The 139,564-nt window shown below is 45.9% G+C and overlaps 1 protein-coding gene across 1 annotated transcript; it reads left to right on the plus strand.

The window, feature by feature from the left end:
- The first annotated feature begins 29,201 nt into the window (after positions 1 to 29,201).
- MBOAT2 (membrane bound glycerophospholipid O-acyltransferase 2) lies at positions 29,202 to 121,408 on the plus strand. Its single transcript, XM_088479528.1, has 11 exons — positions 29,202 to 29,455; positions 58,407 to 58,502; positions 64,096 to 64,151; positions 68,700 to 68,754; positions 84,071 to 84,254; positions 92,661 to 92,853; positions 105,349 to 105,452; positions 112,879 to 112,943; positions 114,379 to 114,511; positions 117,094 to 117,245; positions 118,619 to 121,408. Exons 1-11 carry the CDS (start codon positions 29,202 to 29,204, stop codon positions 118,839 to 118,841), a joined length of 1,515 nt encoding a protein of 504 aa, XP_088335654.1. The 3' UTR covers positions 118,842 to 121,408.
- Positions 121,409 to 139,564: the final 18,156 nt, after the last annotated feature.

Consider the following 139,564-nt stretch of genomic DNA (forward strand, 5'->3'; position numbering starts at 1 on the left):
CACTACACCTACCCAGACACAACATGACCTGACCCCCGGAGATACTCACTGTACATTTATATTACACTCTATACAGACATAGGACACTACACCTACACAGACACAACATGACCTGACCCCTGGAGATACTCACTGTACATTTATATTAAACTCTATACAGACATAGGACACTACACCTACCCAGACACAACATGACCTGGCCCCTGGAGATACTCACTGTACATCTATATTACACTCTATACAGACATAGGACACTACACCTACCCAGACACAACATGACCTGGCCCCCGGAGATACTCACTGTACATTTATATTACACTCTATACAGACATAGGACACTACACCTACCCAGACACAACATGACCTGGCCCCTGGAGATACTCACTGTACATCTATATTACACACTATACAGACATAGGACACTACACCTACCCAGACACAACATGACCTGACCCCTGGAGATACTCACTACACATTTATATTACACACTATACAGACATAGGACACTATACCTACCTAGATACAACATGATCTGACTCCTGGATATACTGACTGTTCATTTATATTACACACTATACAGACTCTGATCAGGTGAGCACTAGTATCCAGTCTCTACCTGTCTGCTGCGCTCACATTACCACCTTCTCCTATGCATTAGAAGAATGCTCTATTTAAGTCTGCACCTGCCACTAGCACATTGACCGAACAATATGGTTGAATACTCCGCTGTGTGTGGTTTTACCTTTCTGTGATCTCACTCACAATTGAGTAAGTACTGCCTGACATTGCGCTGCTGACTACTGGATTCCTGCAAGCCGCTGCATCTGAGTCTGCTCCATACACTCTACAGTATTGTGCTGTGTCCTGCACCTTACCAACCTATGTTCAAGCACCAGTTCCAGTCCAGTTCAAACTAGGGGTGTGCACCGGACACTTTTCGTGTTTTGTGTTTTGGTTTTGGATCTGGATCTTTCTTCGTGTTTTGGATCTGGATTGGTTTTGCCAAAACCACCCTTCCGTGTTTTGGGTTCTGGGTTTTGTGTTTTGGATCTGGATTTTTTCTTAAAAAATAAAAAAAACCCGCTAAAATCACATAAATGGGCCTTTTTTTGTTCCTACGCTATTAATAACCCCAATAACATTAATTTCCACTCATTTCCACTCTATTCTGAACACCTCACACCTCACAATATTGTTTTTAGGCCAAAAGGTTGTACCGAGGAAGCTGGATGACTATGCTAAGCGACACAAGGGGGCGGCACAAACACGTGGCCCATCTAGGAGTGGCACTGCAGTGGCAGACAGGAAGCCAATCAGCGTTATGGTGCCCATTTGCATGTAGCACGAACCCGGGAGATCCGTGCTACATGCATCTGTGTGATTGGCACAGAGCAATGACAGGTCCGTGAGACCCGTCTGTGCTGCTGTGGTAAAAAAAAAAAAAAAAAACCTGTGTAAAAAAAGAAAAAAATGGCGTGCACCCCCCCAAAAAAGAGCAACCAGCCCCGGGCATTAGTAACCCAGTGCTGGGTGTGCTTAAATACAGGGGACAAACGACGTAGGGGTCCCCTGTACTTAAGCACAACCAGCACCGGGCTAGTCAGAACCAGCGCTGGTTGCCAAAATACGGGGGACAAACGACGTAGGGGTCCCCTGTATTCTGCGCAACCAGCTCTGGGCTCTGATCCGGTCCTGGTTCTGGAAATATAGGGGACAAAAAATGAGTAGGGTTCCCCTGTATGTTCCAGAACCAGCACTGGACTTTTTCTAGCGGGGGGCTGATGCCACAGCCAGGGGAGCCCTTTCACCGGGCCCCCCAGCCGCAGCATCAACCCTGACCGCTAGTCAGCCCAGGCCGGGGATCCCTGGAGAGCTGGGGACCCCCCCAATAAAGGGGTCACCCTCTCCAGGGCACCCCAGGCCCAGGCTGATAGCCCGGGGCTATCCCCGCCACCCCTGGTGGCGGTGGGTGGCGGGTTGATTGTGTGGTGTGGTGTAAATAAAGAATATCAAACATTGTCTTTACAAGTAGAACTGCAAGTCCCAGCTAGCCTGCCCCGCATGCTGGTACTTGGAGAACCACAAGTACCAGCATGCAGGGCATTAAGGGCCCACTAGTACCTGTAGTTCACCTGTAAAAAAAATGTTTAAAAAAACACAGGACACACACACCGTGACAGTATAAGTTTATTAAACATACATACACACACACACATGTACACATACTCACCTATGTAACCTGTAGCATCGGTCCACTTGTCCGGTAAAGTATCCCTAGGGGACCTGTGAAAAAAAACATACTCACCATCTCCTATGCGAGGTTCTGTCCTCTTCGTTCCAAAGTAGGCATCCCCGGACTTGGCAAAAAAAAAAAACGAAAACGCGATCCACGAACTTAGTACCGTTCTATAGAACGGTACTTCCCGAATGAGAGCTTAGCGGCGGGGTATCACCATGGAAACCCCGCTGCTAAGCGTTCATTGGCTGAGAGAGGTCATCTCCCGTCTCTCAGCCAATGAACGGCTCCCTCCATTGTAGTCAATGGTGGGAACCGCAGGGTAAACTTTAATAACCTTGCGGCTCCCAGCATTGACTACAATGGAGGGAGCCGTTCATTGGCTGAGAGAGACGGGAGATGGCCTCTCTCAGCCAATGAACGCTTAGCAGCGGGGTTTCCATGGTGATACCCCGCCGCTAAGCTCTCATTCGGGAAGTACCGTTCTATAGAACGGTACTAAGTTCGTGGATCGCGTTTTCGTTTTTTTTTTTTTGCCAAGTCCGGGGATGCCTACTTTGGAACGAAGAGGACAGAACCTCGCATAGGAGATGGTGAGTATGTTTTTTTTCACAGGTCCCCTATGGATACTTTACCGGACAAGTGGACCGATGCTACAGGGTTACATAGGTGAGTATGTGTACATGTGTGTGTGTGTGTGTGTGTGTATGTATGTTTAATAAACTTATACTGTCACGGTGTGTGTGTCCTGTGTTTTTTTTAAACATTTTTTTACAGGTGAACTACAGGTACTAGTGGGCCCTTAATGCCCTGCATGCTGGTACTTGTGGTTCTCCAAGTACCAGCATGCGGGGCAGGCTTGCTGGGACTTGCAGTTCTACTTGTAAAGACAATGTTTGATATTCTTTATTTACACCACACCACACAATCAACCGGCCACCCACCGCCACCAGGGGTGGCGGGGATAGCCCCGGGCTATCAGCCTGGGCCTGGGGTGCCCTGGAGAGGGTGACCCCTTTATTGGGGGGGTCCCCAGCTCTCCAGGGATCCCCGGCCTGGGCTGACTAGCGGTCAGGGCTGATGCTGCGGCTGGGGGGCCCGGTGAAAGGGCTCCCCTGGCTGTGGCATCAGCCCCCCGCTAGAAAAAGTCCAGTGCTGGTTCTGGAACATACAGGGGAACCCTACTCATTTTTTTCCCCTGTATTTCCAGAACCAGGACCGGATCAGAGCCCAGAGCTGGTTGCGCAGAATACGGGGGACCCCTACGTCGTTTGTCCCCCGTATTTTGGCAACCAGCTCTGGTTCTGACTAGCCCGGTGCTGGTTGTGTTTAAGTACAGGGGACCCCTATGTCGTTTGTCCCCTGTATTTAAGCACACCCAGCACTGGGTCACTAATGCCCGGGGCTGGTTGCTCTTTTTTTGGGGGGGAGGACGCCATTTTTTTCTCTTTTTACACAGGTTTTTTTTTTTTTTATTTACCACAGCAGCACAGACGGGTCTCACGGACCCGTTAGTGCTCTGTGTCAATGACACAGATGCAAGTAGCACGGATCTCCTGGTCCGTGCGTGCATCTGTGTCATTGAAATACACAGCAGCACAGACGGGTCTCACTGACCCATCTGTGCTCTGTGTCACTGTCAATCACACAGATGCATGTAGCACGGATCTCACGAGTCCGTGCTACATGCAAATGAGCACCATAATGCTGATTGGCTGAGAGCCGTGACAGACGGCTCTGTCAGCCAATCAGCACTTTGCCCATTAAAGGCAAAGGCATTTTTTTTTAAATGGCCGCTCGAGGCAAAACCTCGAGATCCGACAGCAGATCTCGAGGTTTTGCCTCGGGAGAGGGATCCGGGGCAGACAGGGAGATCCGAGCTTGGGCTCGGATCGCCCCGGATCCCCGAAGTTCGGGTGGGTTCGGTTCTCAGGGAACCGAACCCGCTCATCCCTAGTTCAAACCACCGGTCCCACTCCAGCTTAGCTGCTGTTACCTTCAGTATCATTCCGGTTCCACTCTGGCTCAACTACTGTTGTCATCCGTCCCTACTGTTGTCATCCGTCCCATTCCAGTTCTACTCTGCGGTTCCACTCTGGCTAAGCTGCTGTTATCTTCGGTCCCAATCTGATTTAAGTCTCCAGTTCCACTTCGACTTAGCATCTGTTAACCCCTTGTCCCAGTCCGGCTCAAGTCTACGGTTCCATTGCTGTTACCTCCAGTTCAAGTTTCCAGATCCAGTCTGGTTCCATGCCTGTAATCTCCGGTTCCTATACGGTTCAAGTGCGGTCCAGGTCTGTGAGTTATCTTTTGCTACCAGTCTGCATAGTAGTTTGAAGTATCCTTGGCTTCATATAGACTTTCCTAGTGGTTCAAGTGCTAAGTCTTCAGCCTACAGTGTTCCTGACCACTAGCAAGTCTCCTGAGTACAACTATTTTACTCATTCCGAGTTCAAGTGGACGTCACTTTCACTATAATTCAACAACGCAGCTACCGACCTACTTTGAGACTCTTTACGGACTATTCCATCGGTACCACTATTGGTGGTCGTTGTTGCCCTTAGGCTCCTCTCTTGGAGTTTTGGGGTTCGTGCTGTGTCTCTGCTTCAGCGTTCACTCCGGTTGCTCGGGACCGGGTACTGGACTTAGATTCCTCTTTGAGGGTTTAGGCTCCACTAACCCAGCTCTGGTAATTGGTTTGTAGTATCTGATAGCAGATTCCAGATGGGATACCGATAACCTGAATTACTCTGAATTGCTTGCTCTGTCCCCTGAGTTCTCAAACACTGGTTCCGGCCCTTTATCCCTATAATCAGGGTAAGAGGTTGAGTTCCACTCAATTGGTTCCAGGTACAGAAATGGAGCCTTCCAAGTGTCACTGACCTCTCTGAAGGGGTTGGGTATGAAATCCCGGCAGCGGCATCCCGACAGCCAGAATCCAGACACCCATAGGAAGGCATGTAAGTATTTTCCCTATACCTACCCTAACCCCTACCCTAACCCTCCCTCCCCGATGCTTAAACCTAATCCCCCCTTCCTAGTGCCCTAAACCTAACCTCCCCCTCCCCGCAACCTAATCCTAACACTCCCTCCCTGGTGCCTAACCCTAACCCTCCCCATAATGCCTAGCCCTGCTAGCTAACGCTAACCTCTCCCTAACACCCCGATACTTACCTTCGGGATGCCGACTGTTCCACTATGGCTCACCAGCCCAGCCTTGGATCTGAAAACTCCAAACGTGACAATGAGTATTTTATAATCATGTTATTCCCCTACCTGTTGCCCTACCATGCTTCATTGTGCAGTAATCCACATTAGGTCAATTAGCAGTGATGATTATTCCTTTTAATTTTGTCTCTTATTTATTGGTTAAAACAGATGTGGAAAAGCCTTGCAGCCTAGGTTTGCTCTAATGTGGTGCAAATACAGTCGACACTTCCAGCAGAACAGGTCATTTACTAGAGTTGTGAACTTACAGAGGTGCAGCATTCCTCTTCTGGGACGCAGTCTCTTGTTAGAACCGAGATGACCGTTCATTAATTTTGCTATGAGGTGTGGAAGGAGGCAAATTATTTGTGAAACAGCCCAATGTGATTTTAACATGAACAAATATGACTAATACTGAGCAAAAATAGATGATCCACATGATTTGTCAATCTGCAATCTCTATATAAGAGATCAGTCTAAGTATTATGTGGAGGGTACAATGTTACAATGAAGTAATTCACATTCTGTATTGCTGATTATCGTTGCAATGCAAAATCTTGTACCACCGCTTTTTATCATACCAGGGCTGCTCTGGGAGGTCCGATGGAAACTCCCGGGTCCGACAGTTGTTTCCTATTCCCTGACAGCCTGATGCTGCTAGCGAAAGGAAGAAGTGATGGGTGCATATGCAAATTAACATCCGATTCTCCAGCTTGGCTGGTCCCCATTGTAAGGTAATGGCGTTAGCTTGGTAAATTTACTCAGAACCGCTATTCTCATAGACGTCTATGGGGATGTTGGTTAGTGGTGCAAAATAGGTTACCACCGCTGAATAGGAACACATCATTGCGGAGCAGATTATAGATAGGCTCAAATTTGGGGAACGATTACAAAACCTGTGCAGGAGCTTAGGGCCTGATTCAGAGCCGCTCGCTAGGTGGCCGCTCATTGCAGACGATGTTCGCTAATGTGCGCATGCGTGTAGTTCGCAGTGCGTATGCGCAAACTAGTATGAGCGATCGGAATGTGCTCGCTCGCCCTGCCATGGCTCCCCAGTGGAATGAGTGACAAGCAGGCCGTTTGTGGGTGGTAACAGGGGCAGGACAGTAGTAACGGGGGAGTGGAGTTGCGGCTGCAGGCGTGCCAGAGTGTTTCAACGCCGTTGCAGAGGCGTGCATAATTTACAGGCAGCGTCATAGTACACGTCACCTGGTTGATCTTTACACTGAACTGCTCGCAGTGCTTGCGGTAGGGTACAGTCAACAGCAAGCGCTGCAGTCAAATCTGATGGTTCCTGATGTTCCGATGGTTTTATATACTTCCCGGGGATGACGTACGCAAGTGGGCGGCTAAAGACAGGCTGGTAAATACAAAGTGATCGCTCACCAAGACATAGCGGGCGTGCTTATGTCTTGCTGTGCGAGCGGCTGCCTTGATGTCACTTACCTGAATTTCCATACGCTGGGAGTGAGCGGCCGCATCTAGCAAGCGGGTCTGAATCAGGTCCTTAGAATGAAGCTACAGCCACATTATCTAGATCAGTCAACCCACCTAAAATGTGTTTCCAGACAAGCAGTGCAGCCATCAGAGAGACTGCTGCCAGGCAAAGCGATACATCGGACAAGATACACAAGTAAGTAGCTATGTGTCAACAATCTACAAGGCATTCCACAAATGAGGGTCTTTAATGGAAGGCTGCAAGAAAAAAGAAACCCCATATCTTTCCCCCAAATTACTTCTACAAAATACAGCAGAGATGTGGCAGTGAATCTTGTGCCATGACCACAATAATGTGGATTTTTTTGTCCCAAATGCTAAATGGCATGCATGGCACAAGAAAAGCTCTGCTCGCCAGGCAAGTAACACGTTAACCACCGTGATGGATGGTGGTGGTAGTGGATGTTATGAAGATGCTTTTGGGCTGTAAGGGCTGACAAGCTTATCAGTATCCGTGCAAAGATGAATTGCGCACATTGCAGACAAATCCTGGACAAAAGCCCGACCAGTGCCTGGGCTCACCCGTTGCAGGGAAGGATGCAATGGCTAATTTATGCACACCCTGAAAACGGCCTTGACACGGTCTAACAAGCCTGCGCTTTTCTAATACTCCCCCCCCCCCCCCCCGTTACCTCTCTCAATCGCTGACTACCTACCACTCACTCTGCGAGTGGATCCTCTGTGTGAGCGTAATCGCAATTCAATCGCATGCGGCTCATACGCCATGACGAACGATCGTTTAATCTGCATAAATATTAGTATTGCCTACATCTCTAAATCAGGCCCTTAGTACCGTATTCTATTCATTATTTTTATGGCTGCTTTAGGGTATACTTGATTATGCTTTTCCTTTCTGTTTTTTTGCGTAAATGTGAATGTGTGACTCACAGATAAAAGTTCCAAGCTCTGATTCATAAAAGGTAAAAAAAATTATGATGGCTGAGTAATTTTTCAAGGCAGTGTGTATGAATATTTCCATTATTTGCTTGTTACACAGGCTGTGTATGAGGCAGTCAGCATAGTAACAAAGTAACATCCATCCTGCAGCCCAGTCATTACTTCCATCCACATCCATCAGATCATTTCTTATCTCTGTTCACATCCATCCTGCAGCCTGGTCCTCCCTCTCCTTCACATCCATCCTGCAGCCTGGTCCTCCCTCTTCATCACATCCATCCTGCAGCCTGGTCCTCCCTCTCCTTCACATCCATCCTGCAGCCTGGTCCTCCCTCTTCTTCACATCCATCCTGCTGCCTGGTCCTCCCTCTCCTTCACATCCATCCTGCAGCCTGGTCCTTCCTCTTCTTCACGTCCATCCTGCAGCCTGGTCCTTCCACTTCTTCACATCCATCCTGCAGCCTGGACCTCCCTCTTCTTCACATCCATCCTGCAGCCTGGTCCTCCCTCTCCTTCACATCCATCCTGCAGCCTGGTCCTTCCTCTTCTTCACATCCATCCTGCAGCCTGGTCCTCCCTCTCCTTCACATTCATCCTGCAGCCTGGTCCTCCCTCTCCTTCACATTCATCCTGCAGCCTGGACCTCCCTCTTCTTCACATCCATCCTGCAGCCTGGTCCTTCCTCCCCTCCTCATATAACTTGCAGCATAGTCCTTATCCTAGGTGCATCCATCCTACAGCCTGGTCCTTCCTCTCCTCCTCATCCATCCTGCAGCCTGGTCCTTCCTCTCCTCCTCATCCATCCTACAGCCTGGTCCTTCCTCTCCTCCTCATCCATCCTGCAGCCTGGTCCTTCCTCCCCTCCTCATCCATCCTGCAGCCTGGTCCTTCCTCCCCTCCACATACATTCTGCAGCATAGTCCTTTATCCTAGGTGCATCCTTCCTGCAGGTTGGTCTTTCCTTTCCTCTACATTTATCCTGCAGCATAGTCCTTTATTCTATGGGCATCCATCCTACAGCCTGGTCCTTCCTCCCCTTCCGCATCCATCCTGCAGCATAGCCCTTTAAAGTAGGTGCATCCCTTCTGCAGCCTGGTCCTTCCTCCTCTTATCCATCCTGCAGCCTGGTCCTTACTCCCCTTCTCATCCATCCTGCAGCCTGGTCCTCCCTCTCCTCCTCATCCATCTTGCAGCCTAGTCCTTCCTCCACTTTACATTCCTCCTGCAGCCCAGTCCTTCCTCCCCTCTACATCCATCCTGCAGTCTGGTCCTTCCTCCCCTCTACATCCATCCTGGATCCTGGTCCTCCCTCTCCTCATCCATTCTGCAGCATAGTCCTTTATACTATTCGCATCCATCCTGCATCCTGGTCCTTCCTCCTCCCTACAATAATCCTGCAGCCTGGTCCTTCCTCCCCTCCACATCCATCCTGCAGCATAGTCCTTAATCCTCTTCACATCCATTATGCAGAATTTTCCTTTGTCCCATTCACATCCATCCTGCAGCCTGGTCCTTCCTCCAGTCTACATTCATCCTGCAGCATAGTCCTTTATGCTATGCGCATCCATCCTGCAGCCTGGTCCTTCCTCCCCTCCACATCCATTCTGCAGCATAGTCCTTCCTCCCCTCCATATACTGTACATCCTGAATCCTGGTCCTTCCTCCCCTTTACATCCATCTATCCTGCAGCATAATCCTTTATTGTATGCAAACCCATCCTGCAGCCTGGCCCTTTCTTCCCTCCTCATCGATCCTGCAACCTGATCCTTCCTTTCCTCTATATCCATCCTGCAGCCTAGTCCTACCTCTCCTCAACATCCATCCATCCTGCAGCCTAGTCCTACCTCTCCTCTACATCCATCCATCCTGCAGCCTGGTCCTTTCTTCCCTCCTCATCGATCCTGCAGCCTGATCCTTCCTTTCCTCTATATCCATCCTGCAGCCTAGTCCTACCTCTCCTCTACATCCATCCATCCTGCAGCCTAGTCCTACCTCTCCTCTACATCCATCCATCCTGCAGCCTGGTCCTTTCTTCCCTCCTCATCGATCCTGCAGCCTGATCCTTCCTTTCCTCTATATCCATCCTGCAGCCTAGTCCTACCTCTCCTCTACATCCATCCATCCTGCAGCCTAGTCCTACCTCTCCTCTACATCCATCCATCCTACAGCCTAGTCCTACCTCTCCTCTACATCCATCCATCCTGCAGCCTAGTCCTACCTCTCCTCTACATCCATCCATCCATCCTGCAGCCTAGTCCTACCTCTCCTCTACATCCATCCATCCATCCTGCAGCCTGGTCCTCCCTCTCCTCCTCATCCATCTTGCAGCCTAGTCCTTCCTCCACTTTACATTCCTCCTGCAGCCCAGTCCTTCCTCCCCTCTACATCCATCCTGCAGTCTGGTCCTTCCTCCCCTCTACATCCATCCTGCAGCCTGGTCCTTCCTCCCCTCCTCATATAACTTGCAGCATAGTCCTTATCCTAGGTGCATCCATCCTACAGCCTGGTCCTTCCTCTCCTCCTCATCCATCCTGCAGCCTGGTCCTTCCTCTCCTCCTCATCCATCCTACAGCCTGGTCCTTCCTCTCCTCCTCATCCATCCTGCAGCCTGGTCCTTCCTCCCCTCCTCATCCATCCTGCAGCCTGGTCCTTCCTCCCCTCCACATACATTCTGCAGCATAGTCCTTTATCCTAGGTGCATCCTTCCTGCAGGTTGGTCTTTCCTTTCCTCTACATTTATCCTGCAGCATAGTCCTTTATTCTATGGGCATCCATCCTACAGCCTGGTCCTTCCTCCCCTTCCGCATCCATCCTGCAGCATAGCCCTTTAAAGTAGGTGCATCCCTTCTGCAGCCTGGTCCTTCCTCCTCTTATCCATCCTGCAGCCTGGTCCTTACTCCCCTTCTCATCCATCCTGCAGCCTGGTCCTCCCTCTCCTCCTCATCCATCTTGCAGCCTAGTCCTTCCTCCACTTTACATTCCTCCTGCAGCCCAGTCCTTCCTCCCCTCTACATCCATCCTGCAGTCTGGTCCTTCCTCCCCTCTACATCCATCCTGGATCCTGGTCCTCCCTCTCCTCATCCATTCTGCAGCATAGTCCTTTATACTATTCGCATCCATCCTGCATCCTGGTCCTTCCTCCTCCCTACAATAATCCTGCAGCCTGGTCCTTCCTCCCCTCCACATCCATCCTGCAGCATAGTCCTTAATCCTCTTCACATCCATTATGCAGAATTTTCCTTTGTCCCATTCACATCCATCCTGCAGCCTGGTCCTTCCTCCAGTCTACATTCATCCTGCAGCATAGTCCTTTATGCTATGCGCATCCATCCTGCAGCCTGGTCCTTCCTCCCCTCCACATCCATTCTGCAGCATAGTCCTTCCTCCCCTCCATATACTGTACATCCTGAATCCTGGTCCTTCCTCCCCTTTACATCCATCTATCCTGCAGCATAATCCTTTATTGTATGCAAACCCATCCTGCAGCCTGGCCCTTTCTTCCCTCCTCATCGATCCTGCAACCTGATCCTTCCTTTCCTCTATATCCATCCTGCAGCCTGGTCCTTCCTCCAGTCTACATTCATCCTGCAGCATAGTCCTTTATGCTATGCGCATCCATCCTGCAGCCTGGTCCTTCCTCCCCTCCACATCCATTCTGCAGCATAGTCCTTCCTCCCCTCCATATACTGTACATCCTGAATCCTGGTCCTTCCTCCCCTTTACATCCATCTATCCTGCAGCATAATCCTTTATTGTATGCAAACCCATCCTGCAGCCTGGCCCTTTCTTCCCTCCTCATCGATCCTGCAACCTGATCCTTCCTTTCCTCTATATCCATCCTGCAGCCTAGTCCTACCTCTCCTCAACATCCATCCATTCTGCAGCCTAGTCCTACCTCTCCTCTACATCCATCCATCCTGCAGCCTGGTCCTTTCTTCCCTCCTCATCGATCCTGCAGCCTGATCCTTCCTTTCCTCTATATCCATCCTGCGGCCTAGTCCTACCTCTCCTCTACATCCATCCATCCTGCAGCCTAGTCCTACCTCTCCTCTACATCCATCCATCCTGCAGCATAATCTTTATGCTATGCGTATCCATCCTGCAGCCTGGTCCTTTCTCCCCTCCACATCCATCCTGCAGCCTGGTCCTTCCTTTCCTCTACATCCATCCTGCAGCCTGGTCCTTCCTTTCCATCCTGCAGCGTAGTCCTTTTCTCCCAGCCACATCCATCCTGCAGCCTGGTCCTTCCACTTCTTCACATCCATCCTGCAGCCTGGACCTCCCTCTTCTTCACATCATCCTGCAGCCTGGTCCTCCCTCTCCTTCACATCCATCCTGCAGCCTGGTCCTTCCTCTTCTTCACATCCATCCTGCAGCCTGGTCCTCCCTCTCCTTCACATTCATCCTGCAGCCTGGTCCTCCCTCTCCTTCACATTCATCCTGCAGCCTGGACCTCCCTCTTCTTCACATCCATCCTGCAGCCTGGTCCTTCCTCCCCTCCTCATATAACTTGCAGCATAGTCCTTATCCTAGGTGCATCCATCCTACAGCCTGGTCCTTCCTCTCCTCCTCATCCATCCTGCAGCCTGGTCCTTCCTCTCCTCCTCATCCATCCTACAGCCTGGTCCTTCCTCTCCTCCTCATCCATCCTGCAGCCTGGTCCTTCCTCCCCTCCTCATCCATCCTGCAGCCTGGTCCTTCCTCCCCTCCACATACATTCTGCAGCATAGTCCTTTATCCTAGGTGCATCCTTCCTGCAGGTTGGTCTTTCCTTTCCTCTACATTTATCCTGCAGCATAGTCCTTTATTCTATGGGCATCCATCCTACAGCCTGGTCCTTCCTCCCCTTCCGCATCCATCCTGCAGCATAGCCCTTTAAAGTAGGTGCATCCCTTCTGCAGCCTGGTCCTTCCTCCTCTTATCCATCCTGCAGCCTGGTCCTTACTCCCCTTCTCATCCATCCTGCAGCCTGGTCCTCCCTCTCCTCCTCATCCATCTTGCAGCCTAGTCCTTCCTCCACTTTACATTCCTCCTGCAGCCCAGTCCTTCCTCCCCTCTACATCCATCCTGCAGTCTGGTCCTTCCTCCCCTCTACATCTATCCTGGATCCTGGTCCTCCCTCTCCTCATCCATTCTGCAGCATAGTCCTTTATACTATTCGCATCCATCCTGCATCCTGGTCCTTCCTCCTCCCTACAATAATCCTGCAGCCTGGTCCTTCCTCCCCTCCACATCCATCCTGCAGCATAGTCCTTAATCCTCTTCACATCCATTATGCAGAATTTTCCTTTGTCCCATTCACATCCATCCTGCAGCCTGGTCCTTCCTCCAGTCTACATTCATCCTGCAGCATAGTCCTTTATGCTATGCGCATCCATCCTGCAGCCTGGTCCTTCCTCCCCTCCACATCCATTCTGCAGCATAGTCCTTCCTCCCCTCCATATACTGTACATCCTGAATCCTGGTCCTTCCTCCCCTTTACATCCATCTATCCTGCAGCATAATCCTTTATTGTATGCAAACCCATCCTGCAGCCTGGCCCTTTCTTCCCTCCTCATCGATCCTGCAACCTGATCCTTCCTTTCCTCTATATCCATCCTGCAGCCTAGTCCTACCTCTCCTCAACATCCATCCATCCTGCAGCCTAGTCCTACCTCTCCTCTACATCCATCCATCCTGCAGCCTGGTCCTTTCTTCCCTCCTCATCGATCCTGCAGCCTGATCCTTCCTTTCCTCTATATCCATCCTGCAGCCTAGTCCTACCTCTCCTCTACATCCATCCATCCTGCAGCCTAGTCCTACCTCTCCTCTACATCCATCCATCCTACAGCCTAGTCCTACCTCTCCTCTACATCCATCCATCCTGCAGCCTAGTCCTACCTCTCCTCTACATCCATCCATCCATCCTGCAGCCTAGTCCTACCTCTCCTCTACATCCATCCATCCATCCTGCAGCCTGGTCCTCCCTCTCCTCCTCATCCATCTTGCAGCCTAGTCCTTCCTCCACTTTACATTCCTCCTGCAGCCCAGTCCTTCCTCCCCTCTACATCCATCCTGCAGTCTGGTCCTTCCTCCCCTCTACATCCATCCTGGATCCTGGTCCTCCCTCTCCTCATCCATTCTGCAGCATAGTCCTTTATACTATTCGCATCCATCCTGCATCCTGGTCCTTCCTCCTCCCTACAATAATCCTGCAGCCTGGTCCTTCCTCCCCTCCACATCCATCCTGCAGCATAGTCCTTAATCCTCTTCACATCCATTATGCAGAATTTTCCTTTGTCCCATTCACATCCATCCTGCAGCCTGGTCCTTCCTCCAGTCTACATTCATCCTGCAGCATAGTCCTTTATGCTATGCGCATCCATCCTGCAGCCTGGTCCTTCCTCCCCTCCACATCCATTCTGCAGCATAGTCCTTCCTCCCCTCCATATACTGTACATCCTGAATCCTGGTCCTTCCTCCCCTTTACATCCATCTATCCTGCAGCATAATCCTTTATTGTATGCAAACCCATCCTGCAGCCTGGCCCTTTCTTCCCTCCTCATCGATCCTGCAACCTGATCCTTCCTTTCCTCTATATCCATCCTGCAGCCTAGTCCTACCTCTCCTCAACATCCATCCATTCTGCAGCCTAGTCCTACCTCTCCTCTACATCCATCCATCCTGCAGCCTGGTCCTTTCTTCCCTCCTCATCGATCCTGCAGCCTGATCCTTCCTTTCCTCTATATCCATCCTGCGGCCTAGTCCTACCTCTCCTCTACATCCATCCATCCTGCAGCCTAGTCCTACCTCTCCTCTACATCCATCCATCCTGCAGCCTAGTCCTACCTCTCCTCTACATCCATCCATCCATCCATCCTGCAGCCTAGTCCTACCTCTCCTCTACATCCATCCATCCATCCTGCAGCCTAGTCCTACCTCTCCTCTACATCCATCCATCCTGCAGCCTAGTCCTACCTCTCCTCTACATCCATCCATCCTGCAGCCTAGTCCTACCTCTCCTCTACATCCATCCATCCTGCAGCATAATCTTTATGCTATGCGTATCCATCCTGCAGCCTGGTCCTTTCTCCCCTCCACATCCATCCTGCAGCCTGGTCCTTCCTTTCCTCTACATCCATCCTGCAGCCTGGTCCTTCCTTTCCATCCTGCAGCGTAGTCCTTTTCTCCCAGCCACATCCATCCTGCAGCCTGGTCCTTTCCTGTCATCCATCCTGCAGCCTGGTCCTTCCTTTCCTCTACATAAGTGGTTATCAAACTCTGTCCTCAGGACCCCACACAGTTCACTTTTTTTCCAGGTCACCCAGCAGGTGCACAGGTGTGTTCATTACTCACACATTTAAAAGATCCACAGGTGGAGATAATTATTTCACTTGTGATTCTGTGAGGAGACATGGAAAACATGCACTGTTTGAGGTCCTGAGGACCGAGTTTGAGAACCTGTGCTCTAAATCCATCCTGCAGCCTAGTCTTCCAGTCCTTTATCCCAGCCACATCCATTCTGCAGCCTGGTCCTTCTTTCATAATCATCCTGCAGCCTGGTCCCACCTCCCATCCTCCATTCCCTAATGCTTCCTAGTAGATTCTGCAGAGGTGAATCATGTGTGCAATATGTGGCATCCCACTTTACATTGCCATGATACAGTAGCTCCCCTTTAATATTCTTGGTGATGCTCTTTAACATTTTCTACTACGACTGTATTATCCACAAATAAACTATATTTCAAACCAAATGAAGTTACTAACAAATGACAAAAACCCTGTTTGAGGACATTGTTCTGTTTATGACCGGGGGAAAATGTTAATGATTAACAAGAGCCTAAATGGATCATGGACTGCTAATCAGTTGATATCTCTGCACATATGCCAAGTGAGTTCAGCCAAATTGATATAACTTTGCCCTGGCTACTGTCTCTGCAGGTGATTGCTGCAACACTTTATATTTAACCAGGATATTCCACTTAAACACAGTTCGTGGTCTAAAATATTACTGGTTTATAGGAGGTTGTTCTAAAGACTTGGCGTAGGAGGAAAGTAGATACAGTGCACACCATACGTACTAGAACTAGTGATATCACTGTGATACAGTGCCTCGTACCTCAGTGATGTCTCAAATGTTATCTATTTTTGTAAACTTGTGTAATTTCTTTCTTGGCCTTTAGTTCCAATGTGCAGGGCTGACACAGCACCTCCTGCGTAGACCGGCCCAGCTTCACGCTTCGGCCACTGTAGCTAGTGCAGCTGTGTATCGCTCAGCTGCTTTGGATGTATATATATATATGTGTGTGTGTGTATATATATATAAGATAACGCTGAAAAGGGATTTTCTTTATCGTCATGATAACACTCAATATAAAACGTTACTTGTCACGATGCAGAGATTGTTAATAATAGGCCTCGTAGCCTAGCTCTGTGCGTTACTACTCCCCTTTCCTTGTGGTACTTACTGTATGTAGTCTATTACATGTGATCTCCTCCTGTGTGGTAATAAAGCCAGCCTCAGCATCTTTCATTGTTTCTTTGCATTCCCCTAGCCCTATGTAAAGTCTCCCCTGACACTTTGTCATGCAGAGTGTCTACAAATGACCACAGGGCTTTGTGCAGCTGTTTGTTGTCCTGCTCCAGTACCTGTTCTGTCCTGCTGTTATGTCTGCCTTGTTTTGACTTCTGCAATTATCTGACCCTGTCCTTGTCTGACATCAGCTGCTGTCTGAGCTCTCCTGTTGTCCTGTCCTGTGTCTGTGCGCTCTCGTTTTATTGTTTATCGCCTGGTCCGTCTGGTTATCCCTAGTCTACATATTATTATCGGTTATTTGTCCTGTCACCATTGGTGCCCTGTGTTTCGGGTCTTCATATCCAGCAAGTCCTGAGGGAATCTGAGTAGCAAACACCACCTCCGGTTAAGGCTGCTACTATAGTCCCAAGAACATGCTTAGTCCAAGACGTGGTCTCTCTGCCTGTGACCAGGGTGTCTGTATATATCTCTCTGCCCGTATCCTGTGTTAGTGCTGTTCTTGTCAGTCTTTTCCGATAACCACGTCACCCTTAATCTCCATGTGTGTTGTTTGTGACTTTCGGCTCTTTCTTTCTGTCTTCTGGCTTTGTGGGAACACCCGCTCTTGTGTCTGGCTCTCGTAGCCTGTTCACGGCAGCTAATGTCAGCCTTTCTGATCTTTGGGTAACCCCTTTCCTGGCTCTGTTCATTTTCACCTAAACCCTTGATGTCAGTCGCTACTATCTTCCCAATGCTTTACCTATTTGTATCTTCCAAATTATAGAGTGATATAAAAGACACTAGCGCTTATTTTGCCATGGTACAGTTACATATAAAAGTATATACAGGTTGAGTCTCCCATATCCAAATAATCCGAAATACGGAATATTCCGAAATACAGAATATTTTTAGCATGACTGAGATAGTGAAACCTTTGCTTTCTGATGGTTCAATGTACACAAACTTTGTTTAAGGCACAAGATTATTAAAAATATAGTAGTACAATCACCTTCAGGCTGTGTGTATAGGGTGTATATGAAACATAAATGAATTTCATGTATGTACACAAACTTTCTTTGAGGCACAAAATTATTAAAAATATTATATAAAATGACCTGCAGGCTGTGTGTATAGGGTGTATATAACACATAAATACATTCTGTTTATATTTGGGTCCCATTCCCAAGATATCTCATTATGATATGCAAATATTCCAAAATACGGAATATTCCGATATCCAAAATACCCCTGGTCCCAATCATTTTGGATATGGGAGACTCAACCTGTATTAAAGTATACACTTCTTCAGGTGTTAATGTTTGATTGGCCAGCCTTTATTTTCTATTTTATGCTATACCTAATCCCTTCCCCCAAATTAGTGTGTGTGTGCGTGTGTGTGTGTTGCTCACTAGACATGTAATCTATTTGGTCAGTTAAGTTGCATGTTGGGAACGGCCCTCACCAATGTGATGGTTCCGGGCGGCAGTGGGGTTACAGCGGTGTTTTCCAAATTCAGTGTTAAGGAACCTTTAACAGTGCATGTTTTCCAGATCTCCTAGTCTGTGCACAGGCGTATTTATTACTGACTTGACACATTTTAAAAGTGGTGCAAATTATTTCAATTGTGATACTGAGAAGATCTGTAAAACATGCACTGTTACGGTCCCCGAGCTAAGTCTGCAGGGTAGATGTACTTCTCCTTGGAGAGAGATAAAGTGGAGTACCAGCCAATCAGCTCCTGACTGTCATTTTTCAAACACAACATGTGAAGTGACAGTTAGGAGCTGATCAGTTGGTAATTTATCTCTCTCCAAGGTTTAGTACATCTCTTCCTGGGTTATGCTGGGTACATACTGGTCGACATATCGGCCATCAAAATGAACGGCTGACATATCGTGTTTGCGTCGGCTAGTGTGTACAGATCCGTGCCGTAACTAGGGTAGTGCCACCAGTGCCATGGCACAGGGCACCGCAAGGCAGGGAGCGCTGTTTGGGCCTGTCAATTCTCTGTTTATTATCATTCTCACTTGTAGCTTCCTCTTATTTCATCCCCAGCATCTCCTGGCCTCCCCTATCTCTTCGATGGCCCTTTCCCATGAGGCCATGGCCCTTTTTTGGGTGTGTCATGTCCCTATTTGAAAAATTAGGGGGCGCCAAAACTCTTTCTAGCACGGGGCACCAAAAAGTCTAGTTGCGGCTCTGGTATAGACGATGGGCCATATGTAATAGGGTGAGAGGTTAGAAAATGTCAGAGAAAACCCTTTCACATTTTTAAACTCCGCCAATATAATAAAGTCACAGAACAGGCAGACTCAAAAAACTCTCAAGATTTAAACTCTCATCCAGGTGTTTCCTGTTTTGAAAATGCAACTGGATCAATGTATTAGTGTGAGAGTTTTACTGTTAAACTCTCACATTTTCTAAACTCTCACCCTATTACATTTGGCCAGATATGTCTGTGAACGACGTTGTTCACAGACATATTGCATCGCATGTGCAGCACAGCCAATGGCAGATATACAGCAGGTAAAATAAGTATTGAACACATCAACATTTTTCTCAGTAAATATGTGTGTAATGGGGCTTTTGGAATGAAATTTTCACCAAATGTCAGCAACAATCCATGCAATCCACACATGCAAAGAAAGCACACCATAGATGTCCATAAATTAAGTTATGTGTAATAATGTGAAATGACACAGGGAAAAAGTATTGAACACGCCTGCTGCCGGGAACTCAGATCCCAGGGCTGAGGGCCTGATTCAGAGCCGGACGCTCTGACCAGAGCGCTCGCTCTGAATCAGGGCCCTCCTACATGAAAATGGAGCGGCCTCCTGGACGATCGCATAGCTGTGGGTGACCACCCACAGCTTATGCGAGCGTCCATGATGATGGTCGCAATGGTCAAGACCATCGCGACCATCGGGCTTGCGACGGAGACCCTGCGGTAGGGTCTCGCTGCCGCAAGCCCTGGAGTGATTATGGCTCTATCAGAGCCAAAATCACTCCCACTGACATCACTAGTGATGTCAGTGGGGCCGGCTTCAGACGGTAGGCGTTCCCATGGGAACGCCTACTGTCTGGCAGCCACGCCCCTAGCACGCCCACCAAAGGGGGCGTGCTGTCAATCGACAGCATGCCCCCTTTGGTGCGAGACCCGGAGCAACGGATACCCTGTCGCTAGCCGGGTCTCACGCATGCGCACGACGGAGCTCCCTCCATCGTGCGCATGCGCAGTGGGGTAACATCGACCCGCTTGCGAGCTTCCTGCGCTCGCTAGCAGGTCTGAATGACCCCCTGAGTCTGAAGATGCAGCATCGGATTGACATCGCGATCCATTGCTCGCAGCATTGTCCATCAGAGTGAGCCTAAGGCTAGTCAGAGTGGCCGCTTCATCTTCGCTGCTGCGGCCAGTGAATCTGCGTTGGAAGACGAATCACTTTCCTCGGCACTCCAACAATACAGAGGCAACGCGCCACTGTTTTGGGAAAGGGTCTCAGGCTCCAACGCCTACAGTCCGTCAATCAGGCTGCAGCGTCCAGGCCACTGTGAGCGGTGCCCCAAGCTCAAGCCATGGGAGATGTATGTGAACATCTGAATTCCGTACATCTCTGAGTTAGGCCACGTATGCGCACTAAGACGCAAAATTTAGGAAAAGTATGCAGCATAGATAGATGTACGAGGACAGAAATCTATAGCTGGCCTGTACATCAGTCACACTGCTTGTGCTTTCCCAGTACACCCCCAATGGGCGGCTGCATAACTCCAAATTGTGTGGTCTATTTGTTAAAAATCGGTCAGGCGAAATTGTCCCCTTTCTGCCTAGGGGCCTGATTCAGTACTGATCGCAAGTGCGATTGCCGCTGCGATTACGCACGCAGTCTAACTGAAGATATGCTAATCCTCTGCGATCGCTATGCCGTTGCAACACAACATAAGTACGCCCACCTTACCTTACACACATACGTGATACTGAGCAAGACTGCAAAACCATCGATAACATAGAGTATTATCGCATCCTCACGCACACTTGCACAAGCTCTGACCTTACTCAGGAATTGCTAACCTCGTCACACGCAGTGAAAGCTCAGTCTGTCTCTGGCATCGCAATGGATAATTTCTGCACGCCCCTGCAATGGCGTACAAACCAGTCACCCGTCACCCATAGCTAGTTACAGCCCTGCTCGCTGGGTTACTTTGCTTTGCACATGAATCAATGTTACCTGCACACATGCATACAGTGATTAAGGAAATTAAATGACCCTCCTGTCATGGGCAGCGTTAGGATGCCGGTGAAAGGGCAAGAAATATCACCAAGGTTGTTTTTGTTTTTTCTTGCTGGGGCTGACAGAAACGTGATAAGCAGAGATCCATAATTGTAGTTACCACCACCCGCTACACCCTAATGATAAATAGACTGCTTTGCACCAGGTGTTTCACTCGCTATTGGCCCCAAAGTTTGAACGCGTCGCTCCATGTTATGGAAGGTTTTAACCAACATATCGGGAGTCTCAGTGTCAATTTCCCGCTGAATGTTTTCTCTCAGAGGTGGAAGTCCAAAATTCATATAAGGAAGCCACACCAACTGCCATACACACTGGTTATTTCCTCACTGGCAGTTGGTGTGGCTCCCCTATTTGAATTTTGGACTGCGCTGCTGACTAGGTTGGGGACCAGTTGGCCTTCACTTTGCGCGTGTGTGATCAGCTGGCCTGGATGCTAATGGCGCACACTTTCACCACTTGCTATGATTTTCTCATGTTTCTCATAGACCAAGGTATGTCTGTGTCACATTTCACTAAATGACGTCAATTTCTTTAAAAGTTAAAGGAAAACTTTGGGGCCAATAGCGAGTGAAACACCCTGTACTTTGGAAAAGCTCTGGGGCCTCTTGCAAATGAAGAGGTACATTTTAAATGCAGATGTACTAAGCTTTGGAGAGTGATAAAGTACCAACCAATCAGCTCATAACTGTCATTTTTCAAACACAGCCTGTGACATGACAGTTGGGAGCTGAATGGCTGGTCGTTTATCACTCCAGTTTATCACTTTTCAGAGCTTAGTACATCTCCTCCATTGAGTCAAAGAAAAGAAAAAAAGTACAGGAACAAATGAATGATATTAGAATATGTAGGTTATTTATTGCTCGTTGTACTTTTGTTGAATCATACCATGTTCATTCATGAAGAAAGGGAACTTATAAATCCGTTCAGGATTCATCTGCATATTCCCATTTAAAATTCAGTCTTCACTTCATTGAACAAAGTTTTTCTTTTTTTTTTCTTTGCAATTCAGTCTTTTGTACTCGGCAAACGAGATCTGCAGTACTTACAGTCTGCATACTATTTTGCAATATTCTTTTTTTTTTTTTTTATCCATTTAAATTGATTTTCCTCTTTATTCATGGTGTTCCTTAAGAACTTTAATACCTCTGTAAAGATCTATTTTTATTTCTTTCTGCCCGGTCAATTTATTATTAGCTTTAGCTGTTTGTATTTGGCTCCTTAGCTGTGTCCATACATCTTTGTCAGAGACTTATCTCGCAATTTCGTGTTTTTCTTCTCCTTTCAGTTTCCTATATCAGTACCGGTTTCCCCAGAGTATTTATAACTGTGGCAATAAAACTTCATGTTCCAGTATTTATGGCAGGCACCATTGTTAGATTGTGTTAGTTTGTTAGATTACACTCATAGAATCTCTGATTGCATCATTTCAGAGAACGAAAAGACTGGCACACTAGCCGTACATAAGGCTAACCTAATACAATTGACTGTTACGTAATGTCAGGGCTATATTTACTTATAGGAAAACTTATCACATTCCTAAGGCTGCACAAACATAGCGTTAAGTTGATTTTACTGTATATACTTTTTTACTTTTCTTTTTGTCCTTCACTTTTACCAATTACCTATTTTTCTCCAGTAAAAATGATGGAGGTGGAGGCGATGAGTAGTTTGGTACTTATAACTTATCTTTCATGTTTTCACACTGCGCAAATTCCAGAGCTGAGCGCACCTTCTACACAGGAGTTGAAGAGTTCTACGCAACTCAGGGCCTGATTCAGAGCCGCTCGTAAGCGGCTGCTCGTTCGCTCCGAGCGATGTTCGCACAACTGCGCATGCGTACAGGTTTTAGTACGCATGCGCGAACCAGTTAGTGCGGCCAAAAATCGTGTGCTCGCAAAATAGCGAATGCCTGCTAATTTTAGTGACAGGATGAGGCGTTTGTGGGTGGTAACAGGGGAAGGTGCTTGAAAACGGGGAGTGGAGATCCGAACACAGGCGTGCCAAACGGTCAAAACGGGCGTTTTATGGGTGTGCAGAATTTACAAAGCAGCGTCATCGACCACGTCAGTTGGGTGTTTTTTAGCCAGAACTGTTCGCATGATTGCCGTAGGAAAATGCAACCACAAGAATAGCGAGCAGTTCAGACGCCGTTCGATGTACTCGATTAATCACATAAATAGCGGAGATGACGTATGATGCGAGCGGCCAGGGGGCGTTTTTTCCAAAAAACGTCCACATGTTTTGTTCGCTTGTTCAGACATAGAGGCGTCAACAGACCGCAAAGAGCAAACGGTCAATTTAAATAGCCAGCCCCTTTTTCTAACCGAGCGAGCGCAAGTAGCGTCCGGCTCTGAATCAGACCCTGAGTTACATCTCCACTCCTAACAAGTGAAGAACCTGAGCACTTCCACAAACCTCCTGTAAACCAAGATAATGCACCAGCAGCCAATGCAAATGAGGTATGCCAATCCTGATAAAAAGCAATGGAAACAATGTATGTCATGGCGCTTAGAACATTAGAAATAACAATATTTATTAACAACACTAAAAGCTCCCGGGAGTGGACAGTGAATCAATAATATCAAAACAAAACTGCAGATGTGTATTTCCTGGAATAAAAATTTAACAACTCCAAGATGCAATAAATCGCTGTAATAAAAACATCAGAGATGACTAAAACTTGTCTAGTATGAAACAGTGTAACTAAATTAGTAACAAGTTCATCCTCTGGTGATAAATAATCAGGAGTGACTCGTTCCAGCTATAATCATTGTTGAGTGCAAGTATATACTGTATGTCCGTAAATAACAGCTCCAATAGTAAGTTTAGCTCCCTAGAATTGCTCACAGAAAGGCACAGTCATTCAGGTGTATACTGCATCCAAAAGTGATGGGCTCCGGTTTAGTGGCCATCATGCAGATACAGTGCCCCAATCACTGTCCGCCCGACAGCAACGTGGTATTGAAGCTGATCGCTACGGTGGTTGCAGTCTGAGCTGCTCAATAGCGTACAATACACACCTGCCCTTGGTGCGGTGAAACGCGTTGAAGATACCTGTGTTTATTACATCTCCTAAGTCCTTCTGTACCACTTCATTGCTGCCACTATGTTTGCAACTGCTCTCTGTGGCCCTGCTCATGTACCCGCTATTGTAAGAGTGTATAGTAAGAGGGTTGTGTCGCATTCATGGGCCTTACCTTTCCAGAATAAACAGGCAAGTATTAAATATACCCAGTCCAATATGATTGTGTTGTTGCTTTGTAGGGATATAAGGGTGTTTATTTTGTACCAATTTTATTGTTTGGAATGTTGGAAAATAGTCTGGTTTATGAATTGGCTGTTTTATTAATGAGAGAAAGGGAGCAACGGGGTGGGTACAGGTTTTGACTCGCCCTTAAGAGGGCAGCTCAGTGGTTAAGCCAAGGATGGTAGCTTACCCTTAATGAAGAGCATGGTTAAATTCCCATTGCAAGCCCCTTGTGACTTGGGATAAGTGACTTTGTTGCAGGCACCAACATTCAGTGTCTGAGTGGGGCATGAAGGGCGCACCAGCGAATGCAGTGGTAGAGGCCTAAGCTTAAGGAATGAGGCCAGCCACCACAGAAGGACTTTGACAGCCATTACAGAGAACATGCAAACAACAGGGCCCCTTTATTAATGAGGGGACAGAGGTGAGTCAGGACCACCTACTTTGATTGGCAGGAGGGCTAATCTTCGTGTAGTGTCCATAGAAACAAACCAAGCACCCAAGTTTATCCATGATCCTGTTCTACCAAGTTACTGACCCCTAGAGGAGGTGGTAGGTCTCACTGGGGATTTCCCCTGTACACCTGTAAGTCAGTCCGTCCCTGCCTAGATTGTAAGTACTGCAGGTAAAGAACATTTGCTACTTCTGTCAACTTGCAGGACCGTGCACAGGAATATTATTCTGGTTAGTCATTTTAGGGACTGCCTTTCACTTCAGATTTTGAGTGGAATTATATTTTAATTAGGTAAGGCACAATCCTTAGGCCAGTTCAGGAAATTACATTTGTATTAATCTGCACATAATGTCTGTAGCTGCATCCGATGTGATCTCTTAATCAGCTTTCCAGTAAAGTTCATGTACTTATTCTGCTGACGTTTTTGCCACTTTACTAATTATACTATGATTTTTAGCTTGCATATGTTTTTTTTATGGTACATGAATAGTCTGTGCAGCATGTTGAACCCTGGGGGGGTCTTTTACAAAAACTTATCTAGGTTCGTTTAGCTGGTTTTGCGCCATGTACAGACAATTGCATTTTTCTGCCACATGTGATGGACACATTGGATCTAATGCAGGGGCGCATGCAATTCGAGCGCGGTGATGCCATTCACGTAGTCTAGCGATTATTTTCTACCATGCATGCGCAAAACAGTATGAAAGCCTGTAGCTGGGAGAAAATTTGCACCCCATAACGTACTCCTACTACACTGCATGCTCGGTAACATTACCACATTTAGGGCCATATTCAATGAGGGAGCGAAAAGTCCGTGCTGGACTTTTCGCTCCACATCGGAGCTTTTCTGGGGATAAAGTATTGGGCGTGTGCCCGCTTTATCCCCGTATTCAGTTTGGAGCCGGCGAAAACAGGAGTGTGCAGAAAGGTAAGTGTCGGGAAAAATAGAGGAATTTTCGCCAATTTATCCTGAGGCCCCCCTAATGATGTCCTGATATGGGGGATCACTGTGGGTACCCCCATTTTTCCCTGCTGAAGGTAATTAGGGTTTTTAGATAGCCGCGGCAGGTGTTTTTTTGCGGCTATGGGGGGGAATTCAATTTGGGAGCGAAAAGTCCGTGCTGGACTTTTCGCTCCACATCGCAGGTTTTCCGGGGATAAAGTATCGGGCACGTATCGCAGAAAGGTAAGTATCGCCAAAAGACGGGAATTTTCGTGAAATATTCCAGGGACCCCCTAAATGTGTCTAGACATGGGAGATCACAATGGGAACCCCCAATTTTACCTGCTGAAGGAAGTTGGGGTTTCTAATAGCCACGGCAGGTGCATATTTGCGGCTATGAAGAAGTGGCAAAGAATAGCACTTAGCTTTTTTTTTTTTCTAAATAACTATTCCTATCAAATTTGGGGAGCATGAAAATGGGGGTAAGCATATTTTTAAGTCCCTAAAATAATTTCTTAACATTCTGCAAAAATGCACCTGCCGCTACTCCCGCAATGAAGAAAACACCTACCGCATACTTGGGGACCCCTCTGAATTTAATTTGGCTATTTTAGAAGTGTGTTCCCTATTTTTTTATCCCCAAAATCAAAGTAAATTTTTTGGGGTGTCCTGATTTTTTTTTCATTTTACTTTTTTTGACAGTTTATTCTTTAATGACATTCCCAGGGGTGCAGGCTATTTTTTGTTAGTCTGCACCCCTAAACCCCAATTCTGCACTTTTTTCTCGCCACCTATTGTGTGGTGAAAAGTTATCTCCGTTTTTTTTCCAAGACTTTTCGCACCGGTGAATGAAGAAGTGATGAAGAATAACACTTAGGAATAACTAATTTAAAAAATATATATATCATAATTGGGGTACATGAAAATGGGGGTACGCATATTTTTAAGTCCCTAAAGTTAATTTAAAAAATTCAGCAAAAATACACCTGCCGCTACTCTGCACAATGAAGAAAACACCTGCCGCATACTTGGGGTCCTCACCATAATTAGTTTTGTTTGTTTGGCATTTTGTTCCCCTATTTCTATTTTTTTTTTTTACCCCCAAATTTAAAGTACATTTTTTGGGGTGTCCCGATTTTTTTTTTTTACACAGTTTTTTCTAAATGATACTCCCAGGGGTGCAGGCTAATTTTTTTAAGCCTGCACCCCTAAACTCCAATTCTGCACTTTTTGTTTCCAAAAGTTATCCCCGTTTTTTTACAAATACTTTTCGCACCGGCGAAAAGTCTTTGAAATTGATTACACAGATATTTCAAATAGGCGAAAATTATGTCATCGGCGAAAAATTATCGCTGATTCCGACATTTCGCCTCAAATTGAATACGGCCCAAAGTGTTCATTCTAACACCCTGCAACTGTCGCAACCCGTGCAGTTCCACTACACACACGAAAATATTGACTACTGCGCCAGCGACCTGGCAGTACAGATGGTCAGCCATGCTGCTTTTCATCTCTGCTTTGCTGTTACCGTGAGCATGGTTTGATCTTTAAATCATTTATTCCTTGTTTTGATGCTGACAAGTAAAATATCGACACTAGGACCGCTGAGCCTCTGTGAGTAACAATGCCATTTGTCATGTGTCAGAATCTATTCCGTCTCTTTGGAAAATGAAGCTTTTTGTCTTGACATACTTGTTCAATTCGCTTTAAAATCACTGTGTATAACAGTCAGTAATCTGACCCCAGGCTCAAGACCGTTTTTCTTTGTAATATGAGAAATTGTAGCTAGTCAGTATTATAGAGTATATAATTGTCTTGTTCTAGTATGTTATTAGTAATCTATAAACCATTTTCTGCATAGCGAATCACAAATTCAAAAACACGTCACACCTTTTTAATGTTTTTTTTTCTTTTTTTTAAATTGAAACATTTTAATGTAACCCTGATTTACATGGATGTTTTGTTACCTATGTGACAACTACAAGGTGATTATCCCCATCATCATGTGCTAGTGAGGCGCATCGAATCATTGCAGTGCCTCACAGTCGGTGATGCCCCAAGCTCAACTACCCAGACCTATGAATGATGTGCATCAGGGTTAACAATCAATGGTCCCCAACACCCATGCAAGAGTGACACAGGGGAAGTGTGAATAGATGGGAGAGGGAAAGTGCCAGACCATAAAGCGGGTTAAAAAAGTAAGACAGAGAGCATTTTATATACAGTACCTGTCAGAATTGAAACTACTAAGCTGTGTCAGAATACATTTAGGAACTAGGGTTAAAAAATTAACGAGTGTCCTCTTTTTAAGGTCTGATTTGTGTAGTTCTATTACAGTTAAGGGGTGAAGTTGCTGATTTATTATAGTGATTTTCAGTTTAGGAGGTTTCTTGCCACTTTGGAAGCTCCCAAACTCTCCACCCGCTTATTGTGATTGTAGGCATTATTGTTTTGCGGGAAAGATTGGTAACAGTGGCTGTCATGCTGTAGATCTTGAGTTCTCTCCCAGCCAATAAATGGAGCTGATTCTACTGTACTGGTTCAGTGAAACCACTGGTCTTTAGCAGGGGAGTTTTGATATCTTCTTGGCGATGGGCTGACAGTTGGTCTCTACCTAGTCATTGAGTTGTTGGCCATGGGCTGGCAGTTGAAAGTGAAACCCATCTGGGCATTCAGTTGGTCCCCAACTGTCTTGAGGTGTTGGTGATGGGCTGGCAGTTGGCCCATCTACATATTTTTTGGGATTATTTGTGCAAGATAGCGATACTGTGTGTAGGGCCGTTCTTTCTTCACCACCATACTTTTTCCCTCCCTTCAATAAATAATTAAATAAAGCTGACCCATTTTCTCTGTGTTTCTATTATAGACTAGCTGATGTACACGTTTTCACCCAGGAAGACCATAGATATTTACTGTTTCCATTCCCATCTCACCACTCCAGTAACACATTGATCCTTCACCTCTATATTAATTCATCATCTTCCACACTGCTATAGTAAGACATTGCCCTCCCTCACCTGCGTACTAACACATTTCACTCCCTCACCTCTGTAGTAACACATTTATCTCTCTCACACATGTTGTAGCACATTCAACATTCCCCTCCCTCACCTGTGTAGAAATACAATCACCTCCATCACCTCTATAGTAACACATTCCCCTCAAATTGCTGCTGTGACACATTTTCCTCTCTCACCACTGTAGTAACACATTCCCTTCCCTCTTCTTTACAAATAGAGGAGCCACACCATCTGCCAGTGATGTTTGGCAGCACTTGGGATGACAGTCGATGTTTGAATATTGAACTGTGCTACAGCTTCATCACCACCCAATTAAGAAAAATCTAGCACATGTTGGTGAGGTGCCAATCAGAAAACAACAGCGTAATGAAATGTCATTGATGCATATACTGGCTGTTAAATCAGCAACAAATCCCATATATACTCATGTGGTCATAGCTTATGTGGTCCGTCGACCTCTGTCCCATCCAGGGCCGTTAGAGACCTGCAGCAATCACTCCACATACCGCTCCTGAAAGCAAATGAAACACTCACCTCGAGACACCTAAATACAAGCCGCAAAGGGCAATCCAAACAACACCTGTGTAGGCATGCTTGACCGGCCGCGGCGTGCGTTCCAACCACACGCGTCCTTCATTTACGGCGCTTGCGGGTGACGTCATGCGTGTCACCCTTGCGTTCCACCGCACGTCAGGTGACTGATTCTATATCTTAAAATAATCCATACACCAACGTTTGCGCCATCACCGCTGCCCTAAATAAGCATACTAGACAAGAACAGTGGGTACCAAAATACAAATGCCAAGAGCCATTCCTTTGCAGCATACATATCAAATGTCTCTCAGGTGAGTGTTACAATACCAGATGTCTTAAACAACTAATACTTAAACCTAAATGTCTTTAACCTTTCGAAACACGTGATGTCTCAAGCTGAGGAATCGGTACTAGCCTTGGGACTCACGTTTGTACCCACATATAGGGGCAATGATTTTGACTTTGAAGTTGATTTGTACAAAATGGGAAGGAAATTAAGGTTGAAAGAACATTTCAAAGATAATTCTTTGAGTGTTGGTGGTGATTTGGTAAAGTTACCTAAACATCCGAGCAATTTTGACCCACAGTCCTCTAACGCGAGCATAAAAGATTTTCTACGAATGGTTGAACAAGACTATAAGTTAGTCAGTAAACAACATCGGGTTTACCACAATTTGACTGTTCAACAACGGGCAGCTTTAGAATAATTAATGAAGAAAGATGAGATCGTTATCCGGGTGGCTGATAAGGGTGGAGCGGTGGTGGTGTTAGATTGGGACCAATATGATGCGGACATTAGAGCACAATTGGCTGATACGGCCATTTACCAAAGGGTGGCACATAATCCCATGTATGCCATAAAGTCCAAAGTGGACAATCTGATGAGTTCGGGATTAAGCCATGGGTGGATAGATGAGAACATATGTAGGGTATTGACTGTTGACCATCCGGTTTGTCCTATTTTCTAAAGTATCCCGAAAATACATAAGTCCCTAACATCAGGAGCGGCATGTGGAGTGATTGCTGCAGGTCTCTAACGGCCCTGGATGGGACCGAGGTCGACGGACCACATAAGCTATGACCACATGAGTATATATGGGATTTGTTGCTGATTTAACAGCCAGTATATGCATCAATGACATTTCATTACGCTGTTGTTTTCTGATTGGCACCTCACCAACATGTGCTAGATTTTTCCTAATTGGGTGGTGATGAAGATGAATCATTAAAAGGTTAGATTTTTTCTATGACACTTTGTTTTTTTTGAAGAGTGTGCTCTCCATTATTGGATTTATATATATATATATAAACACAATGGAGGTGCGGCACTCACGGCGCTTAAAAGAAATCACAGCCCACACAGCAAGGAGCTTGAACGTTTCAATCAGATATAGATTTTCGTCAGCAAGTAACTTCCTGCCGAAAATCTTTATCTGATTGAAACGTTGAAGCTCCTTGCTGTGTGGGCTGTGATTTATTTTAGGCGCCGTGAGTGTCGCACCTCCATTGCGTTATTTTTGCTATACTGCATTGTGGAGGCACCGGGCCAAAGTATTGCTTTAGAGGAGAGAGTCTGATCCATTGACTGTATGTATGTATGTATATATATATATTATCTATATCTATATCTATATATATATATATATATATATATATTATATATATATATTTTTTTTTTCCCTCTACTCATGGTGTGAAAACGTAGGCTGACATCAGCCGATTGGATGTTTGAGTGACAGATCATCATCTGATGTAAATAGATTAGGCTGCATTTATTACACTGTGTCTATGTACAGCCTCTGACTACACAAGTTGCTGATACACATTCATTATCACCACTCCTACAGTGAGGAAAGCATCATGTTGGGGGGTGGCGACATGTGACAGTCCCACCTAAGGTATAAAAGCATAGAAACATAGAATTTGACAGCAGATAAGAACAATTTGGCCCATCAAGTCTGCCCTTAAAGGGTGCGATCATTAGGGTTAGGGGTAGAGGTGGATTAGGGGTTTGGTTAGGGTATTAATGTTAGAATAGTACGGTCAGGGTTTGAGGTAAGGGTTTTGGGGTGTTAGGGTAGTAGGATTAATTGTTGGAGTTTTGGATATTAGTGAATCTCAACAAGAGCCCCTCTTCTCCTGGTAACCACTCTGGGGTCAATTAATTTAGCTGCAACCCGCGAGTAAGTGAGCACATATGCAGCACTTATGGTAGCCCCGAACTCTCACATTCTTGTTTGCAGTTGCATATGGCTGCACACAACAATTTGCAAATCCAGGGTGAGATGGGGGCGAGTTGATGTGCCCGTTGCCAGTGTTTCCATGCTGTTGCAATGGCAAATAATGGCATTCGTAGCTAATTGAAGCAAATAAGTCCCCGTGTGGCTGCGGACCCACAATGCCATATATATATATAATTTCACTGGCTTGAGTGAGTCTCTGACTGGAATTCTCTCCTCTAGAACCCACATGACTTTCATAGTATGCAGTCACAAGCTGACATTCCAGCGGTCACATACTTCTAATCTAGCTGCACTTTAAGGTGAAGTATTCTCACACTTTCTAAATAGGCAAGTGGAGGTGTTGTCCATGGCAACCAGATCCTAGCTATCATTTTATAGAGTGTACAAAATAAATCGTAACTAAAATTTGATTGGTTGACAAACAATGTGCAAACCTGGTAGAAATTTACCCCAACAGACTTGTAACAAAAAGTTTTTCTACCAAGTACTAGTCTTCGAGGAGTGAATACTTATGCAAGCAATATTTTGTATTTTTTATATATTTTTTTTAAATCTGCAGGCAAATAATGAATTTATTTGAAAACTTATTTGAGTGCCTACTAGCTTGCAATCAAAATACTATCTGGAATGATCTACTGTATGTAAGCGCCAATTGTAATACAGAGAAATCTGTTGACTTTTTAGGTGGTTGAATACTTTTGTAATATATTAGACACTTTTGTAAGCCACTGTGTATAGTTTACCTCCTGGTCCGCTCATTTTTAACCTGATATAATAAATCTCTCTCAATGAATGCACTATGGAGCGCCCCCTGTTTGCTTTATTCTAGACTGGTGTTTTCAAGCCTGTGAGGATTCGGGTGTTTGGAAGTCGCATAGACTTTTTTGGATACAGTCATGTTGCAATAGGATGGTCTTGAATATGAGGGGAAATGTTCTCCACTTTATATTGGTGCATACACACAGTCAGATTGTTCTTCAGATCTGAACAATAATGATTTAAAAAATCGTTCAATCATTCATATCTGACATGCCTGAATGATGAACGATGCGCGTTCCCGATGGTCCGATAACGATATCTGACATCTGATGTGTTTGCAGTCACACTTGGACGATTACATTCATTTTAATGCAGTGTAAAGTCGTTCATCTGACAGATCTGACAAATCTGACCGTGTGTATGCACCATATCTTTCCAAGGGTTGATATATAATCTCTCATTCTCTCTCTCTCTCTCTCTCTCTCTCTCTCTCTCTCTCTCTCTCTCTCTCTCTATCTATCTATCTATCTATCTATCTATCTATCTATATATATGAGAAAGTGAGAGATTACAAAATACCTATTTATTTAGTGGACAGCACCGCGAGGTTAATATGGTTAGAGCTGGGACCAGTGAGAAGTCCACTTAAGAGGACAATCTGAAGGCAAGTCCATTAATCTTCAGCATATCAATCATTTAATCACGGCTATGTCTTTCCTCCTCATCTACAGAGCCTTGTAACTTGATTCCTTGATTGATCAACTGCAAGAGGTGTGCTGTTTCTATTTTCTCAGCTGCATAGTTCTATTTAAGTAGTGAATATATATACTGATATATCTGTAAGCGTACAAGCACTGACTTCATATTGCTTTAATATTTTATAAAAATCCAATAGGGCCCATTTATTTCAGGGTTATCCACTGATAAGCACCAATTAACTTGCCCATTCTCTTACACTAATGGACTGAATGTATTGGCCTCAGTGCTTTTAGACCTCCATTACTGCCTTCCCTGAGGCCATTAGGCGCTTCCAATCTCATTTGTTAGACTCCTGCTTTTTATTTCCACTTATCGGCAACACACAATCTTTACTTGGAGGACATCATTGATGGGGCCTCTTTTGTTTGATAATAATACAAGCAACTCATTAATGTTGTTGCTTTTTGGTGTGTTAAGGAAGGTACGTCTGTTTGGCAAACAGCATAAAGACTTGTAACCAGGGATCTTCCACAGATGGGGTTATGTTTGTGTTATAGAGAAAGCAAAGGAATTCTCTAAAACAAGTAATTCATATCACATTTGGGATAATTGTATACGTTTACATAGAGCACAAAATTATACCCATTTTACACCAGGGCTAAAACCCGGGTTATTGCAGGGTTAATCCGGGTAGCTCCTTGGTGTAAAAGGGGACTGGGTTGGATTCCTGGGTCGAGTGACCCGGCAATCCAACCCAGGTAACTTGCAGAGTTTAACACGGGAATGACCCGTGAAACCCTGCAGTGTAAACGGTGCGATCCGGGTCACAGTGACCTGTTTCATGCCGCATGCCTGCTGATTGGCCGGCTTCAGTGGCACTTGGAGATGATGTCATCTCCAAGCGTACACTTCAACGTGGGAAAAGCTGGGTCACTGCAGACCCGGCTCCGGTGTGAACGGCGCTGACAGGGGAATATCCTGGGTCGGCGCTGGCTAAATTCTGGGTCTGATCTGGTTTGGAACCCTGTTCCAATTTACAGGTCAGACCCGGAATTTAGGTATAAAAGTGGTATAAGTGTAAAAATTATCTCTTGGGAAAACAATGTAGCCAAAAGTGGGGGCTCGTCTCAAATTTTGCAGTGCGGACTTCCTTTAGGAAGGCAATGCTTTTAAAAATGTAATCAGCCCCCATATTTTTTTCACACTGAAGAATCTCTAAATCTACTCCCCACCTCCAACTAAAGATGTTAATTTAGAAAAGATAAATAATCAAAAATAAAATAATAATCCTAAGGTCTGTCCCGCCTCTTACATGCTACATGCATGGAGGCGGAGCGGGGGTTTGATAGGCCCAGGAGGGGACGAATCATGGTGACCTAGCATATGCCGGATCCCTTTGCTATTGTGTAACATATATATATATATATATATATATATAAAACATAATTTTATATGTCAGCCAATAGGTATTTGAGCACCCTGTGAATGCTATTACAGGCAGTAGTCTTTTTGAATCAGTCTCTATTTACTTTAAACACTGAGAGTAATATTTGGCTATTTCTCCTTTACTAAAGCTGAGACAGGACACCTGCGGAACATCAAATTATGATGTACAGTAATAGATTTTCAATGGTTCTAAGGTCAGTACACAAGTACATATATTTTCTTCATCTCAAGCCACAGTGTTGCTCTTGCCAGCATACAATTGAATTAAAGTGTTCTGGCAGAGGGCACCAGTTTTTGGCCAGTATTGTTCTGTGGTGTGCTCCCCTCGTCTTCATGTCAGCCATTTCCAAATGCTGCAAAGACAGGCGTAATCAGCAAAAGGGGAGAGACCCCCAAACTTGACCCCAGCATGACACGCAATGGAGGCATAATGCAGGTCATACCCCATTTTCGTGTGGACGCCTTTGGGGTGTGCACAATGTCCCTACTACCCACTACCCAGTGTTGGCAGGCAGGTTTTATCTTCATGGTCAATATCTGAATGTTTCTAATTAGGGATATAGCATACCTCCCAACATGACCCTCTCCAGGAGGGACACAATGCTCTGGTCCTGGACTTCCCTGGTAAGAGGTGGGGCTGCAGCACAGTTCAAAATTCAAATAGGGGAGTCACACCAACTGTCATTTCACACGCTGCCAAACATCACTGGCTGGGACTCACTGGCAGTTGGTGTGACTCCCCTATTTGAATATTGGACTGTACTACAGCCCCACCTCTGGAGCCTCCACCAATCATATATTACCAGAGAAGCCCAGGACCAGAGCATTGTGTCCCTCCTGGAGAGGGTCATGTTGGGAGGTATGATATAGTATATGTGTCCTTTCAGCTCACCTACCTAGCAGGTTCCGTTGGGTGAATGTACTGTGGAATGCAAGATGACTCTCATCCAGAGTCCCTTAATTTGCATATACCTTACATAGAAACATAGAATTTGATGGCAGAAACACTTGGCCCATCTAGTCTGCCCCTTTTTTAACCTTTTGGTAACCTCAACCCTATGTGATCCTTAGTCCTTTGTAAGGATATTCTTATGCCTAACCCAAGCATCGGTAAATTGCTCTACTGCCTAATCCATGATATATGTGAATGTTTCTATCATGTTCCCACTTAACCTTTCTCTGCTCCAAACTATCATATTAAGATATTTTAGTCTTTCCTGGTAAGTTCTGTGATGTAGGCCATGCACCATTTTAGTTGTTCTTCTTTGTACAGTCCCTGATCTATTTATATCATTCTAGATATATGGCCTCCAGAACTGACACAGTATTCTAGATGAGGCCGTACCCATGACCTATACAGTGGCATTACTACTTATTTCTTCCTGCTACTGATTCCTCTCCCTATGCAACTAAGCATCTTACCTTTCTCATTGCTTTGTTACATTGCTTACTTCCCTTCAAGTTATCTGAAATAGTGACTCTTATGGCCCGTACACACGGGACGATCAGATATCGTTGTCTGATCGTCCTGCATTTTCTGGATGATCGATATCGAACATCCAGAACATGCACCAACCACCAAACTACTATTGATTGCGGGTCCCTATAGTAAACAGGGTAACCTGGTCGATATCGACCAGATTGGCCTGCATGCACGGGCGATGGTCGATATCGATCATCTGTGCCCGCGCATCGATGGTCGTTTGGTCGTTGGAGGGGGCTAAAAAAGGACGATATAAACGATTAAACGATATCGTTATCGTTTATATCGTCCTTTTTATCTGACCGTGTGTATGCACCATTAGATCTATTTTCTCCTCAGTAGTTTCCAGTCTTGTGCCGTTAATACTGTATTTGTTTTTGGGTTTTTAAGACCCAAGTACATGATTTTGCACTTTATGGCATTAAACTGTAGTTGCCATGCTCCTGCCCATTCCTCTAGTCTACCTGCAAGAAAAGCTGTTTTTCTTGCGAAAAAGTTTAGCCAGTGATGTAATTTCATCAGCGGAAACTTATCCCCGTATTCAATTGTTGCGACTTTTCGCGAAAACGCAATGAAATGTACCCGGTGAAAAAGTTTCGCCTATGAATAGGTGGCGGAAAAAGTGCATAATTGTGGTTTTGGGGTGCAAAGGTGGGGAAACCACCCTGCACTCTTAGGACAGGTCCCCAAAGGTAAACTGCGTAAAACAAATCCCAAAAAGAATTAAAGAACACCCCAAAAAATGACTTAAAAAAGGGGCAGAAAAAAAACAAAGTTGGGGTACAAACTAGCGAAATAGACTTTAGGGGGTCTGCAAGTATGGGGGAGGTGTTTTTTTGATTGCAGGTGCTTACTGAAGGTGCGTTTTTAACGCTTTTTAAGACCTCACTTTAGCAATTTTAAACCATGCTTGCACCCATTTTCATGTACCCTAAATTTGCTGTGTCTACTTATTTTTGCCCAAAAAAACGGCAAAATGCTATTCTTCACCACTTGTGCAAAGACGCAAAATAGCACCAATTGAGAGCATTTAAGCACCCCAAATACCTCCAGCAGGGCTATTCGGGGGTATCCATAGTGATCCCCCATGTCAGTGCATCTTTTGGGGGGTGTCAGGCTGATTTCCCCATATCTACCAGCACTTTTCGCCTGTTTAAGTTTCGCCGGCATGCGTTTTTCGCGTACTTTGGAATTGAATATGGGATAAGCTGAGACGCGCGTGATACTTTTGCAAAGCCAATAATGTTGGCGAAAAAGTCCGGCATGCGAAAATTACGGGACTTTTCGCTTCTAATTGAATACGGCCCTTAGCCTAGGCTACATGGCAGGTTCTCTCAAAATTAAGTTCATCACAGGCTAAATTAACAAAGCCGCAGTATGCCCTGTGCCGTCCCAGCCAACCCATGGCGTCATGATGTCACGCCTTGAGTACGGGCTCTGTGAGTGGAGCACTTCCCTCCGGGCAGCTTTACAGGCTGCAGAGCGCTCTGCAGTAGCACTACTGGCTTTAGGATGCCACTCCAGTCAAACTGCAAGCCACATGCAAGTGCCGTGGGGCACTGCGACCGGTGCGATGGCACAGGTGGCACACCCGTAGTAATGGCCCTGATGTAGAGGAAGGTATAAATACACTGCATAAAATGAACGGTAATGTCAAACTCCAAAGGAAAGGAATCTGTGAGTTCTAATTTCAAATGACGTGAAGGTCAGCAAGTGATGCAGCAAAGCAGTGGGGAAAACCAGTAGAATGCCAGCTTGTGCAGGATCAGATATTAATAGCAATAAGATTGAGGTTATGCTGCCATTTTAGTCAATAGTGAAATTTCTACTTAAATATTAAACAATTCTGGAGACCCTGACTCAAAAAAAGACATTAATAAATGTTGGTCAATATAGAAAACTGTTACAAAAATGCTTTATTGACGGAAATGTAGATTGGAAAAGTGTCACCAAGCTCTATTATTTTTTTAACTACTGGTTTTGCTATTTTGCACCCTAAAAATTAACGCTGCCAGTTCATTTGGAGTTTTGGATGATTAAATAGACCTCACAGATAACAACCCTCTATACAAGACCCAAAGGAATCGGTATGATTTCCCGCAGGACCCATACCCGGCGGTTCAAATCCCGACAGTGGCAGCCCAACAAGGATGAAAATCCCGATCGTCCCCAGGTAAGTATTCACTAACCTATTCTACCACCTAAACCTAACCCTCCCTTAGGGGGTGCCTAACCCTAACCTTCTCCCCCAGTGCCTAACCCTAATCCCCCCCTTCCCCGCCGCCTAAACCTAAGGCCCCCGTTGGGGTGCCTAACCCTAACCCTCCCTACCCCTTGCCTAACCCTAACCTCCCCCCCGGGAGCCCCTAACCTAACCCTCCCCACCCCCCTCGCGGCTGTCCGCGCTCGGCGCCCAGCATCACTTCTATCGGGATGCCTGGCGCCAGTCTCCCAGCGTCGGTAAAATGACAGGCGTCTAGATTTAGACGGCTGTCATTTAACCCTCGCCGGGATTAAGCAGTCGGGAAGCCGGCTGTCGGGATTTGGTCCGCCGGCTTCCCGACTGCATACCAGACCCAATATACTTTACCGGGTCACAGCTTTAATTTTATATTACAACCAACGCGGAGTGACCTTACGCCTCCAGCTCTCCCAGGTCATGGAAGCCCACTTCCCTCCTCCTGGCTCGGTACTGTAGTCCCCTCAAGAATGGATACCCCACATGGGTGGTGTCACACCAATGCCGCACTAACAAAGGAGACTCCTCCCACCCATCCCTTGCAGCATGTTTTGACTGACTGGCATTCCCACCCGCTGTGCCCTGTCTGCAAAAGACTGGATTGACAACAGACAATGCACATTAACAAAATATATTGAAAAGTGGAGGGTGGGTGCTACGTTCCTGAGTTCAACACCTTAAATTCCACCAACCATATAACCTATTTTTTATCCCTACCCTGCCTCCATCTTATTGGTCCCTGCAATTGAAGATTTTGCCCAGTAACAACTATAAACTGTTTCCCAACCCTAAATGTGACATGTGCAGGATGCTATAATGCAACCTAGTCATTTAAATGCCCTCAGGCTTATACAGCTATCAGTTGTCCTTCAATATCATTGTAATTGTGGAGTGATACCTGTTCTATGTCCTTCAGTTAAGTAAGAGATACATATAATATTATAAACAAAAAAAAATACCTCTTATTTTGAAATAGTGGATCTTATTGGCTATTCCAATGAAAATTGGATGAGAATGAAATTGTTATATATTTGTGTACTGTTCAGCCTGAAGGATGGCTGGCGTATGCTGGTGTATATGTTCTAGGCTAGAGCTCCTCTGGGTACTGTTACCATCAGTAAGGGATATGATGATGGTTAAGCATCTATTACACCAGTCTGATAATGGATATGAAGTTGATCCGCTATGTATTTCAGATTTTCCCAGCATAGGGAGGAATGGGAGTGATTGACATGAAGATTTCGCATATTTCTAGTTTTAAGCCAAATCTGTCCATGAAGTAATAATAGTATATAAACCTTATGGAGAAATTTTTTTTTACCCCATTAAATATCATCTGCTACCATTGCTATGGGTAGTAATAGGAGATGAATCCTATTACTACGCTGCTGGACCAATTTCGCTTAGAGCAGGGGAAGCCAACCTCGGTCCTCGTGAGCTGCCAACAGTTCATGTTATCCAGACCACCTAGCAGGTGCACAGGTGTATTCATTACTAACTACTAACTAACTAACTAACTAACTAACACATTTGAAAAGATCCACAGGTGGAGCTAATTATATCACTTGTGATTCTGTGAGGAGACCTGCAAACCATGCACCATTGGTAGCTCTTGAGGGCCAGGGTTGGCAACCACTGGCTTAGAGGGAGGAGCTTCAGCCCACAGTGGAGGGATCGGAGTTTTTCCTTTAGGGCAGGGGTGGGGAACCTTTTATCTGCTGAGGGCCATTTTGATATTCATAATATTATTCGCGGGCCTGATGCAGGCCACGCCCCCTCTGTGATGTCACATAGGGGCAGGGTCACAATCGCCGGTGATTACAGCCACACCCGGAGAATCCTGAGGATGCTCTGGGGAGCTGTAAGGGCAGCGGTGTGCCAGTCTGAACCTCCCTAAGGACGCTTCAGGCTGCACTGCTGCATAGATTTTGGCTGAAGGGTGCCTTTCTAGGCCCCCTGCTAGCCAGATGAGGCTAGCAGAAAAAAGCTCAGAGGGCCAGACCAAATGATCCTGGGGGCCTTCCTGCTTTAGTGGAAACTGGTTAATTTAAATTGAATATATCGCAGTCCCCTATGGGTTGACTGTGGCTATGTAATGTGGAAAGAGTATAGGGGGTTATCTCATATCCTTCCTGTGTTAGGGGTTGATAAATACCCCCATTCTAAAAGTTCTGAAAATCGTGTATAAAACGCTGTTTCCACATGGTTCTAATAAATTGGTCCCTTAAAGTTGGGGTTGTAAACTATTTGGTATTTCATGTGAATCCAGATTGTCACAGCGCGATGGATCCCGGCGTTTACTTATCGGGTCCCGCAGCGCTGGTCGACATCTGGGCAGCAGGTGCGGAGTCCCCGGCGCCCGCTGCTGAAGTCCCCGTCTTCCCCTCTGACTCTGGCAGTAGTGCCATTTCCATGGCTGCAGCTCCCGTAGGGCTGCACGCGCCTCTCAGAAGCAAATATAAAGAGGCAGGCGCACCCAAAAATGATGTAATTGTGGGCGGCAAGATTGACGTTCCAATATATAAGGAGGATCTGGGACAATTTTCTTTTGCCAGAGTGTAGGCTCCCAAACCATACTCCAGCGTTCCCAGTGATTACTACGGCTCGTTCCTGACCTCGGCTTCGTTCTTGAGACCTGATTCCGTCTCCTCCCTGGTACTGCGCTTGTATTCCGGTTTTGACCTCGGCTATCCTCCATGACCTGTTTTCGTCTGCTCCCTGGTACCGTCTTGTCCGTTTGGTTCTGACCCGCTTGTCGACTACGTTGTACACCAGCATTGTATTCCACTCTATCCAGAGAACACCAGCATCTGTACAAGGGAACCAAGTCTGAGGGACGCGACCTGCATGTGGGACGCAGCTAAGTCCAAACCTCCTTGCAGGGGTCCCTAGTGAATACCACCGACACCTTAGACTCCATGCCTCAGTACTGGGTCTCGCCAATCCCGAAGTATCCATTATTCATCCGTGATTTGCGACACAGATATTTCACCTTATTTTCTCTAATATAATTAGGGTGGAAATTATAATAGCTCTATAATGAAGCAGGTCTTTCGCAAATGGAGTTCTTTTATTTGAGCCTTTCCTACCTTAATCATTTGGAATAAATCCTAGTATTGTGATATTCTAAAGTGATGATCCAAAGCTAGATTATATTAAAATGGTAATAGCAGATATCTCTGGTGGGTTCTTCTGGACATGGGCATGGGAGACCCCAAGCTCATTACTACGTAAGGGTACACTCCGTTTATTGTAAGAGTATACACATTAGCGAACGCATGTTTTTCAAAGACGCATTGCAGATGTGTTAATGATATTTAATTGAAAGCTTTTACAGCCTCTAAACCCCAAAATGATGGTTTTAGTTCATTTGTCTTTATATGAAACTATAATAGAGGCCATATCGCTCATGGGTAATTGGTCTGGGGTTAGGAGGTCTGGCGCTATTTGCTGTGTCGTTGTGGCTATTATTTGGGATAATAATTCTAGATCTTGTTTTAACAGTGTTTTAGGTCTCTTAGGCAATTAGTGTCTTTATTTGGTTTAGTTATAATGACTGTGAGTGCTTTGTTTAAGCTAGGGTATGGTGTCTGTTCTTTGTGAGTTATTTGGAATAGATGTGTCATAGGTGGGAACTTTATTACCCATTAAGAGATTTAAGTAATTTTCTATTTGGCCCACCTGGACATACATTTAGTGACCTACAGTAGTATTTCACCTGATCTCATTAATACTTTCATCCAGTTTCTACCTCTGCAGGGGTGTAAGTTTTGGGAACTCAGCTTTACAATATAATGAATGGGCCAAGGAATCATTACATGTGGCTGGGGAGCACAGAGAGGCCTAATAGGAATCTATTAGTGAAGTATAGTATGTCCCTGAAAATGGGTATTTCATTTTGGGCATGTAATTTTTTTTTGTTTGTTTTTTTTGCTTGATCATATGTACCAAGCTGTGCTGGAGCCGCCTCCAAACATGTGACATCATGATGTCACACCTAGGAAGTACAGCTCTTCTTTAGGACACATTGGGTGGCTGGCTGTACAGAGTGCAAGGTAAGTGCCAGGCAACTCTGCTGCAGTACTGCAGTGTTCCAAGTACAAGCCAAATGCAGGTACCGTGGGACAGCAATGGTATGACACCCAGTGCCCTGCGCCTTGATCGGAGGCACTAGTCGTACGGTATACCTTTAGGAAGCCGGCGGACGGAATGCCGACCGCCGGCTTCAAGACAATTTAATCCCGACGAGGGACGAATGACAGGCGTCTAAATCTAGACGCCTGTCATTTTACCGACGCCGGGAGACCGGCGCCCAGCATCCCGATCGAGCGGATGACGGGCGCTACAGCAGACAGCCGCGGGGGAATGGGAGTGTTAGGTTTAGGGCCCCCAGGGGGGGACTTAGGGTTAGGCACCCCCCCGGGAGGTTAGGGATAGGCTAGGGGGAGGGAGGGTTAGGGTTAGGCACCCCCGGGGGGAGGTTAGGGTTAGGCACCCCCCGGGGGACTTAGGTTTAGGTGGCGGGGAAGTGGGGAGTTAGGTTTAGGCACTTGGAGGGGGGATTAGGGTTAGGCACGGGGGTGGGGGAGGTTAGGGTTAGGCACCCTAAAGGAGGGTTAGGGGGAAAAATAGGTTAGTTGATACTTACCTAGGGATGATCGGGATTTCCTCCTCTGTCGGCCAGCCGCTGTTAGGATTTGAACCACCGGCCAGGGGTCCAGCGGTAATTCATACTGATTCCAGTCGTACTCCCCTAGTTACGACATTAGTGTCCCCCCTACCTATAGAAATTGTTTGGGGGTGAACTCTGCTTTATGCCTCTTGCATGTCTAGTGTCTCTTAAATATGTTTATTTGTGTTGTTGATATCACTGCTATTGTTTGAATAAGTTTGGTAGGAATGCTTTATCCTGCTGTTTAGACTAGGATTTTTTAATGTTTTCTATTCTACTTGGATAGACGAGAAATTACTGTCTTCCCTGTCTCCCATTACAATGCAAGGTCTGTCCTGTGTTCTGTGTTGTCATCAACAGAAATGATTGGAAATCACCAAAGGAAGCTTATGCTGGTTATGCCGATAATTATTATTGGGTCATGATCGCAAATTCTGGCATCATCTATTTTTTAAAGTAAATAAATACAGGTTAAGTCTCCCATATCCAAATATTCAGAAATACGGAATATTCTGTAATACAGACTTTTTTTTGGCATGACTGGGATAGTGAAACCTTTGCTTTTTGATGGTTCAATGTACACAAACCTTGTTTAAGGCACAGAATTATTAAAAAATATTGTATAAAATTACCTTCAGGCTTTGTGTATAAGGTGTATATAAAATATAAATGCATTCTGTGGTTAGATTTGGGTCCCATTCCCAAGATATATTATTATGGTATGCAAATATTACAAAATACGGAATATTCCGATATCCAAAATACCCCTGGTCCCAAGCATTTTGGATATGGGAGACTCAACCTGTAACAGTTCCGTAGGTCTTTTTATATAAGACAAAATAATTGATGATATTAAAAAAAATAAAACACAGCAGCGAAATGGGCAACATAAGGGTAAAACGTTAGAGACCAGCCCATTGTTTTCCATTATGTAACATTTAAGAGTCACAGTAGTAAAGGGTCCTCCTGAGCTCTCAGTAAGGTCTTGCAGTAACAGTGCAGTCTTCTTATCTGTTCAGGTCTTACTAGGTTATGCAATATATTTGATTTACATCCATTCAAGAGGGTATAAATTTACTAATCTGCCAAGCCTGCCAGACCCTGGGTGAGAGGCGTAGCTATCCCTTTCCTGGGTACACACTAAACAATTGACATGGATGGGTACCATATATCGTACACATCGTATAGTGTGTACGTCCGATCAGTCGTTCGCGACAGTCGGTCATCACATCGTCCCATATGCTGTTCTGCACGGCAGATGGGCCGTTGCAATGTACAACACTGTGCTGTTACATACAGCATTTCGCGATATATTGCACAATCGCACGGCACGTACAATGTATCGTTATATCGCATTGCACCATCGCTGGGTCGCACCATCATATGTGGCTGCTCATATTGCTAGCAATACACAGGGCTAATCAAAGTCACCACCTCTCGTTGCCGTTCCGATATATAGCTAGCTCAGATATCACTCTTTCTTGTTAATTTATACCGTACACAGCTTCTTCGGAATACCACACTCTTTAATTTCTGTGTAGTCAATACAGTTATTTCCCTCAGGGTGCTAAAGAGTAACTTCTACACCTGGATACACTTATAAAAAACTTATAAAACCTTTTAGATTAAAGTTGTTTGTTGAACTTCCAAAACCCTGCAGCTATGAGCCATGGAGACAGCGATTTGGTTGTTTTTGTTACTGCATAGAAAAACGTGAGAGCTGCCAAATGTGGGGGGTTCAGCTGGGGAGCCCCCAGCGTGAGGGTGCAGGAATCTCACCGTCATTAGTAAGGCTGGCGATGAGGGGGATCAAGTCAAATGATCCGGCTGCCTGTCCCATATAGAAGTAGCAGCATTTAGTCATCAGTAATTGTCGTTGTTGGTTAACATAAAAAAAGCAAACTTTGTGTATAAATCGAGTGTGACACAGGGCTTGACTCAGGCAAGTACGCTATGCCGATGTTTACGCACATGAAGCGATTTTTTTTGGCCACTGCGCATGTGTTTAGGTACAAGACCGTAGTTGCACGCTGCAAGTGTGAGTGACAGTCAGGGAGTGTTTGAGGCGAGGCAGCTCAAAAAGCAGGTGTGTCTTGAACATTTCGGAGGGGGGGGGGTGTCTCATCCTGCGCCTGCGATCTCTTACGCAAGAAATATGGCTCCAGCGTCTCAGTTCCCACGTCCGTTCTCTGCCATAGTTCTACTCAGGTGTCCGATAATCAAAGGATCTGTGACCGATGCGTATTTGTACGCAGTTGCTTGGATTTGCGATGCCACCAGTGGGAGTCCCAGTGCTAATCCTGGCGGCAGCAACATTTGCATATTTCCGCAGAGCAGCTGCGGTGACAACAGCGTACAACTTTACATTCTAATGGAGGTACAGGAATACTCCTGAAATCCACGTCTTCATAACAGCTATATAATAAACTGGACTTTCCACTTTTTCTAGTCTTGTACAAGTCTTGTACAAACTGTACAAGACTAGGAAAAGGGGAAAGTCCAGTTTATTATAAGTGGATTTCAGGAGTATTGCTGTTTCTCCATTAGATTGTTTTGGCTAAGGAAGTCTTTTTTGCAGACCTGCAGTTCCCCTGCATTCTCTCAACGGTCACCAACAGAGTTTAGATCAATACTGCAAGCCGGAGTGTAATTATAACAACTTAGGATAGATAGGTCTGTGATCAAACACAATGACACACTCATTTTATACATTAGTGATAATAAAACTCAGGTGTACTGTATGTGTGTCAGTGTGTGCGCCAATGCGTTGATGGCATGTGACCAGCTGTGCGGGACTGTAATACATCACCCGTCGAGGGCTTTTCTCGCTCCCACATAAAAGATTATGAATGCAGGAGTAAAAAAGTAAAACAAACTGAATTTTGCCTTTTATAACAGCCGTCGCTGCTACAATGCGTTCACTTTGTCGTGCTGCGTTTCATTTCATGAAGCCCTCAGCTCTTATAACAATGGTTACCATGGCACCCCTAACTCAGACTTTGCTTAGAGCGCATTCAAATCATCGTGACTTCCCTTAAACTGAATTGAAATTTTTTTTGTCTTAAAAAAATAAATAAAACAAAAATCTTGAGTTAAAAGTGTTTCTTTATACTGTACATTGCAATGCCATCAGGTAGCCTATCTCCTGGGGTACCAGCAGAACTAGTGAATGCAGCTTCTTTAATTTGCTGGAGGTAGTTGTACAAAATATACATACTAAAATGTAATTGCCTAATATGCCTGCCCAACCCGAACTAAGCATGAGGCCAAATACTTCTGTAGCGCAATCCAGGCTTTTTAGAAGACAGTATCGCCTGCACTCTAGCACCAGATGTGTTCTCATCTTTTAGGTCTGTGATTCCATAGATTAGTTATCCATACTGTCATTTTTATCAGCTTCCAGACAAAACGCAGTTGGCGTGATTCAGCGGTGCACGCAGTGCTGACGCTAGTGGCTGATCTTTAAAGTTTGCACTGCGCATGAGTCCCCATGGTTATCGCCGGGAGCCGCTGAACGAATTTGGATGCAGAGAGGGGCAATTTCGGTGGGCGTTTCTGCGTGGTGACAAGGGGTGGCTAGCCAGATGCAGACATGTCGCGGTTAGCGACTGCGTCTTTGCCAGCAGCTGCACTGATTCTGGTGGCAACGTTCAGACGGATATTCTGAGCCTCCATTGGGCATGGTGCAATGTTCAATAGGGCAACCAAGATGCAGCCGATGGTGCGGATTAGCCCCGTAGCAAGTGGGCGTCTCTGTATGAATCCCATTAGCTGCAGCATTAGCATAAAGATGTTGTCGCGCTGCGGCAAAAGACGCAGTTGCGGCTGCAATAGCATGCACCTTTGAATCAGGTCCAGCATGTAAAGTGCAAACCATCCAATCAAAATCAGCTTTGGTCATGCTGTGCTCCTCTGTATACACTATACTTGTCGGAATCGGTATGATTTACCGCCGGACCCATGCCCGGCGGTTCAAATCCCGACAGCGGCAGCCCGACAAGGATGAAAATCCTTATCGTCCCCAGGTAAGTATTCACTAACCTATTCCATCCCCTAACCCTCCCTTAGGGGTGCCTAACCCTAACCTTCCTCCACAATGCCTAACCCTAATCCCCCCTCTAAGTGCCTAAACCTAACCCCCCCTTCCCCGCCGCCTAAACCAAAGTCCCCCAGGGGGGTTCCTAACCCTCCCTCCGCCTAGCCTAACCCTAACCTCCCGGGGGGGTGCCTAACCCTAAGCCCCCCTCCTCGGGAACCCCAAACCTAACCCTCCCCCCTATGCAGCTATCCGCACTCGGCGCCCGACATCCCAATCGAAGGGACGCCGGGCGCTGAGTAAAATTTAGTCACCGAGTAGATTTAGACGCCTGTCATTTAACCCTCGCCGGGATTAAGCAGTCGGGAAACCAGCTGTCGGGATTAGGTCATCCGGCTTCCCGACTGCATACCTACTTGTCAAATCTCCCAAAGTGTCCGGCAGACTCCTGAATGTCAATGAGCTCTTATGGATTTCCAAGATATGCCACCTCCCCGTTCCGCCCACTTCCCCAGAGAGGTGGGAGGTCCAGGGGATCGATTTAAGCCATTTGTGGTGAATAACATCATCGTAGCCCCACCTCTTGCTGCGAATCATGCAATCGTATAGCGAGAGTCTGGGAGATGCAGCAGAGTGGTGTGTTAGGGTCCCAGTATCCCGAGGATCTTCTAGCAGCTCCCACTCATTGGTGATAACTTTTTATCAAACTGGCAAGAACAATTGGGGAACTGATGTGCCCTACATATACGGATCTTTTAGTCCTCTGGACGACCACCTTTTTCACACTTACATATAGCTCAAAATGACTAAGGCACACATCCACTAGACGATTAATTTGAGCGATTGAACGATAACAATATCGTTCAGTCTTTCAATAATCGTTTGCACATCGTAAAAAAAAATGTCTAAAATGACCAGCGATGCGCGTTCTCGCTGGTGGTTTAGACATCTATCATCGGGCAAATATGTTGCAGATGATTGATGAGCCTGCACTGAACGACTGCTCAAATAGTGTAGGCTCCTCACAGACTGACAAACAACTGCACGATTACAATGTCATAATCATGCAGTCGTTTTCATGTCTTTTAGTAGATGTGTGCCTATAGAGTAAACTCAGAGAGTTCCCCGGGAGTGAATTTACTGGAATAACTTGGCCTTTTTTAGAGTATGATTTACTTACATAGTACATAAACACTACATGACCAAAGGTAAGGGGAGACCCTCCGAACATCACACCCATATCTGCTTGTTGAACATCTCATTAAATCACCATAGGTATTAATATGGAGTTGGTCCACCCTTTGCAGCTATATCATCCCATTCTTCTGGGAAGCCTGGGCCTAATTCAGACCCGCTCACGAGCGTAGGACGCTCGCAAGCGGGTCGATGGTGCCCTAATGCTCATGCGCACGACGGAGGGACATAGGGACAGCTGTCGATGGTGGCGTGCTGTCGATGGTGACTGACAGCACGCCCCCTTTGGTGGGCGTGCCGGGGGCATGGCTGCCAGATGGAGGCGTTCCCATGGGAACGCCTACCGTCTGGGTCCGGCCCCACTGACATCACTAGTGATGTCAGTTCACTAGTGATGTCAGTGGGAGTGATTTTGGCTCTGATAGAGCCAAAATCACTCCAGGGCTTGCGGCCACGAGACCCTACCGAAGGGTCTCGTCGCAAGCCCGATGGTCGCGATGGTCTTGACCATCGCGACCATCATCATGGACGCTCGCATAAGCTGTGGGTGGTAACCCACAGCTATGCGAGCGTCCAAGAGGCCGCTCCATTTTTAGGTAGGAGGGCCCTGATTCAGAGCGAGCGCTCTGGTCAGAGCATCCGGCTCTGAATCAGGCTCCCTGTCCACTAGATTTTATTTTGCCTGTAGGAATTTGCTTCCATTCATCATTAGAGAGGATGGGCACTGATGTTGGGCGCTAAGGCTCAGCTCACAGTCTGCGATCCAATTAATTTCAAAGGATCTTGATGGGCTTGAGGTCACGGCCCTGCAGGCCAGTCATGTTCAGCAAACTCTGCAAACCATATTTTCACTGTCCTTACTTAGTGCACTGGGGCATTGTCTTGCTGAATGGGAAAGGGCCTTCCCCAAAATAGTTGGAAGCACACAGGGCCTGATTCAGACCCACTCGCGAGCGGCTGTCCGCTCGCAAGTGGGTCGATGTTATGGACTGAGCATGCGCACGACGGAGGGAGCTCCGTCGTGCGCATGCGCCAGACGCGACGAGCGAAGGAAAGTCCTTCGCTCGTTGTGTCTGATAAAGGGGGCGTGCTGTCGATGTTGATTGACAGCACGCCCCCTTTGGTAGCCTAGTGATGTCAGTGGGAGTGATTTTGGCTCTGATAGAGCCAAAATCACTCCGGAGCTTGCGGTTGAAAACCTCAACCGCAGGCTCCGGCTCGCAATTTCGATGGTCGCGATGGTCGAGACCATCGCGGCCATCAAAATGCACGCTCGTATAGCCTGTGGGTGGTGACCCACAGCTATACGAGCGTCCAGAAGGACGCTCCATTTTCATGGAGGCCGGCCCTCATTCAGAGCGTGCGCTCTGCTCCGAGCGTACGGCTCTGAATGAGGGCCACAGTTCTCTAGAATGTCATTATATGATGTAGCATTAAGGTTTCACTTCACTAGAACTATATATGCCCAAGCCAAACCATGAAAATCAGCACCAGACCATTATTTCTTCTCCACCAAACTTCACAGTTGGCAGTATGAAGTCGGGTAAGAAGTGTTCTGTTGGCATTTACAAAACACAGATATGTCCACCAGACTGCTCTATAGTCCAATGGTTTGTGCTTTATGCCACTCAGGCTGACGTTTCACATTGCGCATAGTGATTCGAGTCTTAAATTTGGCTGTGGAAACCCAATCCCAATGAACCGTTCTGGTGCTGACATTTGTAACTCAGTAATGAGTGTTAGAGCAAATCTACACACTTCAGCACTCAGTGGTCTCGTTCTATGAGCTTGTGCGGACTACAGTTTTGCACCTGAGCTGTAGCTCTAAGACATTTCCACTTGAGAGTAACAGCACTTACAGTTGATAGGGCAGCTCTAGCAGGGTAGAACTTTTACACGACAACTTGTTGTGAAGGTGGCACTCAAGGCAACGTGGTGGCATTCAAGGCTACGTTGAAAGTCACTAAGCTCTTCAGTACTGCCCATTCTTCTGCTTATGTCTGACTGTGGAGATCGCATAACTTTATGCTTTTATTTATGCACCTGCTAGCAATGCATACCTCCCAATATTTGCTGGGGTGAGGTCGTGGGATGTGGCAGCCATCAGGCTAGGGAGCGTGATGGTGTTATAGAGGTCATGACTACACCCCTGTGGGAGTTTCCACACTTTCCAAGGTAAAAAGTCTCCTGAAATCAGGATTGTCCCATCAAATTCAGGACAGTTGAGAGTTTTGGCAATGGGTGACCAAAAACACCAATTAGAACTGATGTCCACATACTTTTAGCCATGTAGTGTAGGAGCGCTGTTTTTTTGTTGCATTCAGCAGGAATTTTAGGGAAATCAGGATCTGATCCTCGGCTTATTAATGTGCCATAAGAGATATGCAATGGCCACCTGAATCGTGTTTTATTATGTGATAGCTTTCAAGCTCTGGTCTTTGAGAGATCACAAGGAGCTCCGATGGCAACCACAGAATGTTTTCATTCCACAATCACTCTGCACTGTGTCCAGTTTAAGGATGAGCAAGAAGAGGACAACTCAGGATGTGTATTTTACAAGCCAAGCCGATTACTGGGACACCGAGCCGGCAGATTAGACAAACTCACCCCTGCAGGCACCCATAATGGTCACTCCTGAAGTGTCACCATAGACGTAACCTCTTAGTGGAAAGTCTCGAGAAAGTTGAGTATATGAGCCGTGAATGCCTTTCAGTCAGCTTCACTGACACCCCTGGGGGAGTGACTTTATCTGGACATCTCGGACTTGGCTTCCTTGTGTTTCCAGATTTTGTGACGATGTGCTGCTCATCTGTGAGATAAAAATGACGGGGGCCACCTTCTTTACTGTGATATTACTTTAGGACTTCATCGCACCCCTTATATCAAAGAGCCGCAGTATAATGCTCCCTTGGTGAAAACTTGGAGTGAATGTGGAATGGTATTGCATAGAAGCAGGTAAGCCCTACAGATACTGCATGCAGCATTGTCTGACCTGAATCCCTGCTGTGTGACCGAACAGTAGCTTCCCAGCTTCACTTCAACCTATCGCCATAACATTTATAAACTCTGTGCTTTTCTACCTGGAACGTGCAGCATTCGCACACTTCCATGTGACACGATTGCCAACGTCTGGACAAAACACACTCTGTTTCTGCCATACTGTTAACATTGGCACCAAGCTGCATTTTTATTGCTGGTAAAGTAATGATCAGGAAGGAACCCTAATTTCTCTTCACTTCTGAATAAAGGTCATCTAAACCAGCTGCTGCCATTTTATTCCCATACATAACATGTCTACATATTGCTTGTCAACATAATGACCATGTCAATAGTCAAACTGACGACATCTGGAGTCGACCGGATTCCGTACTGAAACCCCGCTCTGTGTTACAGGGGGCGGGATAGCTGCTGCGTGTGGGACAGAGGGACACTCCCGGCTACTGGAAAGGTCATCTCTTTACAACTCTTGCGCTGCAAATCCACTCATCTCTCCTTCAGGCCTTGCACAGATGTATAACAGGAAAAGCAGGAGCTAATAGGAATCCCTTTACAATCTGCATTAGTGTTTTGTCGTATTGCTCCGGCTGCTCTTGTACACGTGAGAAGTTAATCAGGCTGGTAAATAATGTGCAGCTGTTGTGTTACAGTATTACCAGCGGCTGTCTGTATAATACAAAGATTCGCAGGACTCGTTCTTCATTGCTTGACTCACAAAAAGTGCTTTGTGCTCTGGGTGTCACGGGTAGGTGGACAAAGCGTCGGAGGCTCTCCAGATTAACCATTTATTTTCTGGTGATTAACTTCTTTTTTTTTTTTTTTTAAAGGGCCACTAAACCAAATGACACATTGATAAGCGCTTTGTAACATTCATAAATGTAAATGCAGGGGATCTCTTCTCTTATTACGACAAGAATTAAGTCAGCGAATATGTGTTTACTACTACAGGCTATTGTCCTCTGCTATCAGGCATTGGCAGGAATATTTTATCATCAGGGGTTTTTAATAATTTGACTATTCATCTGCTGAGTTTATAACATTAAGCAGCTAGGCTTAGAGGTCTATTTACCATATGGAGGACCCCTGAAGACGGTGAAAAAGGGTGTGTTTTTTTTTTTGTTCTTGCTGCAGATAGGTTTATCCCTATTTACTAAGCCTCAAAGCCAACAAAAGCTGTTGCCGGATTGCGCCAGAAATAGCCTTGGCCAGTCACCTATTACAGTAGCTTCTTCATGCAGAGCATAGGGTAGCCTATTTAAAAAAAGATCATGGTGTACCCCCACAATCCTCTGATCATGATTCCAGGAAGGTGATAACAGGATGTGATAGAGGAAATAAATGTATTATTTATTTATCCTTTTAGATTTAACTGAAACCTATTTTGTTTCATTTTTTTATTTTTTTTTTACTTATTTTATTTTTTCAGTTTTTTTTATTTTATTTAGTAGAATCTGCACTGGAGGCCCTAGACTGGGTTCCCCGTGCAGTGTACATCTGTGACCCAGGTCATGCGTGCACTGAGCGCTCCGGCACCTCAGCGACATGATAATTAGGACCACTGCGATATGTACTAATGGAAAATCTCACTCTATCGTCGCTTTGTGAGATAAATAGATCCCTTTATTCTCCTCCATGTATTTTGCAGTACACAATAATAGCACCACAAGTAGATTGGCGTACACAGCATCCTACATGTCCCAAGCCTTTTCTGTTTATTTTTTCTAGATCAGACCAGTATGTCCACAGGGAAAAAACAAAAGAAATATCTATATATTTTCTTAAAGTAATGTGCTTGTGGTCCAAATACTTTTATAAAATCAATGGGTGATGGGATGGGGGGGGGGCATGGAAAGATTTGGGGGAGCTGTATTCAAACTACAGGCCACTGCTCTATGTCATGCTAAATCATTCTAAATTGATTTTAGTTACAGATAGTTGTGCCCCATGACCGTTCTAGGCCTCAGGTCGTGAACGCCAAACACCCCTATTATAATCCGCCACGGACTGGAATTGGCAAATGTTTATTGATTCACCTTTTACTCTGAAGTAATGCTACACTGTAGAGAAGCCTATTCTTTGGTGTTCTGTGGTGGTTTTCTGTCTCGCTGAAAAGTGGTGCATAAAATCTCTTTTCACCAGAGGACTGAACTCACACTTTCTGTGTCTGCATGACCAGACTGTAATAAGGCTAATGTAACATACATAATATATTATTGGCTATCACAGCTGAAATAAGGTTTTTAGTTGATATTATTTAATTCTAAGTGGCCTTTTCAATTCCAGGTGAGATCTTCTCTAAGCGCCAGCTCTTCTTATGCTGTAAATAGGTCCCAGGTGGGACGAACCGAGTTACCCGTTTACACTGCACCCGGTAGATCCTGGGTTCAACCCTTGTAACCAACCAGGTTGAAATGCGTTTTTTTTTTTTTTTTTAAAGACCCTTTTAGACGAATTAAAATACTGGGTTCACGTGCAATTTGCTGCTAGTCAGAAAGGGGTATTTTTTTTATCAGTCAATATGAAGCTGGGCATCGGAAAACACACCGCCGTAATGTTCTAGATAGCAAGGTCCAGGGTCATTGAAACCAATAGGCTACATTAAATAACGCTGGCAAACGTATGTGCCTTACTGCCACTGGCTAAGCAACTTAGCATACATTATATTTCTACTAGTTTACCTGAGACTCAACTTTCCGCAGCCTGGAAACGCTTCCAGAGAGATGTGTGTTTTACTAGAATATGCGCAAAGTGTAATATTTCATAATTAGCGTACAGTGATAGTAAGTGCCTGCATCCTGCCAGCACACTGCTAACGCTGCAGCACAGGACAGATTTGCCTACAGGAGGACAAACCAACAGAAATACCAGGAATTGTCCTTTAACCCTTGATGTCAGTGCAGGGGTGACGTCAGGGTAAGGGTGATGTCAGTACAAGGGTGATGTCAGGGCAGGGGTGACGTCAGTACAGGGGTGATGTGATGTCAGGGCAGGGGTGACGTCAGTGCAGGAGTGACGTCAGGGCAAGGGTGATGTCAGGGCAGGGGTGATGTGAAGTCAGTGCTGGAGTGATGTCAGGGCAGGGGTGATGTGATGTCAGTGCAGGGGTGACGTCAGGGTAAGGGTGATGTCAGTACAGGGGTGATGTGATGTCAGGGCAGGGGTGACGTCAGTGCAGGAGTGACGTCAGGGCAAGGGTGATGTCAGGGCAGGGGTGATGTGAAGTCAGTGCAGGAGTGATGTCAGGGCAGGGGTGATGTGATGTCAGTGCAGGAGTGATGTCAGGGCAGGGGTGATGTGATGTCAGGGCAGGGTAAGGGTGATGTCAGTACAGGGGTGATGTGATGTCAGTGCAGGGGTGATGTCAGGGCAGGGGTGACGTCAGTACAGGGGTGATGTGATGTCAGGGCAGGGGTGACGTCAGTGCAGGAGTGACGTCAGTGCAGGGGTGATGTCAGGGCAGGGGTGATGTGAAGTCAGTGCAGGAGTGATGTCAGGGCAGGGGTGATGTGATGTCAGTGCAGGGGTGATGTCAGGGCAGGGGTGATGTGATGCCAGTGCAGGAGTGATGTCAGGGCAAGGATGATGTCAGTGCAGGGGTGATGTCAGGGCAGGGGTGATGTGAAGTCAGTGCTGGAGTGATGTCAGGGCAGGGGTGATGTGATGTCAGTGCAGGGGTGACGTCAGGGTAAGGGTGATGTCAGTACAGGGGTGACGTCAGTACAGGGGTGATGTGATGTCAGGGCAGGGGTGACATCAGTGCAGGAGTGACGTCAGGGCAAGGGTGATGTCAGGGCAGGGGTGATGTGAAGTCAGTGCAGGAGTGATGTCAGGGCAGGGGTGATGTGATGTCAGTGCAGGAGTGATGTCAGGGCAGGGGTGATGTGATGTCAGGGCAGGGTAAGGGTGATGTCAGTACAGGGGTGATGTGATGTCAGTGCAGGGGTGATGTCAGGGCAGGGGTGACGTCAGTACAGGGGTGATGTGATGTCAGGGCAGGGGTGACGTCAGTGCAGGAGTGACGTCAGTGCAGGAGTGACGTCAGTGCAGGGGTGATGTCAGGGCAGGGGTGATGTGAAGTCAGTGCAGGAGTGATGTCAGGGCAGGGGTGATGTGATGTCAGTGCAGGGGTGATGTCAGGGCAGGGGTGATGTGATGTCAGTGCAGGAGTGATGTCAGGGCAGGGGTGACGTCAGTACAGGAGTGACGTCAGGGCAAGGATGATGTCAGTGCAGGGGTGATGTCAGGGCAGGGGTGATGTCAGGGCAGGAGTGATGTCAGTACATGAGTGATGTCAGTGCAGGGGTGATGTCAGTACAGGGGTGATGTGATGTCAGGACAGGGGTGATGTCGGTACAGGGGTGATGTCAGTACAGGAGTGATGTCAGTGCAGGGGTGATGTCAGTGAAGTGATTCTGTAAATCCTGGCTTGTCTATTTCAGAGTTTCTGATTTACCTTTGATAGCTGGCTAATGAGATGCTGCTTATAGACTGTCAGCTGACTATCACAGGAAACCCAGAACGATGATGCCAGATGCACAGTAATGAGCGGAGAGCTGACATTCCAATAACATTACTTTCTCCCCAGGCTGCATACATCGAGAACTTGGGTGTGAGATGCAGAGTTCTCTTATCACAGAATCCGCTTTACTTAGAACCTGTTACAGATGTGGTTCAAAAGAAGGGCAGCTTCCATCCACATATATAATCCCTCTCAAGGTTAAACACCGCCGACGCAGGTTTTTGGTTTGTTTTTGGTTTGCATACAATCCCCATTACAGAGGAAGCGTGGGGCGGTGCTGGTTATAGTCCGGAGTTGAGGTGTCACTGTCATAGGGAAGAAAATTATGTATATGCTGATTTCCCTTCTTAACGTTTTATCCTATGTTTACTGAACAGCTGAATGTGGTGGGGCAGTGTAATCATGTGAGCAGGGCAATGGGCGCTAGTAAGAAACTATAGACTGAGAGGCAGCAGAAGGGGTAGGGTCCCCTAATCGCACAGTAATGTGGGGCTCCTGCCAAACTGATGTGGGAATTCTTTAAACACACAATTTGTGAGGCAATGCTTTAAATCCAGCTTGGTTTCATCTCATGTGCTAATTTCAGTGCCAAAGAAGCACCACATCTTTTTTTAAAGTATAATATGTCATAGTGGTTTGTATATAATTGTCATTGTGGAGCATTTTTTCTCTACAGTTTTTTTTTTAATGAAGATAAAGGATAACCTATCTACATGTAAGTTGGGGATATCAACAGACATATATCAGTTGAGTTTGAAAAGAGTTGGGACACTCGGACGCCCCTACCTTCCTTATTAGTTAGTCTAAAACATTCTCAACCAACTTTGCCAACCTGGCACCCGGGTGATCCAGGGAAGTCCAGGTGGGTGCCAGGGTGATGTAGAGTCAAGAATCACATAATTGTGGCTCCGTCTCTACGACAAATGTTGCAAATTGCGACAGCATGTTTTGGGGGCAGGCTAATATGAAGTGACTCATGGCGAATCGCACCATCACACCAGAGTATGCGGGAAGGTTGCTTGCTCTCCCGGGAGCCAGAAGCTCTCTTCCCACATTTGGGAGTCTCTGGGAAATTCTGGGAGAGTAGGTAATAATGTTCTACAGAATTCAGCCAAATATTTGTTACAGAAATGCGGTAGCTCTTTTATAAACAGTCAGTGCTGCATCAATGAAATGTTAGCTGTTACTGGATATGGGGCTCTATATTATGTAGTGATAGCACGGTTGTCCCCCATGAGAGTAATTTTTACATTCTAATGTAATCATGCTAATATATTTGTATTAGGGGAAGATTACAGACATCTGAGATTCCCTCTGTGCTTACATAGAGATTAGGGTCCTGATTTGGAGTTGGACGCATCCGCGGCTGCTTTACCGTATGGCGGCAGCAGCCTGCTTACTATCCAAAGTGAGTGTCCGCCTGTCCGTGCAGGTATCCAGCTGTCTTCTTGCGGAAGGTTGGGCCGCCCACTGTCTTTCTGTCTGCAGCTGTCATTAGTATGGAGACTTACACCCATCCCATGCTAGAAGCAAAAGATCCACTGTAAACAGGCGTCACATCTGCTTCCGCATGCCATAAGATGGGCCAGTGCCGTGTGGTCGCTTTGTAGCTGCCCAGAAACGGTCGGATCAATCCGTCCACACTCACCATCTCCGTCCGTGTGTGCATGCCTGGTGTAGCGCAGGCGCTATGCGATTGGGATGGTCATCGGCCATCAATGTTTTCAAAACATTGAACGTCCTGGCCGAAGTCAACTAGTTTTGCCATTGATGGCAAAGAACCAATGGTTCTCTGCCATCGATGGATGACTATGAGCCGATGACTAAGCCCCACCCCCATTTTTGATTGAACCGCGGCTTAGCATCCCCCAGCAGCGGTGGTCATAGAGGGGGTGCAAACCATCGATGGCTCACCAGAGATGGTTTGTTTGCCATTGATGGTTATCACTCATAGGCCCATCGATAGACACCCCATTGATGGCCATCCCTATTACGCGATATCTCTCTGTGGCGCATAGTTTGCATATATCCATGCGATCTGTCCCGTTTTGGAATTGCGTCCAATTTAGAATCAGGCCCCTAGTTAGTTATTCATGTTATCCTAGGTGGTATGTGCAGACGATGGATAAAACTTCACATGAATATTGCATGCTTATGTAAGAACATCCATGCTACAATATAAAGCGTATCAGAATATGCTGGCGCTATGTAAGTAAAGGATAACAATGTTAATAATAACAGATGTTGCTTTTGGACTATGACTCAGCGTCCCTGGTCGATATGTTATTTTTCTGGATGAAAGGATAAATGACATACGGGATGCCAGCACTCGGGATCCCGGTGCTCAGAATTCCGACGCCGGCATACCGACTGGATTAGGATACCGACACCTGTCGGTAAGTATCCTAGCCCTACCCCTTAACCTAATCCTCTCACCCTGCAGCCTAAACCTAATCCTCCCCCTCCAGTCCCTATCCCTCCCCCAAGTGCCTAACCCTCCCCCTAGTGCCTAACCCTAACCCCACTACTTACCGTTGGGTTGCAGGCGCCGGGATTCTGACTGGTGTTGGGATTCCAGCACCGGCATTCAGCGCGCCAGCACTCCTACAGCCAGGATTTTTACTATATCCCGATAGGCAATATCCCAGTTCCTTCATCATGCGGCCCTGCATCTGCTGTGGAACTACACATTCCTGCATGCCCTGCCACAGTTTTGCTATTAGGGCGTGCTAAAACTGTGGTAGGGCATGCTGGAATTTGTAGTTCCACAGCAGCTAGAGGGACCTGCGTTAGAGTTTACAATTTCCATTCGCACCGCTCCAAAAGAAGATTGACAGTAGACACTTAAAAGATTTAATGAACGACGGTACGATCTCTGATATGTACAGCCTCGCATGCGATACCGTGTGATTGGCCTTGCAACATGGCCAATCACATGATATCGCATACGTCCAGCAGGAGTGCGCAGTCAGCCATGTTGTTCCGATTTTTACCAAAACGGCTCAATATCGTGCAAGTGTGTACCCATCCTAACCATGAAAATGTAGATTTCGGTGAAGGTGGGGGAACGTGATTTAATGTTAAGTTGAAATAATAATTCTCCTTCAAGAACTTGCTTGGTCTCTGGAGACTTCAGCTGATCACACCGATGCTGTATAAATAATATATTTGAATCTATCACAACGTATATTATGAACATTTTTAATTTTGCATGTATTTATTTATTATCTCTATTCATAAGCTAATTTATACCAGAAAATGTAATTATGTCAGAGCTTTAATTACATGTTTTATTTATTTCTAGATACTGCTTTGTGTTTGCTTTGGGATACCTCACCTTGTGCCAAATAGCAAGAGTCTATATATTTGATTATGGACAGTATTCTGCAGATTTCTCTGGGTAAGCGACTTATTATATTCAACCTGGTTAACATTCATCACTATCGCCTTCATCTGCGATACGTTTGTATGCTGTGCTTGAAAATCAGAGAAGAGAAAATAAAATGTTAGCGAAACTGCTGTTGTTTTTTTAATGTAATACTACGGTATGCTAATGGCAATAGTGACAGTGAAATCTTCATATAGAGGCTGATAGTGTTCATCCTAGCACCCTGCACCTGTCACAGCCTGTGCAGTTCCTCTTTCCTGCCACTGGTGTCGCTGATGCAACAAACTGCTGAGATACAACCCAGAGTTTGCTAGAAGCAGCAGAGCAGAGAGCTACACCCCAGGAAGGAATGAGACGGGTGCAGGGTGCTAGAATGAACACTAAGGTAACATGTAGCATAATCATTTCCACTTTCCACTGTTGTCCTCTTCCTCACGCATGAGCAAATACATAACCCACATCTTGTTGCCAATGAAGGATGCTTCATAATTGCCTACTCTTACTGGGTGTCTAGCAGGCTCGCGAATTACAGGGAGTGTGCCCATGCTCCAGAGAGATTGGACCAGCTTCCCAGATCCTGGGGCGTAATGAGGTGATTCTTAATGGATCTCTTCATTGTGCCCCCACCTAAGCCTGCTGCAAATCACGGCATTGAGCAGCTGGGCACAGATGAGGCGTTTCTCCATGCCAGCCCTCTCGCAACTAAAACCTGCACCTCGCCTTCCGGTATCACCCAAAGTTGTTTTTAAAATGACAGCAACTGTGTGATATAGATCAAAAAATACATAGTAAATCAGTGTACATCTGTTATTCATCATGTATCTGGCAGTGACACCACTGGATGTTTTGCAGTCTGTATTGCACAACTCCACAACCTGATAGATTAAAATCCGTTTACTTACTAGGAAGCTGGAGGCCTCTGTGTACTGTCTCTCATTGTCTTCCTTATTCCACAGCATGGTCCTTATGACAAATTCTTGTGCAGCCACAACTTTGGCTACAGTCAACTTCTGGTGGCCAAGTGGTAAATGTAAACATACAAAGCAGAACTACGCTATAGGAAAGGCATACTGTGCATAAAGTGACGGAAACATTCTTCAGACCGTGCACGTTTTATTATGCAACTTATCTACTTCAATATTACACAGCCCATGATCACTTTCTTCTTATGCAGACCCTAGTGGCCCCCATGCAATGTCGTTTCAAATATGTATAATTCAGTGCCTTATACACAACATATGATAAGTTCCATAGTTCTCCATCTAATAACCAGTAGCAGTTTAGGGGCTAATGCTGAGTTGGACACACTTGGCACCGCACAATGGTGCATAACACACCCGATCACACATAGCAAATCAGACCAATCTCTCTTCTTTCTTGGACAACTTCCCTCTCTCGTCCTTTCTCTTAGTATTGATCGCTAAGGCTGAGGGATATACAGGGAATAGTAAGGGTTACACTAGATTTTGCCAGGCTCAAGCATCAGTGTATTGAACCGTGATAGCATCAACTCGAAGTAAGGCAGAATTACCGTAGTAGGAAAAAAATAAACGCTGAGGAAGTCTTAAATTGGCCTCACCACCTTAGATAGTGGCCACTATAGCAGGTATTTAATGCCCAAAAACAGACATCAAGAGATAATCCATTTTAAATTGGCTGGATTGTTATTTGCCATTATGGTAAATGGAGTTGGAATATAGGGCCCGATTCAGACCCACTCACTAGGCTGCGTTCGCATGCAGCGTGACGATGTTTGCAATCTGCGTATGCATCACAGTGCCGGAACTAGTCCATGCGATCAGGAAGCGTTCGCTCGCTGCGCATAGACTGCTCGCTACAATGAGTGACAGGAGAAGCTGTTTGTGGGTGGTGACGGGATGGTAGATGGCAGGGGCGCCTAGAGGAGGGCGGAGCGGGTACAGATTACCCGGGCCCAGGCTTCCTGAGGGGCCCGGCGCTGCAAAGTTGTTTTTTTTTTACGGGAAGGGGGCGTGGCCAGACCTCCCACGATTAGGCCACGCCCCCTGTTACCAGGGCCCGCCATGGCTCTTGGCGGGCCTGGTCGATGGAAACGGGGGAGTGGTACGAACACAGGCGTGCCTGAGAGTCTTAATGCCGTTTCAGAGGCGTGCACAGTGGCGTGTCTATAATGGGTGCAGTGTGTGCGGGGCACACGCGCCCCCGGGTCCAGGGGGGCCCCGCACCGCACACCCTGCACCCACATTTTTTTTAACTTACCTGTCCGTGGTCCAGAGTCGGGTGTCGACGCTGCTCAGAAGACGGGAAAATGGCCGCCGCAGCCATTTTCCGGTGTTCTACGCATGCACAGTAGACTCCAGGCACACTCTAGTGCCCAGAGTCTACAGAACGCCGGAAAATGGCCACCGCGGCCATGTTTCCTGCGTTCTGTGCATGCGCAGTAGACTCTGGGCACACTCTAGTGCCCGGAGTCTATTAATGCTCCAGTTGCTGGCCAGCCACGTCAGTCGGCTGCCGGCCACCGGGGGGAGAGGAGGGGGCCCCGCACTTGGAGTGTACACGGGCCCCCTCCTCTGTTAAGACGCCCCTGGCCGTGCATAATTAAGACGCACTCTCAGTGCTTTAGGTAGGGTATGGTCAACCACAAGTGTTGCGTTCGCTTCCGATGGTTCTCAATGTTACCGATGGTTGCATACACATCCTGGAGATGACTTGCATAAGTGGGCATCTTAAGACAGGTTGGTGGGCGTCTGCATACATACCGCGATTGCACGCCGAGATATAGTGGGCGTGCTAATGCCGTGCGATCGCGAATTTGCATACTTTCACTGCGTGCGAACGCATCTAGCGAGCGGGTCTGAATCGGGCTTTTATTAACAATAGGACTGTGTGCGTGTGTGATGTCATTTGCAGACCGCAATAATAAGCTCCATTATAGGCGGAAGAGACCCTTTGCCATATGACTGGATGTCTTCCAAAATGGCCACCAGTGTGTGTGTGATAAAACTGGACCCTTATCCTGTTGCTGGGTGCATGGGCCCAGTGGCCATTTCAGCCCTTGTGTGGCCAGCATTACAGCTATGGATGTGCAGGGGAGACCGATGGAATCAAAACATACGGCATAGCAAAGATGAATGTTGCTAGATTTCTAATGTACACATCTGGCACCACCTGTTGTGCCCCACTGGTGTACAGTAGCAGATGCTTACATATAATGTATACATAGTTGATTGTCAATATTTTAAAATAGTTTTGAAGCGCACTTTGCTGCTGAGGTACATCTATGCTATATCTGTGTCCCTTGAAGCGCTACACTCCCCATCATTTCATGTTTACAAAATTAGATTTTAACACGATTTTTGACATGTCAGGTACTCATCTTCAGTAATTATGAGGTATTTAACCCAAGTGGAGCAAATTAGATGGTAAGAATTGCCTCTAACTAACAGAAAAGAAAAAAGTTTTATTCTGTAGTTGGTCAATATGGAAAAATAGGCATATTTCCAGTGACAAATCTTTAGTATGTAGGATTATACGAGGATGGTAAGGTTTCTCTGTTTTTCTTTTCTACAATTGTGAGGTATCAGGATTAAAGATCAGCAGTGTTTAGATATATAATCAAAAGGTCGACACCAGATGGTCGACAGTCAATAGGTTGACTGGGACAAAAGGTCGACAGGTACCAAAGGTTGACTGACAAAAGGTCAACAGGGATAAATGGTTGACACACAAATAGTCGACGCATTTTTTCAATATTTTTAGTGTTAGGTTTAGGCAGGTGACGGAGGGTTAGGCTGCGGAAGAAGGTGGTTAGGGTTAGGCACTAGTGGGATGGTTAGGGATAGGTTTAGGCACTTGGTGGAGGGTCAGGATTAGGCATTGGGGGGAAGGGTTAGAGTTAGGTTAGGGATAGGTTTAGGCACTTGGGGGAGGGTTATGATTAGGCATTGGGGGGAAGGGTTAGAGTTAGGCTAGGGCTAGTTTTAGGCACTTGGGGGAGGGTTAGGGTTAGGCATTGGGGGGAAGGGTTAGAGTTAGGCTAGGGCTAGGTTTAGGCACTTGGGGGAGGGTTAGGGTTAGGCATTGGGGGGAAGGGTTAGGTTAGGGATAGGTTTAGGCACTTAGGGGAGGGTTAGGGTTAGGCATTGGGGGGAAGGGTTAGAGTTAGGCTAGGGCTAGGTTTAGGCACTTGGGGGAGGGTTAGGATTAGGCTTTGGGTGAAGGGTTAGAGTAAGACTAGGGCTAGGTTTAGGCACTTGGGGGAGGGTTAGGGTTAGGCATTGGGGGGAAGGGTTAGAGTTAGGCTAGGGCTAGGTTTAGGCACTTGGGGGAGGGTTAGGGTTAGGCATTGGGGGGAAGGGTTAGAGTTAGGCTAGGGCTAGGTTTAGGCATTTGGGGGAGGGTTAGGGTTAGGCATTGGGGGAAGGGTTAGAGTTAGGCTAGGGCTAGGTTTAGGCACTTGGGGGAGGGTTAGGATTAGGCATTGGGGGGAAGGGTTAGGGTTAGGCTAGGGCTAGGCACTTGGGGGAGGGTTAGGCATTGTGGGGAAGGGTTAGAGTTAGGCTATGGCTAGGTTTAGGCACTTGGGTTAGGCATTTGGGGGAAGGGTTAGAGTTAGGCTAGGGCTAGGTTTAGGTACTTGGGGGAGGGTTAGGGTTAGGCATTGGGGGGAAGGATTAGAGTTAGGCTAGGGCTAGGTTTAGGCACTTGGGGGAGGGTTAGGGTTAGGCATTTGGGGGAAGGGTTAGAGTTAGGCTAGGGCTAGGTTTAGATACTTGGGGGAGGGTTAGAATTAGGCATTGGGGGAAGGGTTAGAGTTAGGCTAGGGCTAGGTTTAGGCACTTGGGGGAGGGTTAGCGTTAGGCATTGTGGGGAAGGGTTAGAGTTAGGCTAGGGCTAGGTTTAGGCACTTGGGGGAGGGTTAGGGTTAGGCATTGGGGGGGAAGGGCTAGAGTTAGGCTAGGGCTAGGTTTAGGCACTTGGGGGAGGGTTAGGGTTCGGCTCCAGGGGGAGAGTTAGGATTAGGCACTAGGGTAGGGGTGGGCAATAAGCGGCCCCCCAGCTTTTGTAGAACTACACATCTCAGCATGCCCTGTCACAGTTTTGCTATTTGGAAATGGTAAAACTGTTGCAAGGCATGCTGGGATTTGTAGTTTCACAGCTGGAGGGCCGCTTATTGCCCACCCCTGCACTAGGGGGTGTATAAGGGTGAAGATTAGGCTTAATTTACAAAAAAAGGTGTATACCATTTGTCCCTGTGGACCATATGTGTGTCGACCTATTGTCTGCCTACCATCTGTTGTCGATCTAATGAGTGTCTATCTAGACCAGTGATTCCCAACCACGGTCCTCAAGGCACACTAACAGTCCTGGTTTTAGTGATATTCATGATTGTGCACAGATGGTTAAATCAAAATAACAGAGGTACTAATTAAGTCACCTGTGCCCAAGTATGGCTATCCTTAAAACCTGGACTGTTAGTGTGCCTTGAGGACCGTGGTTGGGAACCCCTGATCTAGACACTGTCGATCTTCTATACTATATATAGCACACCCAATTGGGAACCTATTAACTGCACTAAAATGCTCTCCATATATTCAGTTTGTTTTCTGTTCTTTAAATATAGGCCAATGATGATTATTACACAGAAAATAACAAGCTTGGCTTTTGAAATCCGAGATGGTAAGATGACTTTTTTCATGTTTATCGGGGAAATTATTTGCTTTGCACAGAACAGCCGTGTATTTAATCATAAAAAATATAAAAACGTAAAGTAACTTATACACCTAAAATAATTCTAGTGTGTTTTTAAAAAAAACAAAAAAAACATTGTCTTCTGTGTCTGATTTAGGCAGCCATTTTGTGGGCTTGATCAATGTACATGAGAATATCGCACATCACTTGCATAGGAACCAGTGACTCTTCTCATTAGTAATCTGACATTATGGCCCGTATTCAGAGGTGGACATAGTCGCGCCATGATTTATTGCGGAGCCGCGGTGGCGATAATATGCAAATACTATTTTCTGCTTTCCCCTCGTGTACTAGCGTGCTCCTGATTGTGCAAGCACTGACACACCTGCTTTCAGCGGTGCTGCATGGCGTAACACCACAATCCACCATCGGCACACCATCCACACTTACACTTACCTATGGCGGGTGCAGTGTCTCCGTCTAAGCATGGCCTCTGTGGAAGCGACTACGTGTCTGCGAAAGCAGCTGCTTTAACTGACACACTCGCGTCACTCCCATTACACGCCCATGCGATGGATTTCTTTGCGTTCTCTTCAGGCCACCTCCCAGGAATGCTAATGGTTTTGCCTCGCCATTTCTGATTCCAGCCACCCGTACGCTACAGCCCATTTGTGCATACACACAGGGTGACGCATGTGCCGTAGAGCTTTTCAGAATATTGGCACGATATAATCGCTGAAATGCGTGAACATCGGCGCTGTGTGCACCTCTAAGTCAGGCCCTATGGAGGCATGAGAAAACAGCCTGCCCATTCACTAGGAAGAATGGGCCTGATTCAGACCCGTTCGCTAGATGCATACGCTCGCACCCAGCGTATGCAAATTCGGCTAAGTGACGGCACGGCAGGCAAGCGCACGGCAAATCATCAGCACGCCCACTATGTCTTGGCATGCGATCGTTCAGTGTATGTAGATGCCCATCAGCCTGTCTTAAGAGGCCCACTTGCGTTCGTCATCTCCAGGAAGTGTACGCAACCATCGGTACATCGGGTACCATCGGAAGCGAATGCAGCGCTTGAGGTTGACTATACCTTACCTCAAGCATCGCGATCACTTCAGTGTGAAATACAACCAGGTGACGTGTACTATGACGCTGCCTGTTAATTGAAATGGCGTTAAGACGCACAGGCACGCCTGCGTTCGCAACTCCACTCCCTCGTTTTTAATGGCCAGCCCCTGTCACCACACACAAACGGCTTCTCCTGTCACTCACTCTACTGGGCAGTCTATGCGCAATGAGCGAACGCTTCCCGATCTCTAGCACTGGTCCGCGCACGCGCAGAATGTGAAAATCGGCCAGCTACGAGTGAACGCTTTTTAGCGTCCGGATCTGAATCTGGTCCAATTTCCTAATTTGTGTATAGGCTTCGTTCTAATAGATGGGCCAAGTGGTTCCTATCTGCCGTCAAATTCTATGTAATATTGCTTTCATCTGAAAAATGGCTGCCTCCGCTGTGTATGGGCAGTGGGTCTACTATACCGGTAGCTTGTTGCTAAGATATGGCTACCAGGAGTTTTGTCTTCCTTCAACTTCTGAAAACTCTGTCACCAATGCAATAAATGATGCCCCACCATCAGGAATGTAATGGCACTTTACAAACTCCTTGAACCATATGCACAGTGTTCTCCTGTAGTGTTATTTGTACTTGTATAGGTTTTCCTAACAAATATTTCTCTCTTCCCTTCACGGCGAAGACGCAGCTGTACTATAAGTTCTTGAACTTTTCATAAACATGTTTTTCAAAGGTGATATTTCTAGCAAGACAGATCAGAATCCTCTAGAGGTGATTTCACGGCAGCTCTGCATTCATTTAGCAGCTCAACAAAGCTGTCCCCATGTTTCCTGCAATCCACAAGGGTATCCTGAAAACACAAAACAGGACATCCATGAAATTGAATGCACACAGAAGCATGGCTACGATGATCTTGGTGTATCTTACTTAGTGCAGTATAAAGGTGTTGGTGGGTGGTGCTCAGTGAATATTGTGCGCTCAGTACTAAATAATTGACAAATATATCACTTGTTTGGTTTTTTTTTAAATAAAATACAGTGCGCATGCTTACAGAGCCACTAAAGCTCAAATGTGACGCAATAGGACACCATGAGGCAGAGGGGTACATTTTCTAAGCAGAAGTAGGTTTCAGCAGGTCAACCCCAATGGGATACGGTGTAGTCTGAAAGTGGTGATAAGCAATTGTATTGTTTTAAATATATGCTTGGTGAAAGCGAGGAGGGTCTTATAGACAGACAGGATACATTTGTAGTAGAAGAAGTGGAGATTTAAAAAGCTTTAAAAACAATAAGTTATATTTGTTTGATTTTTCATTGCAGCCATTATAACAAATGTACATGTATTTACTGTCATTTTTAAGTAAACCATCCTATACTTCATTTTGGGTGGCAGATAGTGGGAATAGCTTAGTTTTGCTGTGTTACACTTTTCATTCCGGACTTTTTGCCGACATCGCTGGTTTCCAGTGCGAAAAAGTATCGTGCTCGTCCCCGCATAAAAGGGGACGTGGCCACTGAAAATGGGGCGTTTCTATAAGACGCGTCCCCTTTTCGTTCTTTTGGGGGCGTGCCCGGCACTTACGGACACGCCGGGCAGCCCCCAATAGCTGCTGAAAGGAAGAATAGATGCCGGGTGCATGCGCCCAGCGTCTATTCACCGGCGGTGACCGGGTCACCGCACATTTCCCCACCCGCGGGACACTGCGACCCGCGGGTGGAGATGGCTATTTTAGCGGGGTGCTGCGAGGGAAGGGCAGGGCACTTGGGGGCTCCAGAAGGACGGCAGGGCGCCGCGCCGCGCTAAAACAGCCTAGCGGAAACGCTACACTGACATTGGGGACCACTATAGTTACCCCCGGATAGGCCGGCTGAAGGTATTTGGGGTGATTAAATGATTTCAATAGCTGCTATTTAGCGTCTTTGCATAAGTGGTGAAGAATTAGCAGATTTTTTTTGGTGAAAATAAGGTTTTCCAGCAAATTTGGGGTACATGAAAATGGGTGATAGCATATTTTAAAGTTGCTAAAGTGAACTCTTAAAAAACGATAAAATCCACCTACCGCAACCACCTGCAAACTTAAAAACACCTGCCCCATACTTGGGGGGCCCCCTGGAGTCTATTTCGCTACTTTTTAAGTTTGTCCCCCAACTTTGGACTTTTTTGCTCCCAAAATGAAAGTACTTTTTTTTAAAGGTTTAAAGGTTTTTTTGATGCAGTTTACCTTTGGGGGACTGTCCCAAGGGTGCAGGGGGGTTTTCTGGAGTTTGCATCCTAAAATCCCAATTCTGCACTTCTTTTTCAACACCTATTCATAGGCAAAAAATTTTTCGAAGGTTCCAATGCAATTTCCGCATCGGCGAAAAGTCTCCGGAATTGAATACGGAGGAAACTTTTCGCATGGCAAAATTACGTCACTCGCGGTAATTTTTTGCAGAAAATGGCTTTTCGCACCTAATTGAATACGACCCTAAGTTTGGAAATCTGGGCGCATCTGAAATCTGGGCAAAGAAAAGTTAAATGTTACAGACTTTGTGCGAGAAACAAAGTGACCGTCCCACAAAGGAAGAGACTTGTGGGCGTTCCTATGGGGCTGCGGACACTGGTGTAGCAGAAGACGCACATTATCACACTGCGCACGGTGGTTATCAGACAGCTCTCTTCATCATTCACTGAGCACTCACACATTGTATAAACCCTGTTCTCTATTCATCTGCAAATGTAATTATACATGTAAATGTGTTGTTATTTCCCTGTCATTTCAAATGCTTTCTACAGTTAGTGGCTAATTACACATTGGCATGATTAATGAACAGCTGCTGTATGGCATACTCCACACTGCAGAGCAGAGATTTGTAACCTGAGGATTTCCAGGTGCGGATGCAGGTAGGGCATCCTAGCACTACTAGTTCCCCAACAAATGGAGAGCCACTGGGGTACATCACACTGGGCCTGATTCAGAGGTGGAAACGAATGCTTTTGCGGTTGCGAATTTTTGTGCAGTCGCGATTAATATGCAAATGCTAGTTACAGGCTTCCCCTTGTGTACTCATGTGTGCTGGACAGGGCTTAACCCTGAGACGCCCGCTTTCCCCCCGGCCGTGGATAGTGCAAATCCACCGGTAGACTGAAACACTCCACCATTGGCACACCATTATGGTCACCATAGACACTTATGACAGCCTATAGCTGGAGCATTGCCTCCGTCTGACATTTCGCTAAACATGGCCTCTGACGCTGCGACACGCCCATGATACTCCCATAACACGCCCTTTTTTTTGCGTTCACTTCAGTCCACCTCCCAGACACATCCGTGGCTTGTCGCCACCAGCATATGTAGGAGCAATCCTCTTCAGTCCCCTTTGGAGATCTAGTAATGTCACTTCATATATGATGATGTTAGTGAATGGCACAGCCAGATCTATTGACTGTATAAAAGTTTTTTTTTTGTCTGCCTTCTGTTTAAGGAATATTTTGCAAAGAAGAGACCCTGACTCCATCTCAGAGGCGACTAGCTGTTAGGTAAGACTATTTTTATTACTGTTCTGTAATTGGTGCTCACTGATTACCTCGATGATCTTTCACATGCACCAAAGACAGAAAAGCAGTCTGTATATGGTGCACACTAAATAAAATATAACTTTTATTGAATAAGTTACAATTGTGTCATTAAGGTTAACCTTTGCTTATACAATAAAGGTTGTATTTTATTTAGTGTGCACCATATACAGACTTCTTCTCTTTCTCTGGTGTATATGCTGTAATCCAGGTCTGTGGTAGCACCCCCTGACTTAATATAAATATCAGTATTTATTATATTTGCAGTAGGGGTCATATTGATTATAATTATTGGCTGAATACAGCTTCCAGTGCTAAAGATATTCTACCTCCTTCCTCTTAAAGCTTCACACAAGATGGCTTTATCTCTATGTATTTTGTCACTGAGAAGAAGACAAACATATTCTAATTTATGAAAGAGACCTATTAGTAGATTTTTGAGAAACAATTGGTGTAGTGTGTTTATTGGTTGTATTTGTTTTTTGTGCGCTCTAAAGATGCATATTCAGTCGCTAACTGCTTTCATGACGGCCTGACCAATCAGAATGAAGTGTATGAATGTGGGGGGAGGGGGTTTGAGGGGTGAGAGCTGCATTTGGTGATACAGCCAATGCTAGATACAGAAGGAATGAACGTAGGGATGGTCATTAGAGGGTTAACCAACGATTGTGCTATCAGTGCTTAGCATCGATATCATGAAACCATTAACCGGAAACTGTTGATATTCCACCCACCGATCCCTGCGCGTGTTGCAAGTGCGCAGAGTTGCGGGGGTTTGCGGCGCATCAGGATACGGGGCTAATTCCCGTGCCGTTTACACCAGCTAAAAAAACCAAAACCTTTGCTGCTCCTTTGCTATCAATGGGAGAGAACCATCGTAGATATTTACCATCGATGACAAACCCAATGACCATCAGTGGCTAGCCATCGATTGTTGCTATCTATCAATAGTTGTTGGCCGTCCCGAACTGAAAGTCAGCAGAGAGCGTTGTAAAATCGCCTTATTCTGTGGTGACATGTTGAGGATGTTACAGTTAAGGAATGACTATAGAATAACAGTTCAAGGGGGTTAATTATGAGGGAGAGGTGTTGTGAGAGGACGATATAGATAAATGATGTGAGTGGGTGGAGAAGTGTTATATGGGTGTGAATCTAATTATAATCCATGGAAGGAACAGACTGGTAACCATTGGTAAAAACAATTGACAGGGATTTGAAGATAAGGGAAATAAAGGGACTAGAAATAAAATCCTATGTACAAATGCAGGCTCTGGATGGAGATTGTTGCTGGTTGTGCTGAAATAGAGCAAAATTTACTAAGCGGCGGTTTGGTGGCGGGTTCTAATCTGTTCTAAACCCCGGGGTTTGGTGGCGGTCTCTAAATGACAGCCCTGTTCTATTCTATTCTAAAATGTGTTTTGATGGCAGTTTTGCAGCGGTTTTGGCCTTAGTAAATCTGCAGATAGCAAAACTGCCGCCAAACCACAGTCAAAACACATTTCAGAATAGAATAGAACAGGGCTGTCATTTAGAAACCGCTGCAAAACCGCCACCAAACCCCCGGGGTTTAGAACAGAATAGAACCCAGCACCAAACCCCCGGGGTTTAGAATAGAATAGAAACCGCCGTCAAACCGACGCTTAGTAAATTTTGCCCATAGTGTTCGATGTACAACTTTGTTTTTATTTTACTGTGATTTCCCATCATTTGCAAGGAAAGCAATTATAAAATCAGAAATGCACAAGCATCCCTCTAGATATAGGTACAGTATTACCACACTGAAAGGGAGTCAGGCTGCAGATATATATATATATAAGAGCATCTAATCTGGTCTCAAAATTAAGCTTTTGCAGTCAACTTACTTTCTATTGAGATCTATGGGCCTGATTCAGAGCCGTTCGCTATTTGCGGTCGTTCGTTCAAAAACAAGGGGTGGCTATTCAAATGATCCGTTCGCAAATTGCAGTCTGTTCACACCTCTAAGTCTGAACGAGCGAGCAAAACATACGCTCGTTTATTTGATAAAAACGCCCCCTGGCCGCACGCACCATACGTCATGTCCGCTATTTATTAGATTAATCGAGTACATCGTACAGCGTATGAACTGCTCGCTATTCTTGTGGTTGGTGTTTTCAACCGCTATTTTGCGAGCAGTTCTGAGTTAAAAAAAAACAAATGACGTGGTCAATGACGCTGCTGTATTAATTATGCACTCCCTTAAAACGCCCGTTTTGACCTTTAAGCACGCCTGCGTTCGGATCTCCACTCCCCGTTTTCAAGCACCTTCCCCTGTTACCACCCACATACGCCTCATTCTGTCACTCAAAATAGCAGGCCCTCGCTATATTGCGTACCAACGATTTTCAGCCGCACTGACTGGTTCGCGCATGCGTACTAAAAACCGTACGCATGCGCAGATGTGCGAACTTCGCTCGGAACGAGCGTACTGCCGCTAGCGAGTGGCTCTGAATGAGGGCCTATATTCACCAATCAAAGGGCTTAAATTTAACTCTGCATGAAGCACTAGTGAGATATTCACGACTACAAAAATATCTGTGCTGCATCTTTAAATCTTCAATGGCCGGAATGCGTTATTTCTGCCTATAAATCTGCACTACAATCGCCGGTGACTTCGCTCAATTCCGCATCCTGATCCCATTGTCTGAGCTGCTTCGTGTTACAGATCTGGGCTGAGCTGTCAGCGAGGACCAGCTGAGTTTTCTGAATGAACGCCAGGGAGACAGTGCGAGCTGCAGTCTCACTACACAGCGCTGGCTCATTGTACATTTAGACCAGGGGCTGCTGAAAGCAATTTCCAATCAGGTGCCTGCAAATTCACGTTCTAAAAATAGAACGGTGAAAAGGCTCCAGCAGGACGCTGCAGGTTGCTTGTAAAGCGGCGCCTTCAATATGTTTCTCGGCGTGACACGGAGCGATAGCTGGACACGCGCATCGATTTTCTAGGCTGACATTGATTTTGCAATATATTATCGACTTGGAGAATAGCAGGGTCAACAGAGGGACTCTTTAAGTGCATCCCAAATTTTTTGAGACCTAGTAGATTTCTAAGACCTCCTAAAGGAAAAGTCCAATCCAAGGAATAAAAATAATGTTTATTCCTGAACAGATCATATAATAATCTGAAAAACGTTTCATTTACCAGCTGCCTTGTGGCCAAAGATTATTAGGATGTATAATAACTTCAACACTCTGTGTTGGTGGGCAGATACATATTTTATTCTATTTCTGACATTACTTCACTGGTTTCTGGAACTAGTTATAAGAATTAAGCACTTATGGGGTCTTTGGGCCTGATTCAGAAAGGATCGCATTATCAAAGATGCGCGCAATTGGTCGTTTAATTTGCATTGTGTATGCTTCGCAGTGCGCGAACCAGCAATTGCGATGGGAAATGCGTTTGCAGAGGCTACGCCGGCCCCGAGCACATTGATTGACAGGAAGTGGCGTTTGTGGGTGGGGATGGGGGGGTGGTCGGGCGAACGCAGGCGTGCCAGTGCATTGCAATGCCGTTGCAAGGGCTTGCATAAATTATCCACTGCAATACCAGACGCAGCCTGGGGCCTCATAGTGTGCGCTGAAGTTAACAATTCTTGAGTGAGGTCTGACCTGCCTTAACTGTGCATATGGGTCCGATGTTACCGATTATTTCGCTAAGTATACGGATGTGTGTAAGGGGAAGTGGGCGTCCTTATGGCAAGCTGTGATCGCAATGCGATTGCGAACATTTGCATTTCACCGCTAATATTAGCAACTGCTGTGCATGCGTTCTAGCAGCATAGCGATCCTTGCTGAATCAGGCCCTATGTACTAAACCTTGGAGATATATAAGGTGGATGGAGATAAAGTACCAACCAATCAACTCCTAACTGTCACAGGCGTGTTTGAAAAATGACAGGAGCTGATTGGCTGGTACTTTATCTCTATCCATTTTATCTCTACCCAAGGCTTAGTACATAGACCCCTGTATATAGCATTTTCACTGTGATTAAAAAGTTGTGATAACTCTCCATTTTGGCCTAACTTGTCCTTCATGGAATGGCCCCTGTGTCAGTGCAGATGATTGTGGTCATCGGGGTAGAAACAGGAAGGAAAAACTCACAGCATTTAACAAAAAGAAAGAAGGATATTTGAGGAATATTGACCTGCGAAATACAGTCTATGTGACAAGACTGAAGTAATCTGCGCTGACAAAACAAACCTTATAGCGTATTAACCTGTGTAGCACTACTCCAATGTCTGGCCACCCATGAACAAATACCTAAGACTCCATTTTGTTTTGTATCTCATACCTAGGAATTGGGAATAGCTTCTGAACCGGTCTTAACTGTGATCACATGTCCTGAATTTATTCAGATTTTAAAGTTTAATTTCACAATTAGTGTGGGTGGACACCCAACCCAGCCTCTTGTCCACATCAAGACTTTCCCCTGGCACCATATTCATTTGCTGAACATGACCAGGTACTGTACTTACCGTTAATGTCAGCTCCCGCTCAGTAATGATACATAACACACAGAAATATATATTTTTTTAAGTTTGCCAGTCGGATACTTTTTTTTTGTAGCACTCAGCAGATTAGGAGCGGCTTTTAATTTTACCCGTGTTGTGACCAATCCTTCCAATAGTCAAGAACTGCTACATCAACACTGAAGCCTTCTGTCCGGGGTCCTCATCAGTAACAGATGTGATGGCTGCACCGAGTTGGCACCGTTGTAAAAACCCTCCTCCCTCCAATGGCAAAACCCCCTTGAAATAAAGTACGGTCCTACAATTATTTATTGTTTTAGCAGGATCCCAATACCTAGGCCTACCCATTTTAGCTATAGGTTTCCTTATTGCCTACACATAATGGAGACATTGGCTGCATGTGAATGATCCCTTTTAAGAGGTACAATTTGTCCACATACATGGAAGGCAGCCATTTTGAAGTCACTGACATGAGAATCCAGCCTGTCAATTCACAGGTCACTATTCAGATGGCAGACATTATTCTAAGTGACCTGTGAATTGATAGGCTGTATTCTCATGACAGTCACTTCAAAATGGCTGCCTTCCATGTATGTGGACAAATTGTACCTCTTAAAGGGGACATTCAGCTACAGCCAAATATGAATTGCACCACTTGCAGCTGATACAAAATGCAGCTGCCAGGCTATTAACCAACCAGCCCTGTTTCAGCCACATAACACCCATTCTCTACTCTCTTCACTGGCTGCCTGTAAGATGGAGACTCTGGCCCTGATTCAGAGCCGGACGCTCTGACAGAGCGCTCGCTCTGAATTAGGGCCGTCCCTTCTACCTTTTGGAGCGGCCTCCTGGCCGCTCGCATAGCTGTGGGCGACCACCCACAGCTATAGCGAGCGGCCAAAATGATGGTCGCGATGGTCAAGACCATCGCGGCCATCGGGCTTGCGACGAAACCCTTGCGGTAGGGTCTCGCTGCCGCAAGCCCTGGAGTGCTTTTGGCTCTATCAGAGCCAAAAGCACTCCCACTGACCACACTAGTGAGGTTAGTGGGGCCGGCCCCAGAGGGTAGGTGTTCCCATGGGAACGCCTCCGACTGGGCAGCCACGCCCACCAAAGGGGGCGTGCTGTCAATCACCATCGACAGCACGCCCCCTTTGGTGCGAGACCCATAACGACGGCTTGGCCGTTGTTATTCGGGTCTCGCGCATGCGCACGACGGAGCCGGCTCCCTCATGTGCATGCGCACTTGGGCAACATCGACCCTCTGTTTCAAGATTGGCTTACTGACTTCCAAAGTCCTACATGACCAAGGTGTAAAGTACCTGAAGCAGCTTCTGATTCCTTACTGCCCTGTATGATTACTGCGATCTGCAGATGAAGGACTGTTAGCAGTATCTCCCTGAATTCATCTGAGAGTGGAGCTTTTAGCTTTGTGTTACCGACTCTATGGAACTCGCTTCCCCGCACATTTTGAGAGGCCTCCACTACGGACTCATCTGTTAACTCACACATTTCATTAATGTCCCTTCACTAATGTCTCTCTTTTCTGTTAAGCTTATTTTCTATTTCTCGTTGTAAATGCAAATGTAAAGCACTTTGAGTCCTATTAGGAAAAAAGTGCTATATAAATAGCATTATGATTATTATGATTATTCCAGTTAGATTAGTTTATGTTAGGCGTATTTGTAGACAACAAAACATAAGTAAAAGGTCTGTGCATGGTAAGTAGTAGTATCTAGATTTATGGGCAGTTGCATCGCAGTAGATAGAAAATAAACAAATTTACCTGAAAGACGGTTTTCTTTGAATGTCAAGTCTGTCTTTAACTTGGTTTAGCATTGTTCCAGTGGCCTATTGATGTGTGTTTCCATGTCTTTGAGTCTTGGTGATCCCACTGTTTATTATACAGTCAGTCCTCCGGCTTTGACACTAGAGCCAAACGGATTGTAGAGGGATAAATGTCTCCAGGCTCGGGATCATGCACATTCTCGTGGTTTGAAGTCTCAGGTTTTGTTCTCTTAATAAATCTAAAGAATGGTGCCCTGGTTTTCAGCTAAAACCCTGTGTTCTGCAGGCAGCGTTACTAGTAAATCCCTGTGGCAGACCTGAATAAAATCAATGCTTCACATAAAGCAGACTCTATTCTGTCACAATAGCGTCGCGTTTCCGAAATCTCTGAAATAGAACTTGTTAGGACTTACAGAGAGCAGAGACGTCATGAAACAGCAGCTAGTACGTGGCCGGCTTTCCATGATCCTTCTGAACAGATTGGGAGATTTCCCCCTTTGTATTGGGAAACCCAGCCAATATTTTGTTCTGTGGCTTTTACTGATGGCAATTGCCAACGGTAACACTTTTAATACATAGGATCTATTTACTAGACAAAAATGTTTTTACCAGAAACAAGGCACCCGAGAAGCCTTCTCCCTATATAGCTAACTCCCGCCAGCTGGTGATCACTGCTGCCAGTGAAAGCTTGCATCAGGTATCAGGTGGCAATATCTTTTGCTGGGTCCTGCCACAAAACATGTGGTGGCCTATTTACTGTAAATACCATCAGAGGATGGCAATAGCAGAAGATACAATGGAAGACATACAAGACGTCTTCTTATGTTGATGATGATGATGGCGTCTTCAATCCCCCGCATCCCATGACTACTGCAGCCAAGACAAATGCTTTATCATTATTATTGTTTTAATCTTTTTTTAGCTTTTTTTGTGAAGCATTTTTCTATTTACTATATATGTTTGCATTTTTATTTTATTTTTATTGAAAGTGGAACTGTGGGCCTGATTCAGACCCGCTCGCGAGCGCATAGCTTTTGCAAGCAGGTCGATGGTCGGGCAGTGCGCACGGGCGGCGTGCGCGAACCCCGGAGCAACTGAGAAATCACTCGCTTCGGGGCTCACCACAAGATGGGGCGGCTGTCGATGTTGATCGACAGCTCGCCCTGTTTTGTAGGCGGGTCGGGGGGGTGGCTGCACAAACGGAGGCTTTCCCGAAGGAACGCCTGCCATTTGTGGGCGGCCCTACTGACATCACGCGTGATGTCAGTAGTGAACTTCCTGCTCTATTAGAGCAGGAAGTTCACTGGGGCTTGCGGTGGACGAGACCCTACCACATGGGTCTCGTCGTAAGCCCGATGGTCGCGATAATCATGACCATCGCCAGGCCGCCCGCAAAGCTGTGGGTGGTCACCCACAGCTATGCGAGCGGCCTGGTGGCGGATTTTATAAATAAAAAATCCGCCCTGATTCTGTGCGTGCGCTCGCAAATAGCGAGCGCCTCTGAATCAGGACCTGTGTAAGCCCAATCCAATAAATAAAGAATGTGTTGGCAGGGCAGGGAGGGGAAGATGGGTAGACCCTCTTTCCGCTGTCAGCCAGTATCGCCAGGCAGTTGCGTATCACTCAGACTGCCTTGGTGTGCTGGGACTTACAGTTCGTCAACAAGCCGGTGAGCCGCAGCATGCCAAAACCCATGTGGATATTTGCTAACTACTGGCCTGAATACACAAAAAACCTCTATATGTTACCAGTCTAGCAAAACACACCACGGTGGTGCACAATGGTAACCCGGTTGCCCACTGCTCTCCTGATGTGGTGGCCTCTCTGTTGTAACCACATAGATACAGCTGTACTTTTCTGCTGAAAGTAATATATGATGATCTTTATTGGTTGGGGGTTTCATATTTTGTATATTTATGTACTATAGATTGAGTTTATAGATAGGAATATTTATCTTGAAAGCAGACTGATATTTACAGACTTTGGCCATTCATGTTAGGAATGTAATTACTCATCTCCATATCATAGCAACAACATGGGCTAGTGATAAAGAATGAGCAGCAGTGATAATGCTTCCTAGATCCTCCACATCCTAAAGTTACCGTCCTGATATATGAATGAATCTCTCTATATACTGTATATGAAATTAAGTCCCCGGTTTAGGGGTCTGTCTGTGAGTTCGAGCTAATCTCTTGAACCCCTGGACTGATTATGATGGGGTTTTCACTGGTCTATACAGCATTGGTCGAGGAAGATTTAGCTGTGTGAACCATTCATCTGTGACAAAGGGGAGCCGAGCAGTGATGATTTTGCTGAAGCATGTCACAGAAATAGATTGTTGTGCTGTGTGAGTGACTGACCGCTGGGGCAGGGATGAGGGCTGTGCTCTGAGTGGGTCTGTGAGAGCCAATCAGAGCTAGCAATGGGCCAGATTCAGCATGGATCGCTATTCTGCTTATACACACGGACTGCAGTTGCTAATATCAGTGGTGCTATTTACATGTGTGCATTCACATTACGTTCACATCCTGACATAAAGACACCACTTCCCCTTACGCACATCCGTAAACTAGGGGAACATAGCGAAACCATTGTTAACATCGAGTAACATCGGACCCATATGCACACTTGCACGAGCCCTGACCTTACTCAGAAATTGCTACCAGCCTCGCACACTATCAGTGCTTTGGCTGCTTATAGCCATGCAGTGGCTAATTTATGCAGCCCCTGCAACCCGTTGAAACGCACTGGCAAGGCTACGTTCGCCTAACCTCCCCCTCAAACGGCACTTCCTGTCAATCACTCTGCTCTGGGTCTGCGAACACAGTTCTCATCACAATTGCTAGTTTACGCATGCACAGTGCGATGCATGCGCAGTGCAAATTTATCGACCAATTGCATGCGTATTACCAACTGCGTTCCTTGCTGAATCAGGCCCAATATGCCTTGTTGCGAAGCAGCAGTTTAGAGAGAGGAAGGAGTCAGGGACTGAGTAGGGTCACATCTGAGGCAGACAGAGAGTGGGAGACAACTTCCAACGAACCCATGAAGATGCTCTGATGCAGACACAGTAGCCAGGATGGAGCCAGGGGAGGCATAGCTATTAGGAATTAAAAAAAAACAAACAACCATCAAATGATTTCCATTCAGTGGAGGCAAACATCAGACTTTCACCATCAAAAAACACTACCATCGGAACGGAAACATCACTGGTTAGTAACCTGATTCCAATGTCCATCTCTGCGCTCAACCTTCAGGCGACTCTGGCCACCACTCCTCCATCATGATGTAGATATATATATATATATATATATATATATATAAAAGCAGCGCTCATATTACTACTTGCTGCAATGTATTTAAACTTTTCAGTCCAGCACACCTTTTCCCTCTTTTAGGGTCTGAAGCACTAGACTCTTCAGTTTAGAGTCGCTGCTCCCCTTTATAAGTCTCCTGGAATCCACAGGGTAAATTATTCTGTTGAAGTATAAAGAAAAAGGGGGCGCTCCATAGTGCATAAAAGACTTAGGGCCTGATTCAGAGCCGGACGCAATTAGCGCTCGTTCGTCCTGAAAATAGGGTTGGCAATTCAAATGAACCGTTCGCTGTTTGTGGTCTGTTCACGCCTCTAGGTCTGAACGAGCGAACAAAACTTGCGGTCGTTTTTTGGGAAACTACACCCCCTGGCCGCTCGCATCCTACGTCATGTCCGCTATTTATTAGATTAATCGAGTACATCGAACAGGGTATGAGCTGCTCGCTATTCTTGTGGTTGGTTTTTGCTACCACAATTTTGCGAGCAGTTCTGGCTATAAAATAACCCAGTGACGTGGTCAATGACGCTGCTGTTTTAAATATGCACACCCATAAAACGCCCGTTTTGACCTTTAAGCACGCCTGCGATCGGATCTCCACTCCCCGTTTTCAAGCACCTTCCCCTGTTACCACCCACATACGCCTCATCCTGTCACTCAAATTAGCAGGCATTCGCTATTTTGCGAGCACATGAATTTCGGCCGCACTGACTGGTTCGCACATGCGTATAACGATCCGTACGCATGCGCAGTTGGGCAAACATCGCTCGGAGCGAACGAGCTGCCGCTTACGAGTGGCTCTGAATCAGGCCCTTAATTAGTAAAAAAAACCACACAGTCAAATATAAACCTCTGCTGTGTACATTCGTACCATTTACCTCACGGAGTGGACTGGTTACCACAGGCAAACACCATCAGATGGTCCTTCTCCACCGGGGATGAGCCACATGCCGCACACCTCTCTCCAAAGGACAAGGAACCGACCTCCGGGACACGTGATGGATGCGTCAATCACTTCATTAGATATATATATATGCCATACATGGGTATGCAGTCGGGAAGCCAGCGGACCTAGGGGGTCATTCAGACCCGCTCGTGAGCGGCAGTACGCTCGCAAGCGGGTCGATGTTCCCCCACTGCACATACGCACGACGGAGGGAGCTCCGTCGTGCGCATGCGCGAGACCCGGCGAGCGACGGGCTCTCCATCGCTCCGGGTCTCGCACCAAAGGGGGCGTGCTGTCGATGTTGATTGAGACAGCACGCCCCCTTTGGTGGGCGTGCCTGCCACACGGAGGCGTTCCCATGGGAACGCCTACCGTCTCAAGCCGGCCCCACTGACATCACTAGTGATGTCAGTGGGAGTGATTTTGGCTCTGATAGAGCCAAAAGCACTCCAGGGCTTGCGGCAGCGAGACCCTACCGCAGGGTCTCGTCGCAAGCCCGATGGTCGCGATGGTCAAGACCATCGCGACCATCATCATGGACGCTCGCATAAGCTGTGGGTGGTAACCCACAGCTATGCGAGCGTCCAAGAGGCAGCTCCATTTTCAGGGAGGAGGGCCCTGATTCAGAGCGAGCACTCTGGTCAGAGCGTTCAGCTCTGAATCAGGCCCCTAGGCTCTGATTCAGAGCCGGACGCTCTGACCAGAGCGCTCGCTCTGAATCAGGAACGTCCTATTTAAATGTGGAGCGGCCTTTTGGACACTCGCATAGCTGTGGGTTACCACCCACAGCTTATGCGAGCGTCCATGATGATGGTCGCGATGGTCAAGACCATCGCGACCATCGGGCTTGCGACGAGACCCTGCGGTAGTGATGTCAGTGGGGCCGGACCCAGACGGTAGGCGTTCCCATGGGAACGCCTCCGTCTGGCAGCCACGCCCACCAAAGGGGGCATGCTGTCAGTCACCATCGACAGCACGCCCCCTTTAGTGCGAGACTCGGAGTCCGGGTCTCACGCATGCGCACGATGGAGCTCCCTCCGTCGTGCACATGCGCATTGGGGTAACATCGACCCACTTGCCAGCGTCCTGCACTCGCGAGCGGGTCTGAATGAGACCCCTAATCCCGACAGCCGGCTTCCCGACTGCTTAATCCCAGCGAGGTTTAAAGGACAGGTGTCTAAATCTAGAAGCCTTTCATTTTATTTTCGATCAAAGGGATGCCGGGCGCCGAGCACGGATAGCTGCGTAGGGGGGGAAGGTTAGGTTTAGGGTTCCGGGGGGGACTTAGGGTTAGGCTCCCCCCCGGGAGGTTAGATTTAGGCACTTAGAGGGGGGATTAGGGTTAGGCACCTGGGGACGACCAGGATTTTCATCCTTGTCGGGCTTCCGCTGTCGGGATTTGAACCGCCGAGCATGGGTCCGGCGGTAAATCATACGGATTCCCATACTTGCCTACCCTTCCGGTTTTCGCGGGAGGCTCGCGATTTATCGGGTAACCCCCCGCACCCCCGGAAGAGTAGGGACTTCTCCCGCATCCCGCCCACTTCCTAGTGAAGTGGGCAGAATGGGAAGAATTTCCGCGGCGATTGCGGTTCCCCGTGTAGGGGGTGGGGCTTAATGTCGTGATTCTCAATGAATTGTGTAATTTAGCCCCACCCTCTTTAAATTTAAGACAATCGTGGTAATTTACCGTGAAGGGGCGGGGCTTAATGACACGACCCGTCAGGCCCCACCACCCGGCACAAGCCACCTGCTTCTCCTCCCCAGGCTTCTCCTGGGGATGAGAAGCAAAATGCAGGCAAGTATGATACATGCCCCTAGCGCTTTGGTACTTTCCTCAGACACCCTCTCATTAACAATTGTAAAAACAGTGTCACACAGAGAACGTGTAATCACCCGATCACTCAGAGCCAGAGAGGAGCAAAAGGCTTCATGAAATCCAAGTAGTAGAAGACATGAGAAATATGTGTACGCTGTATATTCCAACTGTTTAGCCTGAATGTACATGTCATTATATACAGAGTATATTTCCATTTGTGTCGCGCTCCACATGCGTCGAAAAGTCTTCTGCTACATGCGCCTCCTGAGTGACGACTGTAACCCCTCCTCATCCTCAACTGGCTGCGGAGCATCAAGAGTAATGCTGGGTACAAACTAGATGACCCGGCAATCTTGCTGGGGCCGTTTACCTTTGCCCCATACCATGCAAGATTGCCGGAACACACTACATGATTTAATGAACGACGGAGCGATGTGTAATATGCACTGCATCGCTCGCAATATCTTCAGATCTGCCTGCAATGCTGGCAGATCAGAATATTCGGTGAACGCCACACGGAAGCGCGCAATAGTTAGTACACATTAGACGATGTGGACGATTTCACGTTCCGATTCGGTTCAAAACGACAAATCATCCAATAAATTGTCTAGTGCGTACTCGGCTAACACTCCTGGTATTGTGGACGGCTCTGGTAGTCTCCCATTTCATGCAATGCATACAATGCCTTACTTTGCACCAACGTAGCCTGCGTACTGTACGTGGTGCACCGTTGGTCTAGTGTAAATGAGGTGTTTCACCTTTTGTGTCTATACTATGAGTATACCCGCGTGTGTTATCTGTAGCCTGGGAGACCTTCCTAATAGCAATGGAGTCAATAGCTGCATAGGCCGATAACACATTTTCTTTTTTGTTCGTGATTTTATTAAGACAGGTGTTGAGAGGTTCTAGTCTATGAAAAGTGTTGTATGCACCTAATGGACCATTAAATCAGGATAACAACCTCCCTCTGCCATATAAAAGCAATGGATGTAATGGGATAGAAAATGCTGAGCTGTAGATCAGGGATGTCGGGTCAGAGCGCAGTGTAATTGTCGTCCCTCACCTTTTCTCTCTCTAGAAGGTCAGGCATATCTTGTAAATGGTAATCCTCGTCCTGTGCTTTCCCCGGTGGCTGCATTGCTGTACATGCTTACAGTATTCTGTTCCTACTCATAATCGGGGTCGGGAACAGTATTACGTTTCAGTGCCTGATTATTACAGCTTAGCCAAGGGACCTCCAGCAAAATGCTTAATCAGCAAAGCAAGTCCCAGATTCACACTCAACCTGTAACATATTATTGGTAGCATAGTGGCACATTGGTTAGCATTGCCACCTCACAGTGCTGGGTTCATGGGTTTGATTAAAACCACGGCCCTGTCTGTGTGGAGTTTATATGTTCTTGTGTTTGCATTGGTTCACTCCCATGAACCAATGACATACTGGTAGGTTAATTGGCCTATGACAAAGGTTAAGATTGTAAGCTCCACTGGGGCAGGGGCTGATGTGATAGACTGAATATTCTCTGTATAGCGCTACATAATATAGAAGTGCTAAATTAAAAAAATTTAAATGAATTGTCCTTGTTTGGTAAAATATTCCTTTTATAAAGGGACGTATTCATTATCACTAATGAGCCCGTTAATGTGGAAACGCTACTTTCTGCATGTTTTTTGTAAAAGGCCCATTCGTTATTATTAGGGGCCTGATGGGCCACCTAGTATTCAGTAAACTCCGAAAACTTCTGCAGATGGCGTTAGTTCCTGGATTACAGCTCCTTCCTATGGGAAAGAGGTCCAGGGTTGCAAGGAGGGAACCGAGTGGAACCCTCCGCCGTCATCCCACTCGTGTCCTGCGGCCTTGGGCATGTGTGATCGAGTCGAGGGGGGTAAGTGACACGGCTACTTCGGTAGAAGTGCTAAGGATCGCGGGGACAGCTGCTTTTTCAGACCAGCTGTCCCTGCACCGATGCAATGCTGAGTTTCTCCAGTCATTACGGTTCCACCGCCGCAACTCACGGCCGGTTGGATACTTCAGTAGCCCCCGATGATGAACAGGCCCCTTATAACTTTCAGATTAATATAGTAGAGCTAATATAACGACATCTTACAAAACAAAATGGCTCTTCTCAACTTCTGAAATTCCTCTGTCTCCTGGATGCCATTTCCACAGGAAAATGGGTAATAATACGATAAAGATCAGGAATGTAGCCCAGTAGTTCTTGCTCTCTGCACTTTAGAGAGCAGACAATTTGCATAAAACTATATTGCAAACTTGATGTTATTTCAGATCAGTTCGGTTTTCTTTCAGTTTTTACCATTTTTCTAATGCTTTCTCTTAGGGGTATTCCTTTGTCGGTACATTTTTTTATGCAGTTTATCTTGTACAGTGCCATGTTTTCCCCTATAGGCAGATTTTAGAACTAAGTTTATTTCCACTGAATCCTTCTCCCCATGCCTTGAATACTTACTACATTTGGTGGCATTCCGCCTATTCATTACAGCTCCAGACCCCTCTGTGTAGGTAAACTTTAATTATGACCACATTGTATTACATAATATAATATCAAATAGTTCTACAAAGCCGCTGCCATATCAGACATGTCTAACTCTGGCAGACTCTCATGGGTCCAATATACTGTATACTATACTGTATTTGTGTGCATGATATATTAGACTTAATTACCTGTTCAGTGAAATGTTATCCAATGGGCCTCCCTTAAACGTTTCCTTTATTCCTGTCGAAATGTTGAATAAACGTGTTTTGGTTGCTGCAGTTTTGTAGATGTAGACGATGTTCTAGCATGACGATGAAAGTGCCTGTGCGTAGTATGATAATAACCTGTTAGTGACCATTAACTTGTCCGCAATGTTGTGTTTTCCTCCCAACGTTAGACATCTCACCAGCTGCTTGTCTTTGAATTGCAGACGCATGCCAAGTCTACTGGAGTATTTAAGTTACTGCTGTAATTTCATGGGCATCCTGGCAGGCCCGTTATACTCTTATAAAGACTATATTACTTTCATTGAAGGCAGATCATATCAAGTGAAAGAAGCTGAAATGAATGGGAAAGAAGACTTTAAATATGAACACAAAGAACCGTCTCCCAATGTAAGAATTTGTTTGTTATGTTACTATGTACATTTTCCTGCCGGAGCTGGTTACATGCACCAGCCTGACGGCTTCTGGGGGGTGCTCTGTTGTAAATCCAGGTTGAATGGGCTATTGGTATTGGTAATAATCTATTTTATATTGGACGTCTATTATTGCCGTACAGATATTGTCACCTGCCTAATGTTGTACCCACAGGCTATAATACCATTTGATTTTGCGTAACTGTACTACTTAAATGAGGAGTGGGGAAGGTGCAGTTTTGTGGTCTTTTACTGCATTGCAGCCCCTACCCCCCATTGCCATCACTCTTAAGATGTTGAGGATAAGGCCTTCTCCTATACATATGTACTGTATGTTGGTCCTTTGCACTTTTGCAGAGAAGCTTATTGATAGGCACATTTAGAGCAACATAAAAAAACAAAAACACTATGTAGAATCCAAATAATGAAAAAAGGGTAACAACATACAATGTAACAAGTACTAAAAGAAAAAAAACAAAACAAGACAAAACCGTGTGTGTGTAATGCATCCAGTATAAGTAATAGAAGATATAGGTTTATATTAAAGCTCCATATACAGTATATAGGCTTGCCATATTATCCCTTTAATCTGGGACCTATGAATTACACAGGTTCTGTGTCTGGCTGACTTCAAGTTTGTCAGCCATAGAACCTGGGTAATTCACATGTGCCCCCGAATTAAATGGATGATATGGCAAGTCTACATATATGAATAAAAACTTGCTCACCCCACCTGATGAAGCCACGTACCACTCCATATAAACACCAGAGAGGCTTAAGAGTCATACTACCGGTGTAGGAGATACGCTCAATGTTACTAACACTGACACCGATAATGGACGTTTATGCTTTCACTGCTGTCACTGATGTAAGATTGGCATTATTGTGATAAATAAGGCAATATATGTTGTTACACTTTATTCCTGTACTCCTTAGAGACCTGAGCTCTTGGACACTACACAGAGCACTTAGAGGAATGTGGAAAAGTCTTTAGAGCAGAAAAAAGTGACAGATGTAATATAGACAGAAGCTATGCCCCCTCACTCTCATGATTAATAAATGACTCAAGCTAAAACAAGCATTATTTATGGAAAAAATGTACAAGTTACAATAAAAGACGGTTGTGATCGCAAAGTGTTGTTATGTTGGACTTTTAAGTGTCGTTTTCTTGCTTTTAACTATGTGCATCTGCTAATTTGCCAAACTAGGTGCAGATAGTTTTTTCTTGGGGACCAGAAGGGGGGCATACAGCTTAAAATACTCTTGGCGGAGAAATAGGCGCAATTGTGGCAATAAAAAAAAAAAATACTATGGGTCTGCGTTTTGTGGGGTTTTATTGGGTACTCTTTCAAAAATGCCATTGTGAGCGTAGTGCTTTACTACTTCCTTCAATGTATCTGGAATCAGCAGTAGCTTAAGTTACAAGACAAAGCAAGCAGACAAACAGACAACCATGGTTGGAGAACAAATCAGACACAGACAACGATGTAGTTACACATCATAGCACTGCGCAGACCGTTCTAAAGAATGGTACGAGTGCTAGCTTTATTTATAGGGGTCTGAAAAGGTTAGTCACCATGAGTCAGCGTTCTACATTGGCACAAACAACTTGTTTGTGCCCCCCTAATACTGGCTGGACATGTAGATAAGATAAACATAAGACATTACGATGCATATTCTTGTTGTTATCCTCGCCTGCCATCTCGTCAACATCTTCTATCTTGTAATCTTCAGACGTCCAAGGGTCTCCACCCCTGATAGTACTTTATCTTGTCTACTCCAGACTGTATGGTGAACAACATGTTTTTCTGAAACTTCAACCTTATGTAACTTTTAAAATCACTCTTAAAGCGACATACACATAGATAGAGCATTTAATAATCTAATTAAGCATTCTACGCTAACACCATCGCATCCCCGAAAATTAACATTTTTTATTGTTGCATATCTTGGCGATGGGCAATGTTATTTCAGGTCCATTTATTAAGGGGCAGTACCTGGGATACAGGCTCCAATAAGAGCCCAGCCCATCAAAAGTAAAGCAACAATTAACACTATCACCTTACTTCCTTGTTCGGAGCAGGCCATTGCATTTGTTCATGCGTGTGGCCTTTGGGCCACCATGACAAGATCCCTCTCCAGCGCACAGCTCCCATATAGGAGTACGCCTCACACCATTTTCACAGTCCAGCTCCATCAACTTTTGCTATAGAAATCTTGGTAAATTGCACAACATGCAACAATGTATGAGGAGGGCGGTATCCTGCCTTAGATGCTTGTTATATAGCCACTTTACTAAATTCAGTGTCAATCAGGTACAACGTTTTGTGTCTGTATGATTTATGGGTCCAAGCAGCTTGATAAATAGGCCCCTAACTATGCTGCAAACTACAGGTGAGGCCGAGGCATATGTTGCAGATGGTGTTTGAGGCAAATCACTCTCACTCTGGCAGAGAAAGGGTTACTCTGTAGGCACAATTTGGGCTATTATCCTCTGCTATTTAAAAACTTTTGTTTACAACAAAAAAAACCATGCAAATACGTTTCCCTTCATACGTGTTATGGAGTACACAACGTTTATTATATGGCTTATTCAGTGCCTGCGTGCTCCTCGGTCCAAGCTTTGTAAATGAAATTTTGGAAATTCACAGGACTTTTATTTGTTGACCAGGTATTTAAGCTGGCTGTTATCCTTAACTAGGCCGTAATAACCCTTTTATGTGTGTTTTAGCCTTAGAACTGCATTGTTTAGGCTGGTGAGAACCTCCTATAATCAGCCGCGTTTACATGGGGCCGACCCCCACATTCATCTAGTACTTCGTACACTATGTTCCCCTCAGGGGTCACCTGCTGCAGTTAGAACTATAGGATGTGTAATGACTGTTCTTACTCACCAGGGTATGTATGTTTTGGATCACGTACTACTAGATCACACCAGCCTAGCACTCCTGCCTGCACATGCCTGCTTATAAACAGCATTTTCTCCTATGGGCCCTCAACACACCCTGGAAAAATAACATTAGATGATAATCTCTTTAGTGGCTGGTCCGTTTCCTGCTGTGATAGAGAGGTGAAGAGTAGAAATGTGATCTGACCACAGCCTGGATGATAGGGGGAAAACATGACAGAAGGAAAGGTCTGCATGGGGCTCATTTTCCCTTCATTTATATCATGGCTCCTTAGCATAAGATGCAGAGTTAATGAATAGGAGGGACTGGCATTTGGGTCATTAAGTGGGCGGGACAAGACTTACGGTGGTCGTACCCTCACAACGTGGACGCAATGCCAATGTCTGCGGAGTTGAGAGATTGTTTTTTTATTTTATACTGCGCAAGCGCATGAGTGGCACTGCGTATCTGCCCAGATTGATTATCGATGGCGGTTGAAGTGAGAATCTAAATGCAGAGTGAGTGACAGTCAGTGAGCGTCTATAGGAGGTGACTAGACGAATGCAGGCGTGTCCCGACCATTTTGTGGGTGTGACTTTGCTGCGAGTGACTACGTCTGTGTACGCAGTTGCATTGGCTCCAGCGGCTTTCTTCTGACAGGCATTCGGGGTAACCTTGGGGTTTCTCAGATGTTCGATAACGCGACCGATGGTGTGTCTACTTAGGCAAGTGGCGGATTAGAGACGCCGCCGGTGTGCGTCTCTCAACAAGTCCCGGTGGCTGTGGCAGTTTCATACTAAGGGGCCTGTTCATCATCACTAATGGGATTAATTCCCAGCATGCAGCTATCAGTCAGGCCTTCAGTGTCCATTGAAGTAGGCGGGGCTTAAAGCTACGATTTGCATCATCATGGCAACTACACGCCAGGTTTGCAGGCAAACAAGCGCCTCTTACAGGAGAATCGGAGATGGCAGCTATGGATTCAATAGTTGCAGTTGTTTCATTTTAGTATTTTTTGCATTGCGATGGGTCTATGCATATTTGCCAGAAGTTTAATATCTTTGTGCAGTAGGAACACTTTCTCGCTGACATTTTTAAGGTATAAAGTACAGATGGGTCAACATCCCTTCTAGTCGGGCCATGCCGTGGCACGTCTTGGTAGCGCAGAGTGTCTTTTCTTGCTGCTTTTTCTCTTCAAATGGGTCTTATTCGCAGTGGCACAAGTGATGAGAATAGGAGGCACAAGCAGCTTCTGCTGATTAAAGTGATATGCGCCGTGCCTATGTTCTGTGTGCGACTGCGGTAAATATCTGCATACAAAACGCTACGTTACAGTGTCAGCGGCTGTCACACTGTAACGTAGCGTTTCGCATGCAGATACTCCCGCAGTCGCACACAGAATATAGGCACGCTGCATATCTTTTTAATCAGCATAAACTTTGCACATTAGAGGCATTTTAAGGGAAAAATTCGCACAAACAGAAGCTCGGTGCTGCCAAGTCGCACGGCGCTCGCTCGTTATCTGTAACGTGACTTGTAGCGCACGGAGGATAGGTGAATGTGGACACATCTGTAGTCGGTGCCTCATGCCTCTGCAGCCATTATTTTTTTTTATACCTGTGCTCATGAGGGACTTGCCCATGGCAGGATGATCTGCCAGTCAGAAGTACCCTTGAGTTCGGCAAGGCCTGTGTGGAATATATGACAGTATTCTCCGATCCCTAAGCGGGGAAGATCAGAGTAGCGTCTTCCATCACTTTCAGCCAATTGTTCCATGTTCTTCCTTTACCGCGTGATACTGGGTAGTAATCGTACAAGAGTGAGGATGTGCTGCGTGTTCTATCATGCGTCTGTCTTCTCCTTACTGTGAGAGCTTCCTCTGTTCTGTCCTATGCCTGATGCGAGATGACACATCGTCATGTCATTGCCAGCGCTGCCTCTGATTCAGCAGAGATAATAACAGTGAGCAGCCGTGTGTCATGTATGAACGTCTAGCGGCACATCTGCTGAATCCCTAGCACAGCCACGCTGCAGTTCCCGTCTTACACTGCTCATAGGCTGAGGGAAGGAATAATGAAGTTACTCTGGGATCCGCTATAAAGTCATCTGTTATTATTATTATTATTATTACTGCTATATTTTTATTCCACAGTGATAAATTCCCCATAATTGCATATGTATAGCATACTGTATGTGACTCCGAAAGAGACAGGGAGATAAACTTTCTTCCTACTAAAATAACATACGAGGGTGGCTAGAAAATATCAGCGATTTCCCTTGAAAGAGTGACTCTGCTATAAATATATGTATAACAATGATCTTTTACCTGGTCTGGAATGCAGAGGACAGAGAGAGCTTGGGGCTTGCACCAGACGGGCCTGATTCAGAGACGGAAGCAATTTTTCCTTAAATGCAGAACGAGCGATTGTTTGCCGTTGTGCATGCGTATAAGGCGCACGCCTCACGATTACGCACACACAAAGGATCCATTCTCAAAGTGAGTGACAGGAAGTCAGAGTTTGGGGGAGGTAACAGGGGGGATGTCGCATAAACACAGGCGTGTCTGACCGTTTGAATGCCGCCTCATGGGCGTGCATAAATTAGCCATTGCGATTGCATTTGCAGCATGAGAGCTCTCAGTGTGCGAGGAGAGCGGCAGTGTTTGCGACTGGTTAGACCTGTCGCAAGGGCAAGATGGCCGCTCTATGGGCCTGATTCAGAGCCGGACGCAATTAGCGCTCGCTCGTCCAGAAAATAGGGGTGGCTATTCAAATGAACCGTTCGCTCTTTGCGGTCTGTTCACGCCTCTAGGTCTGAACGAGCGAAGAAAACTTGCGGTCATTTTTTGGGAAACTACGCCCCCTGGCCGCTCGCATCCTACGTCATGTCCGCTATTTATTAGATTAATCGAGTACATCGACCAGCGTATGAACTGCTCGCTATTCTTGTGGTTTGTTTTTGCTACCACAATTTTGCGAGCAGTTCGGGCTATAAAATAACCCAGTGACGTGGTCAATGACGCTGCTGTTTTAATTATGCACATCCATAAAACGCCCGTTTTGACCTTTAAGCACGCCTGCGATCGGATCTCCACTCCCCGTTTCCAAGCACCTTCCCCCGTTACCACCCACATACGCCTCCTCCTGTCACTCAAATTATCAGGCATTCGCTATTTTGCGAGCACATGAATTTCGACCGCACTGACTGGTTCGCGCATGCGTATAACGATTCGTACGCATGAGCAGTTGGGCAAACATCGCTCGGAGCGAACGAGCGGCCGCTTACGATCGGCTCTGAATCAGGCAATATGTGCGTTGATGTTACCGATATTTACGCACGGAAGCGACGTAGTACGCAGGTGAGAAGGCAGCAGTAGGTGTGTCCCTATGCTCGGGTGGTCTTTGGAAGCATCAGCATATTTTCTCTATAACTGTAATATAATCTGGTCAGAGTTTTGTAAGTGGTGCAGAATGCTGCAGGCACAGCTGTACAATCCAAACTATACTGAGACTAAAGACAGATCTCTGTGGGTGAGGCTGTGGCTTAGGGAGGACGTATAACGGGTGTTCTTGTTACTTGAAACACTTATTGTACTGTATTGAAACACTTATCAATAAGTGTCACTTGGACTTTTCTATGTCAAGTGCATTTCAAGGTGCAAGCCCAGTTAAGTGAGGTGCAAGCCCTCTTAAAATTGATCTGCAATCTGCAAGCACGGGAGATTGTCTCTCCTACTATAAAGTTATAGCCACCCACTTTATTCATTACACTTTGGCTGGTAAATCTGACAGCTTCGCAGCCCCCTTAGAAACCTACGGGGGCTGCGACTGCTGACGGAAGTGAAGGGGCCACAGTGTCCCTCCATGGTACGTTCAGGGGATACGGCTGTTTTAGGGAATGTCCTGCAAATATTATTTGATAAATAGGACCCGTAATCCTGTCCCAAAAAAGCCAATTGCATTTCCATCTGTTTAGCTCCTCCCATCAGTTAGCACCAACTCGGCCATCTTAGCCTGCAAATTAAATGACTTCCCTTTAAAACGGGGTCACCTGGACAACAGTAGGGGCGAGATGTTTCAAAGAGAGCATTTCCACTACAGATTTTACACTTTTATTCATCTAAAAAGGCCAGTTACACAAGTGCACATAGATCGATATGGCCTATATTCATAAAGATAATGTTCCCGCATCGCACCTTTGGGCTTGGCAGGTGCATGCACAGTAAATATATTTGAGATAGCAAAGAGTAAACAGGTTTATCAGCAGTAATCATTGAAGTCACTGTACTGTACAGTATGTCTCATGTCAGCATGACAACGCAATACAGTAATTTCCCAAATCCTTACATAAAATGATGTCACGTATTTGCTAAGCTAGCATTTCTGACAGTGCCGTATGGCCGACTGCTCCACATATGTAATATATGGGTCATTTGGGCTGCAGTCACTATGGAAATGGTCCTTAGTGTCTGTTTTAAATGTGACTCATCTGCATGCTTTACTTGGAATTGTGTGTGCAAAAATATATCAGTACCAGAAAATGGACATCCATGTACAGAACATGTTTTTGTTGTATATTCTGTGGCATTTTAAATGTCTAGAAAGCTGGACGTGTTCTAATGCTGGCTAGACAGCATTAAAATGAATGGACCCACTATCTTACAGTGGAGGCAATAATTTTCTGGGCTTATCAATTAGTCACGTAAGGTTCAAGAGCCCAGAAAATGCTGCCATGCCCATGCCTGGGTGATGTCTGCTAGCAAATTGATAGGCTGAATAATGTTTCAGGCCTCAAAATGGCTGCCTCCATTTGGTGTAGGCTGTGGATCAACTTTAGTCTTTACTTACCTATATTTTGGAGCACGCACAATCCCCCCCCCCTTCCCTACCTAGTCCAATAAGCAAGATTCACGTCATAGCACAGTGGGGGGTGGGGGATTGGTTGTGTAATGAGGCAATTTGCATCATGAGACACGGCCCACCGATGTCCTGACACGAATCCTATCCTTGCGCAGCGTTTCAAGGTCTTATGATGCAAATTAGAACATATTGGCCCCTCACGCCCACTTTGCCAAGATAAACAGGATCTGGGAAGTAGGGCTCTATTTACTAAGCAGTGTTAGGAGACAGAGTGAAAGTGATAAGAAAGTGATAAGATGCCAGCCAATCAGCTCCTGTCATTTTTCAAACACAGCCTGTGAGATGGCAGTTGGGAGCTGATTGGCTGGCACCTTATCACTTTCTTATCACTTTTCACTCTGTCCCCTAACACTGCTTAGTAAATAGACCCCTAAATCTCAGAAGTCTCCTGGACATCACGGGACTGTATGTAACGGTACGTATATCTTTATTAAGGCTCTTGTTCCATTTGTGTCTACCTGGTTGTAGCTAAGCTAAAGGTAAAGTATTGCTATCTCTTTGTACCGTAGTATATATGTTGATGTGCGGAACAATACAGCTTATGAAAATTTGTTTCTTTTTTGTTTTGTCTTTCAGGCAGTGGTAATACATAAACTTGTGGTCTGTACTATCTCCTTAGCATTCTACATGACTGCTACACGGATATTACCTGTAGAGTACAATATCGATGAACGCTTTCAGGAAACCTCATCAGTGCCCACAAGAGTAATATATCTTTACTTGTCTCTAATGGCTGCAAGACCAAAGTATTATTTTGCCTGGACTTTAGGTGAGTGTCTTGTAACAAGGAGAAATATTGCCATCTTGTGGCTAATATGTGAATTATTAATCCAGTGTCAAAGATCTCTCCTGAGGCGTCTTGAGGATTTTTCATTCCCCCTCTGCAATATCAAACAAGAGTTGTTGTTTTTTTTTATACATCTCAGTGTAAAAGCAAGGTGCCCTATATTTGATATAATCCTGTGCCCTGCACACATTTAAATCTGAGGATAGAAAATATATAATTTTCTCTTCTGTTTTTAATAATATAATACGCCTTGATCCCACATTCCTGTCCTCGTCCCTTTTTCAACTCAGAATTGTTAATTTCTACTTCAGGGTCCATAGGGTATCCACAGGATACCTTGGGGTATAGGCGATGGCGGCAGACATCCAGGCACCACAGAGTTAAATTTTCAGCCTCCCAGGATACACTGGGGTCCCTCTCCTATACCCCGCCCCCGAGCCTCAGGCCACTCAGTTTTCGTAGGTGCCTGGCCGGACCAGTCGCACCGTACAGAGGGGGGTCTTTTCAAGGCCCCTGAATATTTCTTCGCAGCTGTGGCTGCACAACTAGAGTGCTCCAGCATAGGACAGTCAGTATTGACGTCCATGCTGTCACTCCTACACCCCGCCGGTACCAGAACGCCGGTACCGATCCGGGGATGCTGGTAGGTAGCTGGGGTCACAGCTAGCGGTGATCTCCGTCTACCTGGACTGTGGCCGGATGCACGGGGAACAAGGTAAGCGGCGGGATCCCGCGGTGGGCACCCGCCGGTAACACAGCCCTGTTTGGTCTCCAGGCAGGGGGCTCCCTGGGGACCGGCTGCGCGTGGGGCCAGGTACTGATCCTGCGCCTTGCACTAGACCACCAGGGACAGCGGGCCGCAGCATGTGCGGTACAGCGCGGCGTCCCAGGGGTTAATAGCACGCCAGGGGAGAACGCCTTCCCTGTCTCACAGCCGGCGTCTCCCCCGCTGCACAGTGCCATTCCACAGCGGTCTGAGCAGGCTGTGTCAGCGCCCCTCCCCCGGGCCCTGCCTTCTCTCTGCTCCTCGGTGGCCATTTTCTCACTACATGTGCTGGGGATGGCAAACGCTGCTGGAAGCTGATACAGATGCCATTGCGGTCCCGGTCCCCCGCATACCTCTCCTTCAATTAAGGTCAGTGTATGCAGCACTGTTTCCTACCAGGCTCTGGTCTGTGTAGTTGATCGCAGTGCTTGTAATGCAGGATGTTACCTGTGCATTGTATGTGACTTAAATGCTAGCGCTGTTTGCCTGTACTTTCATTTCTGACTGTCAGCCTTTTCCTATCCCTGATCTTCTGCTACAGCCCTTGCGGTGCGGTGTCGCAGGGTGTTTATTACCTCACAGTAAACGTGGTTTTTCTGTGTGGGAGGTCACATACGCTCCGTTCACACTCCTCATGTCGGAAAGTGAACGAGGATATCCCCTTCCAGCTATAATGTACTGATATCATGTGCAGTTAGCGGAGGGATATGTAGACGCTGAGGGTTTATGGAGGGCATGTTGTATTATATATCACGCCCCATTTCTGTCACTGTGCCTGCACAAAAAAAGGGGACCGCCCTCGGCTGGCTAAGATGCTTACAGCCTTTGTGGGCAACGCCCCCTGCGTTTCCCCATAGGGGTTATCGCAGCCTGTGGTGGTCTCATCACATGCAGGGGTCCCTGGACAGTTGATGGTACCCCAGTGTATCCTGCTTTTCGCCCCCCCAGGTCTCGCAGGAGCCTGTGTGGGTGAATTTATTGTCCAAATGGTATAGCACCTGATGGACGTTTTACAGGGGGAGTCACCATTTCGGCCTTCTAAACGGCCTTTCGGGTCTCAGACGGGTTAAGACATGACGTCTGATGACGGTGACATTATTGACTTTTTCAGACACGAGCCCCTTAGTGCAAAGGAGGCGTAGTCTGGGTCTAAAGTCTATATACCTGGCCTTCTACGGGCAGTCCGTGCGGCTTTGGTTATTACATATCCCCCGTGGCTAAATCCAAATATGCCTTCTTTAAGGATAAGGGTGTTGCCACTGTAATTCCTCTATCTGGTCAGGTGGATCATTTAGAGGAGGCGTGGAAATTCCGGGTAAGCGGTTCCAGCCTCAAAAACGGTTGACCTTTTGCATACCTTTTTGCGGATAATTACATTTCCGAATGGGAGTTACGGGTAGATTCTCATGTTACACGCCTAGTGAGGAGTGCTACGTTGCCCATGCCCTCCAGGTCCTCTTTGAAAGAGGTTCCAGATTGCAAGGTGCAAATATATCTAAAATCCAATATTCCCTTGCTGGAGGGGCTTCCAGGCCGGCTATGGCCATGTGCTGGGGGGCCAGAGCCATGGAACACTGAGTAGGTAACTGGATCTCTGCACACTGACTCTCCAGCAGAGCAGGTGGATAGTGGCAAATTCTCAGAGACTTTGCCACGTTCATAATGAGACGGTCTTACATATAGCCTACTCCTTTCCAGAATCTCCTCGGCAGCAGTAGCGGCTTGCCGCTCCCTGTGGTTGCGCTCTTGGAAAGCGGACGCAGATTCCATTTGGAATGCTTTGCCTTTTACGGGACAAGTCCTGTTTGGCCCTCGTCTGGACGCAATTGTGGCCCTGCAGGCAGCAGCTACGTCTGCGTGTCTGCCATCGGCTACAGTCCCATCAGGGTCTGGGACTTTGTCTTTTCGGCCCTGTGAGGCCAGGGTAAGTCTAAAATACAGCTTTCCAAGACAGTCAGTAGCCAGGAAATCTGCTCAGCCATAAGAACAGGCTTAGAGTACAAGACGTCCTACTCCCAAGTTGGACTATAAGCCTTCAGCCTCACGGGACGGGCCTCCTCTCGGGAGCCCCCAGAGTTGGAGGCCGGCTTCTCCAGTTCGCCCAGTGCTGGTGTCTGACCACCACGGACACTGGGGTAAGAGAAGTATTTTCTTGAAGGTATGTCCTCTCTTCCCGGTAAAAGCCTCCCAGACGGTTTTTCGTTACAGGTCTTCTGTCAATTCAGGACAAGGCCCTGTAATTTTTGAGGGTGTTACACTCTATGCTCCAGGCAGGAGTTATAGTACCTATTCCGTTGCCCCAAAGGGGAACGAGGTATTACTCCATCCTCTTTCTGGTACAGACACCCAATGGGGCTTACCAGGACATTCTCAACCTCAAATCCTTCAACAAATTCTTAAGGGTTCCTCGGTTCGGGAGAGGGACCCTGCATTCCATCATTCAATGGAGCCTGGGAATTTTGTGGTGTCGTTGGATATATTCAGGGTGACTACCTGAATATCCCTCTTATCTTAGCGCACCAGTGTTTTCCTCAGGTTTGCAGTGGTCGATAAGCGTTTCCAGTTTCTGGCATTGCCCCTTGGTCTGGCCTCCGCGCCTCACGGTTTACCAGGGTCATGGTAGTTATGGCAGCCCACCTGCGGATGCAGGGGGTCCGCTTGTTACCCTATCCGAGTAACCTCCTGTTGTTACCACGGTCTCCAGAGATACTTCAGTGCCATATGCAACGGACAATATCTGTGTTGCTACGTTAGGGCTGACTGATAAACTGGAAATGGTCCTCTCTGATTCTTCACAGAGGATGCTCCATATCCCAACATCTGAGGATCTTTGTGATTGAGGAAAAGATCTCTGCAGGCAACTGCGTACCTTTGCCTGTAATGCAGAGTCGCCGAGTGTCTATTCAATTGGCAATGTGGGTTCCAGGATGTCGCTGTTCGACATGGTGGAGTACCCAGCTTCACTCTAAAGAACTTGATCCTCTCCGGATGGGATGGGTTGCCCCATAGGATAAAGTCAATAGGCTTTCCCTGGAGGTTTGTCTCTCTCTGGCCTGGTGGCTGCAGAAAGCTCACCTAAACAAGGGGCACCCCCTTTGGGATTGCGGACAGGGTCCTTCTGAAGACGGACGCCAGTATCCGTGGCTGGGAAGCAGTGACGGGTCCACACTTGTTCCAGGGCAGGTGGACACCAGTAGTTTTTGCGCTTCCCATAAACATCTGAGAACTCTGAGCAGTATTCAAGGTTCTCCAGCATGCAGGACAGGTCCTCCACGGAAATACCGTGCAGGTACAGTCTGACAACGCCATCATGATGGCTTATGTAAGCCACCTAGGAGGTTCCCAAAGTCAGGCGACACTAACAATGGTGTCCCGAATTCTGGCTTGGGTGGAAGGCTATATCCCTGCCGTCATCGGCAGTGTTCATTCAGGAATCCTCAGATGGAAAGCAGGCTTTCTCAGCCGTCAAGACGTGCATTCAGGGAAATGTCCTCTTTATCAGGAGGTGTTCAATTTTCTGGTGAACAAGTGGAGCCTTTCAGAGATGAGACTCTTCTGATAGACTTAGGTAGGTCCAGTGGACCTTCCAAGTTGTGTACCTCGTCCCTCCGTTATCCCTTCTTCCTCCAGTAATAGCAAGAAGGAGGCACGCTCCTGCTGATAGCTCCAGCGTAGGCCAGATGGCACTATTACTCAGATCTTCGGAGCCTCTCAGTTAACACTCCGAAGCTGTTGCCTCTACGCCCGGACCTGTTGTCTCAGGATCCTGGCTGATACCCAGACCTGGGTTGTCTGTCCTTGACGGTGTGGCGGTGGAGACTGCCCTCTTAAGGTCTAGGAGTTTTTCCAGCTCTATAGTTAACAGGGGCTCTGTCCATGCTAAGAGCTCGGAAGTTTTTATCTGCAAGAATTTACCATTAGGTATGGTATACTTTCTTTCAGGTGTCGCCCTAGAGGCTAGGCTCCTCGGGTATTCCGGATATCCACAGGTTGGCTTTCCTACAGGTGGGCTTAGATAACGGTCTTCGCCTTGCTTACCTGAAGGTGCAGGTTTCTGCCCTGTTAGTATGGTTTCAGTGTAGGATTGCTACTCTTCCTGATGTCCGCACCTTTGTGCAGGGTGTACGTTATATTCAGCATCCCTTTGTTCCACCTGTGGCTCCTTGGGATTTGGCTGTGGTCCTTAGGGCTCTCTGAGGACCGCCATTTGATCCACTGGGCTCAGTGGATTTCAAATGGCTTACGGCTAGGACTGTTTTCCTTCTGGCTCTTAATTTGGCCAGTAGGATCTCAGAATGGGAGGCTCTGTCATGTAGACCTCCCTTTTTCTCATCTTTCCTAGGAACAGGGCAGTGCTTGCCTTTACTTCCCCAGTCCTGTCTGCTGGTGAGGCCTATTTGGCTGTGATACGGGCGCTAAGAATTTAAGTTGACCGTACCAGTCCATTTAGGAAATCAGACTCTCGGTTTTGTCCTTTCTGATTTCCATAAAAAGGGTTGGCCTGCCACTACGCTAACTTTGGCAGGATGGATTCACAGGTCTTCCTGTTCCATCCTCTATTAAAGCTCTTCCACTAGGTCTGTGGGTCCTTCGTGGGCAGCTCGACGTCGCGCCTCAGCGGTGATTGGCAGCCACGTGGTCATCTGTCCATATTTTTGTAAGGTATTATGCTTTTGATACCTTCGCCTCTCAGGATGCTTCCTTTCAGCGGCGGATTCTCCTTACAGCACAGGAGCGTCCCCACCCTTAAAGGATACTGCTTTGGGACATCCCCAAGGTATCCTGTGGATACCCTATGGACCCTGAAGTAGAAAATATGAGATATGGTAAGAACTTACCCTTGTTATCTCTATTTCTACGAAGTCCATAGGGTTCCACAGGACTCCCCCCCTGTCGCACCTGTACTGCAGATGGGCTTTGATCTGGTCACTGGTTTCTCCGTCTCCTTCTGGTGAGAATGTGATTCTTGTGTGTTCCAGACTGTCTTCTCTCTCTTTTTTGCTCCTGCTCCGGCCTATGGCTTGTTACGAAACTGAGGGGCCTGAGGCTCGGGGGCGGGGTATAGGAGAGGGACCCCAGTGCATCCTGGGAGGCTGAAAATTTAACTCTGTGGTGCCTGGATGTCTGCCGCCATCGCCTATACCCCAAGGTATCCTGTGGAACCCTATGGACTTCGTAGAAATAGAGATAACAAGGGTAAGTTCTTACCATATCTCATATTTTTAACTGTGTTGCAGTCATTTAACCATTTTAATGTTCTGTCAATGATTCTTTAGAGCAGAGGTGGCCAACCAATCAGAGGCAAAGAGCCCAAAGATATCTGTGGTCAAGTTGAAGAGCTGATCGCATGTGTGCCTGTAAAATTGGGGCGTGACCTAGCTGTCACAAGACCACGCCCCCTTTTTTGTGCGCACGCCTTTTGTATGACATTCGCAGGAGCATGACCTTGTGTCACACCCCCGTTTGTAGTCACGCTGGCGGCAAGCCCAGCACATTGAAAATACACAATTTACATAAAGTTCCCAATATAATTTTTTCACTGTTGCCAGAGCAATATAAAAAACATTGAAATAGCCAAGTTCACCTAAAATACACAGAACAAGCCAGATCAACATAAAATACATTTAAAATAAACATCCAAATAAAATACATATTGAAAATCAAGAACCACATAAAATACATTGAGAAAGCCAGTGCCCATTATGCTGTGCCGCCCCTGTAGTTGTGACCCATATGCAGTGCCCCCCTGTAGTTGTGCCCATTAAGCAATGCCCCCAGTAGTTGTGACCCTTATGCAATGCCTCCTGTAGCTGTGCCCATTATGCAATGCCCCCCGTAGTTGTGCCCCTTCTGCAATGCCCCCTGTACTTGTGCCCATTAAGCAATGCCCCAAGTTGTGGCCTTTATGCAATGCCCCCAGTAGTTGTGCCCCTTCTGCAATGCCCCCTGTAATTGTTCCCATTAAGCAATGCTCCCTGTAGTTGTGCCCCCTAAGGTAGTGCCCCCAGTACTAGCTCCGTCTCCACACCCCTATGAAGAAACTTACCTGTCTTCTGCTGGCACCGCTCCACGCAGTCAGGGCTCCCGAGTCCTGCCGTCGCTGCTGCTGCCGTTTCCGCTGCCTGCGGGCGCGCGGGCTCCTCACATCGTGGGTGATGTCATAACGTTACCCGTGCACTGCATTACTTTGAACGCTGGCCTCTGATCGCTTCAGAGACCAGCGTTCTCAGTACCACTGTGGGCATGCCGAGCCGAGACCCAGGAGCCACAAGGGAGACACAAAAGAGCTGCATGCGGCCCGAGAGTCGTGGGTTGGCCACCCCTGCTTTAGAGCATAGGCCCTCATTCAGAGCCGTTCGCTATTTGCGGTCGTTCGTTCAAAAACAAGGGGTGGCTATTCAAATGATCCGTTCGCAAATTGCAGTCTGTTCACACCTCTAAGTCTGAACGAGCGAGCAAAACATACGCTCGTTTATTTGTTAAAAACGCCCCCTGGCCGCTCGCACCATACGTCATGTCCGCTATTTATTAGATTAATCGAGTACATCGAGCAGCGTATGAACTGCTCGCTATTCTTGTGGTTGGTGTTTGCTACCACAAATTTGCGAGCAGTTCTGGCTATAAAAAAACACAGTGACGTGGTCAATGACGCTGCTGTATTAATTATGCACACCCATAATACGCCCGTTTTGACCTTTAAGCACGCCTGCGTTCGGATCTCCACTCCCCATTTTCAAGCACCTTCCCCTGTTACCACCCACATACGCCTCATTCTGTCACTCAAAATAGCAGGCACTCGCTATATAGCGTACAAACGATTTTTGGCCGCACTGACTGGTTCGCGCATGCGTACTAAAAACCGTACGCATGCGCAGATGTGCAAACATCGCTCGGAACGAGCGTACTGCCGCTAACGAGCGGCTCTGAATGAGGGCCATAGTACTGTATTTTTTTTGCATTGCTACTAGTATTTCTGCATGGCTGTGATTGCTTGTTTTTGCCAATTACAATAAGTATAAACATACACAAGACCAGAGACAGCAGCACTCAGGACTGAGTAACAACAACTACAGAATACAGTATAATAGTATCCAACGTTACAGTGTGTTTAATTCACACTGTCTTCAGGCTGGAATGGTTTACTATCAGGCTGGAATGCCTTACTATCGGGCTGAAATGCCTTACTATCGGGCTGGAATGCCTTACTATCAGGCTGGAATGCCTTACTATCAGGCTGGAATGGCTTACTATCGGGCTGGAATGGCTTACTATCGGGCTGGAATGGCTTACTATCGGGCTGGAATGCCTTACTATCGGGCTGGAATGGCTTACTATCAGGCTGGAATGCCTTACTATCAGGCTGGAATGGCTTACTATCAGGCTGGAATGGCTTACTATCGGGCTGGAATGGCTTACTATCGGGCTGGAATGGCTTACTATCGGGCTGGAATGCCTTACTATCAGGCTGGAATGGCTTACTATCGGGCTGGAATGCCTTACTATCAGGCTGGAATGGCTTACTATCAGGCTGGAATGGCTTACTATCGGGCTGGAATGGCTTACTATCGGGCTGGAATGGCTTACTATCAGGCTGGAATGGCTTACTATCGGGCTGGAATGGCTTACTATCGTTTTACGCTTTAGCTCACAGAAGGCTGATTCTGCTCCTAGCCTTAACTTGCTGATAAATGTGCAGGTAACAGCTCGCGTGTAATTGCATCTGGCCCAAGGTATATAGCAAAGTTGCCAATGGAAAACATCATGCATTAACAAGAAGTCCCACAAATTCACTGAAATATGCAGCCTGTGGTATCTTCACTGCAGACCTGCCCCCAGGGGGATCCCTCAAACAGACTGTTTGTCCTACTTGTATGATGTCTCACACATGGTTATTCATTCAGTTCATCACTAAACATACTGACACAAGCGGTTAGTGTATAGGAATATTCTAGTGTTGCCTCAGACTCCCATGTAACCCCCATAACTCTCTTATTGTCCCCCCATCTATCCATCCACAACATAAACACGTTAAAGAACATTTACATGTTATTTTCTCAGTATTTCACAAGTGGTAAAACCTAAGTATATATATCTCTTGTACTATTTATATATTGGCTACTCTGTACATTATAATTGTTTTCCAATGCATTGGCCAAATATTCTGTAATGTCACATATTAAAATCCCTTTTTACATGACCCAAGGACAGTGTTGGCTAACCTTGACACTCCAGCTGTTATGGAACTACATAACCCAGCATGCACTGCTACAGTTTTGCTATTAGGGCATGCTAAAACTGTGGCAGGGCATGCTGGGATATATAGTTCCACAACAGCTGGAGTGTCAAGGTTAGCCAACACTGCCCAAGGATGTAACCTATGTACTGACTATTTAATAAAAAAAAAGTCCACCCTGTCCATAGCTGACATTGTCAGAAGTATTTGTCAATAGATTGATAGCTGGTGACCAACAGGATCTATAAATGAGGAGATGAGGCGAGGGGTAAGAGTTATACAACGGAATTAGGAAGTGTTCCTAATTCTGATTCGGTAAGGAACGCTCGTGTGCAAGCGCGCGCAATCGGTTAATGTTCGCGGTCTGTGCATGCATCTGGGTCGCAGTGCGCAAACCCCTCACTGCGTCCGCAAAAGCAAGCGCTGTGGATACTCAGACCCAGGGAAAAGTGATTGACAGGAAGTGCCGTTTGTGGGTGGATACGGGGAGTGGTCGGCTGAACGCAGGCGTGCCAGTGCGTTGGCACCCTGTTACAGGGGCATGCGGGAAATTAGCCACTGAGATGCTGGACCCATCCTGCGGCAGGGTCAGGTCTACCTTTAGTCTGCGTGCGGATCCGATGTTCCCAATGTTTTCTCTGGGCGTCTGCATCTTTGTGCTGCGATTGCCGTGCGTATGCAATCATTACCATTTTCTCGCAGCGGCCAATTGCGTGCGTCTGCATCCGTGCGTTCCTTGCTGAATCAGGACCTGTGAGATCTATCTGTATGTACATTACACAGCTTATTCACATATAAATACTCATCCTGAACAGCTCGGCCAATTCTTCTTGGCTAAATCGTCATAAAAGAAAAGCACCACTAAAGACTAAGGGCCTGATTCAGACTTGGGAATAGCGAGAGATATCTCTCTCAACTCATCATCTTGGTGACACCATGCTGCACTGATTTAAAATGTGCAGAGAGATTTAGATTTGGGAGGAGTGTTTCCAAACTGACATCTAAATTGTAGAGTGATAATAAAGCTGTGCAGTATTTGTGGGCTACATGTAAAAGCAGCCAGTATTTACCCTACATGCAAAAAAATGTATGTATTTACACCCCTTGCATTGCGATATGGTTTACCCAGGTACACAGGTGCTATCTCTCTCTCTATTCCCAAATCTGAATCAGCCCCGATGCTTGTATTTCCTTTATATTCCTATGTATCTTTCTATTATATTATCTTATTTCCCCACCAAGACAGGATTGGGGCTGTTACACTGCACACGGAGGATTAGGTCAGAGGAATGTCACATTTAGATGCTTTTGCCAAATTGTGGAATCTAGCTGTGCAGAATGATGTAATTAGTCTGGGAATGAATCTCCATCCTGGCTACACCTAGCTGAAGTCTGCAGAGGTTGTGTTGGCTTTGTGTATGCTGTGCAGGAAAGTCAGGGATTAGCTCTGACCTGTTATCATTATGCAGGAAAACTCTGCCCTGCAGAGCTGAGCGCAGTGATCGGATGTCGTTTGGGCGTTGTAGAAAACCATATTTATCTCTTGTTACACTAGACAGATAAGGACAGATCTTTCATTTACATTAATTGGCTTGATCACGATCTTCCTCATCTTTCACTTAATTCCTTGATTTTCCTTTATAACCTCTGTGCATGTCAACGTCCTGTATTTCTACTTCCCATAATTACTCCCTTCTGTGAATTATATGGGTACTATAAGCCGGTGAGGAGTTCTGTGACCCCATAAATACACAAACCTGTAGGCCGTACACTTTTATTCTGGTCATTGACATCATAGTTGACTTCTTATATCCATAATTACAGTAAGGGGGGACATTACACCTTATAATACACAAGGTTTCCCAATGTTCACCATAGTGATGCCAAATACATCTCACCAATTGTAAACCGTGACATCAGAGCTCATTGTTTATACCAGTGGCTCACAAACCCTTTTATATCACGGCACCCTGGAGTATTAGCATTTTTCTCATGGCACATCTAGGAATTTGTTTTTTAGATTTATACCCCTTTTCCATCAAAATACCAGGTCTGACCCGGAATTTGGAAAACGGTTCCAAGACAGGTCAGACCCGAGATTTACCCCATTTCCACTGGAATATCCCAGGTCGGTGCTGTTCACACACTGCACACGGGTGCAGTGCCAGCGCTTGGAAATGATGTCATCACCAAGCGCCGGAAACTCCAGATCTCCCTTGTACATCAGACCAGCGACCAGGCGAGGGGGTCCGTTCCAGGGAAGGTGTCATTCGGGAGGATGTCTGTGATGGCTGTCTCTGGGGAAGGAGAGATTACAGCCTCCCCGTATGAAGCAGGGATGGGGTAAAAACCAGAACGGTCCGGATCAATGGGGGAGGCTGTAGTCCCTCCCCGGTGACAGCTGTCACAGACAGCTTCCGAATACCAGCCAATCGCCATGCGGTAAACAAGTCCTGGGTCGGAAGACCTGGGTTATCCGTTTACACTGAGCCTGACCAGGGTTGTACCTGCGTAAAACCCTGCTTGAGACCCGGGAAGAAATGCTGGGTCAATCGACCGGGACTTTTTCCTAGGAGCCTTTTCCACTGAGCCGCTACCCGGGTATTTTGGCCTGTGGAAAGAGGTATAAGTAAAAGTGATTAAATTCCGTAACTTGTGCTTACCTTACATCCCTAGGTTAAATTATATGGTGGTGAGCATTAGTTCTGCCTATTACATTGTTGACTGTAATTAATTTGTTTTGCTACTGGACCATCAACCCGTGGCGCCCCTACAAGTGCCCTGTGGCACCCCATGGAGCCACGGCACCCAGTTTGGGAACCCCTGGTTATACAGGTATTTGTGCTGGTGCAGAGTTAGCAGTAAAATGGACAATGGGCGTAAATTACTCAAAAGGAAAGTGCGTGGAAAAATAGGGTGCCACCGCCCCTATGCAGAGCTGTGCACATCTCCTCCGCATCCTAACTGGCAATGTACATACTCGCACATGTGCTGGTCTGTATGGGCGCTATATCTCTGCCCTTACTGGACTTGGAGAATGTGTCTGGGTTTCTATAACCACATATTTGTGCATGTGTCTTCTAAGCATATGAAATGGCAATACATGAAATATACATTACACAAACATGCTTACATTCAACTTCGCATCGTTATTGTATTCTATGCATATAATCATATTATTTATATGTAATAATAATATTTATAGACCTAGAATATCAACTTTGTAAACAGTGATCCTTATGTACTTTAGCATATCATTTAAAGTGTTGTAGCATAAGCTAGTCCTAGAAAATGGCAGTATATGTAATAATAATATTTATAGACCTAGAATATCAACTTTGTAAACAGTGATCCTTATGTACTTAGCGTATCATTTAAAGTTGTAGCATAAGCTAGTCCTAGAAAATAGCAGTATATGTTGACGTTTGCACTTATTGCTTAACATGTGTGACATTGCTTGTTACATTTCTCCTTTCAGCGGATGCGATCAATAACGCTGCAGGTTTCGGTTTCCAAGGTTACGACAAACATGGGAACGAGGACTGGGATCTGGTTTCAAATTTGAACATTAAAAACATAGAGGTAAGTCGCTATGGCCAATACTGGCCATGTAAGTTTTTGCTCATGGCAGGACAAGCTGAGTATTCATGTGTCAGGTGCCAAGTTACAATGGTTGATGGATACATAATGACCACGCTACTACATTGCCTTGGTCTTGGTTCATTATAATTGAGGTAACTCACTTGCAGTATCTCATCAGAACCTCTACTAGTACTTTCTGTATGAGTCAATTTGATAAAAACTGCATTGACCCCCAAACTAACCATGACATGGGTCTTATAGTTACATTTCCTAGTAATAGCACCCTGGAGGTCCTGGTAGAACTTCTGTTTCAGCCCCCTTACATCCTAGACTTTACCGAACAACATTGTGAGTGTGAGACAGGACTGGGGATTTGGCGGGCAGAGCAATTCCAAATATTTCAGCCAGACACCACCCTCAAATTGGGACTGTCCCACCAAAATCGGGATGGTTAGGAGGTATGCATGGCAGACCAGAAGCTCTTTCTTTATAAGAGGAGAGTTACATTATTCATGTTGCTGATCAAGATGATTGTGGGTCAGATTTTCTCCCCAGCCCAAACCTAAAATCTAACCATGCCGTTTTGGAAATACCAATTTTGCAGGAAAGGGAGAAAGATAGATTGGTGAAGCATTTCCTGATCATGCATACGCAAGAGATACTTGATTGGGCAGTACGGATGGTGTGATAGTTAGCATTACTTGCCTCACAGCACTGAGGTCCTGGTTTCAATTCCCACCATGGCCCTAACTGTGTGGAGTTTGTATATTCTCTCTATGCTTGCGTGGGTATCATTGGGTACACTGGTTTCCACCCACACTCCAAAAATGTACTGGTCGCTTAATTGGCTCCTGAAAAAAAAAAAAAAAAAAAATTAGCTCTTAGCTAGGGGTGTGCGACTGCTACTGCCATACAAAGTGCAGTGGCTCTGTGGGCGGCACCGCTGTCCTTGCTTTTGGCTGGCAGGGTGCCTGGATCGGCAACTTGCAGTCGGAATCACTTGTGCAGTGATGGGCGCACTCTGGGCCTGATTCAGAGCCGGACGCTATTTGCGCTCGCTCGTTCAGAAAAAGGGGCCGGATATTTAAATAGAGCGCTCGCTCTTTGCGGTCTGTTGACGCCTCTTTGTCTGAACGAGCGAACGAAACATGCGCTCGCTATTTTTAAAAAAACGCCCCCTGGCCACTCGCATCCTACGTCATCTCCGCTATTTATTTGATTAATCGAGTACATCGAAAGGCGTATGAACTGATCGCAGTGCTTGTGGTAACATTTTCCTACCGCAATCATGCGAGCAGTTCAGGCTAAAAGACAACCAAGTGACGTGGTCGATGACGCTGCTTTGTTAATTATGCACACCCTTAAAACGCCAGTTTTGACCGTTTGGCACGCCTGCGTTCGGATCTCCACTCCGCGTTTTCAAGCACCTTCCCCTGTTACCACCCACAAACGCCACATTCTGTCACTCAAATTAGCAGGCATTCGCTATTTTGCGAGCACACAATTTCCGACCGCAATGACTGGTTCGCGCATGCGTATTACAACCCATACGCATGCGCAGTTGTGCGAACATCGCTCGGAGCAAACGAGCGGCCGCTTACGAGCGGCTCTGAATCAAGCCCTCTGTCCAGTTAACCAGGCGTCCTCAGGATGCCCGATCTGAGCTGCACTTACATCACGCAATGATTGCGCTACGGGGGCGGAGCTGGCACAGGACTCTCAGCTCCACTGGGGCAGAGCTTGAAGTAAATGTTCACAATACTCTATAAAGCGCGGCAGAATATGTGTGCGCTATGTACTGTAAATAGCTGGTATAAAATAAAATATTGTGCTATGACCTTGGGCAACTTACTTTTCTATGTTCGGTGTCATTGCAAGAGATTGTACATAAATAGTTGGGATTACTCTAAAAAAATATGTTGTCATCGGTCCCACATTTTATAGGGCCCATATAGTAGTCTGCCTGAAAAATAATGGGCATCGACTGCTGTTTTAAATTAGGTATACGTGATCAGGACCAAAAATGACCTGTATAAATAAATGAAGCAGGGTACCTCTTGCCCAAAGCCCCTCCAGCACAAACAACAGATATAGACTTTTTGAAGTTTTGAATGGGTTATATACCAACCATACAGAATTTTATATCAGATCGCTTGTGCTCACACAGGTAGGGGAAGTAGAGGCAAAGTCCCAAATAGGAACCTCTTTTTCCTTTTCTAATGTCAGATGGTAGCTTAGAGCTGAAATGTGAAGGAGACAATTGAATGATTATCTGTTATTACCTATTATTACTAGGGATGTGCAGGCTCGATTATTACCCACACTATCTCCGAAGGAGAGAGAAGGCGATAGTTTAAGGTGCTCGCTCCATCCTAGATGAGGCTTCCTCTAGATCAACCCAGCGGTGGGTGCCATTTGGGCATCTCCAGGCCAGAAAGTGATGCAATTGAGCTGCAGGATAATATTTAACTTCGGAACTCCTTCATTACATGTGGGCCTTGTGCTCCTGGTTCCTTCATTACGCACTGCCTCGGAACACCCTCACTACATGTGAATCACGTGTTCCCGGTTTCTTCATTATACACTGCCTTGGAATGCCCTCATTACATGTGATCTGCACGTTTTGGGTTCCTTCGTACTGTCTCGAAACTCCATGTGAGTTGCGTGCTCCCAGTTCCTTCATTAGACACCTCCTTGGAACACCGCCACTACATGTGAGACGCATGTTCCCGGTTTCTCATTATGCACTGCCTCAGAATGCCCTCACCATATATGAAGTTGTGCTCCTGGTTCTTTCATTACACACTGCCTCAGAACACCCCCACTACATGTGAGTCTCGTGCTCCCGGTTCCTTCATTACACACTGCCTCAGTACACCACCAATACATGTGAATCTCAAGCTCCCATTTCCTTCATTACACATTGCCTCTGATACCCCCACTACATGTGAGTCACCTGTTCCCGGTTCCTTCATTACACACTGCCTCAGTACACCCCCACTACATGTGAGTCACCTGTTCCCGGTTCCTTCATTACACACTGCCTCAGTACACCACCACTACATGTGAGTCTTGCGCTCCCGGTTCCTTCATTACACACTGCCTCAGTACTCCCCCACTACATGTGAGTCTCGTGCTCCCGGTTCCTTCATTACACACTGCCTCAGTATACCCCCACTACATGTGAGTCTTGTGCTCCCGGTTCCATCATTACACACTGCCTAAGTACACCACCACTACATATCAGTCTCGTGCTCCTGGTTCCTTCATTACACACTGCCTCAGTACACCACCACTACATGTGAGTCTCGTGCTCCCGGTTCCATCATTACACACTGCCTCGGAGCGCCCTCACTATACATGAGGTTGTGCTCCCAGTGCTTTCATCACACACTGACTTGGAATGGCCTCACTACATGTGAGTCTCGTGCTCCCGGTTCCTTCATTACACACTGCCTCGGAACGCCCCCACTACATGTGAGTCACGTGCTTCTGGTTCTTCAATACACACTGCCTCGGAACAGACACACTACATGTGTGTCTCGTTCTCCCATTTCCTTCAGTACACACTGCCTCAGTACACCACCACTACATGTGAGTCTTGTGCTCCCGGTTCCTTCATTACACACTGCCTCAGTACACTACCACTACATGTGAGTCACCTGTTCCCGGTTCCTTCATTACACACTGCCTCAGTACACCACCAATACATGTGAATCTCAAGCTCCCATTTTCTTCATTACACATTGCCTCTGATACCCCCACTACATGTGAGTCACCTGTTCCCGGTTCCTTCATTACACACTGCCTCTGACACCCCCACTACATGTGAGCCTTGTGCTCCCGGTTCCTTCAGTACACACTGCCTCTGACACCCCCACTACATGTGAGCCTTGTGCTCCTGGTTCCTTCATTACACACTGCCTCAGTACACCACCACTACATGTGAGTCTTGTGCTCCTGGTTTCTTCAGTACACACTGTCTCAGTACAACACCACTACATGTGAGCCACATGCTCCCAGGTATATTATTACACACTGCCTCGGACGCGTGCTCCCAGTTCCATCATTACGCACTGTCTCAGGACTTCCTAGCGCACAGCTCAGATGTAAGAGAGTTCCAAGGCAGTGCAAAATGTAGGGGGCAGGAGTGTACACCCCTGTGAGGGAAGGGGCAAATATATTTTTTGTGCGGCTCGACAAATTTACTAAAACTTGATAAATGGCCCCCAGCTGAAATATTTGCCCTGTCTACATTGTAAATAAGATTGTAGTATGAAACATTCTAACACATCAGGTGAGTGGAGCAAGTTATTATGAGGAATAGGCGAGGTTTAATGTAGCGATTAAAGGCTTGAAAGACCCAGCGAGTGTTTAGTGGCATGACGAAGGGTGGTCCAGAAAATAGAGGGTCAAAACAGAGGCTCTGTATGGGACAATACCTTGACATGAGCTGTAAGTACATGTGACTTTCCTGTGGGCTTTGCTGGTTAGGACTAGAATGTTTGTGCAGCTTCCTGTGCATAGTAAGCAGTAAAGCATAGTGGCTGGCAGGAGACACAAGAGGAAAGGTCAGACTGCTGAAGGCATAACTGGTTGGAGTGGAGCTGATCAGTGGCAGACTACTGGCGAGGAAGTTGCAGTAGTCTAGCTGGGATATGATTAGTGCACACACTGGTATTTTAGTTGTTTCTTGCATAAGAAAGCAGAATAGTAATGTGCAGAACACTGTGACATGACTGGGACTCAAGTAGTGAACCAATACGTTTTCTTGAATATTAGTTAAACCGACAACTGTCTACCACCACTGTGTATAAAAGACCGTCACAGTTTAACATACATGAATTTGCAGACAAATAAAAGTAGCATTTAGTGATTGTATATCATTCACATAGCACTGAATGCATGTCTGTGTACTCTGTAATAACAAAAACATTTCAGGCACATCCAGCGCACATGAGCATCACTCTAGAGGCGGCATTCTCTACCTGTAGTGGCGATTTCTGCCAGATACTTGCACAGGGTAGAAGGCAGGGACGTGTAGTTGGAGGAGGCAGAGATTTGATGTAAAAATTATTAATACAAAGAATATATTTATATCTTATAAGCATCTTCTTTGTTTATTGAAATAATTTTTGTAGTTATCGCTCACCAGGTTTGTGGGGACTGCAGGGAGACGAGAGATGAGGCAGCAACAGCTCAGCCTCGCTTCTGTATAGTCAGACACTACTTGCAGAGCTGGGGGTGGGGCCACTCCATGGGCAGTAAGCTGCACAGAAAGAGAGCTACGAGGCATGCCTCTGAACATGGGGGGCGCGCCTTGAGCACTGATGGACACCTTGGATGTGTCATGTGACCAGAAAGTGCACTGCAGTGTTTAAAGATTGGAGTTCACTGAGCTCAGGGCCTGATTCAGAGCCGGACGCTATTTGCGCTCGCTCGTTCAGAAAAAGGGTCTGGATATTTAAATTGAGCGCTCGCTCTTTGCAGTCTGTTGACGCCTCTATGTCTGAGCGAGCGAGCGAACGAAACATGCGCTCGCTATTTTGTAAAGACGCCCCCTGGCCGCTCGCATCCTACGTCATCTCCGCTATTTATTAGATTAATCGAGTACATCGAAAGGCGTCTGAACTGCTCGCAGTGCTTGTGGTAGGATTTTCCTACCGCAATCATGCGAACAGTTCAGGCTAAGAGACGTTGCCGTGATGCTGCTTTGTTAATTATGCACACCCTTAAAACGCCTGGTTTGACCGTTTGGCACGCCTGCGTTCGGATCTCCACTCCCCGTTTTCAAGCACCTTCCCCTGTTACCACCCACAAAGGCCTCATTCTGTCAGATTAGCAGGCACTCGCTATTTTGCGAGCTCTCGATTTCCGACTGCACTGACTGGTTGGCGCATGCGCATTACGACCCATACGCATGCGCAGTTGTGTGAACATCGCTCGGAGCAAACGAGCGGCCGCTTACGAGCGGCTCTGAATCAGGCCCTCTGTCAGCAGCAACAAGAGAAGACACAGTGATGCAGGTAGGAGAATCAATGGACCCTGAAGCTTAGTGTAGTGAGGGGAGAGTTAAAGTGAGTAGGGGGTGAGACAGGCTCCCAGCACTCAGACCCATCTCCATGTGTGCCTCCACATCCATTGATCTCACCGCACGTCACTGGAAGAAGGTGTATTCCCTTATACATATAATTCATTATTATTAACTTATTTTATCCTCTGCCTGGTGCACAAGTGGTAACTGTAAATAGATATTATTGTATTGACAGAATTGTCTAGAATTTAAATGTCTTTGACAAAAATCTTTAGAAGCACGAACTTCTGAGCTATTTTGGTGAAAAGAATGTTGTACAAAACACTCTGAATGCTCCTGGCCATCACTGGGCTCTACATTGTACACTGGGCTAGCAGGTACTATGTACAATCCTGTGCATTGATCGCATTACTTCTCTGTAAGCCTAACCCCCAACCCATTAAGCCATCCTCATTACCAGTTTGGAATGTATTTGCATAATGTAATGGTTCCATACTTTGGTCACAATGAGTGATCAATCTGCTTAAATAGAAATACACACCCTAAAACTTAACATCAGCTAACTTATTAGTAATGTTAATAATAATATGTATTTATCTAGAAAATGTTTTATCAGTAATAAAAAAAACTATTGTGATTAATATATTTTTTTTCAATGTTACATTTATTACCATAGAATATAGGCCCTGATTCAGAGCCACTCGTAAGCGGCCTCTCGTTCACTCCGAGCGATGTTTGCCCAACTGCGCATGCGTACGGATCGTTATACGCATGCGCGAACCAGTCAGTGTGGTCGAAATTCATGTGCTCGCAAAATAGCGAATGCCGGACAATTTGAGTGACAGAATGAGACGTATGTGGGTGGTAACAGGGGAAGGTGCTTGAAAATGGGGAGTGGAGATCCGAACGCAGGCGTGCTTAAAGGTCAAAACGGGCGTTTTATGGGTGTGCATAATTAAAACAGCAGCGTCATTGACCACGTCACTGGGTTGTTTTATAGCCAGAACTGCTCGCAAAATTGTGGTAGCAAAAACCAACCACAAGAATAGCGAGCAGCTCATACCCTGGTCGATGTACTCGATTAATCTAATAAATAGCGGACATGACGTAGGATGCGAGCGGCCAGGGGGCGTAGTTTCCCAAAAAACGACCGCAAGTTTTGTTCGCTCGTTCAGACCTAGAGGCGTGAAGAGACCGCAAACAGCGAACGGTTCATTTGAATAGCCACCCCTATTTTCTGGACGAGCGAGCGCTAATTGCGTCCGGCTATGAATCAGGCCCATAGATCCTATTCTCTCTCTCTCTATATATATATATATATATATACTGTAATAAAGTTAGTGGAGGAATGCCGTTTCAGAACCCGTATTTTCATGTTTTTTTACATTGCAGTTTTCAACAAGCTTTAAGATCTTTATTGATAACTGGAATATACAGACTGCATTGTGGCTGAAGAGGTATGAGCGTTCTCCATCTGTGGCATATCAATGTATTTCAACACTATTTCTCCATTAACTTATCTTCCGATTGTATATCCACATCTGCCTGGTGCTTATGAGGTTGGAACATATAGAGTAGACACTGTTTAAGAGCTGATAAAGTTATAAAAAAAAAAAAAAGATTTGCTGTTTGATTATATTATATATTTATTTTAGAATTTTATAGCAGATTCTAAAGAACTTGTATCTACACACGAAATCTCCGTATCTATTTGCCACTGTTTTATGGATGGTGTGGAACTTGAAATATGTTGTTCCCAAGGCCTGTTTAATATAATGGAGCTGATGAAGGGTTGGTGGAAAAATGGGCGTCAATTACACAAAACATATTTATAGCAGGTGCAGAGTGTTTATACTTGTCCGACACCGGAGCCATTCTGGTCTACGCCTTCTTTGGTGCATGCTCTATCTCTCTGAATATATCACCAGAAGGATGGCACCACCGGGACAGCCCTTAAACCACCCGTGTGCGCTCATTAGACTCCTAAGCATACGCACAGTAGAATCGGGCAGATATGCTAACAAACTGGTGTAGTACCAAAATCATTACATATACACTGATACCCCTCCCTGCAGAACATCACCGTATCGCTATGAGACCACCATGGAAGTATTAGGATTCCTGTGGTCTGTATAAACCAATACCATACAATAAAGTGAGGTCAGAGCTGTTTCCTATAAATTAAAACACTTAATTTCATCATATACATTGATAATTAAGAGTATTTAGGCCATATCATAGGCTATGGCGGACTGTAGTGTTCTGAATGAACGTCTATCTTAACAACGACAGGAGAGGGTTGCTGATTCAGAGATGCGTGCTGTCGGTCATAGATGCATACGTGTACTTGGAAATAAATGCCGATCTCCACCTGTATTCACAATTGGCTGCATCTATGTGGCCGCACACCATTCATCTTCTTGTGAAAGAAGCCGCCATCATAATATGCGCACATTTGCACTAGCCCTATACCTGGAGCAAGAGATCTGTCTGAAATCAATAGGTCTCCTTGTATACTGAGCTCTGATGAGCCCACAGTTCTGCCTACATGTTTATTACACGCCCTTAGAACATGTATCCTATGCATCAATGGCCGGTTGCCAGAACATCTGCACACGCTAAGCCGCTTAGAGATGCAGCTGAGAGGCGCGTTTCGCCCGTAGTAGCACAAAGTTGCATATTCTCGCCAAGATCCGTTTGCAAAACGCAATCGGCCCCACGATGGGACAGTATATTTCCAATCAGCCCCCTCTTTACTGGGAATGATCTGGCTGCAGTTTATTTTATATATATATATAAAAATAGGAAGCCCTAATGCCTGGCCAGCCTGATAATACATGTGACACTGCTATGACTGCTCTGTGAGTGACTGTTGCTTTATGTATTCCTCAGAGTCTGTTATGAACGTGCCACTTACAGCCCCACCGCTCAAACCTTCCTACTCTCCGCTGTCTGGCACGGAGTATATCCAGGGTATTATATGACCTTCTTTACTGGCAGTTTAATGACACTAGCGGCACGAAATGTAAGTACTTACTGTTGCAAATGCTAATTGTTTAAACACATAGGGGGAGATGTATCAAACGTCTCCACTTTCTCCCTCTCTAAGGTTTGATACATCTCTCCCCCCATAGAATTTACTACAGAAGGAGAACCTATTTCCTTTTATGCCATACGACTCAACACTGCTAAAGGATAAAGAACTAGGCGGCTCCAGTGTTGATCAGGTCTCCCACATGAGACTAAGCACCTGCAGTACAGTGTATCAGAATGCAGTGGAATCGTCCTGCTGCACTGTCTTTCTCTGACACAGTCCCTGCCAATGCAGTGCGGGACATGAAACGTACATTGGAACATGGGACAGAAATAATACTGTAGTATTTCTGTCCTCCTATATATCCTGCTTTCTGCAGACCACTGAAAATAGCTTCATGGAGCCTGTGCGTTGTTTATACAGTATATGTTTTAAAGCTGCATTAAAACTTAGGGCCTGATTCAGAGACGGACGCTCTGAAAGAGCGCTCGCTCTGAATCAGGGCGTTTTTTTTTCTTGTGCGGACACCTGGCCGCTCGCTTAGCTGTAGGTGAGCACCCACAGCTATTGCGAGCGGCCAGGATGATGGTCGCGTTGGTCAAGACCATCGTGACCATCGGGGCTTGCGACGAGACCCTTGTGGTAGGGTCTCGTGGCCGCAAGAACCAGAGAGCTTTCGGCTCTAATAGAGCCGGAAGCTCTCCCACTGACATCACTGGTGATGTCAGTGGGGCCGCCCACAAATGTTTGTGAAGCCACCCCCCCACCACGCCTACAAAACGATCAATATCGACAGCCGCCCCTTTTGTAGTGAGCCACGGAGCGAGAAAATTTCTCTCTCGCTCCGGGGCTTGCGCACACGCAGTGCGGCCGCTGTGTGTGCGCAGAGCCCAACATCAACCCGCTTGCGAGCACTCAAGTGCTTGCGAGCGGGTCTGAATGAGGCCCTTAGTGCTCTGCAAGCTGATTTTTTTTTACGGATGGTCGCGGCATTTTAGAGAATTGGGGCCCAGTTAATAAGGGGTTACCACAGTAGATATCAGAGTGTCAGGATGAATCACATGCCCCAGTCTCCATGGTTGCAGCTACCAAATGGATCTCCCTGTCACAGCTTCACACATGCCCGTTTTTTGCCAGGGATGTGAGATGAACCATGGAGCCTATGGTAATAACAGTCTTTCTGGTGAATGACTCCCTGGGTAGGGGGAAACTTTCACCTTACTAAGAATTCTGCTGTAAAAGGACCATATTACCCAAAAGTTAGTTTATTTTTATTAAAATATCACCTAGTTTTAGATACGAGCTGTAAATGTGCTCTGTGTAGGAAGAAGCTATAAAAACATTCAGCAGTTTATGAGAACTATTTATCAAATCGTATTTGCAGGGGACCCACAAATATTAAATATCCCCAGAATGTAACAAGGAGGGACCACAGCAGATAGCTCCGATATCTGCCGGGATCCCTGAATTCCAGACAGCAGAAGCAGCCCCCATAGGTTTCTATGGGGACTGCTAGGCTGTCAGATTTACCCAGCTCCAAAATGTGAAGCATTCCATAGCTTGGCCCAATAGCTAACGCCAACATTTCCTGGTGTAGCCTATGGGCTACATTATCAGAATATCCTGAAGCAGACAGGTAAAGTGATTGTGGATGCGGTCACTTTACTTTTATTGATCGCTGGGACAGACTCCTATTGGAACCTCCATTGCTGGAGCTATCCGATATTATGGAATCCTTACTATCGGATAGAGGGCCTAATTCTGAGCGTTCGCAAGCGGGTCGATGTTGGCCAAGTGTGCATGCACACAACGGAGGCGGCTCTGTCGTGCGCATGCGCGAGACCCGAATAACGACGGCCAAGCCATCGTTATGGGTCTCGCACCAAAGGGGGCGTGCTGTCGATGGTGAGTGACAGCACGCCCCCTTTGGTGGGCGTGCCGAGGGCGTGGCTGCCCAGACGGAGGCGTTCCCATGGGAACGCCTACTGTCTGGGGCCGGCCCCACTGACATCACAAGTGATGTTAGTGGGAGTGCTCTCGGCTCTGATAGAGCCAAAAGCACTCCAGGGCTTGCGGCAACGAGACCCTACCACAAGGGTCTCGTCGCAAGCCCGATGGTCGCGATGGTCTTGACCATCGCGACCATCTTTTTGGCTGCTCGCTATAGCTGTGGGTGGTCACCCACAGCTATGTGAGCGGCCAGGAGGCCGCTCTTGAATTCAGAGGGCCGGCCCTGATTCAGAGCGAGCGCTCTGTCAGAGCGTCCGGCTCTGAATCAGGGCCAGAGACCGCATATATAAAATATGCCCCTATATGTGAAGGTATTGGGTTATTTGAATGATATCACTGACCATCAAGTACGTATTTGCCCCTTTTCTAGAATACTTCTACTACATACGTGTGTATTTATACACTGTACAGCTGTAGCATTTTAGTATGTAAGTTCCAGTGAGCCGTTCACTCCATCTTCTGTTCTATTTTATGTTTATTGCTGTGTTCAAGACGTGTTCTACTTGTTTCCTATATCGTACTGCACTGGGACTATATAAGAAGTCTAACATCTTTTCTGTTAGATAAGAAACAATGTCCGCCACCACTTTCTAAAGACGCCGGAACTAAAATTAATATATGACGTGATGACATGGATTGCAACACAAGTGGCGATTAGCTACACCGTGGCTCCGTTTGTGCTCTTATCGGTGAAACCGTCCCTACAGTTTTACAGGTAAGTTCAAATAAGTGAGGTCTATAAAACGTCATATGCGCTCTTCAGTCTATGTGACACAGAGGGAAATTATCTTACACATTTAAATGCTGTGTAAATGGCAATATAATTTTATAAGAAAATATTATATAACATTTATACTTAGGGGCCTATTAATGTACAATTGCGTATATAAAAAAAAAAAGCTCCACCCATTCTCATCTCTTATAACTGATAGTCGTAGAGATAAAATATTAATTGTCTCACCAATATACCATGACAGCCTTGCCACAATATATGACGACAGCCTTGCCAGGAGAGTGCATCCAATAAGAGGATGATGGTGTCCTAATTAACCTCTTTTCTGCTTGTTTATTGCAGTGGCGAAAACAATTAATGTGCTGGTTCCCACCCGGGAGTAAATTGACTAAAGTGAGAGTTTTTAGTATTGAAGATGTTGTCCATAACAACCAATTAGATTCTAGCTATTATCTTCTAGAAGGTGCTAGTTAAATGTTAAGTACAATCTGATTGGTTGCGATGAGCAACATCTCCACTTCCAAAAACTCTCACTTTAGTAAATATACCCCCTGGTGTCTCTAATGTGCAGCTAGGAAAAGGAGGGAAGGAGCCTCCAGCCCTCCAGGGAGGAGCAGAGGATCCCTCTCCTCTGATAATTAACCCATAAGGTAGACGTGTTAACTCCATCGCCATGCCCAGGGCTGACAATTCAGGCTCGTCCAGACTGCCTGATATTTGATATACGTGTTTTCTCCACTAGTCCCATAATCTGGTCAGTGGAGGCACCATGGCAGAACCATGTTCCGGTGAGAGGAGGTGGGCAAGTATGGCCAGACATGGGGGTAAATTTACTAAGCAATGGTTTTGCCCGTTTACATTTCAGGGTCAAACACCCCAAGTTTTAGCTACTTTTGTAAGACACCACTTAGTAAATTGACACCTTACGATTAGGAGCGGGCATGTCCATGATCAACACTAGATTGCTGTGTAACAATACATATGGCCAGGATTTTCCTACATGTGGGAAGAATATTGCATTTGCACTCCTTGCCTTGCAACATGGTTTGTGTTGGTGCACATCTACACCCCTTTGAGTTTATGGCTGATTAACCCAGTTGTGGAATAAACAAGCTGCAGGGGTAAGTTGAAAAGAGGGGGGAAAAGCAAATAAACATAAAAGAACAGGAATCTGTGGGCTGATTGAGTCATTTCCCAGTGAAGATAAATGAGCTTGGGATGACGGATCTTTTGTATATTCTGAGAAACATAGGGAGCTGTTCTTGTTTATTGTAGGATACCTTTATTAAGAGTTTTCTTTCTTGGCTTCAACGATATACATAATGTTCTAAAGCTAATACGTGATTCTTTTAAAGCTCCTGGTATTACTGCCTCCACATTATCTGCCTATTGGTGCTGTTAACCATGCCAGCCCGGGCACGGAAAAAGGGTAGGACGGAAAAGGAACCCATGGATCCTCCGATGGATAAAACTAACAAGGACGAAACCAATTCAGAAAACAACAGCCATGCCACCACAAACAACAACAGCCGCCAGCGAGAAGAGACATCCTGGAGGCGCCCCAGCGCTGCGCAATGACTGGCGGATGACATTTTCTATGTTTTTAAAATTCGATTTTTAGAACCTTCAATCGATTTGTGAATTGTGCACAGGACAAGATGGTATTACACAACATTCTATGTAAGGATAGCACTGCAAGGGAAACTCCAACACCACAATGCCATGTGGGCCTAGCCTTACAATATTTCCATTATTTTTTAATGGGCACTCAGGACTTGTAACATACGCTCTTAGGACCATGTTATTTGTGTGTTCCTTTAACGAACGTATGATGTCTCCAGGCACTGCAAAGGTTACACAATTTGGGCACAAAAAAAAATTCCTGAAATTAATTCTTAACCCTTTGCCTTAATCCCACTCTGTACTGAATGAAATTACTGATGTGTTGGGGGCGTGGGTACAAGTAATCATTCTCTTAATGGTGCTGCCAAGGAGAGTAGTAACTCTGCTAAGGACGCAGTATTCTAAAGTGATTCTAAATAATAGTATGTATAGCGCAGATCTGAACTAACATCACTTGTGAGGCACGTTGTCTTGTAGTCCCAGCCATGCAAAGAGGTCCACCCAACTAGGCCACAGCCATTAAGTGAGGTGACCCGTGAGAAAGAACATGTGGTATGGCTTGGGAGGTTGCCAAAGCACCTTCAAGTTACCACGTTTAGTGACTTAGCATGATTTGTACAGCAGATGAAATTCTAGAATAGCAAGTTTCCAGGTCCCTACTCTTCTAGTTGTCAGCATACACTGACACATTTTGTTGTTATGTTGCGGATGAAAATGTGTGCGGGCGATATTCACAAAGGCTGCTACGGTTTTCATGCTTGCATCATTTTTTTAATTTTTTTATTCTGTTTCACCGATTTATGAAAACTTGTCTTTCCACAGTTCATGTTTTCAGGAGTATGTTTAAATAATGATCCGGGGTAAATTTAGCAACTTAGCACTGAAGTACAGATTTTGTAGATCATAGCATGCTCTAATATAATGTACCTAACAGAAAAATCTATAGTTGTCCAAATTCAGGTAAAACAGTGGTGGAATTTCCAAGCCAAGCAATGTCCCAATGAGGTTAAGGTAGGTTGTGTCAGGAGGTGCAAACCAATGTGCAGCTGGGGCTTTCTAGCAGAATTCGGCAAGTATTAGGAATTCCACTCGCTCCCAAAAGATATCAACACTTTCCAAATTTAAGTGTTGGACTTTTCAGCCTGTTGTATTTAAAGGCTAGGGATTCCAGCAATTAGTTCGGGCAGCCCCTAGCAATGGGGGGGGTCTCATGATTTATGTATTACATTAGGTAAGAAAACATAACAGACTGATGAAACGCTAGTAACAATGGGGGAGAAAGACCCTGACTGCAGATTGAGTAGTAACTGTTAGCTCCTCATGTATTTACATTTTTTAAACAACATAATTTCTTATTTACTTGTTGAATGAATGTAACTGCAGAAGGGTAACATTAAGTTGTTGGTAGAGCTGGATAGCTTAATGGCCTGAGCACACGGACCTCAGCTAATTCTACCTCTCCTCCGCTCCGATTTTAACAGGAATGTAGACGGAGAGCTTGTATGAGGTTCTTACTTGTACAGCGGATGTGCCATACTGGGCACTGCATCTGTGCATTTTGCTGGATGGGCACATTTATATTGGCATGAAGTAACATGACCCATTCATGCACTGTGATAGGCGCATGCCTCATATATATTGTGTTCTCAAAGCATAATCATTAGCCATTATAGGTTAATATACTGTTACTTCGGTGCTCGATTTAATACCGGTTCTTCCGGTTTACCAAACTTGCCTGAAACCTTGTCCTCAGGTGTCCTCCTCCAGCAATGACTCTGACCTCGACTTTGCCTGTTGATTTTGCACCACTATTACTGTTTGGGTTCCCTGATCCAGTGACCTTGATCTTGACTTTGTACCACCATTTGTCAATCTGGTTCCCGACCTTGGTCTCCCTGACCAGGTCTTCTTCCTCTATTATCGATGGACAAAACCGTAGGAGTAAACACCTATAACTGTGTGCAGAAGTTCCAGTGGGAATAGAGTTATAAGCGCATCCAGCTCTAAGGGAAAACGGCAGCTATAGGTTAAAAACACGAGCTTGAGTTATCTGTGTTCACAAAAAGGCTGCTTATCGCCATAGAGAGATAAGAATGACCAAACAGGGATGGGGGAATGTAGAATCTTTTCCCAGGTTCCTCTTCAGGCACCTTCTTTGGGAACCGAACCAGAATCTTCTCCTTAGAGATAAATGATCTCCGTGTGAGCTTCCGTCTCTCCTGTCTAAAACAAGCTGGAGTGGAATTAGCTAATGTTCCTTTGCTTATGCCCCGAGATCATCACAACCCTACTTTTCCAACAGCTTCAACTGTTGCACCACTATCCTCCGTCCAATACGCTGGCACCTCGTCTCCTTTCTACTTTCCTATATTGTATTCGGCACAGGATAAGATTTTAGATAATCAAGTTAATTCCTGAATAATTCATGAGCATTGTAACCTATGTGTTCTGCAGGGTATTGAATTCCCGTCCATTAATTCATGATGTGTTCTTCTAAATAGACTACAACTTTTAATTTTTTGTACTGTTTAAAATTAAAAAAAGAAAAAATACTGATTGTCTCCAGATTTCATTGTGATGTGAAGGTGAGAACGTGATTTTGTCTAATAGCGTAAAGAAAAAATGTACCCAAAAACATAAAATACGGTATTAGGTATATGTTACTAAGTCAATGCTAAATTTGATTTCTCAATCACCTGTGATGCTCCATTTGCAGAACTGCCAGATTCCTGATGCCTTCACTGTACCCATGATGCTCTGCCCCATACTTCCAATACAGGCCTGATTTACAGGGGCAGAGCTGTTGTCAATGCCCCTCCCATAGTGTAAACTTAATTTATGTGCATCAGGACACAAATGGCAATACCGCAACGGCTGTGCCTGTTTAAACTATGCGGCTGTGTTTGGTATATTGCAAGGCTGCCTGGGCACTTGATAGATGAGGGAAATAGTGCCTCACAGGTAAGTAAAAAAAATAAATAAAATTTTACTAAACATAGTAGACAAAATTCCAAGGTTTTGGAACTCCTTATCTAATTTCATTCACCCTTTGCGTGATGGACAATTAATCTGGCAAATGTCTGATTTTTTGTCTAGATGCCACAATGATTTCACTGCACCATTGCATATTCTATGATTAAAGTTTCAAAATTTCAAATCCATTCAAAAATGAGGATTCATCTTGAGGCAGAAAAATTAAATTCTGACAGAAAAAAAGTCATAACATGTCAGGTGATTGTTGCCTCATCCTCAGCGTATATGCAGTCGCATTAGGGTATATGCAGGGTGTTCACAAATATAGTTGCCAGCACTTTTTACATGCAAACAAAATGGCTTCTGAGATGTGTGCATGGATGACACAAAGTCTGTGCTTTGTTGTGCTACCAACAAATTTCTCTGTGTTAGTTTTTACAATAGATTTTAGTTCTGATTCTGAGTCACACATAATGGTAACATCTGCCGGTGTTCAGTATCGGACGCGTCTGTGTGACAGCATCGTCCCCAGCACTCCGCGTGTGACATCATCATCACTAGTAATAGCATTTGCACCAGCCCTAGCCTTAGTGCAGGAGATCTGACGGATGTCTGTGTACGCTCAGCGCAGAATAGGACGCAGCTGTCTGAGCACACCAATGGCAAATTTACTCTACGTGTGAACGCCCTGTTACAACCCAGTAACGCCCATCCACTCCTGGATCTCTCATAAATGCTTTATGATGTGTATGCAGCCAGTGACGCATGCAGTTTGCCCAAAGTCGCTCAATCCGTCTGCATTCAGAACTGCGTGCAACTCACAATCGGGTCCTAAGTGTGTGTCCTATTTAGTAATGTACTCCTCATTCTTTAAGCCTTCTGTAGTAATGACTATTTTCTTATCCTTACATAGATATGTGCATTGAGGGCTTTTACAAGCTGCTGACTCTCTGCGACTTTTACTTCAAAATTTAAAAGGACAATAATATTAAGTGTAAAACATTTTATATTATTGGAGATTTAAATTTCGGGGTCAGAACCGCAGGGAATCTTGCAAAAAGCCGACGTTTAGTAAATCTAGCCCAGGGTGGGGACGTAATTATTAATCCAAAAAAAAACCAACTATATTATGGAGACATTATCATGTGTTCCTAGCCTATTCATGATGTGATAACACATTATCTTGCACAAAAAAATACTATAAAACAACTTACACTTGGTCTTCGTTTTAAAAAGCCCTTGAGCACATTCATTAACATGTCTCGATGGTTTCCTTTAGCATAGGTTCCCAAATGCGGCCCTTAAGGCTCTCCAACAGTTCAGGTTTTAAGGCCCCCATACATCAGAGATTGATTGCAGAAATCGTGTAATTTTCAATCGATGGTGTATAAAATCTTTCCCTTTTTCAATCGATTGCGGAATTGCCACAGTCGATTGAAAAAGGGAAAGATTTTTATACACAATCGATTGCAACTTGCACGATTGCTGCAATCAATCTCTGATGGTATGGGGGCCTTTAGATATCCATGGTTGAGCACAGGTGGTTAAATCAAATTGAATGAGGTACTAATTAAGTCATCAGTGGTCAAGCATAGCTATCCTTAAAAACTGGACTGTTAGGGTGCCTTGATGACCACGTTTGGGAACCTCTGGCATAGTGTATGATTTACTTAATTTAATTCCTGTTCTCCTAGACCACTATTGTATGCTATTGAGTCTTTATGCTTCAGATCACTGTAGGCAACGTTGAAATTAAACAAACACTTTTCAGGATGTGGGGGATATGTATCAAAGCTTAGAAAGAGATAAAGTACCAACAAAACCGCTTCTGTCATTTTAAAGGCTGTGTTTGAAAAATAACAGTTAGGAGCTGATTGGTTGGTACCTAATCTCTCTCCAAGGCTTTGTACATCTACCTCAGAGTGTGTACAAGTCTCATACACTTTCATTGTTTTTTGTGTCTACTCCATGCAGTTGTAATAGGCTTTCAGAATGCGCAGTAAACACTTACAAATAATGCCTGTGTTTACAAGGTCGTGGTGTGTAATTCAACGTATTTCCTGCACACTTTTGGAAGCAGATAGCAAACAATTATTTAAACGACTGCATACTTTGCATTCATGTTGCACAACATCATTTGATCATAATTTTTCATTGATAATATGATTATTTAGAACAGGGAATGGGCAGGGGGCCTGATTCAGACCCGCTCGTGAGTGCTCACAAGCGGGTCGATGTTGGCCCAGTGTGCATGCGCGAGACCCGGATAGCGACGGGCAAGCCGTCGCTCCGGGTCTCGCTATAAAGGGGGTGTGCTGTCGATGTTGAGTGACAGCACGCCCCCTTTGGTGGGCGTGCCGGGGGCGTGGCTGCCCAGACGGAGGCGTTCCCATGGGAACGCCTACCATCTAGAGCCGGCCCCAGTGACATCACAAGTGATGTCAGTGGGTGGACTTTTTGCTTTGTAAGAGCAAGAAGTCCACTGGGACTTGCGGCAACGAGACCCTACCACAAGGGTCTCGTCGCAAGTCCGATGGTCGCGATGGTCTTGACCATCGCGACCATCATCCTGGCCGCTCTAAAAATAGGCGGGCACTGATTCAGAGCGAGCGCTCTGAAAGAGCGTCCGGCTCTGAATCAGGCCCTGGGTGCGAAAGGACCAACCACTAAAGGTGCATACACACGTAACGATTTTTTGAACGATTTAACTATAACGACGTCGTTATCGTTCAATCGTTGAAAAAAATCGTTCAGATTCTGAGTTAAAACGATTAACGATTTTCGTTCATGCGCGTTCACGTTTGTAGTTCATTCTGACTGACCAACTGAACGATTTTCGTTCAGAAAATCGTTCATGTTGTACAGAATGAACTATGGGCCTGATTCAGAGCCGCTCGTAAGCGGCCACTCGTTCGTTCCGAGCGATGTTTGCACAACTGCGCATGCATACGGATCGTAATACGCATGCGCGAAACGAAAATCGTTTGTTCGCTAAATAGCGAATGCCTGCTATTTTGAGTGACAGGAGGAGGCGTATGTGGGTGGTAACGGGGGAAGGTTCTTGAAAACGGGAGTGGAATTCAGAACGCAGGCGTGCTTAAAGGTCAAAACGGGCATTTTAAGGGTGTGCATAATTAATACAGCAGCGTCATTGACCACGTCACTGGGTTATTTTATAGTCAGAACTGCTCGCAAGATTGCGGTAGGAAAAACCCACCACAAGAATAGCGAGCAGTTCATACGCTGGTCGATGTACTCGATTAATCTAATAAATAGCGGACATGACGTAGGATGCGAGCGGCCAGGGGGCGTAGTTTTCCAAAAAACGACCGCATGTTTTGTTCGCTCGTTCAGACCTAGAGGCGTGAACAGACCGCAAAGAGCTAACGGTTCATTTGAATAGCCACCCCTTTTTCCTGAACGAGCGAGCGCAAATAGCGTCCGGCTCTGAATCAGGCCCTATGAACGATGTCCATTCACTGTATGCATGATTAAAAAATCGTTCATCGTTCATGAATATCGTTGACAAAATCGTTCATTAATTTAGTAACCAACGATTTTTCGAAATGATTTTCCATCACTTTTTCAAGGGAAAATCGTTAACGAAAATCGTTGGTTACTAAAATCGTTACGAGTGTATGCAGCTTAAGATTACAACTTTTGATTGGTCCTCTTCCTTACCGCCACTCAACTCCATCTTCAGCCATTTAAAAGTGGTGAACTGAAGATTTTGCTGGTTATATATCATAACATAAGGTCACAGTGTTGTGACTACTTTAAAAATAAATTAAACTGCTGCAAAGCGACTATCAAAAAGATTAAAAAAAATGAAGGGTGTCTGGGAACGCACCTGGTGGTAACTATTAGGCAGGTAAATTGTATGCAGGTAAATATTGTTTTTTATTTTACTTAATGGACTCGACGTTTGGACGATCTGGTCTCTCTTTCGATTTAAGTAGCTGTTATAACAATAATTATATAATTCATATTGGCAATGCGGTCACATGCTGCTTACATGTGGTTGCTTAGCTACAAAATTTTTCCAATTTATTTTTCCAGGACTCGAGCTGGTTATACACTACATGATATATACTGTTCGAACACAGGGCCTGATTCAGAGCCGCTCGTAAGCGGCCGCTCGTTAGCTCCGAGCGATGTTCGCACATCTGCGCATGCGTATGGGTCGTAATGCGCATGCGCCAACCAGTCATTGCGGTCAGAAATCGAGTGCTCGCAAAATAGCGAGTGCCTGCTAATTTGAGTGACAGGATAAGGCGATTGTGGGTGGTAACAGGGGAAGGTGCTTGAAAACGGGGAGTGGAGATCCGAACGCAGGCGTGCCAAACGGTCAAAACTGGCGTTTTAAGGGTGTGCATAATTAACAAAGCAGCGTCATCGACCACATCAGGAAAATCCTACCACAAGCACTGCGAGCAGTTCAGATGCCTTTCGATGTACTCGATTAATCTAATAAATAGCGGAGATGACGTAGGATGCGAGCGGCCAGGGGGCGTCTTTACAAAATAGCGAGCACATGTTTCGTTCGCTTGCTCAGACATAGAGGCGTCAACAGACCGCAAAGAGCGAGCGCTCAATTTAAATACCCGGCCCCTTTTTCTGAACGAGCGAGCGCAAATAGCTTCCGGCTCTGAATCAGGCCCACAGATCGGAACGATATATCATACATATAGGGGCATATTCATTTAGGTGCGAAAAATCTAAATCTTTTCTCCTGGCGAGGTTTTCGCCAGCATCGCTGGTTTTCCATGCGGAAAAGTATTGCGCGCGTCCCTGCTTATCTCCATATTCATTAAGAAATCAACGAAAACGACACCCGTTGAAATCTGAGCAAGTGAAGAGTACTGTAAAAAAATGGGGAAATCAGCCTGTACCCCCAAAAAAGCTGCACTAACATAGGGGATCACTATAGGGATGTACTAGTACCCCTAATAAAGCTAATCTGGGTACTTTCGTTTTCTCAATTGCTTGCTATTAGCGTCTTTGCACAAGTGGTGAAGAATGCATTAAGCAGTATTTTTCCATCAAAATAACTAGTTCCAGCAAATTTGGGGTACATGAAAATGGGTGTTAGCATATTTTTATATTTTAAAAATATATTTTTTAAGGTGTTCTTAAGTTTTTTGGGGGTTTTTTTGCACAGTTTTGCTTTGGGGGCTGTCCCAAGGTTCGCAGGGTGGTTCCCGTCAGTTTGCACCCCTAAACCCCAATTCTGCATTTTTTTTACCTGCTTTCTTAGGCAAATTTTTTCCGAGTCCAATGCATTGACTTTCCACATCGGCGAAACGTCTCCACAATTGAATATGGGGATAGGTTTTCGCCTGGCGAAGTGACGTCACCGGTGAACTTTTTCACAGAAAACGGGGTGCTATTACATGCAGCATGTAATGACACATAGCGCCGTCGTACGCCGGATTGTACAGTGTGTATGACGTTTTCAGTGCCTTTTCATTTGCCCATAATCTTAATCACATGTATGGCTGTTATTTTATTGGCTATGTTTGCAAAAATGCTACTTGATATATTTGCAAAATAAATTTTAGCGCTATTTGCAAAACAGATTGCTTCATACACAGACTCACTATTAGGGAGATGTGTCGAGCCTTCAAAAGAGTGGATATGTTGCCCGTAGCAACCAATCAGCATATAACTATCGTTTTATAGGATGTACTTGATAAATGCCTTCTGATTGGTTGCTATGGGTAACTTGTTCACTAATACATTCTTCAGAGACTTGATACATATCCCCCTATATGCCCATGTATTAGACTGGCTTGAGTGTAGGCAGACAAAAGAAAACCAAAAGCACCAGAATAAGATCTGAGATTTGCCCCCTTCATACTAATTTACACAATTTCCATGCACTTTACGCATGACCATAGAATTTTTCTTGGCGGCGCCCTAGCGACATACTGTATGACAGTGTGCCTGTCAAATGTATGTATTAGAGGTTGTAATACTGTAGGCTAAATGCATATTCAGCCCATCATTTCATTAAGAGTTATTGGCTTCATTAAGGTTTGAGACACAAAGCACGTCTCTCATGAGTCATGGGAGAATTGCCTTGTGTCTCGTCCCTTAATGGAGTCATGACTATTGTCAACCCACAAAATGGCTGCCTCTTCTGTGTTGTTTGGCTGTAGAGGTATAAGGTGAGGGCCCAGGCAAAGTTTTTTTTATTTAAAAGGGCTGTGTTGTGGACCTCGGGATCTCTGTGTGTGTGTAGACTCTAGAACCAAAAACTAGGGGCGGATCATAGTCCACTGTTGTTGCTATTGTTATTTTACTAATATAACAACACTTGTATTGTGATTTTGTTTTTCCATGTGGCTGAGAGTGCTTTACAATTACAAGCAACGGATAGCTGTATAGTCTTGGGAGAGATGAAAGTTGCTCGGAGTAAGCTTCGGAGAAGTTTGGAAATCATTTTAACTGCAGCTATTGAGAAGCGTCCGAGTGATTACTTTGTGTGATTAGATGGAGATTACACATGGTCTGGTTTTACATATACTTAGCAATAAACGGCATTGATTTCAGCTATGTACCCTGGTAGCTTAGCAGGGAAAGCAGACTGCGGTGCACTTTGTATTTGTATTTGTGTCTCATGATGGTGCAGTGTGATGCAGCGGAAAAGTCATTATGTGAATAAACCAAATCACATTAATTGTCACTTCCCAAAATGGAAAAAATGGGGCACACGTAGCTGTTGGTTGTACGCGAATTCTCCTTACCTGTCCACCTCTCACATACACCTAATTTCCTACACTCTCGTTTTGAGAAAAATCCATCTGCGCCTCTTTTATTTTTTGTGCTTTAGGTCCAACTAGAAATATGTAAATTTCACTTTAACGTTCAGTTTGGTACTACTTTAACCATCTCCTCCATTCATTTCCAGCTCAGATACATCATAGTTTAACCTCATTTGTGTTTTAAATTAATGGCTGAAATGCAATTTCCTGTATGTGTGTTCCTGGAAGGTGTACCGTTAAAAGTAGAGGCTGGTACCAGGTTTCCAGCATCTCGACGGATGTAAGGACGTGGCCTAAAATTTATCTCTCTGATCACGCCAGCAGTTTAACAAGCAAAATATACTAAATTGGGAGCATTTGTGCAAAAAAGAAAAAAAATAGTGCGTAAATATGAATTTGTCCACTAATAAGTTGTTTTTGTTTAAATTGTGCTATTGTGAAATTATGGTTGTATCACACTATAGTTGATCAATGTTTGACTTAATAATTACCACAGTATAAGGAGAGAACAGAGTTAAGAGCATTTGTGCAGCAGCCACTGGGAAGAGAGGGATCAATAAATATTATTTATTGAAACACAAGACCAGAAAAATTGTTACAGTATTCCCGATTGGCCGACTTGTGTTTGAATCCACCTCATTGGTTGGCTCCGAGTCCAAAATAATGTCTATATAACAGGTATTTTACATTAATGGCTACTTATTTGCAATATTTAAATAAGTGCGACTGAGAAACATGTTTAGTAATAACAGTGTAAAGTGCAATTACTGGCTGTCATCCACATCAACCATTCCGTTATGCGCGTTTAACAGTAGTCTAGTTAGAGTAATAAACATTGATACCTGATTGGTTGCCATGGGTTACAGCACAACATTGTCCCTCTGCTCTAAATAAATCCCCTATTCTCCTTTATCAGCTAAGCTAGTCTTACCCAACAGGGGAGTGACTCTGTTGGAGATGTATCGAGCCATCTAAAGAGAGCAGAAGTTGAGGGAGCATTTATCAAGTGCAGTCTATAAAATGCCAGGTAGACGCTGATTGGTTGCTAAGGTCAACTTCTCCAGTTCTCCCCTTTTTATTCTCCCCCCTCTGTCAGTAATACTTATATAATAGGCTTGATTCAGAGTCATACGCTATACAGATATGAGCGCAGTTGGCTGATGGCGCACTGAGCATGTGTCCCGATTTTTAATGCATCAAGACCCAGAACAGATTTGGACTCAGGGGGTGTGGTTTTCAGTGGGCATTCCTTGGAGGTGACAGGAGTGGCCTGACAGAGGCGGGTGCGTCGCTGCCTCACTCAAGAGGCTATACTCAGTCGGAGAGACTGCACCTGCCATAGAGCTGGTGCACGTTTGGATGGTGCGACCGATGGTCTCTGTATTATTATTATTAACACGTTATTGAGTTTTATGCCTTTTTTTTTTCAGCATTTTACTCTGAGGTTCTCTTCTATAATTATTTTGAATCATTGGATCTTTCAATAGAAAGCCTGGAAATGCATAAAAAAGCACTAAAACAAAAAAACAACCCTAAACATTCATTGCCATTTTTCCCTATAGTGAAACTGAAAGTCCACGTTGTGTTATTACATTTTGTCTCCTATTTTACTGTACAAGTACAACTGATGTTTTTATTTAACTTAGTTGAGGGAAATGTCCAGTCAGCGTGGCTCCCCTTCTCACTGAGCATCTGCATGAGGTGAACATGCACAGACACAGACTATAGGCCAGTGTGTCTGAGGCCTAACTCGAGTCAGCAATAGTCACTCAGGAATACTGTACCTAAATATACCGTCCAGTATGTGTAGTCACAAAGTACAGCAGGTAAACACAGCATGGTCTGTTAATGTTAATATAACATAGGCGTTGATGACATTTAGTAAATCTTCGTGCTGGGATCTTAGTAATATTCTATCTATATGACATAGGACCTACGTATGATACACTCAGTGGTAAAAAAAAATATTTTGTGATTTTACAAGAGCTTTTTGCTGGTAGGTTTGTGCACAATGCTTTTGTTGTCCGAGTTACCAGGTCATTGGATTACCCACATGCCATTATATGAGCCTACCTACCAAATGTGCCTCACACACCTCCATTTTAGCTGCTGCAGTACATTACAGACAGCTATGTTGCCACAACACAAAATGGCCTCAGGTGTATCTTAACCTCAAACAGGTAGCGTTGCTTAATGTTTTTATTCGCTAATGTGACTTTATAAAAACAATAAGTGTGAGACACAATTATAGAGTATGAAACCTCACTGCTACAACTCCAAAAATACAAAGTACTTATACCCACATCTACCAATCAAAATCGAACGTTTACTTTCTAACCAGCATTATAAAATAACAGAGTCTGATTGGTTGCTATGGGTAACAGTGCACACGCCAGTTTTCATCAAGGTCTGCCTGCTGAATTCTCTGATCTGAAGTGAGTGGCCATGTTGGTTGGATCCTATTTTGTGACAGTTAATGTGGACATGCCATAACCCACAATCCGTGCAGGCGGCTGATGAACACACACATGGCGACTGTGGTCATCAGCCTGTTGTAGTGTTTGGCACTATGGGTTGTTTTAGGTTCAAACATGAGGAGATGGAAAAGCAAAGTGTGTGTGTGTGTGTGTGTGTGTGTGTGTGTGTGTGTGTGTTTGTTTGTTTTGAATAAGATGCTGATAAGGTTATGTGACTATCAATATTACCCTGAAAAATCATTGCAAACAAATTACTAAATGTAATTAATGACTTAAGAAAGTTAATTTATGGAAACCATTGTCTAACATCTGATTTGGTTGCTTCATTTTTACATCAGCAAGTCATTGTATTCTAGTTTCATGTTATGTATATCTTTTTTTTTTTTTTTTTAATTTTTTTTTTAACCATTAATTGGTTTTAGAATTTGCTGTTTTCCAAGGGTGGCATTTTGTGTCCATCTCCAGTTTTCTCTGGAAAATGTCATGTATGTTGATTTGTATAACCCAAGTACATTTGTACTGATTGTATTACACATTGTAACTTTGTATTTGCAGCACTAAAACTATTGACCTTTTTATGTTAATTATGTCATTTGTGTACTGCAATGGAGGAAAAAAAAAGGTTCCAATTTATTGATAGAGCAATTAAAAATGATTTATTAAAAATAAATGAGAGAGAACAAAAAAGGACCATGTATTATGGTTCACCAGTGCTGAGATGAGGTATTTTGGCTCCCATGTCAATGTAACAAAATTGTGCTTAATCAACTCTGTCCAGGCGTAGTTTTTTGTACAGTCTTCAGAATATCAAATTGTATGTATTAAAGGCCAGAAAGGAACCCTGGTGAGAGTTCTCGTGTTCCTCCTCTGAAATAAACGAAGCGAATTTGATTATAGATTTGCTCCCATACATTAAGCCTTGATGCGCCCATTGATGCTGCCTTTCCTGCTTAACCTTAGACCCGCCGCCAGCCAACATTTCCAGTATTTTGAGCTCTCCCTCTTTAAATCGAAGGCATAATGCAGTGTATGTAACTTTTCATTTTTAATAATTCAGAATATATTTTTGAAAAGTGTTCTTTTTTTAAACTAGATGTATAAACCAGATCTTGATGCATAGTAAATCCTGACCCCACTGTGATCGGTGGCATCATTGTTTTAAAATCGAGGATTTCCAGATTGGAAGTGCTGTGTTTGTAGTCTTCTATTATATTTTCTGTATGTTTTTATATTTCCTTCTAAATGTTCTTTTTTTTTTTTTTTAATTGTGTATCTTCAAAATTTTATTAAACTGTATGTTTGAAAGAAAAAAACAATTAGCTCAAATTTCTCTGGATTATTTTTCAATGCTGTTGAAGGAATCATGAATAGGCCCCTAAATTTGGTGGGTTGTGTCTCCTATAAGCCTGTTGCTATTCATGTCAGTCCACAGCCAAAATTACGTCATAGCACACTCCCAATGATGCAAGCTTGCTGGACTCCGAAAAGAGTGGGCCAGTCTTCCACATGATGCCGCCTACTTTCCGAGTGAAGTGGGCGGCCTAGGAAGTAGATTGCTTTGTGGTCCCGCACTCTGTAAAATGCAGCGAATTGTGACTTTAAGCAGCAGGGGGTGGAGTCATGCCCCTGGACATGGTTCCAATGATGTCAAGTATGCAATGATGTCACACATATCACCTGCCAGTGGGCCATGGCACCCAGGCATTGTATTGTGAAGCGATTATCACACCTCAGTAAAATAGAGAGGAGATCTTAGGGAGGATTCTAGCAGTGACTCGATTACCACCATGATGAGGAAAAAATCCTTTTGGAGAAGCACCAGTTTTGCTATGCAGCGCCAATGCTGCATTCCGACCCTGGAACTGGGATAGAGAAGACTAATAATGAGACACTGCAGGGACTACAGGAGGTAAAACATATTTTTACATATCCATTCCTTAATATTTACATTGGGCAAATACAAAGAGAAAATATAAAAGTTTGGGCTTAGAGTGCCCTTAAAACATTGCACTGGTGTCTCCCATGTTTCAAACCCTACGATAGCCCCTGAGGACTGACATATCATACTGGTGCGTTCAGCTGCAAAATACAACAAATGTAATAGGACTATGCAAATTTCTTATCACACTAGAGGGCTGCAGCTGTACATAATCTGCGTGTAGTATAGTTACCGCTGCTGACTGTAAACTGAGCAACCTGGGAATACAACAGTGACCACTGGAGTGGCTGGACGGACCCATGAAACACTTTCTGTTGTTGCCATGAACAGATTATCAATGCAGTCTTTGAATGTGATGTTCTCATAAAATTAAATCTTTAGCGACTCTTTGTTTCCAGCCTGGACAAAGGGCCTGATTCAGAGCTGAACGCTCTGACTAGAGCGCTCGCTCTGAATCAGGCGCCTCCTACCTTTTTTTGGAGCGTCCTCAAGGACGCTCGCATAGCTGTGGGTTACCACCCACAGCTATAGCAAGCGTCTATGATGATGGTCACGATGGTCAAGACCATCGCGACCATCGGGCTTGCGACGGAGACCCTGCGGTAGGGTCTCGCTGCCGCAAGCCCTGGAGTGATTTTGGCTCTATCAGAGCCAAAATCACTCCCACTGACATCACTAGTGATGTCAGTGGGGCCGGCTTGAGACGGTAGGCGTTCCCATGGGAACGCCTCCGTCTGGCAGCCACGCCCCCGGCACGCCCACCAAAGGGGGCGTGCTGTCAATCAATCTGACAGCACGCCCCCTTTGGTGCGAGACCCGGAGCGACAGCTTGGCTGTCGCAATCCGGGTCTCGCGCATGCGCGCGACGGAGCTCCCTCTGTCGCAACATTGACCCATTTGCGAGCGTCCTTTGCTCGCGAATGGGTCTGAATGACCCCCTAAGTACCGGAACCCTAGTCTGTCTGGGATGGATGGGGAAACCAGCAGTGACCCAGGGGTGACTATAGCGCCATCTACGTTAAAGAGCTGGCTATTGGTGCCAAGATATAATGGAAGGCTAAAGAGCAAGTTGTTAGTTGAGTGATTGAGCGTTAATAGAATGTATGAGGGTACTGTGTAACATCTAGGTATGATTATATGGATCTGAGGGCCTGATCCAGAGTTGTACACTAATGCCGTCGCAGCTGCGAATTTGTAGACGGCTGCTATGCAAAAATATGCAAATGTCGCAGCTACCAGGAGATGTACAGAGACATCCAGCTGCGGCTTTGCAAATCCAAGCATCTGCGTGTAATGTTGCAGCATCTATGCACAAAGGCGCAGCATCGGTCGCGGATCATTTGATTGTTGCAGTCCTGAGTGAGTCTATGGTCCCGCTGCATTGCTGTGGGAATTGATACTTTCCAGAACCATATTCCTTGCGTATGGGATTGCAGTGGCAGGGTAACACGCCTGGGTTCCTTACTGCCACTCCCCGTTAACTCCCCTAAAAGCTCCCTGACTGTCAATCACACTGTGAGTAAAAAGTTGCTGCGAGCGAATACGGTAATGTACCTTGACGCATGCACAGTGCGACTCAGACGCATGTACAGACAGGCACTATGGCACTGTACAATGGCTTTTAAAGACGTCCTTATTTTTGTGTTAGGCAGCTCAATGGTGCCCCTCAGGTGCCGGCGCCCTAGGCTACTGCCTAATGGTAGTGCCTGCCCAATGATAAATGATAGCTAGAATCTGATTGGCTGCTATGGGCAATAGGTTTTACTGAAATCTCCCCCTAAGGGATTATGGGCCTGATTCGCTATGAAACGCAACTGCGAATGCAACAGCGATTAAGCAGAGGGTTCAACAGCAATAGTATGCTAATCCATTGCGATCGCAATGCCACAGCTGCACTACATAAGGACGCCCACTTAACACACATCCGTAATGTTTAGCAAGACTGCAAAACCATCGGTACAATCGAGTACCATCGCAGCCTCACGCACACTTGCACAAGCTCCGACCTTACTCAGAAATTGATAACTTCCACGCACGCTATGAGACCTCAAGCTGCGTATGGCATTGTGGTGGCTAATTTATGCCCGCCCCTGCAACGGCGTTCAAACGCACTGGCACGCCACCCACAAACGGCACTTCCTGTCAATCACTCTGCGATAGGTCTGCCTAGTCAGGAGCTCATTCAGATCCGTTTGCTAGATGCGTTCGCTCGCACCCAGTGTATGCAAATCCAGCACACACCGGCAAGGCATAAGCACGCCCACTATGTCTTGGCGTGCGTTCGCATTGTGTATGCAGATGCCCACCAATCTATCTTAAGAAGGCCACTTGCGCACGTCATCTGCAGGAAGGGTATGAAACCAGTGGTACATCGGGTACCATCGGATGGTATCGCAGCGCTTGAGGTTGACTATACCCTGCCGCAAGCACTGCGATCACTTCAGTGTGAAATACATCCAGTTGACGTGTACAATGACGCTGCCTGATAATTATGCACGCCTCTGAAACGGCTAAGGCGCTCAGGCACGCATGCGTTCATATCTCCACTCCCTCGTTGTTGATAGCCAGCCCCTGTCACCACCCATAAACGGGTGCTCCTGTCACTCATTCGGCTGGGCTATGAGCGAGCGAATGCTTCACGATCTCTCGCAGTGGTCAAGCACGCGCACTGCGATGTGTACGTATGCGCATAATGCGAAAATCGGCCAGTTATGAGCGAACGCAGCCTAGCGAGCGGGTCTGAATGAGGTCCTCACTGTGATCGCAGTCCCGATCGTAATGTCCAGTTCACACACGAGCACTGATGTATGCGCAGTATGCAACAGTCATCTGATTGCGTGTGTATTAGCTACTGCGTTCCTTGCTGAATCAAGCCCTATATTTACTAAAGGTTGATTTTAATCAATTTAAAATCGATGCAAATCGATCAACATTGATATGTTTCTGGGTCTAAATCACACATTTACTAACGGACAATTTTTGTTTTGGTTTTTAAAGTATTATTAAATGTGTGATTTAACCCCAGATACACAACATCGATGTTGATTGATTTTAAATTGCCTAAAATCGACCTTTAGTAAATATACCCCTAAGTGAGTGGATCAGGAGGAGGTATTGGTTAGAACAACGTTACAAGACTGTGCACCGCAGCAGTAGATGAATGTTGTTTTCTGCAGAGGCAGCATACTGTCCACTTGTGTTTTTAGGAGCATATTTATTAATAGTTAGTACTTGGTCCCGATAATTATAATTTCTTATAGTCGCTTATCGGGCAACAAGATATTAAGCATCACTCGCATGTATTAATACTCACATAGAAGGACAGGGGCTCCGATCTTATTGATCCCTCTCCTGGTAATTCTTGTGAAGTGTTGGTAAATGGTGAAGTTTGGTAAACTCTGCATTTTAGCAGCCCCTGTAGAAACCTGTGGGGGCTGCATGTGCTGTTGAAACAAGATGCAGTTATAATGCTGGAGGTCGGGTTGCCGGCAGTCGAAATACTGATGCCGCAATCCCGCCGTGTGGGCATAATACCGACGCAAATATCCTGATGGACCTCAGGATACCAGCGTCGGCATCCCGACCACCGGAATCCTGAATGTCCAGATGGCGGGTAAGTATGAAGGTAAGCAAGGGATGGGGGTGGTTAGGATTCGGCACCCCCGGGGAGACTTAGGGTTAGGCACCCCCCCTCGGGAGTGATAGTGATAGCGTGCAGGGAGGGGGGGTTATGTTTAGGCACTCCCCCGGGAGACAGGTTTAGGGTGCTGGAAAGGGGGTTAGGGTTATGCACCACTGGGTGGGGATTTAGGGTTAGGCAACCGCCGGGAAGGTTAGGTTTAGGCACCACTAAGGGTTAGGGGGGGGGCAGGGTAGGGTTAGATTACTTACCTACTCGCATCGGGATCTCCTGCTGTCGGGCTTCCGGAGATGGTATTTGAACCGGCGCCCAAAGAGCCGTCAGTATTTCAATACCATTTTGTTGAAAACAGTATTGCAGCAGATATCCCTGATATTTGCTGTAGATCCCTTTACATACAGGTGGTACTTTGTATTTGCGGGTACCCCTCGAAAATGTGCTTTTGGGGATCTCGTGCATTTTTGGTAAATATGTCCAGGGCGAAACTAGGATTTTGTCACTCGGGGCAAGGCAGTAGTTTGGCCCGCCCCCCCCCCCGCCCCCAAAACAACAAACAAACAAAAAGTGCATTCTTCTGCGCATGTGCTCCCGAACATGGGGTTCTGTTTCGTGACACAGTAATGCCCCTTTCACATTTTGCCTTACACAGTAATGTCCTTTATAACATTATGCCACACAGTAATGCTCCTTTACACATATTACACATATTCTTTCCCCCTTGTCCTCCCTCAGCTAGCAAATAACTCCACCACAGCTGCCCGGGCATTCCGTTGTGCAGGAGCTGAAGATGTGAAGGAAGCAGATCTGCTGTTTCCGAGTGGCGATGTCAGCCTCCCTGCCCTGCTCCCTCTTGCACTCAGTCGTCTTCCTTCATCTGCAGACCCTGTATATAATATAGGCACACCTGACAAGAACACCACTTCCAGCTTACCTCAACACCGCACACAAGCTCACCATGGCCCTGATTCAGAGCCGATCGCAAGCAGCCCGATGTTTCTGCACTGCACATGCGCCGTGTCCGGCGTGCCCCGCTGAGCAACTGAAGTTCAGTCGCTACGGGGCTCGCAACAAGACGGGGCGGCTGTCGATGGTGAGTGACAGCTCGCCCCGTTTTGAGGTCTCCTGGCCGCTCGCACAAGCTGTGGGTGGTCTTCCACAGCTTTGCAAGTGGCTGGAGAACAAAAAAAAAACTGCCCACAATCCCTGTGACCGGGCAGCGACCGGGTCTAAATCAGGCCCCATGTCAGCTCCATTGGGGAAGGTCAGCAGCGAGGGAGGGATGTGCAGGAATCGTTCCATAATCACTACCTGGCCCTGCTCCGTGGTCTGCACCAACACCAGGGCAGTTTCTAGGGTCTGAGGCTCCCAGTGCGAGCAGTCAAAATGCGCCCCCCCCCCTCGAAGCAGTAATATTGTGGAGTGGGCGTGGCGTCATCGTGAGGGGGTGTGGTATCACAGTAAGGGAGCGTGATCTAGAAAGATCACAGAATGACAGCCACCGTGACTACTGAGTACAGGGGTGTCTAACCTGTCAGAGGCAAAGCGCTGAAAAATATATGTAGCTAAACAAAAGATAGACAGCATGCGCGCTCAAAAAATGGGGTGTGGCCGAGCTGTCACAAGCCCACGACGCATTTCTGTGTGCATGCCTGTGGTGTGACATTTGCAGAAGTATGACCTTGCATCACACCCGGTTTTAGTCGCGTTGGGAGCGAGCCCAGCCAGATCCACATAAAATACAATGCAACAAACCACTTCCACATAAAATATATTGGAAAAGCCAGAGGCACATAAACTACGTTTTAAAACCACATCCACCTCAAATACATTATTAAATCCAGAACCACATAAAACACATTGAAAAAACATGATTCACATAATACACACTTCATTCCAGCCCCCTCCCTTACCATTCCATCCCGACAGGTCTTAGGCTTCCCCCCCACTGGCTCTCAGGCAAAAGTGCCCATTATGCAGTGCCCCCTGTAGTTGTCCCCATATGCAGTGTCCCCTGTATTTATGCCCCTTATGCAGTGCCCACAGTGGTAGTGTAACTTATGCAGAGCCCCCATTAGTAGTGCCCCCTGTAGTCATGTCCCCTGTAGTCATGCCCCCATCAGTAATGCCCCCAATAGTAATGGTCCCTGTTGTAGTGCCCCAGTAGTAGTGTCCCCAGTTGTATTGCCCCCAATAGTAATGCCCCCTGTAGTAGTGTCCCCTTTATAAATTCCCCAGTATTAATGCCCCTGTATTAGTTCCCCCAATAGTAATGCTCCCTTTTTAGTAGTGCCCCAAGTAGAAAAGCCCCAAGTAGTAGTGCCCCCAGTAGAAGTGCCCTTGGCCCCTGAGTAATGCACCCAGTAGTGGTGCCTCCTAAGCAATAACCCCAGTAGAAGTGCCCCCCGAGTAATGTCCCCAGTAGTAGTGTCTCCCCCAGTAGAAGTGCCCCCAGAGTAATGTCCCTAGTAGCTGTGCCCAGGTGCCCCCAGTAGTGGTGGCTCCCCCAGCAGAAGTGCCCCCAGTAGTAGTGCCTCCCCCCAAGTATTGTCCGGGCTGCCTGCACACAAAAAAAAACAAAAACAGTAACACTTACTTACCTTCAGCCCCGCTCTGGCGTTCGCTCCGCTCGGCTGCTCCTCTCTCTACACTATGGGAAAGACGTCATGACGTCCTCCCATAGTGCACATTGTGGGAGCCGGAAGCAGGAGCCTCCGTCTCCGGCTGCTCTGCTCTGCCGGGCGCCCGCTGGTAACTGAATCTCAGCGGGCGCCCGGCAGTTAACATGTTTCTACAGCAGGGGTAGGAGGCAGCGCGCCCCGTGCGATTGCACGGGTCGCCTGCCCCTAGAAACGGCCCTGACCAACACACAAGGTACGCCCGCC

The sequence above is a fragment of the Taudactylus pleione genome, unplaced genomic scaffold (genome assembly GCF_031769625.1).
Source record: "Taudactylus pleione unplaced genomic scaffold, aTauple2 ptg000238l, whole genome shotgun sequence".
Lineage (NCBI taxonomy): Eukaryota > Metazoa > Chordata > Amphibia > Anura > Myobatrachidae > Taudactylus > Taudactylus pleione.

Excerpts from the sequence above, each read along its gene's own strand:
- MBOAT2 (XM_088479528.1), top strand. The coding sequence starts at position 29,202 with ATGTCTCAAGCTGAGGAATCGGTACTAGCCTTGGGACTCACGTTTGTA. Across the intron at positions 64,152-68,699 it reads GGCTTTTGAAATCCGAGATG|GAATATTTTGCAAAGAAGAG; the intron begins GTAAGATGACTT and ends CTTCTGTTTAAG. Across the intron at positions 114,512-117,093 it reads TGACACTAGCGGCACGAAAT|ATAAGAAACAATGTCCGCCA; the intron begins GTAAGTACTTAC and ends CTTTTCTGTTAG.